This window comes from Diplotaxodon limnothrissa, linkage group LG13 (assembly GCF_057381915.1).
Source record: "Diplotaxodon limnothrissa isolate DT_005_m linkage group LG13, D_limnothrissa_male_GT1.1, whole genome shotgun sequence".
Lineage (NCBI taxonomy): Eukaryota > Metazoa > Chordata > Actinopteri > Cichliformes > Cichlidae > Diplotaxodon > Diplotaxodon limnothrissa.
Window position 1 is genome coordinate 17,431,384 of NC_140608.1, and position 120,396 is coordinate 17,551,779.

Genomic DNA, 120,396 nt, shown 5'->3' on the forward strand with positions numbered 1-120,396 from the left:
TGTGGGACTGTGTCACTGTCTGCGCTTCATTACGCTCAACTATCTTGGCTCTCTTTCAGTCTCCTTGGCCGTCACTTCCTTGTTCATGATCTGAGAGACTCCTGTGGTGCCCTTGAGTTTAGAGCCTTGGTTTTTCCTGTTTGAAGCCAAAAACAGGAATTCTTGTCCCCCAAGTTCTTTCTAAATATCTCTTTGCCTTTGCTTATATATTGAGTAAATACCAAAAATGCACCTTTTGAATGCACCGTAAAGTAGCAAAATTACAAATGACAGTAATGCTATAATCAGAGTAATTGCCAGAAGAGTGAGGCATTTTTCTTACTGTTTCAAAGCAGAAGACAAACAGTCAAACTTAACCAAAGACCATGAAACCTGTGTTGTTGTGCAAGTTCAGGAAGTACAAAATAATATGACCCTCTATCATAATTCTGTTAATTAATTAACTTTTTTTTTTAACACAGGAGAGTGCAATGACCTGATGAAGTTAAAATTGATGATCAGAATCAGGAGGAAAGGTGATTTAAGTGGCGTTGAACATGTCGTGGCTGTTGTACTGCTCTACTGATCTAATGGGATTTTCCCTCAGAATGATCTTTACAGTTTACAGAGAAGGGATTGAAAAAGTCTCCAGTGAGCAGCAGGTTTCTGGGAGGAAATGCCTGATTCATGCCAGAGGTCAGAGGAGAATGGCCAGACTGCTTTGAGCTGCTTAGTAAGGCAGAAGTGACTCAAATAACCACTTGTTACAACAAAGATATGCAGAAGAGCATGTCTGCAGCAGCCCAGTTTGAAACAGATGAGCTACAGCAGCAGAAGACCATACCAGGAGCTAGGTCTATCAGCTAAAAACAGGAAACTGAGGTTACAGTTTGCAAAACAAAGTTGGATAACAGAAGGTCTGAGAAATGCTACCTGGTCTGATATTTCTCAATTTCTGCTGCTACATTTGGATGATAGATGGATCCATCCTCCCTTGTATCAACAGGTCAGGGTGGTTGTGTAATGTTGTGGGGGATAGTTACTCGGTGCACTTAGTACCAGTTAAGCATTATTAAATGTCAGAATTCAAGTATTGTTGCTGACCATGTCTATTCCTTTATTACTATAGTGTACAAATCTTGTGGTGGGAGAGGGATAATGCACCATGTCACCGGCTTAAAAAGCTCAGATCATTGCAAGGGACTTTCACATACAACTGCACCATTACGTTCTTTTCTATGGTTTGTACCATTTCCTCTTGCATCGAGCAAAGTGCAGCAGGCTGGGGGACACTTGTGCATGCCACAGTCAAAGTTAAACTCTAAGGGTTGCACTGTTCTCAGGACAGTGGAATGTATATTCATGCATCTAACAGAAATACAGAACTGCAGGAAGCAGGAGCGCATAATAAACAGAAAGACCAAGAGCAGCCAGAACGAGTGACGTAGTCCAGGCAGAGCATGAAGGCCAGTGCAAAACAAATTTTGGACTCTTTGCTCAACCTAGCAGTCATTGAAGTGCACGCCACTCTTTATGTGACTTCTTGGTTTCTTGAACATGACACTGAGTTCACTGTACTCAAATGGTCTCCACAGTCACCAGATCTAAATCTAAGAGAGCACTTTTGAGATGTGGTGGGAGGGAAGATTCGCATCACAGGTGTGCAGCAGAAAAACACTGTGTGATGCTATCGAGTCAATAATGATCCAAATCTCTGAGGAACGTTTCCAGCATCTTGTTGAATCTGTGCCACAAAGAATTAAAGTAGTTCTGAGGGCAAAAGAGGTTCCAACTCGGTACAAGCTAGGTGAACCTAATATAGTGGCCAGTAAGTGTATATGCCGTTACAAGTTTTTAAAGAATAAGGTCAACATATGTCCATGTAGTCCCTCTGCATGCATAGTTTATGATTAAAACTGCTCTAAACATTCCCCTTCAGATGGGTTTCTCCACTATTGTCACTCTACGATGATAAAGAAAGGAAAAATTCTAACTATGGCCACAGTTTGCAGGGGCCAGTAAATCAGAAGAAATTCGAGCTGAACATTCATACAGTGGATGAACCGAGGGGCTGCACTAGGGCCCAGTATAAAATAAATAAGGATTATTTTCAACTATGAATTAAGCATACTCCAGCAGAATCCAACAAGAACATACTGACAAAAAATATGCAGGAAGTGAACAAGTCTCGCTCTGTTTTGGATTTGATTTTAAAATTTGTCCAGTGTAAAGGTGACAGGAAATGAGGAAGGAGAAAGTAGCAATGCAATGAATCAAAGGTCACCAGCCAGATTTGAACCCATTACATTGTGGATACATGTTCTGCATCTTAAATCCCCAATGAATTCCAAACAATTCATCATCACTTGCTGTATCAAGAGGCCGGAATATTAATGTATTCCTATTCAGTTTCCTCATTAAAAATGTCACAGGCTCCAAATCTATGCTCAGACTGAAGATCAGTTAAGCAACAGCACACACACATATTCACAAAAGTATGTAACCTGAAGTCCCTGTGCAACTCTGCTGACTGAATGCAGAAGCTAAATGACCAAAAGGAAAGAAGTGGGTTTCAACCTTGAGTGTAGGAATTTAGAAAGTCAAAATATAGTGGATAGTGAACTGCTGTGCATTGCCTCAGAGGTAGAGCAAGTAATTTTTTAGGCTATTTATTAGAAAATAAGGATGTTGCACTCTTGCATAAATATACATTGATTAGTGTGATGTTTATGTATACTGTATATGGCCAGAGACCAGCTACATAGGTAGTAGGCCTTATAAGTTACTTTCAATTTAAAGATCTGAAATAGCTCTTTCAAACTATATAAGGCCATTTAACATTGGTGCATTATATCATCTCTTTCTCATTATGTCTCCTCCTCCCTCGTTGCCACCTAATCCTCTTCTTCCTCACTTCAAGCTAACAGTGTTAGATTCATTTCAAAGAATGTTGCACGGACACTGGCTAACGTCAGCTAACAGTGCCAAACAGCAGCACTTAGTAAGAGAAAAGTTAAAGATACTTTACACCTTCCTAAAGAGTAAATAGACCTGGATATTCAGCAATATTGACAGCTGAGGTAAACAGCAAGCAGCCAGGCCACACTGTCCACAGATTTGTTTGTCCTACTGCGGACACCGTAGTTAGGATTATGCACTTGATTTGCAGCTGACTGCAATCTGCAACCTACTGACATCTAGTGGTGAGATTTTAAAAACTGCACCTTTAACTTTATTATAGGGTCCCCTGTGGTTAATTTTGATTAAACAACTGTCTGTCTGAAAACTGTCAAGCACTGAATAATAATTAATATTAATAAAACTGTTTTAAAGTTAAGTTATTCAGAAAAGTCTGAACTCTGCTATTTAAAAGACAACATGAGTTTTAGATGAAATTAGTTTCTACAAAGTAGCAAAGCTTACCTCTTGAGGAAAGCAGTTAGGATGGTCAAAGGAGCTGCAGCAGCACGCAGCACTGACATAGCTGTATCAGCAGAGTAATAACGATTGCAATGAGCGGAGAATATTAGCAGTGCTGAGCGTCTGGATGTTATTAGCTGCGTTTGGAAACCCCCATTCAATTTCAGAGATGTAAGTCTGTTCGGTCTGACAGTGATGGAAAGAAGTCATTCTCCTTCTTCACTCCTGAGCTGTAGCTACAGTGAGGAATAAGACAAAAGGCACTCTCAGAACACACTCAGTGCCAATTACCTCAAATGCCACACTGATGTGTGTCCACTCTTGAACTTTCTCACTGAAAATGTCACTTTATGTGGAAATAGCAAGTAAACAGCATTTGACACCGATTGCTGCTTTTGCCACTTTCAGTAATGACTGCAGCCTTGTTCCGTCTCAGCCTAGATGGGCTTCACTGCTGCTTGTGCACGTCTATGTTGCGCCGTTACTCATTGCTATGTATTTTTACATTTTGCTTTATATTGCGTTCTATTGTTTCGTGCTAGCTGCTGCTAAACTGCGTCACTTTATGTCGAGCCATCGTTGTGTTCTTGCACTTTCTTTTTGTTCTCTGGTAACCAGCAGGATGCTGACAGGTCAACAGCCTCCCAACCAAAGATAAAAAAAAAGAGTCATGTCTCTAAAAAAGAGGCCTCAAGCAGCAGTGAGAGAGCAAGCGGTGGCTGCGGCAGACTATGTGATCACGTTTACAATGGCGCTTGAAAAACTGTAAAGCCTTAGACTTTTCTATATTTCTGCATAAATATGATCTAAGACATCATTGTGGTTTTAACTCCGAGTACAAAGAGAACATGAAACAATAATACTCATCCTTTTTTATTTATGAAATGTCTGCAAAAGCATGAACTTTTGCCTTCACTGTCTGTTTGTGCAGCAATAAGGGTGAATTTAGATTTTCTTCATGGATCAGTATCCTGACATTTTTCTGTAGAATTTGCTGTTAAACAGGTCCAAACAAAGACAATGAAGCTTGCTGTGTGTGTAAGTTCTGTAAAGCTATAATCACTCATCTTCCTGCTTTCCTTGGTGTTTGAGTTGCCAGCCTGATCTTTACATCACATGCACTTTAAACCACTGTCAAACTCGGATGATCTGATATCCTCGTGTTGGTGTTGTTCCCAGACCATCATGAAAATGTTGTTCCAGGTTCAACATTGCAAGTGACCAATCACATTGTTGTGACGTTATTCTTTTGCAAGCCAAGCCATTCGTGCATTTATGAAATTCCAATGTTGCAAGGACAATATCAATTCTGCTTACTGTTTATTAAAGGGTTACGGTTAGTGTTAGGGTCAGGGTCCGTTGATCGGCGGAGAGAGGCGGTTTCACGCAGCTTTAGTACAGTTTTTTGTTTTACGCCGGTTTTTCCCGAAGTCGCAAAAGTATGACGTCACAACATTCTGACTGGTCACTTGCAATGTTGATCCTGGAACAACATTTAGTATGATGATCTGGGAACAACACCAACACGAGGATATCAGATCAACCGTCAAACTCAGTTCTGTTTCCCAATCATTTTCTTACCCAGTGAGCCCTTGTCCGAGTGCTCTTCTGTCCCTCTGCCTTTCAGACTCTCATGCATGTGACCCATTTCCTCCTGGTCAGTTAGACATCTTCAACCAAGTGTTCCCATTAACGACAAACTCTTTCCTTGAAATGAATTCCAAATGATTTTTCCATGTTTAACTACCACCATATTGTTTCACATATGGAATAAGGGTGGCAGATACCTACTCCACCAAAGGGAGTAGCTCTGTATGTTTGATGTGGCAGAATTTTTAACACCAGACGCCCTTCCTGACACAAAGGGATTTGTGTTTCCAGCTGGAATTGAACCAGCAACCCCTGACTTGCCAAGCAAATGTGTAACTCATAACACCATAGAGACACACACAGATGGGGAAATGGTCTTCTGTTGAAATGGGTTGTTTCTTTTCTCTAAACAGAGCTGTGCCTATTTAAACTAAAAAAAAGTCAAAAAAATAAAAAATTCTATTTTGGTCTCATTCACAGCCTTCTGTCTTTTTCGTGTGATATTTAACAAACTGCAAAGGAGCAGCGGTGTTCTTTTTGAAGAGCAGTGGCTTTCTTCTTCCAGCCCTGCCATGTAGACCATTGTTACTCACTGTACTGCTGATGTTGGTTTACATGTCTCCTTTGTTATAATTCCTGCAGAGGTTAGCTGTGGATCTGAATTTCCTCTATTAGTTCAGAATCTGTCTGAATGTGGGTTTTTGGTACTGAAGCTCCTTTTTACTTTTTTTCCACCCTGGTGAGTATCAGCAGCTCCTTTGTAGTGCCACAATTCACATCCTCTGACATGCGTTATGAAGAACAGGCTTTGATAGAGGCCTGTTGTCCTGCTGTTTAAATAAAAACATGGTGCCCACTCAGACCTGAAAGTCAATTTACTGATGGAAAAATCTGCGGTTTTACTTTCAAATGAACTGCCAGTCCAAAAGGTTCACATACGTTTGCCCCCCCACCACCAAAAAAAAAAAAAAAAATCTAGATTTTTCTCTGTAACTGAATAACCAAGCCTAATATTTTGTCTTTTACCTTGTTTGCTAAATTGGATGTTCTCTATCGACTTTTCTGACCTGCATTAATATCTGATGAAAATTTAATTTTTTTTTTATTTTTAAAATGGCTCTCCAACTGTTAATTAAACAGTCTATTACAATAACAATGTGTCTGTCCAGTGCAAATCCTTTCATTTGTACATGTCCATGTGGCACACTATGTCTATTATGTGCTTACTAGTGCAGGTACATGAATTTAAATGAGGTAGAGTGTGTCGAATTGTCTTTGTGTGAGTGCATCTACTGTCTGTTGACACTATATTTGTATATATAAAGAAAATTACAGGTTAACAGGGATGGGGCCTGAAGAGACCCAGAGGGCTCGCTCATTATGAGCACATTGCATTCAAATGCAAAAATACTCTATTACATTTATGTCAGTACAGTAAGAAAAATACACTTTGAGAGTAACAGTACTCAGTGCAGGCAGTACTAGAGTAAAAAGTCCAGTGTCCTTACCGCAAAAATATGTAGTATGAACAAATTCAATTAGACTTTACCAGCATGGTTTCCAAAAAGGAGGCATGCCAGTGTTAGCCTCTCCAGCTATTCTGATAAACCCAATAAAGCAGGCAAAGGTCTGGCCATTAAAGCACAGCTAAAGCCCTGAAAAGCAGCTTTAATCTAACAATTGACTCAGTGTAGCTATTAGAAGACACGCAACTGCCTATTTGCAAAATTCTCTGTAATTTCTAAATTATGTCTGTACACTTTTTCCAGAAAGTTTCTCCCTGCTGTGTGTGACCTTCTTGGTGTGAAGTGATTCACAGCATGGTGGGTAGCATGAAGATGTGGGCAGATTCAAGTCCACTTGCATAAATTAGTCCAGCTCCCTCCCTGTCATATTTTTTTTCAACCGGGTTAGTGGTGCTTGACCCTGTTCTCAGTCGATAGGCTTGCAGAGAATGCAAGAGTCTTGATAAACGGTGCTGGGCAGTAACCTCTCAAGGGATGTGCATGTGTGAGTGCGGTTTTCACACACAGAAACTGCTGCTGCTCTGCTGACATGGGTCACAGTGGCAGGTTGGAGAAGCAGGATGAGAAAGACGTAACTGGGGTCAGGGTCACTGACAGCAGAGGAGAGTCAGCTAACAGTGTTGGTGACACAAGGGTTTTTGTTTGACACGCTAGCATAAATGGGATTTGGGATAGGTGCTGTGTTATTCTGTGCAAGGTGCTGTAAAAGTCCATTTGTGTAGTAAGAGTTGTAATGCATTTAGCTGTATTTAGCCATTGCATTTAACTCTCCATCTCCCAGGTTGACGTGCCACCCAGTGAAAAGCGTTTACAAAGGGTAAAACAAACAGAAGCATCCTGCTTAAGAACTCATCCATCCTGCAAATGGAGCCTGAGTTTGGACAACCGTGTCATACTTGTTACAGTTTATAACCAACCAAGACACTTTACTATAGAAAACCTCGGGTATCTCATATTTCCTGTTCAGAAGTGTATGAGTCAATATAAAATTACTTATTGCCAAAGTGTGCACAATCACAGCTTGAGCAGAGTTGACTTCCCATCAAATTAGATTTTTGTATTTTTTTCACCCTTCATTATGTGTAAATGAAAGCCAGTGGTCCCGGCACTATTTACAGTTTCACTGAAAGTGTGTTATGTTGCTTTCAAGTAAGTTTGAACTCATATATTTTTAATTCTCCTCAGATAAATTGCATTCAAGCTCTGTAGCCTTTTTTACTGGGTACATCTCTACAATCGAAGTACATATTAATACAACAGCTCTGCCACATATTCGGTTCCATACCTCTTCATATACACACTCACAGACATTGTGTTGGGTAAACCTTACTAGTACAGGTGCTGGAAACATTCCTCAGAGATTTTGGTCCATATTGACATGCTGGCTCTGCACAGTTGCTGTGGATTTGTTGGCTGTACATCCACGATGTGAATCTTCCAATCCCCACCACTTCCCAAAGGTGCTCTGTTGGATTAATATCTGTATAACTGTGGAGGTCATTTCAGTACAGTAAACTCGCTGTCATGTTTGAGAAACCAGTCTGAGATTATTTGAGCTTTGTGAGGAAGTGTGTTACTCTGCTGGAAGCAGCTATTATTAATGTGTACACTGCTGTTGTGACATAGTCAGCAACAATACTCAGGTATGTTTAAATAATGTGCAGTTGGTACTAGTGTATAGATAGATTGTTTGGTTGATTGTTTGGGCCATTAAAATTTGCACTGTGGGATACTTCACAGTTCATCATGCTACTTCTATCAGCAATCACATCATCAATAAACACCAGTAAACTGGTTCCACTACCAGCCATACATGCTCATGCCATACTTTTGTCTTCACAATGTCAGATGACGTGGTTTGGCTCAGATCGTGAGCTGTTTCTCTAATTTTTCATACTTTTGTCTTTCCCATCATTCCTTAGTTTAATTAGTCCAGTTTCCAGAACTACGCTGGCTCCAGGTCGAATCAGTGATTTCCACTTTGTCGTAAACCTTCTGTATTTCTATTCATGAAGGTGTCTGTCTTGTAGACTTTCACAGTGATACACCTGCTTCCTAAATAATGCTCGTTTTCTTATCCATGAAAACACTTCTATGCACACTGAGTGTCTTCTGTGGTCTTTTCATGTTGCTGAGCTGGTCAATACATTCATTCTTTTTAACAATGCACTTCTAAATTTCTTGCTGTCTGTCTGATAGGTTTGTTTGGGTTTTTCAGCCTAATGATGACCTCCATGACAGCCACTAACTTCTCGTTCACCCTCATATTTAAAAATACAAAAAAAAGCTATGAAATACAAGTTCATCACTTTGAATAAATTTCCAGTGTTATATCTACTTTATTTATCGAGAAATAACAAGGTGCCTTACCTGGACATGAAATTGCGTGTCAGTCAGTTTTATGAAGTCTGCACTGTGATCACATATGGATTAATTTGATTTATAATCGTCTGTGGTATCATACTGAGGGAAAACTGCAAGAACTGAGTCTTTGTGTTTAAAGAGGACAGCGTAGAACATGCTGCATGCTCCATTTCCACATTCATCATTCAAAATTCTATTAGTTTTTCCTTCCCACTGTCGCCAAATTCTCGCTCAAAGGGGGTCGTTTGATTGTGGGGGTTTCTCTGTATAATTGTACGGTCTTCACCTTTAGATGACTGCTCCTGTTATTGTATAAATGCAGATTTCTAATGTTGCAGGGGTCCAGTGGGTGTGTGTGCCTGTGTGACTGAGTGAAAAAGAGAGAGAAATCTTTTAATAATATTTTGAGTGAACACAATTTTTTTTTATTTTTAAAAGGAAGACGGAGATAAAGAAACCTTTACATTAGCCTGGCTCACAACAGAAAACCCAAACGTCATCGTCCCCGCGCTGTTATAAACGGATTAGTTCGACATGAGTGGCAGCGTGACTTCACCGCATCACTTTTAATGCTAACATTTGTCAGAGCTTTTACGATCCCCCACCCACTAAACGTCACATCCCTGTGGCTGGGGCTGTTAAACACAGTTTCTCCTGTGCTTCACTTTGTTGGCTCTTCCACGCGGACAGTAAGTCGCAATTAAAAGCGCACCTGAAGTGAGCAGTGGATCCTGAAGCTCGCTAAAAGCGCACATTATTTAGCCTTTCTTCCCTTTGTACCAGCATGAAAGTGTGCAGCGCGGTGTTTGAGCTTCAGCTGTGAGAAAATTCAGCAGAGTTTATACATATTGCTTAAATCCCGTTGTGAGTAGCCCGGTGTCACACATGGCTCTCCGGGCGGTCTGGCTCCTGTTCGCGCTGTCCTGTGTCCTGAATGCGCGCTCCTGCTGCGCTTATACCTGTCCGGCCATCTGCCGGTGCACCGCCGACTCGTTTCAGTGCAGCAAAGAGACTCAGCTGGCCTCCCGCACAGGACCAACATCCGTGCTTCGACTGTAAGTAACCCAACTTTATGCTCTAGCGTCCACGCGAGTCTAAAATCACTGTAATCCACCTGCAGAGGGTCTGTGGCGTTTCATGTGACCCCACCAGTGCCATTATACTACTTTATTAACTTTTTCCCTCTTTTTTTGAGACTTATTGGCTCTGACCTCTCACTTACTTGAATATATTCTCTTTACTGTTACTGTAATATTTCTCCAAGGAATTGTTTATAATGGGTGTAATTTTGAAGGATAACCTAAAGAGACAGTTTTGTGTTTTCTCATTTTCTTTTATACTTAGCCATATAAAATGTGGATTTAACTGCCAATGACTTTTGCAGAAGGCTCACTCATCTGCCCTTGAAAAGAGTTCCCTCTCATGCCTTCAAGGAGTTGATCAACATTACAATAATGTAAGTTTTTTTCCCCTCTCATACAGAGGTATTATAGGTGGGCAAATTTATGTACTTTACTTAGTGAAGGACTAGAGCAGTATTAGTTCTACAGGACAATTACATCCATCGCTTTTTTCTTTTTCGTTTTACTTCAAAATTACTCAAATGCTTTTTGCTTGGAAATAAAGATAGAATAATTATGATGTGTTTAATCCTTTGATCATTTCTTTATCAGGTAATCAACAGATGTTGTCATGTTTACCGGGTTAATGGAGGCTAATTTGGAAAAAATTAACATCTTTTTGTTATTTCCTAATATAACTGCTTCACTTTGATCTGTTGTTGTTGAGTTTACTACATGTACCAAACTCATTTAAAAAATCAGCACAAGTAATTACATTCAATTTTCCCATGTAAGTTTTTTCTACATAAATACAATGTAAAATGTGTAATGTATCATTTATTTATAACATTTATTGGAGTATGATCAAATGAAAGTTTACACCAAGCACATTTTCCTTAGAGATTAAATATTTGAATAAATAAACCTTTGATTTTATATGTTTCAGTTACAATTTACTCAAAATCATTGCCTCATGTTTATTGAGAGTGAAAACTTTTGAGGGAAGAAATCAGTCTTTTCAGCAACCTCTAAACTAAAGGGTTCATTCACCACATGCTCATGTCATGTGGTCCCATGCGTATTATCCTAATGTTCTGTTTTCATCAAAGGTAGATGCTTTAGAGTAGTACAAAACAGATCCCAGTTTAGTGCAAAAGAACCATGCATCTCTTGTTCATGTCAAAGTGCATCCATCTACTATTATGCTGTAAAAATTGAATCTGAATGGGAGGAAAAACCCTTTGATGTATAAAAACAACATAAGAGCAAAAAGTACAGTTTGTATACACAAAGACGAGAGTTTTTTAACATGATCTGTAGAGACAAATCAAAGATAGCTGCTTGGCCAGCGTAAATGTAGACATGTTCTGGCGCTGGTAAAATGTAAAATAAAAATACCCAAAGGAAATACATTTCCAAGCAACATTTATTTCAGCAATAAATCATGTAAACTTCCCAGACAGAACAAATCAAATATTCTACTAATATCCCAGCTGTAACTTGAAACCTACCTGACCAAAAGTGCAAACAAATGGCACTACAAGTATAGTCACACCCTATTTCAGAAACACTGCAATCACTTCACCTGTGTGCCATGCACTGAAGTGGCACAAACAAACACAAAAAACAATTAAAGAAGAAATCGTTTACATCTAAAAGCCTGCACACCTGGGGGGGACTTACAAAAACAAAACTACAACTAAATTTAAAAAGAAGGAGAGCTGGAGACAGTCGATAACAGCTTTAAAACAGAAAAAAGTTATCAATTTGAAAAAAAAATAATGCAACATGTAATAAAAACAGTGTAAAATAAAGTGGTAAAACGTCAACTATACCTACGACACGAGCAGTTTCCTCATGCACAGTAGATCCAGATCTGTATAAATTCAACCATAAAAAGTTGCACCTACAACGCTAAATAATCCAGCTCTAGAAAAAACAACCAAAATCTCTTACCACAAATCATACCCACTCACACCAGAGGGAGTTCATCCACAGGTGATAGCACAGGGTGCCCAGAAATATAAGGGGGGGTAATGAAATTTGCCAACAACAAAACAAAACAGTACACAACTAACCAAAGAAGTTTTTTATTCTAAAAAAAGAACAGCAGGTTCTAACGGGTATACTTACCTTTTCTCCAGAAGAATATTTGTTTGCTGACTGAAAAAGCTCATATATACCACCTTTACTGGTACGATCTGTCAAAGATACTCAAATGTTTATTAAAAATCATTTAACTGGGTTTAACTTGCTTTTTCCTAAAGCTGTGCATATAGGTGGGTATAGAAGAATAGAGGTTCTGATGTCTGCTACAGATGTGGGAATTTATTTCCCATCAGTCGGGGCTCAACTTGATCATATTTACAGCTAGACACTCAGTCTTAAAACCGTAGCATTATCCCGAGTTGTTCACAGACTGAGCTTTATTATTTATTTCACAACAGTCTGATGAGTAAGTAAAAAACATTTTTAGCTGCTAATGAGAGCGCTCAGTGGGTGAGCCGGCTGGTGTTGAGGGCGTTTGACTTTGCTCTGCTGCTCAGGGACAAGCCTTATCGGTCTCAGATACATAAAGTACTCGCATGTGATAGGTTCATGTTCAGTTTAACCTCCATCGCAAAATACTGTAGTCTTCAGTGATAAAATAAATTTGAGACTGAACGAAGTTAGTCGTAAAAGCTGTCAAAACCCGTGTCAAGGTGGAATGACACGAGGACCTGCTCGTCCTTTGTCACCGATGACGCATCCTTGAAATCACAGCACCACTTCATGTAGATGATCATGCGCAGAGGCCTTTTTTCCAGAGCTGTAAGCAGTAATTACAACACTATACATAATGCAATCAGGAGAGGGGATAAAAGAAAACAAATAATATGCGGTACAGATGGAGTCCTTTAATTGTTTCTCGACTAGAAATGGAAGCCGAGCGACGTTATTTTAAGAAAAGCGCAGGCTGATTACAGTAGGGCCGCAGAGTAAAACGATGATTGCAAAAGGAAGATGGAGAGCGTCTCGTAAAAAGAAGTCAGCCATCAGAAAACAAAGTGTTCAAGGACAAATCGGGAAGACTTGTTGACTTTGTTTGTCTCGGAACGCTTTTGTTTTGTCCTGCTTTTTAAAGATCTTCACTTAGTCTTCCTGGCCTAGATGCATCACTGATGTATTTCTGAAGCTCTTGGTGGTACCTCTGTTTTGCCATCAATCATCTCTGTCCCATTTCTAACGCAACAAGCACTTGTGTCACTTTGCATAACTAAAAATATTGTTAATATGTCGATGGATGTAGAGCCTTTCTTGTGTGTGCGCTACAGTGAGATCTCCCAGAGCGACTGCATCACACATATACAGACACACGCCTTCCTCTCCCTCTACAGCCTGGCACAAATGTAAGTCACACTTTACACTCCACCACATGTCCCATTCAAACACGATGAAAGCAATTACTCATTTGAGCAGCTGGTAAATGATTTGCATTTCCTTTAGGTTTCACGGGATTAGTCTGTCATTATAAAGCGACGTGTTTAATCCTTGACTTTTTGAGCAGCTGACGTATGAATGAGGGTTTTTTTTTTTTCCATGCTTGTTTGTTGACAGCCACTGACAAGAAAATTGTGATTACTGATATGTTTCCTGTAGCTCAGTGCAGAATATCAACAGCCTGAGATTTATTGAAAAAGGCGCCTTCACTGACCTGCCCAAGCTGGAATATTTGTAAGTCGCTTGATTTTTATGTGCACATTTCATATAAACTTAGCAGGTGGTTAAATATGAACCAGACATGGGATTCATATCATTGCTGAGTTTACCTGTTAAAGTCTGTGCCTGTTTGTGTTGCAGCAAGTGATGCTCCCTCACTGTGTAATACCATAAATGCACAATTAGCAAATGGCTTAATGCTGCAAAATAGGAAGAGAGCCAATGAGATACTATAATGTTACATAAATGTTATTGATAAAAACAATTGTGATTTAGTGAGCAGAGCAACTCACAAAGAGGCAGCAGAATAATGATGTGTAGCTCTTACTTATTTCATGTTGAAAGTGATACACAAATGTTACCAAGCCTTAAATAGAAGTGACATGGGTGCTAGTTCAGGTGTGAGGACTGTTAAGATTAAGGAAGAGTGCAGTTATCAACAGTATAAATCAAATTAATGTGAATTCACAGATGACTGACTATGAAACCAACAACACCACAGATCCCATACCTAAGAATTTCATATGACTCTACAGTACTGTGAAAAAGTCTCATGCCAACCCTTTTCTTTATATTATGCTTCCAAGGAGCCAGACTGTCTTGTATTTTTTAAAGTAGTCTTGAGCAATAGTTCTACAATCATTCAAAATATTTTTTAACCAACAAAGTGATTCCCAAAGTGGCAGGCCTAAAAATATATCTATAGCCAATGAATGGTATTTGAAAGTCATGTCCTTACAAAATATGAAAAAATTCAGCAAAGCCCAGACAGAGGATCAGAGAAATGCATCTGATCCATCTACTATTCTCTCAAGCCTCATCAGAAATGGTATTAGTGAAGGAGTGGCTGTTGAGTCATTCATAAAGAAGGAGAAAAGGTTGAGATGTGCCAAATTATGCAAGAACTGGAATGAAAGTCATTTGCAACAGGTCTAATGGAGTGATGCATTCAAATTTGAAATTTCTGGTTCAGATTGTTGTCAGTATGTACATAAGAGGTCTGGAGAGAGATACAACAGCGAGTGTCTACAGCCATCTGTAAAACATGGTGGAGGCTCTGCCATGATTCTGGGCTTGCCAAAATTGATGGACTTATAAACACAGAAAAGTACGATCTGGAAAGCATTTGATTGGCAACAGCTTGATTTTTGAGCATGACGATAATCCCAAGCACACTGCCAATGCAGTAAAAGCATACCTGAACAGAGAAATACACAGTGGAACAGCATCAGTCAAGATTTGGCCTCCCCGGAGCCCGGACACCAACATGACTGAAGTAGTTTGGGATCACCTTGACAGAAAACAGAACAAAAGACAGCATCCAAAGGAGAGTTTTGAATGTCCTTTTTGAAGACTACTTAAAGAAATTACAAGAAGACAGTTCAGGGTTGAAGAATAAAGGTGGTCATACCCGATACTGACTTTCAAGCTCATTAGAACTGTGCAAACTCTGTTTTTTCCTTACATTCTGTATTTGTATGTTTGCACATGCCTCTACAATTCACTGCACCTAGAAAGAAAACGGGTGGCTCAAGACTTTGCATGGCACTGTACATTTTCTGGGTACTTTAATATAAACTTTATAGAAAGTTGAGACTATTGAATGTTGAATCCAATGACTTAATGGCCAGGCCTTTTTTTTGTTTTGATTTGGGGAGGGGCTGAACAGCTGCTGGTTAGATTAACACACTCATGTTTGCCTCACGATGATACTATGTTGTTCCTGTTGCAATTAGCAAAATCATAATGCCTAAATCCATGAGAAAATATCTAATAATGTTCCCTATTGACTGATCTGCACCTTCGTTGCATCCTAATTAGCACATGTTAGCCTCCAAACCAGCTTTGCTAAGATTCTGTACATGGTAAACATTGTACCTGCTAAGCATCCGGCTTGTTTGCATTGTGTATAAGCGCAGCCTTGCATACATGTAGGTAAACACCTACACACAGGTTGAAGGCTCAACCGAAGCAGAATCAACATTTGCACAACAAATAAGAAAAAAAATAATCCACTTGACCGACTGCAGACTCCTACAGAAGCACATTCACATTCACTCCTACAGGATCACAGAACAAACTAAAATAGGTTGCACAAAAAAAACAATATGTTGCGTTAACGCTGAAAATAATTCTACTGTAGACCAATTTAAAAAGTTGTGTTTCAAGGAAGGCAGGAAGAAAAGTTTGATCTTTGTTCAGTTCCGATGACTTCCAAGCAGCAGTCAAATGATTGTTTTGTTTGTCATGGTGGGTGACCAGGCTTCTGAGACATAATCCAAATATTACTGTCCGAACAGGCAACTGCAAGTCCTGTGTAAGTGCTGGCAGGTTGATAAACACAGGACTGAATTTGTATCCAGATCAGACTATTTACTGTGACAGGAAAATATTGTTATTCACAAGGCAGCACAGGATATAGAATATAAAGCTTTTCTAGCAGTATAGTGGGAAACTACACAAGCTTTGTTTGTAAATTTCAATTTATTGAGGCTATAAGCTAGGGGAGGTTGGGAGGGTAGAAAATGTTGCTGCTGTCAGTGAGAAACAGAATTATGGCTAAGAGGTGAACAAGACACTAAAATCCACTATTGACTAGGGAAGAAAATAATAGATTTGCAAAATTCAGTTTTGAGTCTTTCACTTCAACTTCTTCAATTTTATGAAATTGAAAAAGTTGCAAATACTTCTCTTTGTAAGTCTGAACATAATACAGCTGCACTGATATTAGAGCATTTGTCTATATTGTTCATACATCCCTACTTTGTAATTTTGGGTTTTTTATGATTGTGACACTTTCTTGTTACCTACAAACCACCATTATACTTGTGTTTTTTTAATCTTGAAGCTCTCATGACCTCTATTATGCTTTGCTATTACTATTCTATCCAATATAAGGTCACTGTGGAGATATTTTTCATTTATTTGGCATTCACTGCCGCAAATTAAATGCAAGGAAACTTGTCAAAGGTCATGGACAGAAAGTGATGTTTTCTAGAAGAGTCTTCTGAAATGTTGCAACTCTTCCTCCCTCCCACCCTGTCTTTTTTTTTTTTTTTTTGCTTTGAAGATTTCCTCTTATCTGCTCACGATCATCTGTCTCTGCTGTTTGCCATCACAGGAGCATCTCTAACACGGGCATTGCACACTTCCCAGACTTCACAACCATCTCTTCCCTGTCGCCAAATATTATCCTGTAAGTAATCCTGTTTAAAGAAATAGTGTGTTTCCAAACTGGATTAGCGTCTTTCTGCATGCTGCAAAACCGCAGGTGCTTCACGTCATTAGCTCTGTTTGTTCTGTTTTACTTTTATTCCGTCGATATCGCGATGCCACCAACCCTGTAACAAATCCTTCAACTCTGTCACACTTCATCATACTGCTCTCTTTTTTCTTCTTCTTCTACGAATATACATATTTTTTTTCTAACTGATAATTAAACCCAACAGCCTGAGTGAGCGTTATCTTCTCTGTGTGCAGAGACATGGCAGACAACATGGAGATTGACATCATTCCTGCCAATTCCTTCCAGGGTATCACAGAGGAGTATGTTGACATGTGAGTAAGGGAACTAAAGTCCTTTTTTTCCCCCACATCAAAGCTAAAAGGAACTATTTGTTACTATTCTCTAGGAATGTTTCTTGATGCATATTTATAAGTCTCTGAAATTTCATGTTCATTTATCTGACCTTGGTGATTGGTGCTTCTGACAGCTAAATAAATTCAAACGTTGTGTCCTTGACAGGAACCTGGTTAGAAATGGCTTCAAGGAAATAAAATCGCACGCATTCAATGGGACAAAGCTCAACACGCTGTAAGCATTTTGATCATCAGTATTTAAACAAACAAAAACACCTGAGCTTGACAGTACGCTGTTGGGGAGTGCAACGTTTAGATTGAGGCCTTTCCTTTCCCCCCAATCATGAAAACTGAATGTACCAGTGAACAAACACAATGTAAGACTAAACAAAGATTACATTCCTTTGTTTTCTTTGTCCCAGTAATGCTGAATGTTGTTGTTGATGAGATATGCGCAGGCACCCTTTTTATAAACCCAATGCTCATCACTGTCAGTGTGAAGCTGAGCAAACAAAAAGTTTTGTTTCGCTCAGTGTTGTGTGCATTATACTGTTTCTTTGTCTTTTGTAGAGTTTTGAGAGACAACTGGTATCTCCGTAACATTCAAGAAGATGCCTTTGAAGGAGCCACAGGTCCAACTGTTCTGTAAGTAATTTGAGTTCATGAAACTCCCCACAAGTGGATTGGTAGTGACAGTTCCACACAAAATTATCTCCATAGACTGCAGCTCATCTCAGCCTGAAAGTGTCTTTCAGTGCATTGTTTTGATGTCTTGTTTTAATATATCAATTCAGCTTTATTTATATGGTGCCCAATCACAACAATAGTCGCTTTATATGGTTGGGTAAAGACCCTACTGTACTTTAATAGAAAGAAAACTCCAAGAATCAGACAACCCCCTATTAGCAAGCACTTGGTGACAGTGGGAAGGAAAAACTCCTTGTTAACAGGAAGAAAGCTTCAGCAGAACCAGGCTCAGGGAGGGGCAGTCAACTGTTTCAGATGTTTGGGGTAAGCCCAGGAAGACAAAAGACAGGGTCACTTGATCCAGTCCTTTCTATATGAAAACTTTAAGCCTAATCTTGAAAGCAGAGGGGGCGTCTGTCTCCCAAATCCAAACTGGGAGATGGTTTCACAGAAGAGGGCCCTGAAAGCTGAAGGCTCTGCCTCCCATTCTAGCAGTCAGGGAGAAGCGCTCTGTTCGAGTGACATAGTGCTATGACATCTTTAAAAATAAATCACAATATTAATATCACCACTTTTACTTTATTTTCAGTCATTTTTTTCTTTTTTTTAAAGACATGATTAAGCAGAGAAGTAGCAATTTAGCATGCAATCCATTTATGTTTAATGTTGCTATTCATCATTACATGGCTGAATTGATGTATTTTATACACTGTTTTGCAGTTTAAGCTGCAAGTTGCAACTGGATGTACAGCAATCATGTGCAAAGAAGTCCCCTCTCCCTGTGAAAAATACTGAAATTGCATAAAAACCTCAAAAATTGCACTTGAGTTAGTGTATTTACTTTTCAATGCTGTGTTCAATCAACAGAATTAAAGAGAGTTAAAGTGATTATATTTCAGCTAGGTCACAAAGCGAGATTGATATTCATAACAGTGCTTATTTTATTGTATAAACATTAGGGTAGTGACAGTCTGTCTGTGTAAACAACCAACAAGGCAGGCAGGACTGCTGAATACTGATTAGCAAGCAAATAGCTCAATCTGCGGTGCATGCAGCTTGCAAGGTCTCTGATTGCAACCAACTCTGTGGTTGATGTTTAAAAAAAAAAAAGAACTTTCTTTTGAGTAATTTTTGGATCTTTTGGGTTCTATAGATGTAATAAATATTTGGGTAAAGGTAATGCAGTCAAATGAATGACGGGAAGGAGATCCTGAATGTCTTTTTGCTAAAGATAAAAATGTATTCAGACAGTAATTGCAACCTCTATTCTCATAAAGTTGCTTTCTCGTGAAAGCGCATCTCTTCAGAGGCAGCATGATTTACTCGTTGGCTGATAAATATGAAAATGAATTAGGGCTTTGTTGCCACAGTCTCCAGAACTCTGTGAACACCTGTCGATGATTCAGTGAATTTGCCAGAAAGCATGTCTTCCACTGTCTACATCAACAAACGGCTTCTCTTGGATCGAGTTGCTTTGTAGCCCTCGGCAGAGTTTAAATGACCCATGAAAGACAACGAGACAGACGAAAGCTTTTCTAGTGCCTGCAAGTAGTTCAATGAATTTTAATCATAGTTGTTTTACTAATCATCGTTGAAATGTATGTCTGCATTCTCTCCGTGTTTGCCTTTCAGGGATGTTTCCTCCACGGCTCTGAGGTCTCTCCCCCCTAATGGATTGAGGCAGGTTAAATTTCTGAAAGCCAGCCATGCCTATGCTCTAAAGAGCCTCCCTCCACTGGAAAGTCTAGCTGAACTGCTGGAAGCGGAGCTCACGTACCCGAGCCACTGCTGCGCCTTCCACACATGGCGGCGGAAACAAAGGTAACCGACAGATGCTCCCAGAGATTCAACAAATCCATTCACATCTGCATAAACAGTCGAAAGCTCTGTCCAGTGAATACAGATCATCAGTAGGTGGATCATTTGCACTTGAGTTTGTTGATATTTTGAGGGGTTTAACCATTTTATTCCTTTCTCTTCTTTAGGGAAAGTGCCTTAAAGAACTTGACCAAGTTTTGTGATCTGATGAATACAGAAATGTAAGTTTTTCCCTAGTCACTTAGAAAGTCTCCATTTTGTGTCTTAAACCTTGATCTTACTGGTTGCTACACATTTTGTATGTGAAGATGCTCCCTTAATATGCCAGGAGCCCAATTAAGCCAGTGTGCTTTATTTTTTTAAAAACAGTCCAAGTCTGGGAAGAAGAACAACAGCAACAGCTTGCTTCTGTTCTCCCAGAAATGTCCCAATTATACAGTTGGTGGTCAGAGGTTTACAGGCACTCATGGGTGAATACAGCATAGAATAAAATAGAAAAATAGCCCTTTGTCATTGTACAACAAAATTTTGGTTTTTTTTGTTCTTTTTGTTTTTAGAATCGAATATGATGGTTGTTTTGGACTTTTTATTTCTTTCAACCGTTCCTTTTCCAAGGTTAAATGATTCTACAGCATACATATTTAATGACTTAAAAAAATAATAATTTGGTGCACAAGTTTGAGCATTTGAGAAAATCCAAAATAAATAAAAAAGGGTCAAAAGCACACACACACACACACACACACACACACACACACCTACCTAAATCTTTAAACAAGTGTTGCCGATTGTAAAACAATGTCTTTTAACCTGACGAGGCTAATTAACTTATTGTTAGTAATCATGATCGACTCCAACTGGTCATTTTTCTTTGCCAGCATAAAAATAATTTGACAGCACTCTATAGATTGACCAATACTGAGAACAAGTTATTCAGATGGATCACTGTTTTGCCAAAGTCTGGAAGAAAATCCAAAATGTCACCCTCAAATGAAAGGATGTTCAGAAACAACTCAGAAACCAACAAGGCTCAGGCCGACCATGAACTTGAACCTCCGGAAACAGTGGAAAAACACTGGAAAACCAGTGTCACTCTCCACAATCAAGCAAGTTTCACATCACCACAAACACAAAGTGTGTCGAACAAGACAAAATCAGCACTTTCAAGGTTGGCTGAAATTTGTAGCCAAATGCCTTCTAGACAGGTTTGTAATCAGATGGGACTATCTGTCCACAATGACAAGACGTATGTTTGAGTACTAAAGGTGAAGGTTTCAAACCTAAGAACACCGCAGTAACTGTCAAACATGGTGATGGTAGCATCACACTCTGGAGCCATTCAGCATCCCTTCAAATCAACAGCTAGATGGTTGAAACATGGACAGAATTGGGTATCCCAACAGGACAACAATCCCAAACACACATCAAAACAGGTTTTTGAATCGATAAAACAGGCTAACGATACATTTCTGAAATGGCATTCCCAAAGCCCTGACCACAGCCCTATTGAAAATATGTGGACTATGCTTAAAAGACAGACAGCTATTATTTCGGGTGTATGTATATACACTCTGGGTGGATTAGAGGAAATCCTAAATAGATTCAAACCTGTCATTAAAGATGTATGCTGTTCAATCATTCCACTCTGGAATCACCATGATATTCACACCCACGATGAGTGTATGTAAACTTCTGATCCCAACTGTACCACGCGTACTGTCTCTACTGTCTGTTATTCTAGGATTTTGATGCTAATTTTAACGTGTATTCTTCAGAGATCCGACTGCTGATGACACGAGTCTTATCAATGGCATCAACTTTCAGTATCAAGACCTGGAATTTGACTGTCTTAACAACCCTTTTGTCAAATGCTCCCCAAAGCCAGATGCTTTTAATCCTTGCGAGGACCTACTGGGCTTTTCCTTCCTGCGCTGTCTCACCTGGATCATTACGGTTTTCGCTGTGGCCGGTAACCTGGCTGTTTTGGTCATCCTGCTAATTGGCCACCATAAGCTCACAGTCTCCAGATTTCTCATGTGTAATCTGGCCTTCGCCGACCTGTGCATGGGGCTTTATCTCATCCTAATTGCCTTCATGGACTACCATTCCCGTCATGAGTACTACAATCACGCCACAGACTGGCAGACCGGTCCTGGATGTGGCATAGCAGGGTTTCTGACTGTGTTTGCCAGCGAGCTATCGGTATACACGTTGACTGTGATTAGTCTTGAACGATGGCATACCATTACCAATGCCATGCATGTCAACAAGAGGCTGCGCATGCATCATGTCACAGCCATAATGGTAGGAGGCTGGGCTTTCTCTCTGCTGGTTGCCCTGCTCCCTCTTGTGGGGGTCAGTAGTTACAGCAAAGTGAGCATCTGTCTGCCCATGGATATCAACACACTCGGCGCTCAGGTTTATGTGGTGGCTGTGCTCATTCTCAATGTTGTTGCTTTCCTGGTGGTTTGTTACTGTTACATATGCATGTATCTCAGTGTTCACAACCCAGAGCACTCCACCCGGCGTGGAGACACCAAGATTGCCAAGCGCATGGCTGTGCTCATTTTCACTGACTTTCTCTGCATGGCACCGATCTCTTTCTTCGCCATCTCTGCAGCCCTGCATATGCCCCTCATAACTGTGTCTCACTCGAAAATCCTGCTCATTCTCTTCTATCCTATCAACTCCCTCTGCAATCCTTTCTTGTACACCATCTTCACACAAGCTTTCAGGAAAGACGTGCGTCTGCTGCTGAGTCGCTGTGGCTGCTGCAATTCCCACGCTGACTTCTACAGGTCACAGACTCTGGGTTCACACCTGACTTGTACCCAGAAAATGTCCAAAAGAGAACCTCACTCACTCGGCTTTTATGCCTATCACATCAAGATGAAGGGCTGCTTTCTAAATAAGGGAACCACATGACCAACCACATACACAACTGCGTAATGCACTGAAAGGCAACATCTGCCGCCTTACTAAAAATGTAGCATTTCTTCATAATGTAGATCTCATGAAAAGATTGTCAGTTGTGTGCATGGCAAGCGTCAGATCAAATTTGATCGTGTTTAGTTTGCAAACTAAAAACTGCATCAGACAAACGTAACAGGTGCCGCATCCTTCATTTCTGCAAATGTATTATGGTACATTAAAGAAGACAGATGGAGCACGGATGGCAAAATAAGCTAATTTATTTTTATTAAAGCTACTCTATATTTAATTATATTAAAAATGAAAAATATTTATTGTTTGCTTTCTATAAGACTGAGGTTTCAAGTTATTAGAAAGTAATTAAATGAAGACTGATTTTGTCAGAGATGAGTTTTGGTGCCACCTTTTGGTTTGTTGTACTCAGGACAGATTTGGATTGGAAAGTTAAAAGACTGCACACATGCAGGAGCAACTCAGTTGAACCTAGAGCCAAGACCAAATAAATGGTACTTATATTTAACCTCCTAAGACCCGAACTCTTCCACTGCATACATTTTTAATTTCTCTTTGATATTTGGGCATATTGGGACCCGATGAATGTAAAAACAAAAGAATTACCAGATTTTTCTTTTAACCTTATTTTTGTTTTTAAGAAAAGAGCCAAATATGAGGATATTCGTTTAAAACTTCGATAGAACAGTAGCAGTATAATGTCCTCGTAAGTGGATATCAGGCCCCTGTAGAGCAAAATTCAGTAATTTGGTCTAAATAACCCAAAATGTGATGTCCACATATGTGGACGCCAGGTCCTAGGAGGTTAATACGTAAAATTATTTTACAATTGTTTAAATCATGTGTGCTTTTCTAAAATCTTTTTCATTTTTTCTTGATTTAGCAACAACTGTTAGGCCTACTAGTCAAGAATATTAAATGTCAGATCACCTTTTCTGTTCATGTTTTAAGAAAACTTGAATGTTTCTTAATCTGGCTTTTATGACTGAATCAATCAATGGTACACAAATGTGTTTTTGTTATAATCATTGCAAACTTTCCTGTATATTTTTTCCACTTTGTATTTCTTTCTGATATTTTACACGATTTAAAAAGGAAAGAAAATAAATAAATACTGGACTTGTCTTTTTTTAACCACTACTGTGAATTTTAACCACTTCATGTTAGATTGTAAGAGTATGGGCTTTGTAATATATGCCTATGAGCAATCTTTTCTCTGAGTCTGAAGAAAAAAAAAAAAAAAAAAAAAAAAAGAACACAGGTCTTCCAAAATTCTGTTTCCTCATCTTGTTGTACATAATCTGTTGTTAATTTAAAAAAATACAATTGCTTAAAAAAAAAAAAAAAAAAAAAAATATATAATAATAATAATAATAATAATAATAATAATAAATGTGTCACAGGCTTTGAAGTGGTTTTCACAGAAAGAAGAGGGCTCATTAAACGCAGCACCACAGTACAGGTCAGTATATTTGGAGCATAATTAAAGAGACGTGACAATGTTTGAAAATCAAACAGCACGTTTGTTATCCTCAAACAATCATTGGAGGTCAAATAAAAGGTTTACTCTGCTTGTAAAGAATATTTTCACAAAGTGCAATACAACATAAATCCATGCTGTTTGACTCAGTAAACAGTATTTATAAGGAATGCTTTATGCAACTGGATGATATAAGTGACTTGTAGCATTGCTCTGATGATTATCTGGCACAGTAGTCACAAACTGCTCTGTGAGCCACATTACTACAACTAAGAATTTTAAATTCATTTTTAAATGATAGTTTCTCTTTCCCTGATCTGTTCAGGGGGACTAAGGTTCATTACCACTCTGCTTCCCCAACTGCTTTCGAAAACACGTAGTCCCTGCCGCCGTAGCACATCACTCCGTCCTTCAGGTGAAACTTCCAACGGTTCTTACTGCGGTGAATCTGCAAATGCAAAAGCAGTGAGTACAATATTCAGTTAAAATTCAGCAGTGGGCTTTGATGAGGTGAAAATAATGGCTAATAAAAAGACAGCAGTTCTTACTTTGTCATACTGGCAAACAATGACATTGTCAGTGTCAAAAAGGTCAGGGATGTCTTGCTCAATCACATCGTCACCTGAATTCAGAGGGTCCTAATCAACAGAGTGCGGAATGGAGGAAACAAATAGTCAAGTTATGCAATCAAGATATGCTCTTCGGAAAACCACCTGCAAAAATATAACTGAAAAATGTAATTTTAGGGAGAAATGCACGAATCTACTGGAGCTCTCCAAAGAAAGTTTTCTTTTAATGGAAAGAAATAAGCCATGACTCATGAAAATGCATTTCAAACTCACTCTCTCACCTCCTCCTCTATGTTAGCGAGTTCATCTGCACCTTCACCGTCGCTGCTGGAGGAGATGCTGTTGCCATCACTGCTTTCATTTCCTTCCTGCAGGGCCTTCATGGCCTCTGCATTGATTATACCCAGAAAGTCATTCTCTTCCAGGGGAACCTCCTCTTCCTCCTCGAGGTCAGAGTTGCCTGCTGGCCCATCGAGCTGAACGATGTCTGAGAACTGGCTGTAGCCCAGATCCAACTGAGAATGAATTGCAAGAAGAAACATCACAGTTGTGAATTCGGAGAAATCAAGCTTATAAAAGGGAGCAACTGTCCTAATAAAATGACTATTGCTTCAGTAATTTAATATCAGAAACATAAAATGTCTCAAATTGACAGCACAGCAATCTGTGTTGTACCGCTAATGAATTTAAGATACAAATGCAGACTACGTTGATGATTTAGAAGCTTTGGGGAGAGGCTGATAAACTTGATGCTACCTGAATCCAGATGTTAAAATACAAGGTAAACCATTATTTCAAATTAAGGAAAATGGCACTCCAAAATCTGTCTTTTAAAAGTTCAAAATATTGATCTACCAGAAAAACATTTTTTGAGTCTCTCTTGTGGGTCAAGCATCCTAAATACTACAACTGTTACAGCCCTCTCCAGCTTACAAATAGCTATATCTTAAACTTTTCACCACTTTATTAAATCACTTAAAGTGCTCCTAAGAGTCTGATATTTTGTACACATTCCCCCCTTTTTGATTTCATGTGGCAGTACTTTGTGCCAGCCCATTAAATGTTACATAAAAACAGCATAAAGCTGCAGCTGTAGTCAAGCCTATATGCCTTATCCAGCATACAGAGTGATGAGTGCATTTCCCAAAATGTAGAACTACTCTTTAGACAATACACATCCACACTTCAATGACCTGATCTTTTCTATGCCTTAAAGTGATATTTGCTATATTAGACTGAGAATTCTTTCCAAATTACCCCAAGAGTCGCTTCAGACTGGCTGTCAGACTCCACAGGAGCTAGCTTCCTTGCCCATTCTGCTTTTTCTCTCTCCTCCTCAATAACTTCTTTCAGGATGTCATCAATGTCTCTGCTCTGAGCCATCTGTGCCAGAGCCTCCTCTCTTCTGATCTGGTAGTCTAATAACTGAGTGCAAGGTGAGGCGGTCGTGCTGAGGTTGGGTTGTGGATTTGGCTCATTTTCTTCCTGTGGGAAATCTGGCTCTGTAGACTGCAGGGGAAGGCTGCCCTCCTTACTGGAGGGTAAAATGGTCTTTGGCTGTGTGACAGACTGAGCTGGAACAGAGGATGTTTCTACCTCGTGGGGAGCAATAGGATTTGGTGGGACTGCAGTGGGCTGGGGGGCAGAAGCCTCCCTCCATTCAGTGACTTTCTGCATGGCTTGGGTTGCAGGCTGCTGACCCACTGGGGCCTGCGTAACCACAACAGGAACATTGACCTTGTAAAGTTGACCTTAGTGAGGTGATACAAAAGAGTGAAATGTTATTTTGAGAAGCCTGGCCAGGCTGGAAATAAAAACTGATTTAAGCTGTAAAGTCATTCCATACCAGAGGCTGTTTGTAGAGTGACTCCTGCTGGTATCTGCACGGGGTAAGCCAATCCAGCAGGGAGGGAAAAGGTAGCAAGTGTCTCTGAATTGTTCTGAAATAAAACATTATGTTGTGAGGATAATACAAGACTAAGTATATTAAATAGCAGCTTTTGTACAATCACCTCCAAAATATAGACTTAATAATTATACACTGCGAGTCTTATCTCTTGAAGTAACTAACGAATACTGAGGTTTGCCTCATTATAAAACCACCTGCAGTTGTGGTCAAAAGTTTACCAACACTCATCATGGGCATAAATATAGTAATTCAGGGCTTTCAGTGATTTCTATGAACTGTTTTTTTTTTTCAGGTTAGATGATTGAACAGCAGGGTCACACACACAGGGTCCAGCAAAACAGTCCCAGAGCATGATACCACCACCACGCTTGACAGCTCACATGGAGTTCTTCCTATCTGACTGTGACAGTTTGGGTCTTCTTTCAGGCCTTGGAAAAGTAGTGATGCATCCAGGTAACTTGTATTTGCGTACAGTTGTTTGAACTGATGATCTTGGAATCTGAGGTTGTTGAGAAACAGCTCCAGGAGACCTTCAGACTTTCCCCATCTTGTGTAAATCTACAGTTCTCTTTTTTAGATCTTTACCGAGTTCCTTGGACTTTTCTGAGAATTTGTCAGTGAAGTGGAAATCATTTCAATACTCGAAAAGAGGAACTGTGATAACTAATGAGAAGGGTTTTTTTGGTTTTCAAATTTAGACATAAAAATCAAAGAATTCAGCTTAAGAAAAATAACAATTCAATCATTACAATTTAGATACATTACATTAATAGAACTTTACTATGAAACACCAAACCTGTCATCCAAATGAGAAAACTATATTCAGAGGCTGTCAAACTAAAAAATTTTTAGGGTGTGTCTGCAGAATCATGTTATAAAAGGTGGAGATAGGCAGCGGAAGAACAAACTAAATATTGGTGCCAGTATGATTGCCTTCTTTCATGGTGCAAGATAAGACCTTGGAGGACTGCCTTTCTGAGTGCCTTTCAAGTCATGTGCATCCCTCATGCAAGTAATTATTACACGTTATGGAGGTGATGTAAATCTCAATCACACTTGCCTTGACTGGGAAGCTGCGGATATTTTGATTTCCAGGGATGACAACTGAGGCTGAAAGAAATATTACCAAAAAAGTGAGTAATTTTGGCTATTGTGTACATATTAGTACAAAAAGCCATTCAAATTAAGTTTATTGACCTTTGTCTTCATTTAAGATCCCCCCGTAATATTCAAGGCACAAAGCTTGCAGCTGTATTAATTACAAGAAGAGTTAAGGTGCTTCTTTTGTTGGTGAGCAATTTAAGCTTACCCGTGAGCTCTTGATCACTCTGAGTGTAGCTGGCAGGAAGCTGGAGCACAAAGTTGGATGGGTTGGCGTTTTTCCTTAAGCCTTCCATTGCTTTTGACTGCATCACTTTTGACTCCCAGAGCTGAACAGCAGAAGACACAGCAGTATGTCTTCCAGGTATGGTGCACACTCCCTCACTAGATGGATTAACTTTGCTGTCACTGACAACTTGAGTCAAGAGTGCATTATATTTATGCTTTTAGGAAAAATAGCAGTAGTAGTGTAGGGTTATTTAAACTCACATGTCTTAAATCATCCAGGACGCGGTCTTCAACTCCTTCATCCAAGAAGAGCTCTCTCACGCTGTCAATCACGTCATCGATTATGGACAAGTAGAGCTTGGCCTGAAGTTGTTTACGAAAGAGCAAGTCAGAAGGTGTCGGTGGCTAAAAATCCTTCACAGAAACTAGTTGTTATGAAAACATCCATAACAAGTCAAAAACGATTGTTTTCTGTGCCTCAGTGCTGGAAAATATAGACCCGAGGTGGTTTTCTAAGGATATCAACGCCACTCTTCAATCCGGGTGACATAAACAGGCGAGATAAATCTGCCATTTGCCATAACAAACGCACTATTGCACATCTTACTGAGCATCCCTGCAGATATAGTCAAGTAAAAATAAAATAAAATAGTAAAACAATATTATGAGCAGGCTTCTTATTGGACAAAAACCTAGCTGATCTTAACTGCCTTTTGTTTGTTGGGCGCATTAATCTAACTCACAGTTCACGATCAGTTCGACCCGATTAACTAAAACGTTTCCGTTTCTTACCACTGGGCCTGTGTCGGTCAGCATCCTTGGAGAATGACTGGGGAACTTTCACACTAGACTTCTACCCATTTGGAAACATAATAGACAATTAACTGTGATTAAGTCGCATTGTTTTACACGAGGCATACACGCGCAGGTGACCGCAATCAGCATCAGGCGCGCAGACAGGTGCGTTAGCACGTGAGGTTTCTTTTTTGTTTTTCCCAGGAGGGGAAAGTGATTGATTTAAAATGTGATTTCAGGTTCTTGCTTCAAACAAGATGAAGGTTCAGGGCTTCCTAAGTGCACTTGTCATATTAGAGGTTTATTTCAGTGGAGGTTTGGGTTGAGGGGCTGGTGGCTGCTGGACCTCAAATAGCATGTTTTATGGCAACAACTCTAAAATCTGAGCACACAAGTCCTGTGATCTAAGATTAAATGGGAGAGGTGACTTAACTTGTCAGCAGTCCCTTAAATATCCCTGTCCAGCACTAATAACCTCTTCTTTCTCTAGTTTCCTGGTTACTTTCAGTAGAAAAGTTACACAGCTGGCACAGTGCTGGGAAATCAGTGCACTTTTCCTGATCCCAGGAGTGCACAATGCCGGTAGTTAAAAATATTCCACCCTTTACAAAACACTGTTTGAACTTGGTGTTCAATAGATTCAGAGCAGCAGCGGGAGCCGTGACCCCTGCTTCTTGCAAGTTGTCTGTTTTGGCGATGCTGGGACTCTTTCAACACTGTTGGTTGACAGCTCTGATGAGGATGAGAGCGATGCAGCTGAAAAGCAGCAACACGAGACACCCTTGTGGATACTGCAGTTGCTGGAAGTAAACAGGCGGTTTAGCTGTCACTTCACTACAAAGCTACTGTGGACTCGCATAGAGCCCTCACCTGAACTAGAAGAAAATAAAGGCCCTGTTTCCACATTGATATGAGGCAGTGCTGCATTAGCTCTCCGATGAGCTTTTTTTTTTTTTTTTTTTTTAACCTTAGACAAAGAAAGTATGGGGTAATTTAAACTTGAGACTGGATTTATTCAGTGGAAAACCTTTATTCAGGCAGGCCGTGTTGTGACGGTTAAACAATGCTCAGTTGGTACTAAGGGATCCAAAGTGTGCCAATGAAATAAAAACATACCATGACACCACAAACACCTCCTCTGCACCCATGCAGACTCCTCAGACCATGCAAAGTTTTTCCAATCTTCTGTTGAACCTGTGAAAATTGCACTCTCAACTTCCTGTCCTTAGCTGACAGGAGTAGTACCTGGAATGGTCTTCTGCGGTCATCCACTAATTGCAAGGAGCTTGGTAGTTTGATCTGTGGCTGATCCAGTGTGAGATACTTAAGCCCAAGTTGTTCTCCACATGTTCATCAGCATGTGAATGAGCTTAATAATATAAAGTGCTTTGAAGCACAGGCAAAGTAGAAAAGCACAGTTTAAGATCCAGTCCATTCACCATTCTTCTGCACATCTTGGTTGTAAATAGTCGTTAATTTAGATGCTGTTGCCTTCTTATCAAAGAATGGGGCAATTCTTCCTTGACCTGTGGTATCAACAAACCATATTGACCCAGGGAACTGCCACTCACTTTTTTAGACCATTTTCTATAAACTCCAGAGATGGTCTTATAGAAAAATCTCACTAGATCAGCGGTTTGTGAACTATTCAGAGCAGCTCGTCTGGCACCAACAACCGTACCACATTCAAAGTCACATAAATCACCTTGCTTAGTGTGAACATGCCTCAGCACACGGAGTTGCTGTCATGCGATTGGCTTAGACATTTGGATTAAGGAGTTGAACAATTGTACCTAACAAAGAGAGTGTATATTTTAAGACTATACTTAAGAGTTATGATTGTCAGTGACAAAATTTGTAAAAAAAAAAAAAAAAAAATCATAACTGGACTTTAAGTGTTGCTGAAGGGCAGTAAAACTCATTTTACAGATTTAAGAAGAACACGTTTTCTTTTAAAGAGGGAGAGACTTAATAGATTGCATGTTGAGGCATTGGTTGAGAATGACTCATAAACACAGATGCCCTTATAAAACATACTGCATAATAAAACACCAGCAGTGTAGTGAAACAATACTGAAACTTACTGACTTCTCTGTCTGTACCGGCGTTCTGAGCAACTTCATGCAGCTGCCTGCAGCAGTTTATCATGGCCTACAAATCATACGTCTCAGCAAAAGCCTGCAGTGATGGGAAGCATTTAATTTTCACACTGTTTTGAATCTTAGTGAGGTGCAGGTTTATAACTGCTCTGCCCCCGTGTTGAGTAAATTACCAAGTGTGGAGAAAAAAACAAGTGCGAGATAACAGCTGTGAAAGAAGTACTACCATGACTCATTCTGGTTTAATTGCTTTTTCTTTTTTACTTTTGATGTATATAATATCCAGCTTAAGCCAGGTACTTCATACATAAAAGTTATCAATAAACACCTTTTTGTTCAGTATGGCCCTTCACCCCTTTTTTTATTATCATATATAAACCCGATTCACAACCCAGAGAGCAGAAAGATACAGAATTGATTTGTTTAAATAAAATTACAGTCCTCCAACACAACACAACCTCAGTATAAAGTCAAAGGGTCCGCTCAAGATAAACAATACTTTTGTTGCTTGAGACAAAAAGAAATCTCACTTTATATATTATCAGTACCCAATATATGTTGTGACGTTACCTAAACATCACCATTCTTTAAACACAACGATCCAACATTTTCGTGCCATTTCCACAAAGATTTTGTACAAATAAAAAAAAAATTCAAAGTGTGCCAACTTTAAATATAGATGGACAACACAGTAGCACCACCCGTAGCATCGGTTGATATTTAACCTCTCTCTAAAGTAATGATCTCAAAAGGCCATTACTTAAGTTGCTTATATTAGACAACGTGTTTGGCGTGCATTTATTAATTGATGTTGATAATTCTGGAGGACAGTGCAGATATTGCAGATGCAAGCATAATCGTATAAGCTGTAAATCTCATACAATTTATAAATCTATTAAATGTAAAGTGCTAGGTATAAGGACTGTGTTAAATTGTTTATTAGGGCTAAACAAGTTCAGTCTCAGTTAAAGGATATAAAAATCATAGAACCTCCATCAGAAATGCTACCAAACTGCATGATTTTATGAATTCTAAAACCAGATATAAGCAGAAAGTCTCGCTTCACCCTGTTATTTTTAATATCCCTTCACCTTTAAGATTTTGAAAAACATTTTATAGGAATAACTTCCTCTACTAAGTGTCTTTAATCATCATTGCGTCATACAGCCAGACTGCCTCTGTGACTCTGTTTCAATCCATTTCTTTTCCACTTCCACCTAAGAAAAGAAAGAAAGAAAAAAGTTAGTTCCAATAAATTAAAAAAAAAAAAAAAAATCGATCCACAATTAAGCACAGATGAAGATATTTTTATTTTTCCGTTGAAGCATCTCACCTGACAGTGATAGCGCGTCCAACTGGTCACATGTTTCTGCGGCTGGATGTCATTCACAGTGCCCAAGGATTTAACCCTGGTCTGTGACACAACCGCGCCCACAATTTCACATTCCATCGTGACAAAAGGGTACCAGTCATTTGGGATCTCCTGATCAGATCCCAGCTCCAGTTTGCAGGAAAATGAGTGGGGATGATCCAAGGCTGCAAAGCAGGAAAGAAAGGTCACTTGCAGCTGTCGTCGTACATCACAGCACGACAAACATACTGTGCATAGGCAGAAGGAGGCAAGAGTAAAAAGCAGTATGACAAAAGGATGTGTAAGGCTAAATGTTAAGGGGGACCTATCATGCTCCTCATTATTTCTGTCACTTATGTACTGTTACAGTAGTCTCAGATTAAACATGGCTACACTTTCAAATAATGAGGTCAATGTATGTGTAAAGCTTCAGACTGCACCAAATACTCTTTTTAACTGGTGTCCTGTCTCTTGTCTCACAGAGCCCTGGCTGTGGACATTAAAGTTAAAGCTGCTGTTCAAACCTTCTGTTTACAAGGAGCAGCCAATCATAAGAAAGCTAGCTAAAAAGGGTCGGAAACAGCATGTTTCAGACTTTGCACCAATGAAGCATGTAATCACAGAAAACTATCCAAATTGACAGAGCTTAAAACTATATACAGCTGGAAAAGTACAACAGGTTCCTTTTTGACCTGTCATAAGCGTTACCCATATTCTTTGCAGGCAGTCTGTCGATCTTCCACACGATCGCCGAATATACATTCTCGTACTTGACGGTGCCAATCGACACTTGCATGACAGGCTGTGAATCTGCAGCGGTGACTGAGCCCAAGCAGGCATTTCTGTTCATGCGGGCCTTTAAAGACCTCTGTCGCAGTAAGGCCACCGTCTGTGTCACTTTGACCCAGTCGCCTGGCACCGGAACGCGGATCACAACATTCTCACACAGCGGGTAGTGAGTGTCAGACTCCCTCATGCAAGAAAGGAACGTGGTTGACATGTTGAGAAAGGCCTGGAGCTCCACGTAGGCACCTTGAACCGTTACCGTAGCTTTGATTGAGAAGGGAATTTCAGTGCAACCTAGGACCCTTGTTTTGTAGCGCATCAGCTCCACTCTGCATGCATCAGGAGGCAAAAACTTGATCAGTCGCGACCTCTGAAACTCCATCTCATTCACGCATTTGTGGAAATGGTAGCCTGCAATCTCCATCCAGAGTTCACTGCCCTCCTCTGAGCCATAGCTGGAGTCAAAGTGCAGCAACCCGAGGTCATTAAGGGCAAGAAAACAGTCTCCTAGTCCGTTCAGAAAAGCAAGACAGTGAATCTGGGTGAAGGCTGTTTGCTCCATTACGCCCCCACACTTATCTAGCTGTATCCAGATGTGATCGGTGATCTGCAGCGACAGCTCCTGTTCCTCGTAGTGCCGCCTCTGCTGGTGGGGGACACTCAGTTTGAAGATCTCCTCCTCCATGGAGACCACCAGGTCCTCGATCTCATCGTGCACTGTGGAGCCAAACTTGAGGAGCTGCTCTACCTCAGCTTCGTGACTAACCTCGAACTTTGGGTGAAAGCGCTTCTTTTCTGTGTAGGAGAAATGTTCCACCTTGACTGTGAGGACTTTGCGGGGCTCGCTGTAGCTTTCCAGTTTAAGATCCGAGAGCCTGCAGTGAGGGAGAAGCTGAAATTCTTTGAATGGCTTCTCAAGCCCTTTCTCATAGAACATCTGTAGCACACCTCCCGGCAACAAGCGGAGATAGATCGGTCCCCACTGACGCGAGGACATGCGGTTCTTTTTTTCAGGAATCCTGAGCATGATAGACCAACCGTCTCTCTTCTGACTACGAAACAAACCACGAGGTGCAAACTGAGATGTACCTTCACTTAACACCTCACTTTTGCAACTTAGCCGCCTCTGCCCTTCTTTGTCTGTCTCTGTCTGGCTGTCGGTTTTTGTATGTAGGCCTTCCAGTTTGTTGCAAACAACAGAGAAGGAAAGCTGGTCACGCTGAGGCTCACTGCCATCTTTGGTCCGTATAAAGAAACGTGGAAGGCTGTTGTCCGATTCAGAGTCTGAGGAGGAGCTACCCGCATCCGTATTTAGTCTAGGTCCATCCCAGAACGGGTTAAAGTGTCCTGAATTACCCTTGAAAGAAGGGAAAGGGCTTGGCCCATCTGATGTTTGATTCAGGGCCTGTGGTGCAGGAGAGAAAACAGAGGTGGTAACTGGGCTGGAAAAACTCCTTGAGAAGTCCTTCTTGTCCCATGTTTTGGAGTAAAATGGTGACGCGCTGCTAGGAACCCCACCTTCAGGAGTGCTAAACGGTGTGCTACATGGTACACAGGAACTTCCGCTAAGACTTGAGTGACTTTGAGGCGATTCCAGGGAACTACTAAAGCTCCAGGAAGTATCTTTGATTGGAGGAAGCACTAATTTCAGGCCGTTGGGACGCGGCACTGATGCTTTGATAAGTCCTGGGGACTGCAGAGGCTTCTGAGGTGACGATAGCGGTGTGCTGTCATCTTCAAACGTGACCCAGTTTGAGTGATTTGTGGAGCACATGGCCAAAGAGGTCTGCAGACCGGTTCAAAACGACAGCTCCTCCTTTGTTGGATTAACTGTCCCCGAATTCAAAAGTCTTCTTCTCTGTTAGAAGAAAAAGAAAGAAGAATGAGACACTATTGACCCAAGTTCAAATGTAAAACTAATTTAGATCAAATCTCTAAAGTCAGCTCCCATCTCAAAGCACGAACAACTGAAACCTTTGCTATCGGTACAAGAGAGAGCCCTCGAGGACATAAATAAATCATGTCTTTAAAGTACTCCATTAAAGCTTAATCAACACCTGACCCGGAAAAAGTTCATTTCTTTTTTCTCTATTACAATTACCTAAGGTTCGCTGACGTGACAGCTGAATAAGCATTCTGCAGCCCAGTGTTGGCGAAGAGGGAGTCGAGTTTCTCACACCACAGATTTATTTTTTTTATAGACATTTATTAACTGGAAACTCTCAGAAGTAATTCCATCATAGAACATGAAAACTCATTCCCGGAGTTTTATCTTTTAGCTATAAAGATGAGGGTTAAAGGAATGGTGACAGGAGACTGCAGGGAATTCTTGCACTGACAGATTCGTCTTTACACCGGTAATTGTAACAGGGATTTCATGCATGTTTATGCAACTTTAATAAACTCACTCACTCTCACACATAGACCACCTCCTTCATTTAGATCAGTTGTGCAAGCAATACAAGAAATGATACAGTCTTTATTCTTCTAACAATATCCCAATACAAAGTGTGAGCCTGAGAAATGGGTGAAGAAATCTGTTCTTCTTAGTCAAAATAGCAAGACTTTGGAAAGCTGTCGATGCAAACCAAACACTGCATCGCAGTTTCTCAAAGGATTTTTAGAATCTCTCTCTCTGTAGCTCAGAATTTTTTTAAATGCATAGAGGATAAAGCAAAAGACTTCAGAGATGTGGCAGTTCAAAGCTGCTGCAATGTAAAAAGGTGTATTTTAGACCTGCTGTGCTGTCTAAATATTTCAAAGCCAGCGTGCTCCAAATTGCGTGGGAGAAAAGTTAGCCATGGCAGAAAAAGTCCAGCCTCGTTAAAAAACCATGAGGTCAGATGAGAGAAGCAGGTACACTGGGGCTCATCTAGTTCCACACGAGGCTTCAAAAAGGGACAAAGTGTGCATGGCATCTTTATGGTGGATGGTATTTTAATATATGAATGAGATATTGAAAAAGTATGGCGATATTGCTAAACAGGAATGACGTTCAGGCTAATCTGCCAGTGGTTAGAGAGTAAACATGTTGTAATCTTTATGCAATCTCGCAGTTAATTTTCCAGCTACTCAATCACAATCTGCCTTTTGATGCGCTGGCAGTTCAGCTCTCAGTAATATCCGGCTCAGTGAAGCCCCCTTACAAAATACAGACGCTTCATCTTCCCATAAAAAAAGGGGGACAGAAAGCCTCAATTACAGGCTCCCTCTGCGCTCCAAGACGCAGCCATGACTTGCATGGAGGAGACATAGAGTGGAAAGTTCCTCTTGCTACAAATAAACATGGAAGTGTGTGTGTGAGTAAGGGAGGGTGTTCTGATTCAGAAGAGTGGACTGACAACTCCTCAGTCAAACAGTGAAGAACATCTTTCTAATGAGAGGATGTTTGCGAGGTTTTACGCAGACGTTTCCACGAGCTCATCCGTCTCTCCAACTTATAGAATCCATCTGCTTCGATTCACAGAGGAGGAGGAAATCTCCACAGGGGGTTACTGACAGTCTTTCAAACTCATTTCCAAGCCAGCCATCTCTTCCTGGGCTCTCCAGCAGGCAATGCAGAAATGAGACTCTGCTAAATCAACAGAGGACAAAAGAATACATTCCACACATTCCTCTGGGACAAGCCGCTTTGCACACAGGAAATAGCAGGCTGCTGTATTCGTGTGAACTGACAACAAATATTATCTTAATGTCAGTTTATCACACTTCAAAAATCCACCAGTTCTACAGGTCATAAATTTGGATTGGTCTGATTATTTATTACTGCCAAAGCGCAGCGAAAAGAGACTGGGGATTAAGAGAGCCTTATGAAACTAATTATGTACTTTAAAAACAAAAACAAGTCGGAACTACCATGAGGACTTTTACACTGACTTATTATTGTTTCGAGACTTAAGATGACCTCATCAGATTTCTACCAGCTAAAAACCAATGCAAAGTTAAGACCTGTAATTCTGCCGGGCAACGTCAGGCTCCCTGTACAGGTTGGTTTGCATTTAAATTACAGCCCTGCAGTTATGACAAACAGCCAACAAAGACCATCCGGCTTCTCAAGTTACTGATACTGATCATTACTGTAGTTATTTAAATTGCTTGCTAAACCGAGGGTAGGCAAAAAAAAAAAAAAAAAAAATTGCACACCTCATGGACATTAACAAGGTCTAATGCTGCTTAACCACAGCTATTTGGCCTCGCTGGTTGCTGAAAATGTAAGCTTTAAAAGGCGCCAGTCGTGTAGAGCATTTTGATATTGGTTTTTTCAAAACTGCATGGGAGGATGAATACACGCGCTAACAGATCAGCTGGCAGATAGTGGAAAAATTAAGCATGGAGCATGAGAACATGCAATCCACAAAGGGGAACAGCCATGAAACAACTGAAAATAGTATTGCTTATATGGTTAATTACTGATAAATGATGACTGAGTGGAAAGTCTTGTGGTTCAACAAAACTGCTGAATTTGAAAAAACAAATACACACACACACACACACACACACACACACACACCAGGGCTTGAACTCAGCAGACAGATGCTTCCTGATTAAAGAAGACACTTTCCTGCTGGATTCTCTGGCCACTTCCTGTACATTCACACCACAGCCTGGAATATTTTTCCTTCGAAATAAAACTTGTATATATAAATAAACAAAATAAGACACTTTAAAATGAGAGGGCAGGTTGCTACCATTGTAACCACAATGAGAGCATGGACTAGTGCAGAGCTGAAAATGTGATGACCCATTTCCAGTGGCAGCAGTGGCATCGTGTGCAAAGTGAGCTCCCATTAACACAAAGCACAGGAGCGAGTGTGGGTGCCGCAGCTCTTTTTGTCTCCTCACACGTTGAATGAATCGGCGTTATGTTAGTTATACACTTTAATCCCGGGATTCCCTGCCGCATTTATTGTGGAAATTTGTTCCAGTTCAGACAAGCATGACTGGGAACAGAATGAGGAGGAATGAATGGGGGGATGTTTGTGGATGTAGTTTACTCATTTAATTATGCTTTCCTTTCATCTGGAATGAAGGGATAAACTATTATAAACTTGTGCTTAAAGTATGAAAACAAATAATAGAATAAATTAAAATGTATAGATATTAGTTCTAGTACACAGGGGGTTTAAGCTGCAGTCTCTAGTACAGGGTTGACAAACATAAGCCCCACAGGCCAGAGTTGACCTGGAAAATACTCAAATCTATCCCACTGAACTGCTTTGGAAAATGTAAAAGACAGCATACATTTTGAACTTTTTTTTTAACTGCATTTTCATTGGTTTTACAGCTTTTCCTACTGATAATGACCCCCTCCATTACTCCTGAGTAATGAATAAACCACTCAATAAAGGAAAAAACCCATTCCCCCCCCCACAATCTACTATAGAAATTTCACAGTGAGTCCACAAGGAAACAAATACTGTGAATTAACAAAAACTTTCTGAGCAAAAGCAACCAAAACCTTTTATTTAATTTTACACCTTCATTTCTTACACGTAAGCCCAAAAAGACATGCTAACAGATGCCTTTCATTACCTAGAGCAGCATTTTTTTTCCTCAATCTGGCATGTCCTGTTTAAACTGCTCTTCTTATTCTTACATTAAAATATCTCAGAGATTAAATGTATAGTTAAACAGTTTCTTTCCCCTTCAAATCAAAGTGGGCTGTATGTGGCTTACATTGTAAAATGAGTTGGAAATCCCTCTACCAAGTACATTTCACTTGTCCAAATGCATTTATTTTTATAAATTGTACTTATGTAACAAAATTAAACGGGAAGATTTACATGTAATCAAAATACTTGTAAAATGAGTTTAACATTCCTGCTGTAGCAGCTTTGATTGCTACTAGAGGATGTTATCTAATGTTAGTAGACTATGATTGGGCTACTTTACTGTCTTTATGACTCTCGCACTGGTCTCTTCACTGCTAAAGTGGCTACAGTCCAGCAAAAGTTACAAAATCTCACATTTAGCCATACTTATTAAAAGTTTACTGTATTAAAAAAAGGCTACACATTTCCTATTAATATCATCTACATGCGCAGATAAACTGTATGCCTCCTGTTAAATCACACTTATTTGATACACTGTTTCATTGTCACACCCAGCGCGCGGTCAGTTGGCTGCCAGACACAAACACTAGTTGCTGGAAAACAACATTTCTTTTCGTCCCATGGCAACTCAAGACTGGACACACAAAACAGTACCAAGCATGCTGTCATCCACAACAGAGGCAGCCCCGCGTCCCGGACAGAGAGGCCCAATCCTGGGATAAAGCTCCGCGCCTTTTGTTTTGACGCACGAGCTCGAAGGAGTAAAGTTGTCACCCTGAGTTTACTTTTATCGTGCTCTGGCTTTGCGCACTTTTAGGTGAGCACCACACGCGCCAGTCACTCTCGACCGAGCGACGACACGACAGCACACCTGGTCAACACTTACAAAAAAAAAAAAAAAAGAGTACACTAAAACAGTTTATTTGGTTTTTACAACGTGACCTGAACTAAACACAGCTCCCTGAGTACAAGCGAAAAGGAAAACATACTCACAAACTTAGCAGCAGCAGTGACTAATTCAGGCCATGACTTTTTGTTGCTTTGTTGTTTTTTGTTTGTTTTTTGATGGACACGTCTGAACTCCGACGTCGGCCCGGTCCTGATCAAAATGGCAGAGTGTAAATCCTGGGAGTTTGCACAGCCTAGCGCTTCCCCCTCCCGAGTTCAGACTGATGGTTGTCCTCCGACGGGACACTGTGGGACTGAACACAGCAGTGCTGCGTTCACTGCGGTGGGACACATCAGAATATTGGCTATTTCTGGACATACGTTAACTTACTAAGTTCATATTTCGACAAATTAATGTTAATATGCTCACTCAGTAACTATCAGAGTTCAGATACGGTTGACAATGTTTCAAAGCTAACCATAAACATAGCACTCAACTGCCACATTTATATAAAGTGTGTCATTACAACCTTTGGCCTTGTGATAGTTATTCGGTTTAGCAAAAGATTAAAAAAATAATTTTAAAAAAGAAGAAAAGACAAGTTGATCATTATTTCATCACACACAAAAAGAGAATCTCGTCTGCCCTTTCACCGCTGTTTACAAAACAAAAGCACGTAAAAACTTAAGTTGTATAAAACACACAACTTCAAGCAGGGTGTTTAAATCGCCTAACTTTACAGTAATATAAATGCCTTTGGTATTATGTATAGTAATTCTGCAGCCTATACAAACTTCTTATTAGAGCTACTGTACTCTTCAGTCATGTACCAAGAGTACTTGAAAGCATCGCGAATTTCTATAAAACGACGTTTTTCTTTTCAAAACAAGTGACGGCATCAGAAACTGCTCTTCTAGTCCCCACATGTCTGTGCCTCATTTCCCAGTAGTTTGGGTGTGTTAGCGGCTGCTTTTTCGCCTTTTTAAATTATACACAACTTACAATTCCCAGTCTCCCTCACCCCCCATAAACGCAGCAGGTAAAGTTAGGTCAATTTTAGGAGTGATTAATAACCAAGTGACTAAATACATGACACATTTATGTTTTGAGCAAGCTCTTTATTTTGCGTCACATATTTGATGTGTGCTTTTCAACAAGTTACAATGTGAGAATACAAGTTTCTTGCTTTTTTTTTTTTTTTTTTTAATATGTTTATTGGGCGTTGGCAAACCTGTCAGATCAAAGGTCTGCTGGTCTGCTGGCAGCTGTAGACTGGCAAACAAAAGGATTTAAATGAACTGCTCACAATCACTTCTGGGCTTTTCTTCCTTTTACCTCATGTAAGTACAATTTTAGTGTAAACTTTAACTGCCCTCTGCCATGACTCAAAAGTTTTCTGAGCACCAGTTCCAGTGTGGGCCGATCCCTCTGCGATACATCTCTGTATTGTAGCCTTAGACGAGACACACACTAAACTAGCCACAGATGTCAGTTTGTAAAATTTGTGGAAAATAAAAGTTTTTTAACCTCTGAATAAATGCCTCTTGTATATAGGCCTATATCATTTTTTTTACTCATTGTACAGTACAATTACATGATTTTAAATGAGGTTATATTCACATAAACCCTTTTTTATCCACACGTCGTACAACGTCGAGAGACTGCCGTTCCCCGCCAGGCTTCTGAGTGCACATCCGCACTTACTTTGGTGATAAAAATGACTTGTTACAGCATAATTTCACAGAGATAAATTGACATCATTTCACAAGCTCCAACTTGTCCGTCCCTTCCCATTAAAGTAAACACGGTTAATCAGTGCTTCGAGGCAGACATCTTTTCTTTCCTCCACTCCTAGACGACTGAAGATTTCTTAAAAATGAGGAATGAATTTAAGCATATCTTTGTTATGGTTGGGATTTTAAAGCCCTTCTTTTCAGAAGCTTGTGTTATATGCTAGTGTCAGAAGGGACGTGGGGGGATTATTATCTCAAATTTGATCTAAGAAACAAAAAAAAGGTAGTTGTAAAACATTACTTACGTTGTAAAGCCTGGTGCTACAGTCACACGAGGACACAACAGTCTAAGCGCGCACACACACACACACACGTACTGTTACAGATAAGCAATAAAAATGCACAGTTCCACAGTCTCTCATACGCACATTAAGCTGGACGACTACACGCACTGATTAACAGGGTTTGGTCTTCAAGTCTTGACTTCAGTGAGTATTAAAAACTTCAGCTGCTGCAGCTGTTTATCTTCTTCTGCTCCTTCTGTTGGGAAAGCAGCGTGGTTTGACACAGAGGTCAAGCAGTAACTTCTGGTCCAGTTTTGGAAAGCTTTTGTTTTTTAGCAAATTGTTTTGTTTCATGTACTTCTGTGACGAGGAAAGGGGGGAAGGAAAAACAAAGCATTTTCAGTCAAATGTGTTTGAGCCTCCAAACAGTTTTGTACTGCCTTCAAGTGGAGGAACTGCAGGCTCAGGTGGTTATCCTGTGGTTTGGTGACAGTGTTGGTACCAAGACGCTGCAGGGAGGCTTCGAGGTTCAGGTTTTCTCCCAGGGTGCCTTTATAGTGGCGTCAAATGGAGCTTGAGTTTTGAGGAGCAGCACTAGCGGCCTTTGTTCTTTTTGGCATTTCCCTAAAGAAAAAACACACACACACACAAAAAAGTGAGCTCAGTCCTCTAAACTCAAAGCAAGCCATATCCAGGGTTGGTGCAAAAGCTAACGCTCTGTGTTGCATCTCAGTGCAGTGACTAAGACAGACAAAATTCGTATTCCGTTTCAAAAACTGAAAAACATGCTGAGGCTGGTGTGCTGGCCTTCAAGAGAAAAATCGCCCCTTTAGATCACAAACATGCCGGGTCCTGAAACTTCCCAGCATGCAGCCATCCGTGTGCGCACAAGCAGGGGCATGCACGTTTTTTCTTCTTTTAAAAAAAACAAAAAAAAAAACAGCCCTCTCCTTTACTGCTCCTGTAGCTTAATGGCTTTTTCAGACGTCTGCGGCAGGTGCTTTTCCCATTAAACCTCGCAACAACCGCAACGCCACCGCTGACCTCCCACTTCACCTCATAACTGAGAAACTTTACAATGTCACACTTCACTAGCGGCTGATCCTTCACACTCCACGTGGCCGTATCGCTTCTCTTTCGAGATTTGGAGGGACAGGGTGGTGGTACGGTTTGGTCTGTAAATGTTCAACGAGGAATTACTGTCAGCTTTATTCACGTGCCAAACACATTTGCTTCACTGACATGAACGCTCACTTTCGTAGAGATCAGGTGACGGATTTCCACTGCGGAATATTCCACTTGTTTACCTTAAAAAACTCCTGTATGTTTTGGGTCACTGTCCATGTGTAGCGTGAAGCACCATCCAATCAACCCTGCTTCATCTGTGTGAATCTGAGCAGAGAGTATAGCTCGATACACTCCGTAATTCACCCAGCTGTTTCTACCTTCTGTCACATCACCAATAAACCATAGTGACCCATCGTTACTGTAAGCCGAGCGTGACCACACCATCACACATTAATGCTTTGAATTATGAGCTGATCCCAGCCCGCCCCGTTACATTCTTCTCCCCTTAATTCTGCTACAAGTTGATTTTAGCTTCATCTGTCCAAAGAATATTGTTCCTGAGCTGGTCGGCCTTTTATAGATGTGTTTTGGCAGTCTAATCTGCACCTTCTACTGTTGTGGCTAATCACCGGTTTGCTCCTTGTGGTGAACCCTTTTACTCTCATTATGGCAGACTTTGAAAACGATACGCCTACCTCCTGGAAGAGTGTTTTTCACTCAGCAGGATGTATAAAGGCTTTTTTCCTCTGCTTATGGAAATGATCCTGTGATCATCCACCATTTAACCTCTCAAAAATATATCGAACTGTTTATTCGGCTGGTGGATTTGTGTTGTTTTCTCATTGTAACGATGACCTTCTTCACTTGGACCAGCTGACGTTGACCACACATTTTAGTGTTCACAGAAAAGTGCAAATGCCAGCGTGAACTAGAATCAACTCCAGAACTTTAATCAAAATCAGAATCAGAATACTTTATTGATCCCTGGGGGAAATTATTTAACTTTAACTTGCTTAATTAATGCCAAATTGAATGCAAAGTCTACACATTAATGTTGTTGCGTTGACATACGCATTCAAATGATATCACCGCCCAAACATTTCAGAAACCTAACTGGAGACTGGCAGCACCTCACAGCTGAGAGCAAACCCTGAGAGGGAACCAAAATTTTAAAAAGAAAATATTGCAAAAGAAGCTGGAATTCAAAAGGTTATACCTTGCTGCCCATTTTGAGCGTGTCGATTTCCTCTCGCTGCTTGCTCAAAGTCTCGTTCATGCTGCACAGATGGTCGCTCATCATGCTAAGCTGGTCTTCGTAGCTCCTCTTAGTCGTAGCCAGCTCATCCTGCGTGTCAGGCCCAAACAGTTACAAAGTGAATGCTTTTTGACTTGAAAGGACGCTAATGTTTACGCTTTATGCTATAACCGGAAGCTCTTTGGCAGTGCATCATACCTGCAAGCGTGTGATATTCTGATTAGCCAGTTTGACCTCCTCACTGAAAGTCTCCCGCGACTTCTCGGCAATGGCTAATCTCTTAGCCAAAGCTCGACACTACAAAGGGAAAGAGAAAAGTAAACAACTTGCTGTGCCCTGATGATTTTAAAGCATGTCTGGCAGGCTTTACAGATCGGTTTCAAAAGCTGCAATAACAGGAAGGATTTCTTTGAAAAGTAGGTTTATTTAAGAAGAGTGTCAAAGTTGCAGGAAATCCACAATATTAGTCTCTGCTGTTAAACCGTCACGTCTAACTCGACATCAGGCGCATTTCTGTTGCTATAATGCCAAACTAAGGCAAGTGACAGTAACTTTAACAAGTCATTTACATCGAGGGTAAGACACAACATATTACTTAAAATATTTAGTGTCGGTTTTTCAGTGGAGATGGTAATAACCCCGACTCGAGAACCATTTTCAAAGCACAAAGAGAATATGTACTTGTAAGGCAAACTAACGGTCTTCCTTACGACACACAGTTACTTTGATAAACAACTTTCAGTAAGATCTTCACCTCAGAGTGAAAGTGCACAGCTTTGCTATCTGAAATCTGGAGTTGGGTGGTGAGCTCTCCTACTCTGGCCATGTAGTGGCTCTTTATCAGCTGCTCCCTAGACTCCTCGTCTCCCACCTGCAAAGTCAGACACAACATCAAGCTACACAAGATTTTGTTGTCCTTGGAGGGAGCATTATTAGATGGGTACAAATTCTGCACTTAAATATTTTAATCAGATGTACGGACACTCACATGCTCATCTGTAGGTGTTGTGCACAACATTCCAACCTGGTGACAAAAAAAAGAAACGAAAAGTAAGACAAATGTAAAATATATAAGAAAAACACAAAAACAGACATGCAGGATATAGCTACTAACTACAACACACGTGTTACAGCTACTTGAAACAAACATTATGAGAGCAATCTCAGCACTGAATAACAACAGCATTCTCCTACTCTGCCACATCAGCTCTTGGACGTCTGTGTTTTATTAACCGGCTTAGTGTGGAAGCCAGAAGAAAACAACAATAATACTCCCTTTGTTGAAACAAATCAGTGCCAAGGACACAAAATTTCCCCTGCAAAGTGAAAGCAAACAGCAGACCGAGCGGTCACGGAGAAGTACCAGGCTCGTGCACAGCGTCGGCTCTTTTTCTGCAGCTTTCAGTTCTGCCGCTGCTTCTTCGTGGCCCCGCGTGAGTGCGCCGGCTGCAGCCGTTTGCGAGTTCGGACTTCCCCCGAGAGCTGCTGCTAGCTGCGCTTCCAGTTCCGCAATGCGCTGGTTCTCCTTTTCCAGCCGCACCTTCCCTAACTGGGCCTCCAGCAGCCAGTGCTCCTTCTCCTGCTCCAGACGAGCAATCTTCTCTTGGCTCTGCTGCACCTGCAGGAGGCCAATGGGGAGAAGGAGAGAAGTGGACAGTGAGCTTGTGGATACGGAAACGAGCAAAGGTTAGGAGTTGTAAGAAGGAAACTATACAATAATCCTCACTGGGTTTTATTATATGGCTTCGCACTTTGATAAAGTGACACATTTATGTGAAACATTGGGCACTTTAAAAAGTAAAACATCAACAGCTTTGCTAGCTGTCCACACCTCAGATAATACATGACACGACTGTGTTAAGACAGGACAGTTTTTTCTCTACTTGTATCACCAATTTATCCGTATCTCTGTATTTTTACCTGCTGAGTGAGACCTTCTCTGCTCTCAGTGGAGCTGGTTAGTATGCGACGGTTTGACAGGGCTTCTCTGTACGGAACAGACTGGGGCTTGGCCTAAATGGGTGAATAAAACACTTATTTTAGTCATTTATCATTTTTAAAAATCCATGTAATATTTTTAAAGAATTTGAATTCTGCAGAAGCAGGCTTAAAATAACACTCAAATTGATTAAAAGTAAATGAAAAAATGGAATTATAAAATATAAAAACAACGTAAAAGCAGATCAAAACATTTATAAGATGTAAAATGTAGATATGAGACTCTCTGAGAGATGAAATACTTACAAAGACTTTCTTAATGCTTTTGAAAAGATATTACAAATCAGTGTTTTTAATCTCACTAAGCACACTGATCTAAAGTCTGTGAGCTGTAAGTTGAAAGGCTTCAGTGTTTCCTACTGATTCAAATCCTGTTTGTGGTTGGGAGACGTGTGTGTGCATATATGCGCTTCATTTCGTCCCCCCCCTCTGCATACATTTTATTTGCCAAGTACTCTGTGACAAGTAAATAACTCAGCAATATAATCAGCTGCTGCTCCGATGAGGGTTTCTCCTGCGAATCAACTCCACTGTTTCGGACTGCAGCTGGTGACGGTAGCCCTCGCTCTGCTCTGCTCTGCAAGTCAGCGCAGAGGAGCGTGAACCAGTTCTCCACCTGCTGCAGGTGTCGATTAAAGCGGCCCTCCGACTCAGGGCGGTTCTCCAGGGCACGTGAGGGGGCGGGGACCACTGCTCCTGTGCTGCCAACTGCAGTACAAGACGGAGGAGCTGCACTCCGAACGCAAGTCAAGATCCCCTTTTGGGAAGCGGCTAAATGATATTAAGCACTTGCAACGATCCAACCAGTAGGAAAAACATGAAATATGAATTTAAAGGCATAATAAATACTAAAAGTAGTTGAAAGACAGAACCTCTCAGCCAGCCCAAGTAAAGTCTATTTAAGGGAAAAGGGAATAAAGTGGGAAATAGCATGCTACACACACTAACCTTTTTGACAGCTTGGATATAGGCTGTTGCCTTCTTTTTGTTGGCCAGCATACTCTCTGCTTGCACGGGGTTAAGAGCTGCCGTGCTGCCTCTCGGACTGTAGCCCGATGATGTGAAGAAGTCCAAGTTGTTGCTGAAGAAGGTGGCAATCTGCAGCAAGTTACAGCGACATCACGTGTCAGATCTCTCAAACAAAACGGATATCTCCTCAGCTGAAGAAACCCTGACACTCAGCGTTCTGTTTACCCTGAGATTAGCCGCTGTGTTTACAGCAGAGAGCCAATTCCACCACCAAGTATTGAGGAAGATAAATGTTGGAGCAATTAAGCCTCTGCCTGCTTGCAAAATGCAGCTCACTCCACATGTCGTGGGCTGTGCTGCAACCCAGTGGAGTGTCATCCAATCGGCACACACACACTTCAGCCGACAATTCGCTCGATTCACAAAAATCATTCATCCCTGTGCTCTTGCTGGGGAGCAGCTGTACAGACTGCAATTTGGACTGTGTCTTTCAACGTTTAACCGCTGCCCACCTGAGTCCCGCACTTCTGTGCTCTTCCATTTGTGGCAATTTACCAATGTGACCCAGTTGCAGAGACAACTCACTGCTACTTACAATTACGCCTTTATGTATTGAAGCTAAACATACACTACAGGAGATATAAACCTGGCTGCTGCCTGCCCCCTGTTGGCCATACCTTGCCGGTGCAGCTAGTTAAAGAACCCAGAGATCCCAGGAGGCACTCTGTGGTGGTACAGAGCTTTTGGGTGACGGTGGGGAGCTCCCGCTCAATGTCGGCCTTCTGGTTGTAATGCTTTGACATCTCTGGACACACAAGGAGCAAAAAAGAACAGCAGGATTTGCTTTATGTTCCAAATTTAGCTTAATAAACGTGGCTCAATCAGTGCCTCGCTCCCTGACCGGTGTTTTTTTTAACAATAACCAACAGATTTTCACAATATTCTCATACACTAAAACTGCAAGATTTGAGTGAACATTTAACTAAAATACCCAAACAAAGGCGCTTGTTACAGAAACCCATTCTCACAGCTAATTGCCTACAAAAGTGACTCTTCTCCAAAGAGCAAAAAATTATGCTTCCGTCTGCTGATTCATTTGAATAAACTTTACACTGAATCTTCTGGATATTTAGTCCTTAAAAAGCTGCTTTTGCTGTACTATTTATGAATGAAGTACATAAAGAAATCTGTGTACGAAAACAGATCCACCCACCTTTAATGGCATCATGTAGACTGTGCAGGCAGGCGGCCAGCTGGGTGAAGACGGCTGATGTGTTGCTGTGTGGCATGGCATCCTGCCGAACACCTGAGACACATCGCGCACATTCGTCAGACATGTCTGCTCGTCACTTCATAAACCCTCTGCTGTATTTACATACTACCAAATTCCTCTATTCCTTCAGGAAAAACAGCATTTAAATGAATATGTATGTATATAATTATTCTGGCACAGTACTGACTGAGAGCTTTTAGACAAAAAGAGCTCAAATGCTGTGTGATAACCTACTGGGTAAGGCCAAAAGGTTAATGTAGTTCTGCAGTTTCTCAAACACAGATGTCACTCGCTTGATGTCACTCTGCAGCTCCTGGTTTTTCGCACTAAGGGCAGCAGTACAAAGAGGTGCCTCGCACTCTTCTTCGAGGCTGAAAGCACAAGACACCCATCACAATAGCCTCCTCCACTCTATTTGTCTCTATCTCACACACGTGTACACACACACACACACACACTGCTGACCTTTTTAACTGGTAGGGAAGAATCTTTTGGAGAAAGTGGGTGTATGACGAGAAGTTGTCAGAAAAAATTTTCAGCTTGACCACAGTTTCCTTTCATTCAAAACAGAAAATCACAATTAGTGTCAATTTGTTTTCTGTCTCTAAACAAACATATGACCTCCACACCCTCCATCCAAAACGTACCAGTACTGTGACAGTGTCCTCTGTGATGCTTTGGTATAACTGGAGAAAGCTGTCCTCCAGGGGGCGCACATAGGCTGCATTCTCATGCAGATACTGAGAAAACTGGGTTAAGAGAAGGAACGTACATTAAACGAAATGCGCCTCCTTATCTGGCACCAATAAGGCTAGCATAGTTAACTACAACCAGATGTGAAAAGTCTTTGTTAGTCTGGTAAAAAATTATTGCGACTTCCTAGATGGATGTGTTTACTGGCACCTTGTATGTTTGCAAGACTGCTTTTTTATTGTAATACCTAGACTGATTTTCCTAAAATCTTGCCTCTGACATACACCCTCAATAAAATAATCATTAAAAAGTCATTAAAAAAAACAAACTAATAAAAACTCAACTAAAACTAAACATTTTCAATCAATGAGAACTAAACTGAAACAAAGGAACCCACTCGGGAAACCGACTGAATTAAAATAAAAAGTCAAAATGAAATAAAAAATAAGAGCTGATTAGAAAATGCAAAACTATAATGGCTTTGAACACCAGCATGCATTGTATTTGACAGAATGCCTGTACCTTCCCTGTATGGCTGCCTCACCTTCTGGTTCAGAGGGGAGATGGTCTCAATAGAGGAGTCCAGGGGGTAGATGTGTACTCTCTGCTCTGTGTAGGAGTGGACGTTCAACAGAGCAGCCACCAAATCCTGGATGAAACTCATGGCCTGGCCTGCTACATCCCGGGCCTTCAGCTGAAAGGCGGCACAGTGCACAGATCGCTACTTTACCACCCTTTCTACCTAAAGGCAACTCAGTGTGTTATCGCTACATTGCTGTACAGGTAATATTTTTAAAGGTGGTTACTTGAGATGTGAATCTGTACTTGCAATACACCCGAATGTGTTTGTTTTCTCACTTACCTGGTGCCTTCGATTGTGTGATGGCACGTTTAGGCTGTTGTAGTCACTAAATTCTGCAGAGATGGAGGAGAAAAAAAAGCAGCATGTAAACTAGAGCAGAACTTCAACCCCCGCAATGAACTTTTATTAACTTTGCAAACACAGTTTAATTGGTTGCGTCGGCGCAGCGTTACAGTCGTGTGTAGCGTTACAGTGCTTACTCCAGGGTAGCGTGTAGTTATAGTATCACTGACAAGGATGGAAATGTTCTCAAATAGTACCAGATACTCACTGGTGTCATTAAAGGGCACTTTCTCCTGGATAACACTGCTGCTTTGTTTCACCTGTCTGTTCAGCTCCGACTGGCACCGCCTCAGCTGCTGCTGGCTGCAGAGGGAGATCGAAGAAGTGTTGAGCTGCTCCCAACATGCATTTCAAGTTTGTGTAATTCAGTTTAAAAATACAATGTGCAGAAATGTGTACTGCAAGATTTGCATCATGGCTCTACAAAATGTATTATGTACATATCTTGTATTTGTCAAAGTCAGTTCAACACTCACATGTAGGGATGGGTACCGGTGTCCGGTGCCATGATGGCACCGGTTCTGACATAAACGGTAGTAACCAGACCGAAAAGCAGCGCACATTTCGGTGCTTTATTTCGGTGCTTTTTTTTCCTGAGCTGTGATACACTTTAGATTCTAGCCAATCATTTTACGTTTCCGAGGATAGTAGGCGGGGCCAGGTACGTACGTTCTGTTAGAGCAGAGCTACAGATTAAAAATGTCCAAGGCGAAGCGGTCAAAAGTCTGGCTGTACTTCATAGCAAAATATGCAAACTCAGCAGCCTGCAACAAGTGCTTTAAGCTGATACTGTGATACTGTCAAAGGAGGTAACACCTCAAATCCGATGAAACACCTGGCGACGCATAGCGTTTTTTTTAAAAGCCGAGAAATGCGCCGTATTTGATAGCTTGCTGCGAGACCTCACACCGAGCACATCTACTGCGGGTGGGTTGCCTGTTATGCAACATCCCCCAAAAACACGAAGAGGAGAGTCCTGGCCCCTAGCCCTGCCAGTGTAGCAGAAATGATGACGGATGATGATGGCAGCAGCAGCCGTTCTTCTCTGCGTGAGTAGCTAATTTACGTTGAGTAGGCTAACCACGTTATTACATTAATGCATGTAAGGTGAACTAGCAAACATCATCATAGCTACATGCGGCTGTCCTCTTGTTTGATGGCAGATACTCCCTTCACCCTGGCTAAAAAGGCTAAAATGACCAAAGAAAAAGTGGAAAACAGTTAAACATGAGAGGTTTAGGACAAAGTTTGTGTTTTTTTTCCATTGATTAAGCACTGCTTCCAGCCAAGAGTGATACCATATATGCCCCATAGCTGCAGAAAAGGCTAACATTGTTATCTTTTTACAAAAACCAGCTGAACATGAGAGGTTTTTGGACCAATTTTGTGTTCTCCATTCTTTAAGCACCGGTTTGAGCACCGTTTGAGCACCGGCACCGTTTCAAAAGTACCGATTTGGCACCGGTATCGGATAAAACCTAAACGATACCCATCCCTACTCACATGGTTACTTACAGTTACTATGCTGAACAATGTTATAGAAGAATTAAATCATTCAAACTACGAATAAAATGTATATTTACCAGTCTTCTGTTCGCATTCTGCACTCTTTTGCTTCTCGTTCCAGAGTTTGTGCTTTCACCTGTAAAAACAGGGGGAAAAAAATAATTTTTTAAAAATTAAATGTTATCAAAATTGGCAATTGTGTGAACAACTTCAATGTTTCTCCCACTGAGCCCTTACCTCTAAACGTGCTTTGTCACTCTGCAGCCGCTCGATCGTTTCTGCATACTTTGTGGTGAGCCCGTCCACGACGCCATGGTGCTGCTCTGCATCCTTCTCCAGCTTTTCTAGTCGCTCCCTCAGCTCAGCCTCCGTCTTCTTGTGCCGCTCGTCTGCTTCGTAAAACTGACAAAGACACAGCAGGAAGCACAGCTGTCACATACGTGACCTCCCCTCGTATCCTAGACACATTCACTGTAAAATTTGTATTTTAAACATGCACTCTAAGCACCGCGTGGCTGCCTACTTGGATGTGAAGTCGCTCATTTTCTTCTATCTTTTTCTGCAGGTCCTCATCAAAAACACTCTGGGTTTGCAGGCCGTGCTGTGAAGGAGAGTCTCCTTTACTCTGGAGGAGATTGGGGGGCTATTAACTATCAACTTGTCAGACAAACATTACTGTGAAACTACCATAACTTTAAGACCACTACAAAAAAATAAATAAATATATGCTGCTCCCGCTAGTCCACTGTGTAGCCACTCCCGCATTTCCCCCTTTCCCCTCATGTTCACCTTCCCCTTTTTGCCCTTAGCTTCACTAGCAGCCAGCTCCTCTTGTAGCAGCTCCACCCTCTTGGCCAGCTGCTGGTTCCTGAAACTGAGACTGTCCATCTCCTGCTCCTGCTTCCTCAGACTCTGGTCTCTCTGCTTCAGCTGCTCCTAATGGCAGAAAGAAAGTAATGACTTTGATGAATAACACATGCAAGCAAATCACAGCCTTTAAAACAACATGAAGTCATTCTGTTGTCATTGTGCGACAGCAACATAATTCATGGTAACACTGCAACAAGTACAGGTCAGACTTGGTGATCACATTTGGTTTGCAAATATGAAAAACAGAGTTGCTTACAATGTCATTTCAATGCTTGCTTTCTCAATACTTTGCTTTCTTTTTTAAATATACATCATTGTACCTTTAGTGAGGCAGAGTTGGCCTGTTCATCCACAACCCCCTTCTTCAGCACTTGGTTCTGGGCACGTAGCTGTGAAGTACACACACACAGAGGAAAAAAACCATTCAGATGTAAAAAGTACAAACTGCTGTTTGAGATGCAAATGCAATTTTAAAATAAAGAGTACACGGCAAATCTCTGCTCAATAATTATGTGTAGTTTTGATTTTTTATTCAATTCTATGTAGACAAGATCAGAGCAGGTAATCAAATAATAGTCTCTGCTGCAATTTTGCCTCCTAATGACTCCAAAAACAAGAAAATTGAGATGAATCCATTAGTGTGTTTCAGTGTTGCTCTCATTTTGCCTTCTGTTATAAATCATGTGACTTTTACCGTTCTCTATAAGCCCAAAATATTACGTTTGAGATAAATATGAAGAAGAAACGTATTGTCTGTCAGACTGTGGCATGCTTGTGTCAGTTCTTTTTTTAATATACTTCAAGTTCAAGTCAAGAAAAGTTTGCTTACTGAGTGACTTTTCCACATTTATAAGTAATGAGTTATGAGTACTGACCATACAGGAGAAACCCGAACTCAGTGCTTTTTACTGTATGATCAGTAGCCTCTAAAGACATGCTTATTACAGCAAGAGTCTGTGCAACAATCACACAGTCAGCATTTCCTGAGGATCATACACTGTTTGGCTGCTGGTGGGGAGGAGCAGAGTGGAACAGGAAACAGCTATAACGCTCCCGGAGCTGTCAGCTGACACAGAAACAAAGGCCACACAGGCTTTACTGTCTCTAAACTGTTTAACCATTAAACAATAGTTTACATCCTTTGAACACCGCTTATTTCTAATGCAGCATGCAAGACATTTTCCCACGCAGCCTAAGGAAAATGCACCAAACAAAGCATTAAAGCTACACACAGGCTGATAATGACACCTGTGTGTGTAGCCTCGGCGGCTAGCCTACATCTGTGATAATCTACCTTATTCCAGGTGAACTGTATTAGCTTCTGCTATACCCAACAAAGTAGGTTCTATGGTCTAAGTTATGTGTATGTCTTTGACAAGCTGATCTGCTTCACTTCACTTCACTAATCATAAATATCTCAGGTGTTGTTTTCCATTGAGTTCAAGTTCACGCAAGGCACAAAACACCGGGTAGCTGACGCTGATAGCTCACTGACAGGTTCTGTGTAGTAGCCTTGTTAGCAATAACAGGTAACAGGTATCGTTAGCAGTAAACAGAGGCGGTGTTTTACCTTTGAATACTCCTGTGCCAGTTTGCTGTATTTTGTCTGCAGGTCTGTAACGTTAGCCATGGCGACGCTATCTAGTCGCCAACCGGTGATGCTAGGAAACGTTAATCCTCAGTAGCCGGACTGGCTGTCCGGTTAGCTTAGTATGTAGTTCACGGTGTCAGTTACTTGCAAGGTTGACGTCGGAGACGGTGAGCTGTAACCTGGCTAACTCAGGTCGGTTAGCCCACTGGTAAAATTTCTTAATCCAACAAGGCTTCTTCCGCTACCTGTGAGAACTGAACTCGGGTACATTATGACAGTAGGTCTGTCATCAGTCCCGGAAAATAAAACGGACAGTGGTCAACAGTTCATTTCCCAAAACACGTGTTTATTCCGATCTAACAGTAATGTCCCCTTTTTTTCCAAGTTAGCACCAGTAACGCCGACAGAGCCTGTTAGCTAAGCGAAGCGGCTATGTAGCAAAACAAACCCCGACGAGGAGCGACACATGTATGTGGTTTTATCTGACAGGAGCCGGTGACCCGCGGCGTCCGCAAATCCTATTAGAGAGTAAAGGTAGCGGCTGCTCGGCTAGCAAAACAGCCCTAAATCCCCATTCATTTGAAGGAATACTTTCATTTTCTAGCTAACCCGCAAAATCCTCCTGAAGTCTGAGCCAACAAGAGAGGCGAGCACCGAGGTCAAAGTGCAGAAAACAGAGAAGAAGGGAGAAGGAGAAAGCAGGGCGCCACCTAGCGTTTGAAGAAATAGATAGATAGATAGATAGATAGATAGATAGATAGATATCATTTACTTACTGTCATTTAAATTGTAGCACACTGTATTGTTATTTTTTCTTTTCTTTTTGTTATGAAGTATATATTTGAATGACTTTTAATTTGATTATAGCTCTTCAAAGATTTTCTCAGTCATTTCACACTCCATTGATTAAACTAGACTTCTATAGTGAAAAGTATTGATGACGAAGGAGCATGCAGGCAAATGAATTAGTTGTACTTCCTGACCTTACTTCCTGTCAGCTCGCAAAATGACTGTGAACCAGTTGACATCAACAATGCATCAGTATGTTTTTTTGGGTGTCTTAAAAAGTAATTAGCTGGTGCAGCAGCTTTTTAAATTATGTTTAGCAAGCAAAGTGAAAAAAAAGTGGTGCTGGAAAGAGGAAGGAGACAGAGAACAGAATCAGCATACTGCCAGTTCTTTGGCTATCAGCAGCTGATCACATAACCCAAATGATGAAACTGTATTTGGCGTTTTTGTAAAGGACTAAAATATTGTTACTTCTCAAACATTGAAATTAGATACTCTTACTATAATACTGTGTGTGTGGCATGTCTGGAAGTTGGTCCTCTGAAAATGATGAGGAATTCTAGAAATGAGTCTCCCAATCCAATCAGTTTGTGAAGACCTGTGGCTAATGGGCTTGTCTTCTTTGTTCTGTGCTTATATACATCAGAGTTGTCGTTATGTTACTTTACCAAGCCGTTTAAATCTGATTGGGGTGTGTGGTAGTCTAGTTGAGAAAGATGGTGTGAGTTTATAGCAAAAATATCTGCCCTGGAGCTAGCACAGGGTTGTTACACCTATGTAGGTAGGTAGATGTAGTATGTTTAAACCACCTTTCTCTTCAATTCAATTCTGCTTATATAGTGCCAAACCACAGCAACAATTGTCTTAAAGCTCTTTATGTACAGAGAAATCCCCAACAATCAGACAAACCCATATGAAGAAGCAGTTGGTGACAGTGAGAACGAAAACTCCCTTGTAACAGGAAGAGACCTCGGTCAGAAACAGTAGAGGGGCAGCCATGTATAGCAACTGGCTGGGGTGATGGAAGGAAGACAGGACAAAAGACACGCTGTGGAAGAGAGCCAGAGTTTAATAATAACTAATGATTAAATTCAGAATGGTGTATAACTGTAAGCTTTCATTTATAAGGGTACAAATGTGTATTTAAGTGTATTTTCTTTTTAAATATCATTTATTTCAATAGGATACGTTTCCTTTCTCCCTACAGTAGCCTACACACAGACACTTTCCATTATTAAGACATCCTTTCCTCTCCTCTTAGCTTTCCCATTAGGAGACCTAATGCCATTTACAATAAAAATGATGTGATAAATTATTTACTGCTCGGTTTCGCTTTGTTTTGGTTTTTTCCCAGCTCCGTGTGTGTCGCATTAACAGAAACAAGGTCAGAAATCACAAGCGGGTTGTAGCACTGTCAAGGATGTGATTTCCCCCCTTAAAACGCACATGACCTCATTTAGACTAGAAGTGAAATGACATGTTGCTAATGCACCCATCATTGCGCAAATCCTACACGATTAATTTCACCTAATCCATAATAATCTCTTTTAGATTTTTGGCCGCATACTATTTCTTTATTTTCCTCTGTCGTCGTCTCCACCATCAGCGATCTTAAATGTATGTATACGGCCACAAACACAAACTCTCTCACACGTACACCACACCACACCACAGCCAGTGGCTCCAGCATTGTCTGGTTGCCTGGCAACTGTCGGCGTGGCGTGGTTGCTAGGGGCGTGTGGGAGAGGGGAAGGGGAGGTGATGCTGCTCTGATTTCCAGCTGAATTGAGGCAGTCAGTAGGGAGAAGTCCCCCCTCCTTCCAATATCCCCATCCCCTCCCCTTCCCCATCGACACACAGGACTCTATTGAACAATAGAGCTGTGCCAGTGGGCCTGAGGCTAGTCAGACAAGCCCTTGTTCAGGGTCACACTGTGTTCATCCCACAGTCCTCCATGACTAATTAACTTACAGCAAAGAGTGTCGTTAGCACATCTGATGATGCATCCATCACTGGCGCAGCCCTGGAATTTACATTAATGCGAGGTGCACTTCTGGCAGCCGGCCATTTAAAAAAAGAAAAAAGAAAAAAAAAACATGAAGGAGAAGACAGAAAGGGAAAGTGTCATGGTGCTGCCACACTTAGTGCTGAGCAAAGCCTGCGCAGTCAAAAGAAACTGCTGGACTTGGTGGGAAATATCTCCCAGCTGTAGCACTGTTATGTGAAAACTGAGAACCACAGAGTCAAGGATCGCTGATCTTGTGGCTTTCGCAGCAGGTGACAAGATCGATCCAAAAAATTCTTACAGACAAAAAAAGAAAGAAGGAAAAAAAGAAAAAAAAAAAAAATCAACCAAAAAAACCCACTCAAGTCAAGCCCCATTTTCCACAAAGAAACCAAAAGATGCACACGGCAATAAACAAGAACAGGTTTTTATTAATATTTTTGTAATACCATATATAATGCAATTGCATATCTTTGGCGAAAATAAATCTTATAAACATTTTATCAACAGAGGTTAGCATACAAAAACCAAAAAGGTGTGTCGGTCCAATGGACATGGCAGACAACTGACACAAACTCATACTGGGTTGGCAGCTTTGTCAAATGCAAGAAAAAAAAAAATGCTCAGCACACCCATAAGAAATTAGGAAATGCAACAGAATCACATAATTAATATTTTATAACAGCTGTTGAGCAATAAGGGAACTGGGTTTGGAATTGTGCAAGTCCTGGGACCCAGAAATGTTTTGGTAGCTCACCCACAGATCGACTCGACTGGCTCGGTGTCACCTTGAGACAAACATTTCTTTTATTTCTCAAGTGCTACAGAAAGGATGAGGCTGATTTTTTTTAGCCTCTCCAAAACTTCTCTGCGGCTGTCCCGACACGCAAGAGTAGGTCTGAAAACTACACAGCAGCTGCTTGAAGACTGAGTAACTCAGATCCAGTTTTACAGTGATATTCAAAAACATTCAATAACAAAACCTGGAAGCATGAGTTATGGGGTGGCAGTACTTTTATAAAAGAGTCTTACAGCTAATCTCCAGTTTCTTTGACTACTTAAGTCATAATACCTAAACAAAACCATATGATTAAATGAGCCCAGAAGAACTTGGGGTGCGCATGGGGTGGTGTGTGTGTGTGTGGGGGGGAGGGGGAATTGGGTGCATCAATCTTAAATTTATCTACACCCCAGCTGTACATCGATTTGGCAACAGAAAAAGGTTTCAGGATCAATGTTAATTAACTGTTTTCTATCCAACCTAACAAAAAGCAAAACAAAAACATCAAGAAAACCTGGCAGTCATGGTTAAATTGAAAACACACCCGCTCTAAAGACAACAGACATTGGCAAAATACTTAATCACTGTAACAAGACAGAAAAAAAAAAAGGGGGGGGGGAGGGGGAGGAAGGTGTGTTGCTGAAAATAAACAAGGAGAAAAACAAAAATACTTATTAAAGGAAGTTCACAGAATGAAGGGAAAAAAATTACTGTGCCTAGTCATTTATTTTAAATAACCAGTGTCTGATGCGTTCGGGGGAAAAAGTCCCATAAATTAAAGTCATAAATAAGGTGATGATTAATGAACAACAATTTGTTCTTTTTTTTTTTTTTTTCCACAGCTAAACAAGACCAGTGTATGCACTCGGTTATCAGCTGAGAACTGCGGCTTAGTCTGCAAAGAGCAGTTCCCACTCAATAGCGACAAATGTAAACCAAAAGATTGGTTATGTCACCGTACTGACCAGAGTCATCGCCCGTTTCCTGATTCAAAAACTCCAGATCACAATTACAGTGTGGCAGTAGGAGGGGTTTATAGATATTAACAAAAAAAAACAAAGCAGCCAGTTTGCAGTTTTGCATCAGTGGCACGACAAAATGTTTGGCACCGACCATGCACACTATACTACCAGTCACACCATGTGATCCAGTACAGTGGGGGGGGGGGGGGAATACATTTTCCAGCTTGTTATCCTATCACTCATCTATGCTACTGTTGACTGTACGCTGCTTCTATTTGGGTTTTTTTGTTTGTTTGTTTTTTAAAAAACAGAAAACTGTGGCCTTCTATGCAAGTGGCTCGCAACTTCCCCTCAGAGAACCGCGTGCAATCAACTGACAATAAACACTCCATTTCACAGCTTGAGAAGAGAACGTGCACTTCCTTATTTTGTTCTAGGAGGAAGAGCAAGGACGAAAAACTAGCAGCCAGCCAAAACCGAGGGCACAGCACAGAGCACAAACAAGCGTCTTCAGCATCTCGCCTGCGAGCAACTGCGTGTACAGAGTTGACTTCTTTGTGACTATACTGTCCCCCTTCTTGTTATTTACATTTGGATGCTCTATGCTGTGGGTCTCAGAACAGAAAAAAACCCCAAAACAAAAAACACACACACACCTTCCTTCAAGATGTGAATTAACTTGGCCACAAGATCAGCCAACTCAAAATTACCTGTATAACTTAGTAATTATCTAAAGTACAAGGTATCATAAACAAGGCCAGAGATATAATCAAACTGCAAATCCAAATATTGGCGTGAGACGTGGCGGTCATTTACCATCCGCTCCGTTTTCCCCCTCGCCTCACTATTAGCCAACTCTGCATTCAGAAAGCCCAAAAGCAAGCAGAGCACCGAGCAGCTCTTACAGTACAGCAGTAGCAGGGAGATGTGTCATTACGATAGTACATTATATTCATTGTATTTGTCAGTAGAAGGATTAAAAAAATTTTTAAACTCTTTCTCGTGACTGTCATCCAAGGGTCCAGCTGATGTCAGCATGCACTGTGATACACACATGTGTATGTGCACACAAAAAAGAAAATTTATGGAGGATAACCTATGAACACGCAGCGAACACCTGGCAAAACAAGGCAGATGTACCCTTTGCATAGGTTGTCGCCAAACATGAGAAAAGATGTCCCATTAACAGTGGATTGGGAAGAAAACAAACGAACAAACACAAACAGAAAGAAAACAGCTGTGCTGCAATGGCCGCGCAAAATCAAGCAAAGTCCTAGCTAACTTTGCAACTCAATTTGGCAGTGGCAGAGTAATACTATATCCACATTTTGCTAATCCTGAAAACGAGACGCGGCTCGCGTGTAGTAAGTTTATCGCATAACAAGATCATAATACTACTCCGTTCATTCGCTTAATTGTAAAGTTTAACTAGCATACTTGACTGATATATGCCACCATGGAATAATGTCAGAAAGTTAAGGTTGAGGATTAATTATTGCATCTCTTTCTTTTTTCTTCTACAAGAGCAGGAACTCCTTTCCAAACAGTGGTAATTTATTTTTCCTTTAGCACAAAACCAACAAAAAAGGAAAAATAAAAGGAGAAAATGTCAACACCAGGAGGTTAGATTTCATCTGTTACAAACATGCACTCGTTCGCTTCATAAATAGATTCACTTGGAAGAGGATACGGGTTTGAAGAGGAAGCATGCAACGCTTTGAGTTATAAAACCAGCTTTCAGCTTTTTTTTTGTTTTATTTATTTTTTTCTTCTTGTGTCACTTTTTGTCTTTGAGAGGAAACTTCTTGAATCACAGTCCTCTAATCCAACAGAAAGCAGGCAGGTCGTTTTGGATAGGTATCTTGATGGTTCTCCATAAGCCCAAACACCCACCCTCAAAAGTTACCCCCGAGTTAATGTATATGGCTTTGTTCTCCTGTGTGAACGATACTATTGCCATTTGTTTTGTTGGACAGAGATACTCCCAAACAAACAAACCAAAAAAAAAAGGAAAAGAAAAAAGGCTCAAAATGGCCAGTGAACGTTCAGATTAGGAGAAGGAGGCACACTGGGACACAGGGGGTCAGAGGTTAGGGTTTCACTGGGTCCAGGGTCTTATGGGGGTAAAAGAAAATTCATTTCCTGCTAAGTTTTGTGCTCTTGACAGTGCGTTTGGAGCCCTCCGTGCAGCTGCGTATACCGGCGAGGTGCAGCAAGGAGCCGGCGGCTTCCTTCAGCTCCTCGTCCAGCTCTGGCTTGACTTCACGTCGCGCCCTCTTGCTAAGGGGCCACTTGACGGCGAGCGGACGGCGAGAAGTCTGGTGAACGCCCCTCTCGTCCCAGAGGTCGGAGTCCTCGTCGCTGTGGAAACCCTCGCTGCCGGCGCGGCGAGACTGCCTACGTTCGCAGCCGCCTTCGTCCAGGGAGGAAAGAGAAGATGAGGAGGAGCGAGAGGAGCAGCGTTGCAGGGCTGCGCTGCTGTAGTTGTGGTCCTGTTTTGGATCGCTGCTCACCAAGACAGAGTCGGGCCGAGAGAGGTCCAGAGGGCTGTCAGAATTGCCTGAGGAGAGGATGAAAGCCTGATAAGTGACCGTTCAGTGCATGAGGATGTCTTGTTACAGAGAGATAAATGACTGGTTTGAAATAAGATTTCTGAAAGAAAAAAAAAAAAAAGTGACACCATCATTAAGACACTCGGGGGCTTTAACTTGTTTTGTTTACAAGTTTAAAGCAGAACTAAGATTTGTCTAGGACCAGCAGTGAAAACGTAGTTTTAAAATAGCTTGCTGCATGAATGTGAAAGCAGAATTAAAACTCGTGGGGGGGGGACGTAAAAGACGTAGAAACTTAGAAAAAGTAAACATTTAATGATTCTGTGGGAACCTTTGCAAGAGGAAATATAAACTTTGCATTGAGAAAATAAATCAAAATCTAAACGAGAGATTTTAAAATTAACTGTGATTTCAATAAATACACCTTAACAAATACATGAAATTATTTGTTATGGTATTTTTTGCCCTGTTGAAAGATCAAGCACTAAAATCACTTCCTAAAGCTGTCTTGCTATACATTTTAAAGAAAAAAAAAAAGCCTGAGCTAGAGGTTCAGTTGAGTTTGTTCATTGTTTGTTATAGACAAACAATGAACTAATAACACAAACAGTTGTATGTTGAAGTCTGTAATGTCCAGGTTTCACTCCTATTTATTAAACAGATCCTTTTTCTGTTGTAATGGAAGAATTCTCATCCTTAGCCCACCTCCCCTGGGTCTGTTCTTGATCCTTTTTTATTCCCCATCTACATGCTTCCATTGGGTCAGGTAATCCATAAATAAAGCGTTTTCCCCGTCATGTATGTAGATAATACACAGTTGTTTGTTCTACTAAGTATCAACATAAATACAATCTCAAATCTTAAGAAGTCTCTCTGACGTTAAATCATAGATGTCACAATACAGGAACTATGTTCCCTGTCATTACCTGTAAAATCCAGAATTTAATTTAAAAGCCTTCTACTCACATCTAAAATCTTGAATAATCAGACCTGATTATATCTTAATGACGTCTTAGTACCTTACCTTAGTGCCTAACAGAGCACTTTGCTCTCAGACTGCTGACTTGCTTGCGTTTGCTATAGTTTCTAAAGAGCCTATGACAGTTTGGGAGACAGACACCATCTCTACTTTTAGGATCAGGCTTGAAACTTTCTCTTTTTTTTTAAAAACTTATAGTTCGGGTTGGATCAGGTGACCCTAGCCCACCTATAGTTATGCTGCAATAGAACCGGGCAGCTGGGGGCTTCCCATGATTCCCATGTGTTTCTTCTTCACTTCCCATTTGTACACCACTATTGCATTTAATCATTCTGAATTATTCAACACTGGCCCTCTTTCTTAGTGCCCTCTGCTCTCTTAATATTGCAGGATCTTTACCTTACAATATAAAGAGCCTTGAAATGACCATTGTGATTTGGTGCTATTTAAATATAAAGTTTGAATTAAAGCGACTTAAATCTGCCCTACAACTTCAAGAATTCCACTCAAAACCTGGTTCTAATGCAAGTTTTCTTTTGACTCACAAATCACCAAAATCCTGCTTTCTACAATTAAGAAACTTTACAAAAGTTTACACATTTTTTTGTTTCCATCTCAAGCGGCCTTTGAAAAAGTCATCCATGCCACCATCTCATCATGTTTAGACTACTGTAATTCCCTCAACTCGAGTCTCAGCCAAAGGTTCATCTCCCGCCCCCAGCTTGTTCAAAATTCAGCTGCCAGATTCTTAACAAAATCAAAGAGACCAGACTACATCACTCCTATCCTGGCTACACTGCACTGGCTTCCTGTTAGATACTGAATTGATTTTAAAAACTTATTCATTACTTTTAAAGCCTTACCCAGGCTTGCTCCTACCTACATCAGATTTCAACAGACTTTATGAACCAAGCTGCTGGTTATGCTCTTCAGGTCAGAGCCTCCTAACCCGCCCTATAGCCTGCGTCATTTTCTGATTTCCTCTCAGAGTGTTGAACTATTTACCAGAGGAACTTACCAAAATCAGTATATCCAATTTTAAATCACTTCTCAGAACTTATTTTTACAGAAAGCCCTTTTAAAATTTAACAAAAACCCTTATTCTTCATCTACCTTTTCTTTATATACAAATGTTTTTACCTTTTGATTCCTAACTTTAGCCCATCTGAAACACACTGACATGACCTAAAGAGGGCCCTTCAATCAAGACATCTTGGAGATACGGATGAATCCATTTTGCTTCATTGCTAATTTTTCATTACTAAGTGTGTAAAGTGTGAACTACAACTATTTGTGTGGTTTTAGTTTGGTGAGATTTTGTCTGTCTATTACTGCAGCTTAGATGAAGATAAAAAAAAAAAACACACATTGTCTATCATTAGACAAAGCAGATATTCTGATGATTCAAAGACATTCAAACTTCTTCTTGCAGCTGTGTACATCAGAATTGAACACACACAACATCAAAGAAAATTTAAGCAATGACGGGTGGTATGTCAGGGGTTGGACACAAAGCTAAAAGAAGAGGTGAAAGTATGGCTACTTGTAGGTTGTCTTACATGGGTCAACGTGGTGCCCAGGGGCAGAGTTTAAGAGCATCATGGCAGTGGCAGCATCAATGTCAGACTCTGGAAGAGGAGAGAACATGCACGATGGTCAGTCCTACGGTGTGAAAGCATGGTAGCATGACATCCCTACTAGGACTGGCTTGACCGACTGGGCTCCATTATTTTTAAGCTATACTTAAAATCCAATCAGTGCTTACAGAACGCACGGGATATGCAGAGGACTCGCAAAAACAAATCAGAGTAAATATAAGCCCATGATTTTCAGAATGCATCTGATCTCATGAGATCTGACAAAGTGTCTGAAAGCCTCACAGCTCACTTCTAGGGCTCTAAATTATTAATGATTACAGTGAGACTGAGTGCTCGATACTGAGCACCAGCAGAACCTCTGCTTGTCGTCAAGGTTACAAATCCAAGAGGCAAGGGGGGGGGGGGGGGGGGGGGGGAAGAGACATCGACGGGAGCTGTCAACATTATGGTCAACATGAGGCATCAATGACTTGAAAGCAACAAATCAAACCAAGAGCTGAGCATAAAAGCACAGTGATGCTGAATGTTCTGGGACTGAAATGTGCAAAGGCAACATAATCAAAACAGTGCACAAACACACGCTAACAAAACTGCACTACACATCTGCACATTGCTGGGCAAACAGCTTACAAATACGAAAACTTTGATCAATTTGCTTTTCTCTCACCTTTAAATGAGCAACCTTGTAGAAAGAGATGACGAGGGGGTGAGGAGGCACTGCAGAAAGTAAACAAAGGACACCAAGAGTCAGATGATACGTTTGGAGAGCCAAATTCTGCCCTTTCAAAACTGTGTTTTTATTAAGAATTAGTTATCAAATAATTACAAATGACTACAAACCTGTTAAGATAAAATATTTCCTCAGCTTAAAAAAAAGGGATTTTAAAGTCAGGAGAAAGAAATCAAGGCTGCTCCTTATGGTATACCTCCACCTCCATGTTTCACAATAAAAGCAGAAGATATGGGTTCTGTCTACTAAAATGCTATGGTGGTGTATATGAAACTGTTACATGAAGTGTTTGTACTGTAGCTTCCCAGAAGCGTGAGTATTGGGGAAGTTCTGGGTTTGCAGAAGCTTCTGGGCATTATCATGTTTCTGTCTAAATGAACTGTTCTCAGTTTTTCCCCATTATGTTTACGGTTCAATTGCTCGTCTTATGTGTTAGTTACATTTAGCAAAGCTGTGGCATTGTGACCATAGGGAGGAGCTGGTTTGATATACATACGAGTGTGAGGAGAATAATGCTCTTCTTGTTGTTAAACTAACAACAGAGAGTTTCAAACTGTTGTGCTCCTACCTGTCACGGGTGAGTCATCACTCACCATGGTACACTAAGTGTATTGCTGTAAGTCTAAAGGAGCTAATGGAAGCATATTGGAGTTGGTATGTGACCAAGTTCACTTTTTTTAATCATACTGAAAGCCAATCGCTAATACAAGCCTGCTCTAAATAAAGTTCAGGTATTTCCTTTTATGTCCAAAACAAATCCCTGCAAAATATATTTGAGACATAATAATTCCCTTGACCATCATAAGCAACAAATTGAATTGAATGATTAAAGTGATGACCGCTCACCTGGGTGGGGAGGCGGGTGGTGTGCAGAAGGCATGTGCGGCTGGGAAGTGCTGCTTCTTAAGAGCTTGAATTAGGTTGGGGCGGTACTCAGGGTCAACACACCAGAGCGACCCTTTTCCATTGGCCTGTAGGACAAAGCAGGGACAGTCAAATCTCTAAACCCCTGTTACAAAGTAATGAAGCTGCCAGAAAGTCCACATAAGAAACTGTGAGCAGAGGTCAGGGGGGAGGTGATCTGTTGATGTTAAACAATAAAAACCCTGTCATATGATCTTCTTTTCAGAGGATTTAACGATGGCGTCTTATCCTGTTGCCCAAACATTCCCAGTCCCCATGAACTAAGCAAAAGCTGTTACGTCATTTATTTGGTTCAACGCAAGAGAACAAAACTGACAAAAGAAAAGCAGCAGGCAGAACATTATCCTGAAAGAAACACCAAAAATACAGTATGTTCGGTCTGGCTTTCAGAAAAAAAAATCCAAATAAATAAATAAAAATCAGAGCGAAAACATGCTATAAACGTTTGTGAGTTAGGTCTTTAGTAAAAATAACATGCTTTGTCACTTTGTACGATTAAATATTTGATCACATGAGTTCAATTAAAACTGTAAGTAATGAACACAATTTTAATTTTGAATCACTGAAGCCTTACAAACAATTTGCATGCAATTCCCACCTCAGCAAATTTTACATAATCATTATTTTAATGGAAGCTTTGTTCATATTTCTGTTTGGTAGCTCACAATCCTTTTCACCGCTTTGCTGCAGAACAGTGTGGCCATGTATCCCACATGTGGCTGGTATGTGTATCCTCATGCAAGATGTAAACAAAACAGGGCCCGCAACTAGTGGAGATAATAATCCACAGGGTACCTTTAAAGACTTAATGAGGACTTGAAAATCAATTTGGGTGATCTGTACAGCTGAGTAATTGCACAAAACTACAAATGACAAGATCATCATTTATCAGGGAAAAAAGTCAAGTGTGACTCAAACCTTTTAGAGATTAGTCACTGTGGAAATGCACTTCATTTCCAAATCACTTTTCAATTATAAGCTTCACAGCACCTTTTAGACACAACACGCTCAAATGGCAATATTGAAAAAATGATGAGAATTCCTGAAATGTTTCGCTGTCAGAGCTGGTGGGACTATAGTGACCGCAGCAATGATTCAAATTTCATTACAGTCCCACAGTGAAAAATAGCAAATACCAAACTTTGCAATATAAACGCTTTTACAATGAGAGGAAATTTTTACTCAACAGCTCCCTGTGAAGAATAATTGTATCTGCTGGTGATGTGTGTGTCACTTTATCTGATGGTGGCGTATTCTTGCCCAGTCTGGGAGAATACAGCGAGGAGAATAACCTTGACTCAGATTACCAACCAGCTCTGATGCAGGAAGAAGGAAATGTCTCCATAGCAACGGAAACCACCAGCCAGTGTCATGTGAAACTGGTGCTAGTGTCTCAGCAGACGGAGGGCTCATGCTATGCACCTGCATGCTAAGCGGACTATACTGCATTGTATTGCTACACGCTGAGTGCAAACTGCCATTCCCACCCTAGATGGGCAAATATCAGGTTTTAGCCAGATACAGCCATGACATGGGGCTTCAAACCACATCCTCTCACAATGTTAAAATCTCATGATACACAGACTTCTTGGGTGTTTAGAGGGTATTGTGCCACCGCCACTGTTTACCGTTACACAGAAGAATCCAGGAATCTACTTCTCCACACTTTTTACACACACACACACACACACACACACCCTTTCAGACTAAACCGTAATAACAGCCGTTAGTGAGTAAATTCACAGCTTTACTAACTTTTCAAATTCACAGACATGTGTGCACACTATATGCAGTATGTGTTCTTCCCTTTGTTACAAGCATGTGAACATGAGTAGGCCAGCTTCTCTTTTTTCCCCTTGTTATTTGTCGCCACTACTTGTAGAAACACAAGCTACCATAAATGATGTGTATGTCTGCCAGGACCAGGTAGACAAAGATTGTTCTTTGTGCACTTTCAGGACTTAAGGTCGCGTTTGCTTCCTTTGTGCAGTGTGGGTTCAGATTGTGGGAGGCTTCTCTCTAGCTGCACTACCTTGACGTGTTTCTAAAGATATTGTCCTATCTCGGTGTGCGGTGTTTGCATATCCTCTGGAGGAGGAGGATCTTTGACCTTGACTGGATTCCACCCTTATCATAGCCGAGTCAGAGTTCTGTGCAGCTGTGTGTCACATGAGCCATGTGGCAGCTTCACACTCTAGCACACTGTTTGCTAACAGTGCTAAACAAAGCCACTGTAACTGTAAATGTCACATCATCAAACAGATGCATGCTGACAACTACAGAAGGATAACTGTAAATCTAAGTGACGTGCATAAAAGTTTGAAGTCACTTTGAGACCTACCTTTCCCAAGCTCCTTTCGACCTTGCGGAAGCATTTGTTCAGGGACAAGTTGTGACGAACTGAGTTCTTCCAGCCAGTGGGAGCGTTGGAGAAATACGGGAAGTGCTCGAGTATCCAGCCGTAGATTTCTTTGACAGGCAACGACTTGCTGGGAGACTGCTCGATGGCCATGTAGATGAGCAGGGAAAATGAGAAAGGTGGTTTCGACTTCATCGAATCCCTCTCCCTGCCTCTGTTGTGTGACGAAGATGAGGAGGACGACGGGCCCTGGTTCGACCCGTAGTCTCCTTCTATGTCAAAGAGGGGGCTGCCGCTCGTCTGAGCTTCGGGGCCCCCGAGAGTAAAGTTCTGAAGCAGGTTCTCGTGGAGCCAGTTGAGGTTAGTGAGCTCCTCATCCTCGGTGCCTCCGGTACGATCCACGCTAGTTGCCAGCGGACTGGACGCGCACTCCGCCTCGGGCAGCGTTCCTACACCGCAGACACCTCTGAGCCCTGCCCGCTCCTCTTGCATACCCGGAATTTCCGTTTTCTTATCTGGTGACATCCCAATAATTGGACCCATTAAATCAAAGAGGTCTGGAGAGAAAGAAAAAAGAAGGTTGTTAATATCAAGCAGCAAAGACAAGACCAAAAAAGGTACATTTAAAAAAAAAATTACCATCAAAAAAGGAAGATTTCAAAGTAATTTAAAAGCAAAGTTTGCAGTATGAAATAACTCAAAGTGACATTTTGGAAGGATGTGCTCTTCCAAGCGTTGGCCTTGTTTTCTTAAGTTTCCCTGGGGGCACACCCCCTGTTGCTGTCGGCCTCTATTGCAATTCATGGCCCTCTCACTGCCTCTCTCCTCCATCCCTGCCGAGGACCAAGAGGCTCTCAGCCCCCCTCCTCCTCCTCCTCTCGACTCCACGTGAGGACCTTCGAGGACATCCTCTCAAGTAAGTGAACTGACTTAAGGCTCCACTCCTCAACGCCTACCTCGTTTCAGACAAGACCCAGATGCTCGTTATGTGTAAATGAGCATGAAACCAGCCAGCGACTGCAGGAATAAGTGCAAGGACTCCATCTTACAGATTGGATAGCTCTTACGGACCGAAATACATTCAGCCAGGATCAAGTCTGCATTTGTCGCATGGCATATTAAGTTGTGTAAAGAGGCTACAAGCCTAAGAGTTGTCAGTCATTTAGGAGCACGGGGAAATGCCAGAGCACTTTATCATTAACAAAATGAACCTGAGTACACTTATCAATACTTTTTAACATGAGCTCTGAAGAGGCCTTTTATCTTAAACACCAGAGTTCCTGTCGCAGTTTAAGTTGAAGCTCGAGTGAGAAATGATCTGGGCTACAGACAAACCTACATTACTGGAAATTTTAACTAAGCATCACATTATCTGAAAATAAATTTTGTCCCCATAAAATACAAGCAGCAGTTTGTGTGCAGTACTTATTGTGATTTGTTATTATGTGAATAATGTTGAATCGAACTGCTTGTTGAGGCCAAGAGCACAAAGAGATCACTCCGCGTGTCAGCTCACAACAAGCTTTATGTCCTGGGTGTCACCATGACAACCCTGCCATCCCTTCAATTAAGAGCAGAAATCCCACAAGCAAGAATCCATAAGAAAAATAATTAACCCACCCTGAGCTGACTCTGGCACATTCAAATCACTGAAAAGAAAGCCTCTGAAAAGAAATGCTTCTACTGAGGTCTACAGCATGTCCCGATTCTGGGAAGGTCTAGGATGTTCTGGATCTGGACTTTGATGGGAATTAGACTGGACGGTCAGAGAGGTAAAGTCGCAGCGTGGTGGTGGATGGGCATGCCTTTTCATTTCTGTGATAAGAACTGGGTCAAACTCATGTGTTTGCACAGTGGCAAAGACAGGAGTGAGAGTGTGCGCGCACACAAACATACACACAAATCAGTTTGTCAAACCCAGTCAGTGTGGACAGGAGGGGGGGAAAGAGGCATTAGTGCATTTACAAAATGACCTTTAAACTCTCAATAAGTGGATAAACCTATAGCAGATGGATACTATTCTGGTTATGGCCCCAATTCTCTCCTTTTGGCCATGACTGTGACCCTCTCTTTTGGGGCTCAAAAAAAAAAAAATAGAAAAGTCTAGCCTTCCAAGTGGACATGGGGGGGGGGGGACGTCTGTGATTTCTTACACAATAAAAGTGTGCATTTCAGTGTATGTGTATATACTCCTGTTATAACAGCACATTGTCTTAGATTTATCATGCATTCTGGATTTCAGTTCTTTCCCCGGGTAGTGGATATTCCAGCGCAGCTGAATTGCTCTAGTGCATCACATAAACATCTGCGATTTAAATTACAGATAAAAAAGAAGCAAGTCAATAAGTTTTCCAGGCCAAAGGCAAAGTGTCAGGCAGCATCAACCCAGAAAGAGATAACAATAGGGAGAAGACTTTTCTGAAAGGACCGAGCGTGACAGAAGGTTTGACAGAGAGACCTAGACCTGTGAGAAAGACAGAGAGAGAGGCAAGTGAGGCTTAGAGGTAGTAAGGTAGGCTGTGCAAGGCATCGTCAATCTCGGCTGAATCACAGCTCTCAGCAAAGCAAAGTTATTAAATATGTCAACAAGCAAGAAAGAAATGAAGAAGCAGAGAGACAAGTGCACATGTTCAGAAGAAAATATTATTCATGCTTCCTAAAAGCATTACAGACTATGTTTATACTGACTTTATTCTCTCAGGATAAGCTCTTTGGGACATATCATCTTAAAATACATTTAGCCATGTTTGGGCCAAATATCTAGTTCATTTAGACAAATTAGGTGAACGGCAACAATTTGGGGCAGATTTTTTAGCAGATTCTCAATATTTATGTATGTTCTTATGCAGGAGTGATAGAAAGGACACTTGGGGATTTCATGACAAGAAACCCAGTCTTTTTAAAATGTAGTTAAATGGAAAACAGCCTGCTGACCAACAACTAAGCCCTTTTTTGTGAGTATAAATATATAGGTCACAGGAGGGAAGAAGTCAGCAAAGGTGTGGCAAAAAAAAAAAAAAGATACGTCAGCTCATTTGACTAAAAGGTGTGGCCACTTATATGCCACAGTTGGTTGTAAACCCTTGATAGCCCGATTCTGTTTTATGTCAGAGAGACATGAAGAAGATGTAATATAGCTAAAGTATCAGATCAGGGATTAACATTAAAGCACAACAGAGCTTCACCTCAGTTCTTCTTCCCAAACTTGACCTCTCAGCTGGGCCTCTGGGTGCCAAAGAGAGCTTATCCTCTTTTAAATAGCTCCTCCTGATGACTTGCCATTTGAATATCAACAGAGGCACAGTGGACGGATGAGAGGGCTGTCGTGCATCCAGCCAAACACAGGAAGTGTTTTACCATGACTGCAGCTGGTCAATTACCACTGCTGCTGCAATGATTGCAGTTATCATTGCTCTTATGAGAAGGCATCAAAGAGAGGCGGCTGGGAATCCACTGAATAATGGGATAGTAGTATGTAAAGAGCAGAGAGGGGAGAGGGAGCTAATAAGCCAGACTGGCCTGTTGACTGCTACTCATCCTTGAAAATACACCAAAGCTGCAATGGCGCTGACCTGATGGCTCATCTGCAAGTTAAAATAGCCGTGCGATCCGCCAGCCTCATCATATTCATGTGCAAACAGGCAGGCTAACAGCAGGTGCCAAGGCACATTTTTCTCCCCTTTCAAATTGCTCTTTTATCCTGTTAAGCACTTAGCCCATTCAAAAATACACAAAGACATATGGAGATAGCTTTAAGTGGGAAATCAAACCGTTGAGATGTCAGATATGTACAAGGGAATTTAAAGGAGATGATAGTGGCATTAAAATACAGAGATACTGCTTTGAGATGTTTTCTGGGAGCGAATCTCACAATTAGGACTCAGTTGCCACGGCAGCCAATGCTGTAAGGGAAGCAATTGTGCTCATGTCTGTGCATGAAGAGAGGGCTAATGTGGGGGAGATCAATACAGGCGGAAAATGCTGAGAGCAGCAGTCTGCTGCTGTTCTCCACAAACCTGTCTGACAAAGAGCGGCGAGAAAGGCCACTGCCAACCTGGATGTCACGGCACTACTGACTAAGCTATTAAGGCCTACTTCATATAACACAGAAATTATGCTCCCAAAAAATCTGTTTTGTTAAGCAAACTGCTTTCATACGATTCTCCTCTGCAAAACAAAAAGAAAAAGGAAAAACAACCTCTGTATAGATAACAGCCTCGAGTTCATACGCTGACACCACACCCTATTCCAAAGAAACAAACCAGTTGACACAAACCAGTTACACCTCTACAACAGATACACAAAGGTGTGCCGCAAAGCCCCATTGTGATGGCTGTTATTCGAAACCCTAACTGATATTTAGGCAACTACCCAGTCTGGCTGGAGCTCTAAAAATGTGAATGAAACAAAAGGAGGGGGGACTGAGTTAGAGTGGGAGAAGCAGGCAGAGAGAGAGAGGCTGTTCCAGAGCGGGTTAGCCAAGTGGCCTGCTCTTTTATTTTACAAGGGTGGGGGTTAAACCGTGTCATAATAAATAAAGAATCTATTACTTTGAAAGGTAAATTACGCTACTATTAAAGCACGCCCTAACGATACATTTCTGACTAAAACTTGTCAAAGACTTTAACGGATCTCCTCAGCGTCCGAGGTGAAAGCAAATGAAAAAGCTTGCACAAAGCATTACAACTGGCCCCACACTCTGCTCGCACAAAGGAGCAGTTGTTTTTGCTCTAGTCATGTTTCCGAAGTGCTCAGTATTCACCTCGCACTTTCAAACAGAGGACCGGGAGGGAAGGAAACACCTCCTGCCTGTTGAGGAAGTTCATTTTCAGACAACAAATTCAGACTTCACACAGAGACAGTTAGGCCCGCTATACGACAAAAACAGTGAAATCGAGCAGCACGAGGCTACAAGGTAGCGTCTATTGAAGCAACAGTATTTACTCGGCCAATCTAGGAGTTCCATCTTCGTGTAGCTTACAGATAGCTGGCAAACACCCTGGCTGGACCTAATGTATCAACTAATGAAATCACTCAGGGAAAAACAAGCGATCAAAAGGCCGGGCAATGGCTCGGTTCATGTTCGTCAGTGACACTAACCTCCTCCAACAACTTCAGAGTCAAACGCTCAAGACTGCACTTTGACTGTCAACAGAGGTGAGGCCTTCCAAAGTACATGCCAGTCCCTAGCCAACACTGAAACCTTATCTTTCCAGTCATGTGCCTGTAAGTTCAGCATACCGACACACACAACAACCTCAGTTCCTCTCAAATATTAAAAAAAAAAACAAAAAAAACAACAACAACAACAAAAAACAACTTCATGCTGTATGCTTGCAAACACAGCTCCACGGTCTTGTAGGAAACGGCTGAAATTAGAACGTTTCTATAATTGTCAAGGGTCAGTCCTTGAGTATGAGAAAACTTTCTATGTGCAGTAAAATACAACAGTGTTTGCAAATGAAACGCAGAAAACACCAAAAAAGCCCCACAGGGAACTCAAATGAGGAAAGACTTCTTTCCTGATTTTACAAAATAAATAAATAAAACATTATTGGGCTCTGACAAAACCATGATAGATATCCATGTCAACCACGAAGCTCCAGCAGAATGAAAATATTTACTGAATCTCCCCATTTGACTTAATCGACCAAAGCACACACACGTGGCAAACAAATATAAGCACACAGCTACTGAGCTCTGCCCGCTCCATATATAAGAAGTTTTGAACCCTTCACTTAAAAAGCTGACCTCTTGCTTTATACATTACAGACTTTACAAATTCTGCTTTCCATGTGTTGCTGTTTAACATCAAATTATAAATATGAACCATATGGTAACAGCAACAATAGTCACCAAGAGTTGTTTACTATCGACTCAGTATTGTTATTAGGCAGTATTATAATAACTGCATCTTAATTAGTGCTGAACAACCTCGTTATTCTGCCAATCATCACTTATTCAACCTTTTCCATTAGAGCACTGAATACCAACTACTTAAAATGGTCAGTGAAAAGTCACAAAATACTTGCTTTTTTCAGCAGCAGAGAAACTACCGAGTGTAATCATTTACCGTTTATTATAAACAATGAATATACATTCTTGATGGTGAAAGGGCATAGTAGAAATCTAGTTATTCCAATGCCGTTTACTTTTTGAGATGCAGCTTTTTGAAAGAGCAAAGATTTGGTCTAGTAATACAAGCTCATCAATTATTCTATGATTGAGTCATTTAAAGTACACGGCCCAGTATAAAATTCTTATTTAAAGGCGGTCAGTCTGTTTGACATTTACATTTGACTTTGTCCAAACACCTAAGCTACAGTTGTAGAAATTCTGAGACACTTAAACTGACACTGATATATGATACTTAGTGAGGATTTACAGACAAGCTGGTAAGCCTGTGTTGTTGTTGTCGTATCAATTAAATAAATCTTTTTATTTCTGCCTAAGCAAATGAGACAAAGAGCCACTGTGACAGAGGACACGGCCGTCCTTACCCCTTCCTTTCTCTCAATCAAGGAAACAGCCACATCAGTTGTTGCTTTCAGTGAGGCGGGCCCTAATGGGCTGTGTCTCGAGTCCACACAGTCAGAAATGAGACAGGCAAAGGAGCAGTCAGGGGGTGGGGGGCTGTAGAGGGAGGCGACTCACCATAGAGTCAATCAAGAGATGTAAAACAATAAGTAGAGTAGACAGAGGGGCACCGCGAGAAGGAGATAACCGCTGCCAGTATGCGACGTCTAAACAGACGCTTAAAGAGGGAAAAACTGGTTTTCAGATCACGCAGAATCAACCTGTTTTGTCTTTTTGCCAGCTTGTGACATTAATTACAACACTGACGCCAGTTTGTAAAACAGCTGTGCCAAGCTCAGGGCATAAAAATAGATGCCATTTAGCTGCACGGTGAACTCTCAAGAGAGACTAAATAATGTGAAACATCGCAAAGAGCAGACAAGCTGATCACCCAAATAGGACAGAAAAAATAAATAATGACCAGGAAGGCCACAGGAGCGAGTAGGCGTGTGAGTGGAAACATGTCTTTTCAGGTGTTGACATTTACAACTCACTTCAGAGCTAGCCCCCTATGTTTGATTAGAAGAATGTGACAGACCCAAAACAACAACAACACACAGCATACTCCTGGGGATGCCCCTCCTTTATGACTAATCAGGGGCTCTGGTTAAGTGATCACTCAAGCTATCCATTACAAAACTGCATGAAGCATAAAGTCAGGCAGGCCACTGTCAACAGCCAGAACTCAAGGTCACTGATTAGTGGCTAATCTCAAGTAATTATTTGTTTAATTGAACAAGTTAAAGTTGAAAAAAAAAATGGTCCAAAGAAGTAATTTGAAACTACTGGAGACTTACTTTAGGCTTTAAATCAATCAACAACAACAAAAAATGCAGAACACCTGCTAAAATTTAGATATTCTATTTTCAAATGTGATTAAACTTTGCAATATGCACACAACAGCAGCATCGTGGTAACACAGTCACTTCAAGAAACCAAACTTCCTTATTCTGCCAGTTATCAGTTGTTCAGCTTTTTCCAATACAGCACCCGAGCACCAACTATTTAAAATGTTCAGTAAAAAGTCAAAGTACTTGGTAATGACAGGGATTGCAGAGAACAGTAGGTCACAAATCTCTGAGCACAAATCTATTAAGCCAATCCGTGAGAAACCAGCTTTACTCTGCGTTAAGCAATCCCCCCAAAAAAGTTGCTGCCGCGTGGGTCAGCTTTCGTAATGAATTCAAAAACCACAGCCGCTCGCATATCTATAGAGAACATGGTGGATTTTTCAGAGGACACAATCTTTCATCAGCTCCAGGTCAAAGTACACAACTCTGTGATAAGACCGATTACATGGCAGCAGCAGCACTTTTAAACTGAGCGTGTTGTGTCACTCGTTTGGATAAAAGGTAACAGCCACATGACACAACAGGCCCAAGCCGTCTCCTTATTACTACATTTAATCGGTCATACTTAACACTAGGGCTGCCACGATTAGTCGACTAGTCACGATTATGTCGACTATTAAAATCGTCGACGACTAATTTAATAGTCGACGCATCGTTTGAAGCTTTGTAAGATCACAAAGGACGCAGGAATGAGTACCGGTAGTAGGATTTAAGAGTGTAATAACGGACTGAAACAGAAGATGGCAGCACTGCATGTACAAGGATGCCAGCTGCCGTTAAACCCCGAAGAAGAAGAAGCTGTGTCCCAGAATTCATAGCGCAGCTGTCAACAATGGCGGCAGCTAGTTAGTTTTAACTTTACTCTTATTATTCTTTCTGGGGCACAAAATAAACGTTTAACATATTTTCAGGCTTGAATGTAGCTGTGTAAACCTCAAATATCTGCTCAGTTTATCAAGACACCACATATTTTCAAAAGCGCTCCGACGTTTTCGGAGACGTCTGTTACCCACTAGCTCGTTAGCTAGGCGGGGGCAAGGCTAACTAGAGCCGTGAGAACACCGGACTCCCGGCAAATCGTTTTCAAACCCACCGCCGTCTTTCGCTAGTCAGGTTAAACATATATATAAGTCACTTAGATAACTTAAAAATGTTATTGTTTGGCTTTCTTTAGTATTTTATTTGTTCCTGAGTAAATCGGTTTGGCTAAGATTAAAGTTATAGTTTTTGCACAGCTAAAACTGTCAAGCAGACAGCTGATTGTCAGAAGTGTGAGACGCTGGAGAATATACTCCGGTGTCCTGTTATATTTTAGAAAGCAAGGAGTTTATTAAACTTCACCGAAATAATCTGCAAATTTCATTAAAAATTAATAAACTACCATCTTGTCTTTATTTTTAGTTAGCACAAACACTTCAAGCTGTAAGCTAATGATAGTTATATAAGACCAGATGCTGCTGGTGCAATAAGCTGTACGCTGTACGTCCAATGGATGATGATCTGATTAGTCGACTAATCGCAAAAATAATCGGTGACTAGTCGACTATCAAAATAATCGTTTGTGGCAGCCCTACTTAACACATTGGGATAATGGATGTAAGATTTTATTTGGCCGTGCGAAACTCGGTCAACAAAAAAATGTGCTGCGGTGGTCTTTTCAGTGACGTTGCTTCATTGTTATACATCCTCTGACGAGTGCTTTCCTGTTCTCCCATCAGTACAGTAGACTCGAGCGACATTTACACCACTGTGGTTACCAAGTTGTGAAAATGAAGTGTGGAATTCTTGAGCGTATGCGTGGAGCTTGAGATACATTTGACACCCCTGCGTCTACTATTGTGCTCAGCTGGTGTAAAACAGCACCCAAAAAAGTGAATAAAACTGCTATTAGTGTAATCAAAAGATGGACCTGATACCTTAACTATGTGACTATGTGGGCATCAATTAGACTATCTTTTCGTTTGTTACTATTTCATTAAATGACTCTTTCATAGGCTGTCAAAACACCCACAGAGTTTACCGTCAGGAAGTTCAAGCAAAAGATTCCAAACAATGTCATGAACGAGTCGTCGTGCAGTCAAGTTGTAAATTTCAGTTTCATATTGTCATCTCACGGCGATCTCACTCGTAAGTCTACCAGTTACCTTTTCAAACACAGCGTACTGTTAGCAGACCCATTCAAAAAGAGCAGAAATAAGACTAAGTAGTCTCCTTCCCATTTCCCCTGTCTTTTGCCTCTTACAAAGCCTGTCTATAGTGTCAATTCCAACATCTCAAATAACCTTGTGATGGTGCATATATAAAGATAATTCAAAAGGTACTGACAGTGTTTTCGATCCCTGAAGACATGTAGCCATTTCACATTGCAATAACCACATCAGTGGGTTACAGCAGGTCTTATTTATAGTAATGAATGTCTATTCTCGGATCCAAAAGTGCTTACCCTTCAGAGGCTTCTGCACAAATACATACATGAGTGGATACATGTCAGTTTTACAAAGACACCAGATGGTTTGACCCCACAATATGACCACAAAGATTCTGGCATTAAAATAATGGCAGACTGACAACATCTGTTTCTTTTTTGTCTTCTTCTGTCCCTTAAGCTCCTGGTGTCTTTGTCTTCTATTTATCACCAGGGCTTTAACAACTGTCAGGCAAAGTGAAAGGAACAATGTCAGTCTACTTGTCTCTCCATCACATTTCCCCCCCTTCAAATATACGAATAAAACCTCAGTGCACATAATGAATTTTAGATGAGGTTTGTCCAGTCCAGTAAATGCAATGCTAACAGGCAGCAAGGTAGGAAACATCACACACAAACACCAGAAACAACACATGAAAGTATATAAAGGTCTATTCAACAGCAAAATATAAATTATAGCCAACTGCAGTAGGCAGAGATATTTTTCCTACAGTCTGACATTGTTTGTAGAGCACTCTGTATCTGGGACAATCTTGTGATAATCCATTACATCATGTGGCTAGCCAGTGTAGCCTCCAAACCTCTGGTGCCGTCGATATATATATATATATATATATATATATATATATTGAAATATTCAACTATTTATAGCTATCAGGGAAGATGTGTCTGAACAGTATCAGGAGTAATAAGTCGCTCAATTTTTCTACCTACTACAGACTGACAAAACAGGCGAAAGACGTTCAAAGACACAATGAGACTCAAAATCGGTGGAAAGGATACGCTGAAAGTGCTGTTAGCACAGAAAACTGATATGCTCCGGAGCTACTAACAGGCACACAGCACTTAAAACACTTCACACTCACACACATACAAGCAACCACAAGTCAGACGCACAACGAGGAATACAAAGTTACGAGCAATTACGCGGAGTATTGCACAACATTTCCCGACACACGGGGTTTGTTACGAAGGAACTTGTCTCCGTTTTAATTAGCCGTATTTTCACTAAGTTCACTAAATGTTACTAGCTTTAACTCACCGAGAAACAACCGTCAGGCAGAGCAGCGTTAGCAGCCGCTCGACAGGTCAGGGGAAGGCACATATACCGCCTAGCATTAGCATTACATTTTAACTGGAAGAGCAGAAAGGGATCTGTTTGAATGTTTCAAAACACTCTTTGGTGTTATAAGTAATATCCCTTTATGCTCTCCAAGACATAAGCCCGGAGAAGAGAGAAGTAACGTTAACATTAGCTAGCTGGCCACATGCTGTCGCTTGATCTGCCATGCTGGCTGGCTGCTCTAAGCAAAGTCACTTGACCACATTTACTTTTAGCTTGTTCGAAACACAGCCCGGATCCTGCCGAACACTTATTTAATTACAACCCACTTAAAAACAATCGGCTACTCACAATCATGCACGGCGTGCCTCGGTGCGGTGCGTTTAAAGACACGTCTGCGCGCAGTTTATTCAGATGTCTTGTCTGTCTCACACACAATGTCAGAGATCAGATCAGCAGCTGCTTCCTCCATACACGCAGCGCGCAGATCACACAGCGCACGGCAACGCTACCAAACCCCTCGCCGTCGTCATGGCAACAGGTCCACTTCAGCCAATCAAAACTCCTCCCCTCCTATCTCCCCTGGCAACTGCCGCAGCGCTGGAACTCCGCGAACGCGCACGCCATCCAATTTTTTTTTTCTATCGTGCAATGTGCTTTCACTTCTATCACCAGCTGCACGTAATCTATAGGAAGTATTTTTAAAATATATTTATATATCTATGTAGTTTTCAAAACCAGATTTATTGAATTAAAATGTGCCATTAACAGTGAAGCAGCAATGGGATTAATAATTAATTTGTTAAAGTGTGGGAGCGAAATGAAACCGGACGGGTCCCGCACAAGCACTGCCGCGTTATTCAGGCTGCACAAACACCTCGGGGCGGAGAGAGAGGATGTGTCACCACACCCAGCTTCATGACGATAGCGGACCCTCAATGGGGCCCCTCCTAGAGTAAACGATGATACAAGGAGCTAATGTGACCCGTGGATACACAACACACACATGCTGGGTAATGCTTGAGTATACAGACAAAGCAAAGCAAAGAATTTGGAAGAAGAAGAAAAAAGATAAGCATTTTATGTGCTTCTCTCCAGTGCAGAATCAAAGTGTTCCTCTGTGCATGTGTTAAAAGTCCATATTTGCACGAAGCTGCTGTGCTTATGTACATGCCTGTGCTTATGTACTTTAGCAGCCAAAAGTGTGCTTCAGGAAGCCCGGCAGCTCGGTTTTGTATCTCTGGCTATCTGGTGAGTGCAGCTTTACTGGCCAACTGACTTCACACCAAGCTGTAACTTTCACATAACGGTGATACCTTTACTCATTCCAGCCACTCTGTTTCATAAGCATACATGAGTAGCTCTCTGTGGAATGATCTAATAGCCTCTCTATTTTTATTTATTTATTTTAATGTGCATAAAGCCAACCTGCCATGCAGGAGAGCTGTCAGTATGCACTGCTTTCACCTAACAAGCACAAGATCACTTGTTTGATCCCGGAGGAGACCACAGATCCCTTTCAGGTTGCAACAGGAAAGGCAAATCAATTGTTTTAAAAAAATATCTGCCAAATCAAACATGCAGAGCTACCTGCTGTGGAAACCCCTTCTGAATAAGGGAGCAACCGAAAGTAGCTTGCACTCTCTTTTCTTCCTCTTCTTTAAACTGGACAAACAGGCTTGGTGGTGGCGTAACAGTGTTTTTGTGTCAAAATGAATACTTGTCTGACAGTAATGTGAGTCTTAATGTTTTTCAGTGTGTCGTTAATATATGGCATACACACACACACACACACACACACACACACACACACACACACACACACACACATATATATATATATATGTATGCACACACACACACACACACACACACACAAAAGCTGGAGAACAGCATTTAATGCAAAAATTTCATTCATCCAGCAACAACAAAGGTGAAGTGATTTATCTGAATGTGATTATATTTATTCATTCATTCATTCATGCTTTGGAGTTTCTGCTCAGGTTACTGTGGCTTTGTTTTCTTGCGCACTGAGCTATTCTTAGGGCCGGTGAGCAGCATAGACTCTGCCCCATTTTTTTTCCCTTCCAGTACGACTCCTAGGGATGATGAAGTTGCAAAGCTAGCAAATGAGAGAGACGAGAACAAGATGCATTAATCACCACGGAAACAGCTGATTGAGGATGCCTTGAAAATACAGACCCATTAGTCTGTGTGCCTGCAATGGTGCTAATCTGATTGTATAACTGTTAGACTAAAACAACACGCTAGCCCGGACCACCGTCAGAGATTTCCATAACTGTACTGGACCATTTTCTGGACTATATAACAAGCGACTCAAGGAATTATCCTTTTTGTGAAAGGAAAGAATAACGCGCAAAAGTGGGAGAAAGAATTGGGAAAACGGTGGTAAGAGCAGGTGAGAATGGTGACAGTAAACAATTCATTTTGCATCAAAAGGAACAGCAGGATTACAGACTATGAGAGGAGTTCATGTGAGGCAGTAAAAGTGGTGCTGATGAAGGGATGAACAATGAGGAAGCAGCCTGTGATGAAGAGTGGTGGCCAAGCATGAATGAGGGTGCAGTGTGTCTTAGCAGCCAGCCCCATAGTGGCATAGTGGTCAGGAGGCCTGCTGCTTTAATGGTCCATAAATCTGTGTGGACTGGCTGGTCTGATGCCGCCCCTGTGAGACCTTCTCATGCGGAAAATGAATCACACCATTTTTAGGGATTGCAAGTGTGGAAGCTCTCACCCTCCCCTGCCCTACTGCCAGCGAGCCGATAAGAGCTGCTGCACACGCACAACACTCCATTTCAGCAGGTCTGGAGCTCATAAAACTCTATTAGTGACAACCTTTGTTTGTATGCCGCTCTTCATTCAATCTGCCGTCCTGCCTTTGTTGTTTTCTCCCTGTTTCCTTTTTTTTTTTTCTCATTACACCTAGTGTTGGTTTCTGGAGTGGGAACACAGATGCTGACACTTTAGCACACAGCCAGAAACGAGGTGTAAACTGTGAGGAGAAATCACATTCCAGAAGAAACTGCTTCCCTGTTACGAATGTCATCTCGATTTGCAATAATCCCTCCTTTTCAGCGCTTGTCTCGCTGTCCTATAAAAATAATAAAGTTTGCATATGCATTCAAAGTATTCAGGTTTCTGTGTTGTTCCTTTTTTTTTTCTATCAGCAGTGTGTCCTCACGTACATTTTCAGAATAGATGCTGCCATTTAATGTAAAAAAAAAAAAAGGATTCTGGGTTTCTTTGTGACATAAGGGACTGTGGTATTTCCAGAATATGCACCATTATGTGCAATTTGGTAGATTGTGCCTTGGACAGCTGAGCACATTGCAGAGTGAACAATGTAAAGTCTCTGTTCCTGCTCTTTCTAGAGGATTTAAAGCTACACTAACAGACACCCAGCTCCCTTTGCTAATTAGTTTGGACCTCGTTTGAAATGTGAAGTGAAAGGGTCATCAAGAGAATTATGATGCACATTAAAGCGAATGAGACGTGCAGATGCATGTGTACACACATGCGCAGAGGCGTGGCAGCATTTAATTTCCCTAGATAAGTATGGTCAAAGTGGTAACCGGTTAAACAGGTAGTATTTGCATACTTTCCAGGACAAGAAGGGAACTGCAACCGTCTGTGAAGCCCCAGAGGCCAGCAGCGGTGTGGGACCACGCAGCAGAAATCCTACCAGTCCAGACCTCATTGCTCTAAATGGAGCCAACCAGTCTTAATGAAGTAGACTGCACAAAGCAAGCACCACAGATAGTGTTGTTGTTTTTTTAAATCTTTTAGCATCACTCAATAAATATTCAGTGATTAAATTTAAGTGTTTGCAGCTCAAATTGTGTAAATTTAATTTGCAGACGGCTTCTGACTGTCAGCAGAGCAATCAGACGTGGTCAACTTGTTCCAAATGCAACACTTTCTTTGTTCTTCAGGTTTGTTTCCCTAGGGGTTCTCGCAGCTATTGCCTGCAGTTATCCTCAACTGAAGAGTGTGTTTGCCTACACAAGCCTTTGTTTGACAATCCTTTCTCCTAACCGGGTCTTATGAATTGTGTCAGCAGTGTGCTGATTGTCCGTTATCTGTCAGCTGATAAGTGCCTCTTTTAATGCACAAGGCAATAAAATTCAACACGCGGGGCAGAGGAATGATCGTTTCAACAGTCAAACACATATGCTGTAATACTGTATTGAATCAGTCTATTTGTTCAGGTAAGACTGGGCAAATGCTTGTATGGACAGTCACAAATGTCCTAAATTTGTTCCAGTGGAGGATTAAGCATGCCAGCATGAACAAAGGACAGTAGATGAAATTTTATAACAGCTTAATGAAAAAAAAAATAGATTCAGGTCTTTAGTGAGACACGTCAGTGTAGATAGCTCCTGATTAAATGATTATAACTTGTTTTACTTGTTGATTTTAACAATCTATCCTTAGTAAACATAGTGTTGTGTATTTGTAATAAAGGCAAGTCTCTCAACTTCTAATCAGGATCATACATACACAATTCTAGGGTTTGTTACAGTGGATCATCTGCCTCCATCCCACCCTACCCCTGTCACACCAAACCTCTGCATGTCCTCCTTCACTACCCCCCACCCCTTATAAAACAGACTCCTAAACGTATGCACATAATTTCAGCAAAAAGTCTCTCTGCTCGTCTGAAATGGTTGCTTAAAGAATCAACCACACCCACAAAATCTGATAAACATCCTATACATTATAATTGGGTTGGGAACTAATGGCTTGCTTACAATGTCGCTCCAATCTTGCACGAAACAATGGTAGCACATTGTTACAGTTGGTGAAAAGATGGTCAGATAAAGCCATGTGTGCACTCTATAAAGACTGGCGGTGATTTTGCCATGACAACTTTTTTTTAAAATTCGGGGGAGCTCAGGGAGTTTGTGATGAGAGCTAGGCTTTTTTTTTTTTTTTTAAAGAAATTGTAGTAGTTTCAAAGTAATACAAGTCAAAACAGATTGTCAGTAAAGTCAGTAGTTTAAATTTGTCACTCTAATATAAAGCGATTGCATTCTTCTGTTTCAGTTATCCATCACATGATTATAGCTTTAGGCAGACAATCAGTCATTTGTAAGTCATTACACGGGATAGAGTGACAGCTCTTTCTCGAGCTTGACTGTGACAATATCATTTGTATATAACTGGCAGCTTAGTTGTCACCAAACACACAGTACTGAACTTTGGTCTTTCCCTTATTTCATTGCCTCCTTGCTATCTCTTTGCACTTTTAAGCACAGTAAAACGGCATGACTCCCTTATAAAGCTCTGCAAATTGCCCTGCTACAATACACCACATGCGAGGGCAATTAAATTAACCCATTGATCTCTGGCTGCTCTATTGCGGAGCTAAATTTTGTTATTCAGCCCTAATGACTGCTCCTCAAAGGCAAATGAACACTTGTAGTCAATTAACTGTGAAGCAAGAGGAGGATAAAGGGAAGACGGCCCACTCCTGACATGTCGTGTCCTACCAACAGTTTAAAATGGACTTGTGACGTCTGTAAAAACATTCAGCTACCGTAAATAACGGCACAACACAAAAAGCGTTGTTGTTTGACACTCCCTTATCTTTTCACTGCATCTGGTCCTCCCCGCCTTGCTTTGGTCACAAGTGCACTTTATCTTGTGGGACAATAGTGGTCTTGTGCCCAGCAGTGCTGTCTGGCACTGCCAGCTCCATAGTGGGCTATGACACGTATGAGGGATCACTCATGTCCTTCCAGCAGTGTGTGTTGTGTTTTCTCATGTATACAAGCTACAAGAAGCAATTCCACCTGCTGCTTAGCAACATGAATCAGACCCTGTTAAAAATCACATTTGTGTTCACACTCAGTTTCAAAACTTACCCAATAAAACAAAACAACAATAAATATGAAGTCTGAACTTCTATGAAACCACCTTTGGGTCTAAATAGATTTTACACTTCCAGTTCTCAAGAGAGCTGGTACGCTACAAGCTGCAAGCTAACATATGCTACAGTAACATAGCTCTATAGCTTAAATAAATGGATCAAAAGTCTGGGCAAAAGTGTCGAGCGATCCCCTCATTTCTTTATATTTTGTTCCCAAGGAGCCAGACTTACTTATAATTTGTAAAGTCTTCCAGGCTTTCTGAAGCTTTTTCAGTTATACAAAGAAGTCCAAAGCTTTGAATGTGTCAGCATGACAGTAATTCAGGGAAAGGAGGAATAGCAAGTTACACAAGAACTGGACTAAAAATCTGTGTCAACAGGTCTTATTTAGAATCCAAATTTGTAAGTTTTGATTCACATTGTTGTCAATATGTAGAGAATGTACAACAGTGGGTGTTTAAAGCCATCTATGAAGCATGGTGGAGGCTCTGTCATGGTTTGGACCTACATGATGTACAAATCTGACATAGAAAGTGATAGACAGAAAAAAACAACTAAATGTAAACCTCATATATGATGAAGAGATGAACATTTTGCCAGCAGTACAAATAAACAACAAATGTGGCCAAATTGACTTAACCACTGACATGCACTATCACATCCACTTTTATAAAGTGTTTGAAACCAGTTCAGACGAGCACATTTTGAATATTTGAGTTTATCTGTCGACTGAAAAGAAGGTTGGAAGCCACTGATTGTGTCCTTCCACTCTTGCCTCTGCAGTATACATTAAGAGAGAGTGTGACCTGATGCCTGAGGTGCAGCATATACCCCGCCTGGTCTTTGGGTAAGCCTGGTTGGGAGGCTGCGAGCGGGCGCACGGCTGTAGTGCAGAGAAAGTGGTGCAGTGGCTCTCTGTGCCTGGCTGAGCACTGGGTAATGAAGCGTGGCAGAGGAGAGAGGAAAGGAGCGTGTCTGGAGGCTAGGCATGGCCCTCGTGTTCCTATGCAACCAGGGCGGATGGCTAGGTGATGCAGGACCGCCTCTGTTCTGCTTACTTGTCATGCTGCTGCCACGCTTTCCTTCGTGCAATCTGGATAGTTGTGCTTTTCTCCCTCTTTTCCCCATCCTCCTTCTTTTCCGAGAAGGAGGATGTCAAGCATCCTTCCCCAATTCCCCGTGGACGATGTGCAAAATGGCTCACATCTAATGAAATAACATTAATTGTAGCAGATTCAAGTATCACCCTGCGATTTCAAGTCAAATATTAGTGAAACAACATTTCTATTCAATATTCAAGTGTTATATGAAATTATTTTATTTGTTCAAATTAGACTCTTGTCAGTTTCTCCTCTTCCCTGTTTGCAAGACAGCCAGCTGCACTTGCCCTTTCAATCAAAGGTCTTGTGAGAACAGATGTGTTATTGTTTCAGAGGTGGTGTCTTTGCTGAGATACTCCCCAGAGGAAATGTCTTCTCTCACCCCACCCTCCTCAGCCTTTATATATATAAGTTCATATTGTGCATCGATGATTCTGTGTCAGCTCTGTAACTGACTGGCTGTTCAGACTTTAGCCGCGCTATTCCCCAGTGTTGGCTGGCATAAGCTCCAGCCCCCTCACAGGGTGAACAGGTATAGTAAGGATGAATGGATTAACTTGCCCGTTCCTTAGAACACAACCAATGCCTTATTAAAACCTAGTTCATACATCATTAGCTTGACCTCCACTCAGCACCAAAGGGTTTGCCCAGAATGGGATTTGAGTACTTCTAACTAGTACAGAAAAGAAGGGAAGACTTTTGCCAAGCAGGCCCTGTAGATTTGTAAGATATAGGCTTAGGTAATTCAATATATATATTTCCCATCAGACTTCAGCTTTTACTGACCAGTGTATAAATGGTTGTGTGAGTGGTTGGGAATGAAATGAAAGAAAATGTCAGTTTTACCACTTCTCCCTATGCTCCACTAGAAGTGTGAAGCAGTATTTTCATTTCCTGCACACCATCCTTTCATGGTGGGACACCTTTCAGAAAGGATAATATTGATGAACTGGAAAGAGAGGACTGCTCTTCTACAAGACATTGGGTTGGATGACTCTTAACCTGTTAGACTTAGAGAGAGCAGACGAGTTATAAAAGTCTGGGATGGAGTAAGGACTTGCAGCTGGAACTGAGTGTTAACAAATCATTTTGTAAGTGCTTTACATACTTTTTGTTCAGTGGTTAAAAAGTCAAATTAAAAAAAATTAAAAAACAGGAAGCAGATAAGCACAAAACGGCAAGTGAATTGCTACAATGAATGAGCTTCATTGAAAAAAACCCCCAAAACAACAAAAAAAATTACAAAACTACAAATCTAATATGTTACCATCTATTGTGCAGTCACGTTTCCTGTGGGCAACAAGTGTGGATCTATTCTTAGCTGACGGCCCGGGCTTTAGCTCTTTCCGCTCCTGATTCTCATAGGTTGGACGGGACGAGGTGTGATTCAGTCATGCCAGGTCTGACTGTGTCAGCGTAGCCTGTGTCCAGCTGTAGAGACGGTGGGGCCCATCGACCATCTGTCCCCAACCAGCAGATAGAAGGCTCGGTCCCCAGAGCAGGGAGGAGGGGGCGGGGGGGTGCGTGCAGGATGAGGTCGGATGGGGGAATCAGCTTTGTGTTGCCATAAAGCTGTTTTTCCTCTCTCCTAGCAACGGGCTTCCATTTCCTTAGTTTTGGGCGGCGTGGTCCTGTTAGTTGGTGTGCACGGCCCCCTTGCTCACTCTCTCTCTCTGTCCTATTTATGGTAATGAGCCATCTGCCCTCTCTGTAACAGCCGCCCAAATAGATGGGAGGCTGGGGGGGAAAGGGAGGTGTGTGAGGGGTGGGTGGGTGGGGATCTCTGACAGACAGGAGTCTGAGACAAAGACGCTTATCCTGTTGTGTCTGCCTCTGCGCCTGCAGATGCCTTCAGACGTGGAGTGAGAATCAAGACAACATGTTCGGCGTGTTTTCAAGAGAGGCTGTGATGTGAAGAAGAGAGGTTATTTGAAACAAGGACTTAAACATAGACTAAGCAAGTGCACCTTATTGAGAAAATTACATAGTGAGACAGAGAGAGTGCTACCACCTGCAGGCTGGTTAAGTTGTTCAACAAAAAGAGCATTTGTAAAACCAGCACAGGGAGGACCTATATCTGATCACACATGCACACAATGTTGGCCCACGAGGTGAACATTGCACTAACCTACCTTCGCTGCAGGGCCCTATATGAATATGCCTCCACAACTTGGTGACACAGGAGAGTGGTGGGCACACCAGCTAATGTAGAGCTGCCCAGCATTCAATAGACCTCTGTTGCCACTGGATACTAGATTGGTTACCAAGCCAACACATGTGCCTCACTGTCCTATCTCCAGCAGATTAGTGTCAAAGAAGAACCAAAATCTTGACAGTTAGGCTATCCATGACTCCGGCTTAGGTGAAGTCATCTTTTTGTCTACATTTTCTTAAAGGACTGCTGATCCCGTATGAAAAATGGAAGTACAAAAATGCACTAAATGAAGATTATGTAAGACAGAGAGAAAAATGTTCCTTCTGGCCATAGCAACACAGAGTCCAAGCATTGTATCAACAGAAAACAACAGCAACTGCATAGTGAACACACAGGTAAACAGTTTGTCCTTTCAGACAAACTAATCAACTTAACTAAGCCTTCAAGTTGCAGATAGCTGCAGATTTATCAATAAATTACACAATTATTTTTTTTTACCACAGTAAGAACTTTCAGTAAATGGCACAACAGTTCCAATGTTCAAAAAACAAGAATCTCAGAGAGACTCCGTTCATGCGGTCGATCACCAGTAAACTCACCAGACAGATGATAAACATGCAGAGAAGTCAGAGAGCACAGCAGCAAGCCTTCACAAGTGGTCCTGGTGCTAAGTCAACACGAAACCAGACAGATGCACAAACAAGAAATACAGATACTGTAAATGCAGGCATTCTGAGGATGCTGCCACCTCCAGTTGTAGGGCAGACCCAGTTTTGCAGCTCAGTGTGACTCATTTTCTGTAGGTAGTTGATTAATCAGTGGAGAGGTATTCATTTAGAACAGCAGAAAAAATATGCTAATTAGAATGTTGTCACCTCAGGCACATATTGACATCCTACAAGCAAATGTTTACATAATCAACCCATTGAGCAGTGTGAAAAGACTATCAGAGAACACAATTCTTCTATATGACACAAACAACACCGTAGGCATGGTAGTGCTCTGAGGTAAAGTGCCTGAAAAGTAAATATATATACACATTTTCACAAACACCTGGGAAGTTTGTGGAAAAAGAAGAAGAAAAAAAATGTTAACAAGCAAAGCAGTGACAAAAAATGGAGACAAAAAGTAAGCGGACCATGGAGGCTTCCTGTGAGGCTAAATAGTGAATTCTCAAAGGTAGAGAAAATGAGACATCTAGTGGACAATCGAGCTACTGTGCAAGTTCGTTCGCTACACTCACAACCAAGGTTATGATAGTTAACTAAAATCAAAATTTAAAAAACATTTTAGTTAACGTATAATATATAAACTTTTGGAAGAGAAAAAAAAACAGAAAAACAAAACGAACCTATAAAATATTTTGTGAAAATAGAATTAAAATAGAAAATAAAAAGCCTCAGTTCTAGTATCTGTTAGTTTGGTAAAAATTGTATTACAGTCTGCCTGATGAGGCATTGATGAACGTGTTTATTTAGACTCCTGATGTCTACAACAGAAGGAGAGTCAACTGCTTTCAAAAATACATGTACTGATTTTTCTAAATATTAACTTTCTTAACTGATACTAAACTGAATTAAAAAAAAAAAATCTATATGAAAAAACAACAGAAATTAAAAAGAGCAAACTCCACCTTCATTCACAGAATGCATTCTGTCATATCATAAGATTTCACATGTACAACCTATAACTCTGGATTTTAGACAGCTATCAGTAAATTAAGATTATTCTCCTCTATCCATAATCTTATACTACGCATTTGGGCAACCACACATGTCACCATCTCTCGTAAATGTTAGAACTATAGGATTCAGAGTTTAGCAATTCCATAATCCCTGATTCCTGTGTTTCAAGGCTTCTTGCTGGATTTTCCTGTGGGTATAGGATCATAATTCACTACAGCTTTTTGGACAGATGGTCTCGCAATTCATGACTCACTGACCCTCAGGTAGCAAAGCGCAGCCACTCTATAGCTACTCTAGCCAACCATGGCTAAGCACCATGTGGACACCTGCATTTTGACAGCTTCATGTACAGCCTGGGGTTAATTTTTAGAGATCTTAAATGAATGTGCTAGATAAACACATGTATTGTTTTTGTGTCTTCAAACTGTCTGCCAAATTTACATTTCATTTTACATTTTAATTAGAGGCAGATTTTATGTCAACTAAAAGGTGAAAGATAAAAAAGGAGCAGAGTGCAAAATCCATTAATTGCAAATCTTACACTTTGATTTTTGAGCGATTTAAATGGAAAAAAACATTCAATCCATTGCTTTGTCAACTGTGTTATGTCTCCTCTGACAAATGTTGTGTCAGAGGAGACATTAATGAGATACTGCACATTTGAAAATAAAAAAGGTTCTTCAAAGGTTTTAGTTTATTCACCAAAAACATGACGTTTGAGCGTGATAGTGGATTTTCAGGCCAAGGAAGTCCAGTATTACAGTTCAACAAACATTTAAAAGGTCCACACGTAACACAGCTGAGAGGAGCTGCGCTAAGCTGCACAACTGACAGGCTCAATAACAGAGAAAAGGAAACCTTTATTTTGAATAAAAACATTTTATTTTCTCTCCGTATTGCTACAAATATGAAGCCCTTCTCTGGGGATCAGCATCAAACCAAGTCCTGTACTAGCAAACATAAAACACTCTTTAAGAATAGCATGTGAAAGACTGAATGACTTAAAGGAGCATGTTGCAGCCTTACTTGATATGAATCAAATTACACAAATCCCAGCAGAAACCCATATTTTAAAACCACTGAATCAAATCAAAAATGATCGTTGCTTTGTTAATATGACCGTTGGTGAGAAAATTGATGTTGAAAAATTATGGATTGCTCCTCTAATGAGCGCACATTAAAATATTTATTCACTATAATGTATACTGTACTTAGAAAATGTAATAGTGTTTAGATCAGTTACGTTAATCCCTTCTAAATCTGAATCCCATGCATTTATGTAATTGTGATGTAATTGCACTTTTTCATATTTCACTATGTAACTGCAGAACAATAATAATAATTTAATGATTATTGATAATAATTGTTTTGCCAGTGAGCTATGCATATGACAAAGATTTCTTGGACACACACACAAAATGAAAAATTTTCTGTATGTTAATGAGTCAATTTAGTTTATCTGAAGACAAAAACGTGATCTTTAGCAATTTGTACAGCACAAAAAAAGTGTAAATGTAAAATTAATCACTGACTGAACCTGTGAACATGCCCTTGACTGAAATCTGGAGATTCTTCTAAATACACCATAAGACTCAATCATTGAGAAAGTTGTTTTTTGACCTTGACAATATGAGATCAAACACTTCACAACGGAAAAGAATTAGGAGCCTAATCTGAAAAACTTTTACCTTTGTCATACAAGCGAATACAAGGTTGTATTTTGCATTGTTTATTTTATGTATACATTTATTAATAGGAAACGTTTGTGTTTTGTCGTCCAAATGTGTTGCAAACGTGACACATTTAAACACATATTTTTTAAACACAAGTCATAGCAGCCCTCTGGTATTGCTGAATAGCACCACCAACAGACAAATAGCCAGGTTTTAATTTGGCATGGTATGTCAGTTTATTTGTACCTGCAGTGGCAAAACATGCAAAACTTCAAATGTAGAAAAAAATGTCCATAGTTCTGATTCTGTATTACTATTATACAACATAGATTATGTTGCTGCTAAAGGCTACTATTGTCTTATTTAACCTAGTCTTTCCTCAGACCAATTATAAAGTGTAAGTCAAGCTTCCTGTTACAATAAAATAAAATATGGATTACACAAAGTGTGAAAGGTTTATCTGACAAGTGAGTAACTGACTTCTGAGGTAACAAGATTTATTAATCCTGGTAAACTCAACAAACACTCTGTAAAGGCTTCACTTTGTCCTCTCCTTTGTTTACAGAAGACCTCATTAGCAGAAGTCCAACTTTCATTATTTAGTTTACAAATAAAAATCAACAGATGTTGATAAGCTGAGGAACACTGGTTTCAGGACCGGTTCAAAAGATGTGGGCTACCGATGTTTACAATCTGAATCCCTGCAGGAGTTTGTGCTTTTAATGTTAAGCTCAGTTTATTCATGAGGTAAATAAATAATAATGATGAGAGGCTTTATTAATCCACGTGCAGAAATTATCTTCTTACTTGAGCAATTATATTCGTTGCCTTTTATGTAGTCTATGTCAGGTGGTCAACTCTATCATAATATAACCAGTGCTATGATCTGCCTTATTGGGTATTGTATATAGTATATTATTTTATTCTATTCTGTACAGCTGTGTACTGTATTTATTCTTATTGTATTCTAATTTTTGCGTCATAACTTTTGCACTGTCCACTTCCTGCTGTGACAAAACAAATTTCCCACGTGTGGGACTAATAAAGGTTATCTTATCTTATCTTATCTTATCTTATCTTATTTTGAGTAAATGATACTTGTAATTCAAATCAAATCAAAATCAAATCAAATCAATTTTATTGTCACATCACATGTGCAGGTACATTGGTACAGCACATGCGAGTGAAATTAATTATTGTATTTAGTACAATATGTCGCAAATGTAGACTTTAACTACACTACCCACATCAAGAGGTTGGCTGTTTCTCACAACAGACTCTCACATGATAGACGCTCCAAAGGCTGGGCTCTAAAGGGCTAAAGTAACACTGTTAAATAGACCGCCTTGAACGAGGAAGGCGACGTGATGGCGAGAGGTCCTCCCATGTGATGTGACTGAGGCCTGACGGACTGTACCCGTCTGTTATGGCTCCTCCTGCTACAGTAGAACGGGGCTAGACGTAATACCAGTGCGGGGAAACGGGAGTTAACACACCGCGATACGTTTCTCGGAAGCCTCGGCTAAAGATGGCAGATTGTGCAATGCTGACGAAAAAGACATAGACGGTGTCCTCGGCGTTGCCTCTTCTGCTGTGAAGGCTTCGATATTTCCTCAAGATTACCAACACCCCAAATGAACTCCGTCAGAGCAAGTAACGTTAGCAGAAGACCTAGGCGAGTATCGAGGCCGCGCCCGGTGCAGCCGGAGAGGAACCACCAGGAAAGAGGTAACGCTAGCTCAGCGAGTGTTAGCATTACTGGAGTGAATTATAGCAGGTTTTGAGGTTGAATTGCGTGTTTTGTTTTTTGGGCAGTTAGGCCTGTCGTTTGTTTGTTGTTTATATGCGCGCACATTAAGGTAAAGTTGGTTGCTGTGAATGTAAGAGCGATCACCAAGGGTCGCTATGCAGCCAGGAAACACCGATGCTTTTGTGTTAGTAGTTAGCATTCAGGCCGCGCTTTGTTTTGCTAGATTTTTTTTTCTCCGAGTCGGCCTTTCTTTTGCTTTTCTCACCTCGCGCTGGTGTTTAGCTGTGTTTTGTGTTATGTGAGATTCGATTAATATAGAAAATGACATGTGATAAACATCGGTTTGCTGGTTCTATGGGTAACAAACGCAGGGGAGGAGACATAAAGTGGTTTTGCCAGTTGTCGTAGCATGCTAATTTAACCTAGCCTGTGCTAGTTTAGCTGTTATTATTAGCCTGTTTGGCTAGCTGTCTGCGTCCTGTCGTTCTAAAAACTTCATGTCCATTATAACAGTAACATGGCATTGCGAGATAGGTTAGTAGTTAATACTATTTCGTTTATTTGGCCTAGTCACATTATGTTTTAGTTGTTACAGTAGCACTGTCTAACAGACGGTGTAACACCAGCGATTTTTTTTTTCCAAAATAAACATTTCCTTGCAAAGGATGCTATTTAATCACAATTGCTATGCCTGAAAGAGCTATAGTAAAGACCCGGTCGGTCTTGAGGGACACCAATAAGCCACATTAATGGTTTGTTTTTTAATCTGATTTACAGTTGGACTAATCTCATATTGTGATGTTTGAGCTCACAGCATCAATTGGCAGTTAACCTAAGATGTGCTGGATGTGTTAATGTTTACAAAATAGAGCATCATAAACTAAACCGTCATGTTCATCTTAATAAAAATAACTTATTAGATTACTTGACTTCATCTCTATTTCTCAGTTAATTTATTCATGGCCACAATTGCAGTGTAGCTCAGTTGTGATTTCATGGCAGTAGATGAATTGGGCAAGGCATAGTAGATAACAGATACCCAACAGCCGCTTTGCCTATTCCACATGATAGTGTCTGTTATGTTTTAGTTAAACGAGTCAGCAGAACCTATGCTTTTTGTCAGTTTTGCAGCTTTATATGAGAGCATGCTTTTTCTGCTGCAGGGTCTAACAGACTGTTTGTAGTGGTTACAGGCCTAGTAGCCAGTGAGAGTTATCCTTGAAACCAGAGCAACAAGCAGTGATTTGGGGTAGCTATCAACTCATCATACCTTGGTGAATAGGCTTATAAACATACTGTGTGTCTCGTTTAGCTGAGGGTTCATATTCTGATTAGTTCAATTTTCCAATTATTTGAATCTCCTGTTGATAGGATTTGTAATCACCTTGTTCTTCACACACCAGGTAATAGTGAAACAACCTTTTTTACTGGCTTTTGTCCTGTGAGGTAAATGCTGTAAAGGAAGCTGAATCTGTGCTGTTGTTCTTTTTTTAAACAATGAATTAAAGTTGTGAAGTCATGCCTGTTGTTCAACCAAATGTTCAACACATGCATGCAAATTAATGTCTGTATTTACAGATAAAGACACATGCTTCAGGGCTTTAAAGCAGAGAAAGCTACACCACATAGGTTAATTAAATGCATGCAGAGTGAAAAGGAAAAAGATTATGCTGTTCTTTGGTTTCTTTTGGTCTTTGGTTTCTTTGGACAGTCAGTTTTAAACTAGTTTTCCTAATGAGCATACTAAAATGTTACACCGAAAAATCTGTTGAAAACACATCAACACAGGTTTCTGTTGTATTGGTTTAATATGTTGAGCTGTAAATAATCATTGGTTTTATCTTCCACCTTTTCCAGATGAGGACGTTCCTGCAGATATGGTTGCAGAAGAATCCGGTCCTGGAGCCCAGAATAGTCCATACCAACTTAGAAGAAAGTCTCTACCCAAGAGAACAGTGTGTCCGACAAAGCCAAGCATGGAGGTACGTCTGTTAGGAATTTTGGAGATGGATAACTGCCTAAAGGATGTTAATTTAATTTTGAGGCACATAACATTTCTAAATATTTTCTACGACTTTTTAAATACAGGGTGCTTCCACTTCAACCACAGAAAACTTTGGACACCGACCTAAGCGTCCCAGAGTTTCTGGAAAGTGTCAAGATTTACCAGGTAAGTAAGAAGACATTTTTTGACTTGCATGTTCAAAATTTTGTTCCCTGCAGCTTGTGAGGGTTAATTGTGCAAGCAGTTGGAGATAGCAATGAGAAGAACAAGTTATAACTCATTTAGTCTGTTAGTCTGTCTTGTTGGGTAGTAGTGTGCAGTTGTATGTCATACAGAGTGTCATATTTCTTTTTACTAAATCTTTTATGTTATGATTATATCTTTTCTTGGGGGTTTGAAACGTTATGAGTACCAGAGGCCTATGTGGTACACAGACTTGTTATGGCATAGTTATATGGGTCTTATGTCATCTCTAGCTTAATTTAAAAATAATATATGACAAGAAACTATGGTATAAACTTTAGTGAACCGATGGCAGTTACTCATGTTTTGGTGGATTTAACATGACAGTTTTATTCTTCAGTCCATCCTAGCTATTCTTATGATTGGCAATTTTGGGGGAAATGACTGTGTTATAGTATAAAGATGTTTTAGAGTAATCTCTCTAAAAATGTCTTTGCTAAAATTGTGAAGCAACTCCATAAATTTGTCATTTGGAAAGTATAAAGTCTGTTATTTGTGGTGTATGGTGTCTTTTTTATATAATGTTGCTCCAGCCAAAGCATCCCAAATAAATGCTTGCCTTGTTAGATGGCATTTGGTTCTGCCTTTACAATTGTCAGAATGTCTTTATGTTGTGCATACTGTTGTTCTACATGATCTGTGTTTAAAACTAAACGTACTTCTAGGTCATCGACAGTCTCCGAACAACGGTGACTGCTACTGAGCAGATCATCTTAGAGGCTGAGCTGATACCTTTTTAAAAAATGGATTATTTATGTGTACAATTGACAGAGAAGTAAAATGACAAAAAGATCAAATTTCTAAGCTGGCAAAAAGCTCAACATTGTTTTTATTATGAGAAAGCCATGGCCCATTATCTTTTGTTTCATGAAAAAAATATTGTTATGCAGATGAATATGCTGTGTCTGTATGAGTTAAACTATAGCCCAAAAACTGAGGATTGACTTTATGTGTGGAATTGGAAAATCATTACATGCATGTCTAATTCAGTGATCGTCTTTCTCCCAGCAGCTCCAGCAGAGCAATATTTGCAAGAGAAGCTTCCAGATGAGGTGGTGCTAAAGATCTTCTCATACCTGTTGGAGCAGGACCTGTGCCGTGCAGCATGTGTGTGCAAACGCTTCAGTGAGCTGGCCAATGACCCTATCCTCTGGTGAGACATGACAAAATGACAAAACATCCTATTGTGCCCCCCCCCCTTTTTTTTTTTTTTTACGGTTATTTTAATATGGTAAAATACCCTTTTTCTATAGCCATTAGCCTTTACTAACTTTAAATTAGAGTTTGTTAATGTGGTTAATCTAAATTTGAATTGTTGATTACATGTTAAGAATACAACAGAAACCAGATATTATTGTTGATTTAACAGCAACAGAAATCTCATTTTATGTTGTGAGCAAGCCATCTTTAATAATTAGATGTGTGGGTGTGTGTCACTGCTTTACTTTTCTTTAGAACAAATGTAATTCAGACTTAGTCGATTTGTTGCGGTACATACACTGTTGAGCTTGAAGTCATTGGGATGAGCACTTTAGCTTAATATTGTCCTCCCACGCGTCATTGGAACAATTTATTTTTTAATCGATACAGCGTCGTTTCATTTCATGATGCCACGTGAACCATTGACCTTTGAGTGGATGGATTCAGAAGTGTGGACACGATTTACCAAAAAATCTGGATTGCAGTTTGCGGCCTGTGTTGTTGAATCATTGCAGCTAAATGTTGGCAACCAGCACCAGCCATGTATTTTGCTGACACACTGTTCTCTTCTGCCACAAATGACTTCAATAACCCACTCATGCTGTAAGCTGCAGTCTATTCAGAACAAGCACTTTTTGAGCACCCACTGCATTAGTTTGTCTTCAATGCCTCAATAAAATATAAATGTATATATACACACACATGCATGCATACACTTTATAATTGTTTCTGTGGTTCTTCATTGAGTCTTGGGTGCTGGCTCATCATTACTAGTGTGCAGAAGGACAGTAGTCTGTATTAATACTACTAATAATAACAAATGAAATGGAGCCCAGCCACCATATAATGTTGCAGCCTTTTTGCTAGTGGGCCAGTGTGTCAACAATTATATTGTGGACGTGACTTTTTTTAAAACGTGTTCATCACATTTTTGCCAAACAATGACTTCTGTATTGTAAGGAATTCTGACAAATCGAAGGATGTAAACTCCTGGTATGCCTTCACATTTCAGGAAGAGGCTGTACATGGAGGTTTTTGAATACACGCGACCCATGATGCACCCCGAGGCAGGGAAATTCTACCAGATAAACCCAGAAGAATATGAGCAGCCAAACCCGTGGAAGGAAAGTTTTCAGCAGTTGGTATGGAAACTACTGACATACAATGTAGTAGCATTGGTTTCAGACTAAAGTGACCTAAATAATGTTTACAGAGCTTCAGTCCTAAATGAAGCAGGCCATGAAAAACACATTATCTAAAATGCTTTAAGAAATACTTTTACAATAAAACCTTTTTAATCATTGAAATATTAATCAGAAAATTGAAGGGAATCAGGTGGGGCCATTTGGGTAGAACCTTCTTATACATGTAATCCAATTTTTATATAGTAGTGCATTATTGAGCAACTTTAAAGGCAGTGTTGAGACAGAAACTAGGTCATTGTTGAATCTTTGACTGATTCTTCTGTGACCTTTTTGCTAATGTAAATTCTACCAGTGTGGACATAGCTGAAGTCACAAAGTGACATTCAGTATTGAAATAAAAGCGTAGAAGAGGATGTTTTTTTTAAGATGGAAATAGTGTTTACAATTATTTTCTCTGTAATACACTGATCTTAAGTATTTTCTTTTCCCTTCAGCAAAATTGTCTCTTTTCCCTTTGTTCCTCCATATTTTTCATTACACAATCCTTTTGTAATTGTTCACTTCTTCCACATATGAATAATAGTAGTGTTTCTTCCCCTTTTTTCCCCCAGTATAAAGGCGCACATGTAAAACCAGGCTTTGCAGAACACTTTTACAGTAATCCTGCCAGATACAAAGGAAGAGATAACATGTTTGTAAGTGTAATTATTACATACTTTAAAAAAACAAACAAACAAATCTTCCACTTTAATGTTGCGGTCATTCATCTGACCTGTTCTCTTTTCTTACTTTTTTCTTTTCCCTTCCCCCAGTACTATGACACCATTGAAGATGCTCTTGGAGGGGGTCAGGAGCCTCACTTTGACGGCCTGATATTTGTCCACTCTGGTATTTACACAGACGAATGGATCTACATCGAGTCGCCTATCACAATGATCGGGGCTGGTAAGTGCGTTTGTAGTCATGGTTACGGTTTCAGTGCACCCTTGTTTAGTCTGGTCTCTAATTAAACCAGTCTGGCCTTTTTGCAGCTCCTGGAAAAGTAGCAGAGAAAGTTATCATTGAGAATACCAGAGATTCTACGTTTGTATTCATGGAAGGCTCAGAAGATGCTTATGTTGGATACATGACCATTAGGGTGAGATGACTCTGATATTTCTTTCCTCACATATACAGTAAATGTTTCCTTTTTCCCCATGTTGTATGTATGTTAGTCCTGTTTTAGCTACTGTTGTCAGTCACATTCAACATTAACAGTTCTCTCTCCTGCAGTTTAATCCTGATGATAAATCCGCCCAGCACCACAATGCACACCATTGCTTGGAGATTACAGTCAATTGCAGCCCCATCATTGACCACTGCATCATACGCAGCACGTGCACAGGTAATTTTGTTTAGATCTGACTTTTCGGGCCTTCAGAGGGGTCAGTGGGAGCATTTGACAGAAACTAAAGTTGTTTTTGGTTCCTCATAAGATAAAATGGCTGAGAATTACCGAGGTCTTGTGTTTATGATGAAGTGTTATTTTCTTTTTTTTTCCATGATGGCGCACAGATTGTTTTCGTTGCTTGTTTTGACAGGTAGATTTGTGGACTAATATATCATTGTCGTGCTTGTTTCAGTGGGGTCAGCAGTGTGTGTCAGTGGTCAGGGTGCTTGTCCCACAATCAAGCACTGCAACATCAGTGACTGCGAAAATGTTGGTCTTTACATCACTGACCATGCACAGGTAATGCACACCTGTTTTTCATGTTATTTAAATATAGAACTCAAATGCATATGTCAGCTTCTGCTGAGCGTGTCCAGCAGTCTCACATCTTCTGAATACCATCACAAGTCTAAGTCCAGTCTACAGACATCAGTCTTTTATCTATAAGGTTAAGGAAAAATGGAAACTAATCAGCAGACTTACAGCTGACCTATTATTTTGTTTGTTGCTATTTTCTGTCATGTGAATAATGTTACAGTGCTAAAAGTTAGTATTAAACATGTCCAAATAATCATACATGTATTTGTGATGAGTGAGTCATTCAGCAAGGCGAGAGTTCAGGCCTTAGACCCAGTTTCTAGTGTTTGTTTGCTTGTTTTTCTGATTGTGTGGTTCTGGTCATCTGCAGGAGGCAAAGCACACCAATAGAATCAAATTAGTCTCCTTGGAGAATGAATGAACACATTCTTGCCAAACTGTCTCCTTGAGTAGCATTGAAAGCATATAATTGCATACAAATAACTGACAGGGCAGGGAGATTTATAGTTGTTTGGTTTATGCACAATAACACTTAACTTGCTACATTAACTTTGGTGTTTCCTACCAGCAAATGATTTACACGTACATCTGTTGACAGGAAAAAAACAAAAGAAAAATATTATACATCTTGTGAGTGAAAGAGTACATTCACCTTTATGTCACTTAGAAAGTAGGTAACTGGAATGACCAAAGAATTCTTGCTGTATTGCTGCAGATGTTTAGGTTGACAGGATTGGTTGGAAAAGCTGCTATTTTTAATCAAGAACTATAATTATGTTATTTAGATTTGCCATTTGTTTTCAGAGCCTTACACCAGTGCTCCTTTTATTCTGATCAATTTTGCCAAAGCTGTGTTTTCAAACCAGTGATGTAGCTTTTCAGGAAGAACTTCCCATTAGAAGAAGCTGGCCATTGATAAGACAAAGGCAAAAAAGGATAAACTGTGGTTTTATATAAAGCATCAGGCCCAGCTGGGGACGAGTAGGTTTATTTTAAATGCAGTTCTTCATGTCGTTCAGGGAATCTATGAAGACAACGAGATTTCAAACAACGCTCTGGCTGGGATCTGGGTGAAAAACCACGGCAACCCAATCATCAGACGGAATCACATCCACCACGGCAGAGACGTGGGAGTTTTTACATTTGACCACGGCATGGTGAGATCCACTTTACTGATGGTTTTATGTTGTGTATGTTTGTCAGCCACTAAATTGTATGAGAAGAAATTCAAATGTACAATATGTAGTACCCAAATAACACTAATGCAGATAAACTAGGTGAAAAACATAAAACAACATGATGATGGTGCACTTATACATATAAGCTAAAAACCACTTTGATGGACTTATAATAGGTTTGTCATTCTCTGTTTCCAGGGTTACTTTGAGAGCTGTAACATCCATAGGAACCGTATAGCCGGCTTTGAGGTGAAGGCATACGCCAATCCGACAGTGGTTCGTTGTGAGATCCATCATGGTCAGACAGGAGGAATCTACGTGCATGAAAAGGGTCGCGGCCAGTTCATTGAAAACAAGATCTTTGCGAATAACTTTGCAGGCGTGTGGATCACTTCCAACAGTGACCCCACAATACGGTCAGTATGAACTGAAAGTCTTGAGCTCAAATCAGGTCAGCATTCAAATCTATCCAATTATTCAGGTTCTCAAATTTGTTCTGTCCAAAACAGGGGCAATGCCATTTTTAATGGTAACCAAGGTGGAGTTTATATTTTTGGTGATGGCCGAGGCCTCATTGAAGGAAACGACATCTATGGTAACGCCTTGGCAGGAATCCAGATCAGGACAAATAGCTGCCCTATTGTCAGGCACAACAAGATTCATGATGGCCAACATGGAGGAATATATGTGGTAAATATTTCTAAAAATATTGTTTTGCATATTTAAGGGTTTTTCATTCCAGGTTTCTTATTTTTATTATGAGGTGAAACCGTTTGTTTCTGTGCCATGCAGCATGAAAAAGGACAAGGAGTCATTGAGGAGAATGAGGTGTACAGCAACACACTGGCAGGAGTGTGGGTTACAACGGGCAGTACGCCAGTGCTGAGGAGGAACAGGATACACAGCGGGAAGCAGGTCAGATCACAGGCTAGTTAGTACACCTAGAGGGATGTATATTGTTCATCTGATCATAATGGTCATAATTCTGATGTCATGAGATCACAAAGTTCCATCTAAGACCAACTTGATATCCTGTGAATTAAAAGAAGATGGATAAAGGAATAAACCATATTTATGTACAAGCACATTATGAATCACTAAATTAAAGCCAATATATTTTCATTGCCATTTTAACAGGTTGGAGTTTACTTCTATGACAATGGCCACGGTGTGCTTGAAGACAATGATATCTACAATCACATGTACTCTGGAGTTCAAATAAGGTTTGTGTAACATGACAAATAATAACAAGTAACATAAGCAAGATTCACCTGAGCAATGTCCTGATGTTAGGGTGGTCTGGTAGAGTGGTATTGAAGCAGCTGCTCACTTTTCCATTGTGTCCTCCCTCCCCAGGACGGGCAGCAATCCTAAGATCAGACGGAACAAGATCTGGGGAGGCCAGAATGGCGGCATTTTGGTTTACAACTCAGGTGAGAAGAAGAGATTTTTCTGTCTTATTGTTCTCTTTATTGCCATAGTTAATATACTGTTTAAACAATATTGCCTCAATAACAAAACATCCATGTATATGTTCTCTAGGCTTAGGTTTCATCGAGGACAATGAGATCTTTGACAATGCAATGGCAGGTGTGTGGATAAAGACAGACAGCAACCCCACTCTGCGGAGGAATAAAATCCACGACGGTAGAGATGGCGGGATCTGTATATTCAACGGAGGAAGAGGTAACCGATTCATTACAGAAAGGAAGTGGAGTAAATATTCAAGTGGTTAAAAGTAGTGTAGATCTAATTTGGCTTTATAATATTAGGAAATTCAGACCTAAATTAATGTAATCCTATCTTTTGGTATGTTAGTGAATTGTCAGATTAAAAGTCCATTTTCTGTTATTAGGTTTACTAGAGGAGAATGACATTTTCAGAAATGCCCAAGCGGGGGTCCTCATTAGCACCAACAGTCACCCAGTACTGCGGAAAAACAGGATATTTGATGGCTTCGCTGCAGGTGGGTAATGCATGCACGCTAGCTTTAATAGCTCATGATGAGATGCTTGAATTTAATTATTGTGGACTTTCAACATTGCTGTGTCTTTGTAAATTGATTATTCTTATTTGTTTATGTAAAACTAGGTATTGAAATCACCAACCATGCCACGGCGACTCTAGAGGGCAATCAGATCTTCAACAATCGTTTTGGGGGGTTGTTTCTTGCGTCTGGTGTCAATGTTACAATGAAAGGTACATTATTAGTGGCAAAGATTTTTAAATATTATTGAATAAAAATGCAGAAATCTCATACAAATTTCCGTTTCCTCCAGATAATAAAATATTGAACAATCAAGATGCCATTGAAAAAGCTGTGAGCAGAGGTCAGTGCCTGTACAAGATTTCAAGTTACACCAGCTACCCAATGCACGATTTTTACAGGTAAACTTTTTTTCACCTCTCGCACTCAAAAATAACCTCAGCTATTTTTGTTTGTGATTGTTAAAAAAAAACACACCTTGGGTTTCCATAGGTGTCACACTTGTAACACAACAGACCGCAACGCCATTTGCGTGAATTGTATCAAGAAGTGTCACCAAGGACATGATGTAGAGTTCATCAGACACGATAGGTAAGTCTGACTGATGCATGCTAGTAAACAGAACAAACTAAATACACCCTGGATGTAAATGGATGACAGACTGGCTTGTTGGTGCCTTCCTTTGAGGCTCCCCACTTTAGACCAGAGTGAAAGTGCAGAAGCAGAACACAGCATTCACAAAACAAGGAATTAAGAATTGCTGCTCTTTCTTTCTCCCTGCATGGCGCACACACAGCAGTGTTTCTCATGATGGTGGATATCAATAAGCTGCAGCAGATCACTGCTGTTTCAGTGTATTTTATAATGCAAGCTTGGCTTAACCTGCCACATCTTTATTTGCTGATGTAGAGATACCATCTCCGAGACAAATAGCTTGCTGCTAAGTGCACTGATAATTAATTCAAATAAGCAAATTTTGGCTAAGATACAGACAGTGGTAGGAGGAATTGAATGAAGAGAAACAAAACTAGTCAGTCTGCCTGATGGTAAAGAGAATAATGTGCATGCTCGCTTATAAGAAGCTTGGGGTCTGATTACACTGTTTAATTTTTTACTAGTCACAGATGTATAAAGGCATATTAAATGCAATATAATGTACTCTCCTCTGTTTTCGGGGACCAAACATAATTAATTTTTCTCCTCCGTCTCTGCCTACAGATTCTTCTGTGACTGTGGTGCTGGGACGCTGTCAAATCCTTGCACGTTAGCAGGAGAGCCGACACATGACACAGACACTCTGTATGACTCAGCTCCCCCTATAGAGTCCAATACACTGCAGCACAACTGAGCTCAAGTTCCGAGGTTCTGCGCTTCAGCAGTAATGGACGTATAAGACACTTTAAGTTGTGCCGTGGAAGAGCAATTCCAAACTAAAACACAGATTCACTTTGGCAAAAATATACAGTGACTTTAAAAAGTAAAACAAAAAAAGACTTGCGACTCGGATATTCTAAAAGGAGACATTTAGAAAAAGGTGATTATGGATGCCTCACATTTTCTTTTCCTTACATTTTTTTTAACAAAAGATGACATCAGTGGGACAGAGCAGAAGAGCAACTGATTCGGGATTTGTAGGTCTGTTGATTTGGTCAAGTAAATGATGCCGGTGAGAGTTGGACAAAATCCACCGAGGCTTATCTGCTTTTGGGAAGCGGATGAATGAGATACTGCAGTGTACAGATCCAACATGGAGAGTCAGTCAGAAGAGGCTACAGCTCGTCTCATGAAAAGGCAAAAGCCCCCAAATACAACAATGCTTCCATCACTGGGCAACCGACGTGCTCGTATGATATGTACGGGAAAAACAACCTAGCACTTCAGCATTTTTTTTTTCTTCTTCAAGACAACTGTTGAGATTTGATTTTAATGCTTTTTTTTGTGTAGTTTTGTATTTTCATGCAAAAATCTTACTGTACTTGAATGTCTTTATTTTATTAAATGTGTTTTAATTTTTTTTTTTTGGTTATTATACCCTAGGATTGCTGTAATTATACTCATGTCACAGTATCTAACTTCTTTCTGTGAAAGAGATCAGAGACAAGAGAGGAAAACACTAAACACTTTCTCCAGCAATGTTGACTCCTTTACACTTGCAATACAGAAAAATTAATGTGTAATTGTGCTTTCACAAGACTTGTATATCTTCTTGTGTTTGTTGATGATATTCCAGTCTGCTTTACATGATCTATGCATATTTTTTGGTTTAGTATCTGTTGGCCTGTCACAATTACTTAAATTAAAGACCAGGCAGTACAGATTTACATGCAACTGCATCTTGATTGGAAATTAACCCATGATAAGCTAATTAATACAGGTTTCTTTTTAATAATCTCCGGCCCTGGTCAGAATTTGACAATAAATGACCTGATGCCATTTAGTCTGTTACTTTGTGAATCGATCTCAGTTCAGTAGGTAATCCTGACACAGGTGTCATTTTCGCTACCATCGCAGGCACGGATGCTGTTTAACAGCCCATTAGGATACAAATTCTGGCTTCCTTTGTCCTCCAAATGAAAGAGCACTCTTATGAAAGCATAAGTTTTGATGTGTTTTTCCATTGCCAATGTTGCTGGAGAATTTAAAGAGGCTTTTACTCTACTGAAGCTGAGACAAGTATCTATATACAGCGCTTTATTGGTTTTATTGCCCCCTTCCCCCAATTCATGTGTACTGGTGATTGTGGGTTCTCATACAGACTGAAATGTATGCATGTATCATAACATCTAGACTTAATATATTGTGAAGTATTCAATAACCGTTATGTAGGCGCTAGCGTGAATTAAAAGGGTTTAATTTCCTAGATGAAACATTGTCATTTTTTAAAAATAAACTTTATTAGATCAATTCAGTAGTGTTTTTTTTTAATGACAAGAAAACAAAACAAAAAATGCATTGAACTTTTAACAACATTTTACAGAGTACTGAGCAGTTGAATGAGGGAAGTGAAACGGGTGCTGTCCAGTGTAGCATCCTCAGCAAACTGGCACAGCTTCCTACATGAGGGGACAGGAGGGAACATAAGTAACCATGCTCTGACTTTAACAGATCAGCATTGTGTGTCACTGTAGTATCTGCAGAATAACTGATGCGAAACAATAATACGTACTTGAAAAGTCTGAGATTGACGGTGCTTGTCTCAAACTCTCTGGCCTTCCTGTGTCCTGACTGGATAACTTCCTCTGGTAGGTTGGCGAGTCGAGCAGCATTGAATCCATAACTCTTAGGACACGCACCCGTTATGAACTTGTAGAGGAAAGTGATGGTCTCTTGACTTTGATCCTCACACTCATTCTCCACCATGCACGCCTGAAGGAGGGGGCGAAAGGGAAACATGATACTTAAAACCCACAAACCAACTGCATTAAAGAAAAAAAAAAAAAAAACCCTAGTAAATCCTCCGGGTTTGAAAAAAAAAATCATTGCCTCCTGCTGTTCCCCCTAATGAACAGCAGGAGGCAATTTTGGTGGTAAAAAGTCCGAAATGAGCTGCCATCCTCCTTTATGACCCGACTAAACACTTTTGCTAATGAGTTGATAAGAACTAAATGAGACCTTCATCCAATTTATGACTTCATTTTCTAGGTCCTATCCCTCCCTCAGTTGTCATGCCTTGACAACTAAAAGGCTCAACCTGATGTTTCATAACAGAAATTCGCATACCAAAGCTGTTTACAGTAATGCCACCATAGTGCACATTATATACAATACACTAAAGTAACACAGACTAACAAACCGTAAATATCGGTGTCTGAGCAATTGTGTGAAACTTGCCGTGCACAATTTGAAATGATCAAATTCTGGTGAGTTCAAAATTTCTTTATTTCTTCAGTTTATTTATACAGTGACGAATCACAACAGCAGTTGCCTCAAGGGGCTTTATATTGTAAGGTAGACCCTACAATAAACCTTACAATTTTTTGCACCATGTTACTAAAACAGCAAAATGTTAAGGGCAGGAAGCTGCCAGTTGCGGCTAGGGCTCCAGGCATGCAGCTGTGCTCGAAGAGCAGATGTAGCCACAAACTGCTCAATTCATTGTCTCGCACTAAAAGTTTTTGCTTTCATTTGTCTTGTACATGTGTGTACTGTGAACTGTGAAGAATTTAAATTAAAAACAGAATGCAATAATTTGCTTATCATTTAAGCGTTGTATTTGACATTAATGTATAAAAATATAGCCTCATTTATTTATTTCAGGATTCATTTCCTTGCAAAATGTACTATTTAATTGGTATATAAATTTGTCTTTTTATTACAGTCCTAAATGACCTTGCATTGTCAAGTATCAAGTGTGATTAGCATTGCTGTACTCACCATGTGGCCCAAACGCACGGCAGGGTTGTTGGCATAGTCCTCCACCAGGGAGTGGTAATGTGTAGAGAAGAGAGTGCGACAGCAGATCTTCTCAGCAAGCTCCTTTACAACAGCGCTGGCGATTGCTGTGCCATCATATGTGGCTGTGCCCCTTCCTGCAAGCAGTTCACAGCTCAGTGATTACACCACAACAATATTGTGCTGAGAATACAGTCTATGCTATCCACCAATCATGTGAATAAGCTTTAATAAGCAAACTAAATAAATGCTTACCCAATTCATCCAGAAGCACAAGTGAGTGTTTAGTGGCATGGCGCAGGATGCTGGCAGTCTCACTCAGCTCCACAAAGAAGGTGCTTTCTCCTGTAGAGCACAGAGTTGAAAATACACGCTCAGCTCATGAAGCACAAGCTCAGATCATTATTCCTAATATGTTAAGAGTCTCTGATGTTACCAGCCATGATACGATCTGAGGCGCCCAGCCGAGTGAAGACCCTGTCAACTGGTGTGAAGCGGAGGCTCTCAGCTGGAATGTAGCAACCCAGCTGGGCAAGAATGATCACGAGTCCACACTGTACAACAGGAGCAGCACGATATCTTAATATGGACCAACTGAGACTGCAAATACACCGTCTATGTAGACTGTGGAAAAAAAACGTATGAAATTGTATGTATACATTTATACATATAGTCAAAAATACCCACTTGTCTCATTAGAGTAGACTTTCCACCCATGTTTGGCCCTGTGACGAGGATGCAAGAGGCCAGACTGTCATCTTCACTATTTTCATCGGTGCCAGGGCAGCCAATGAAGATGTCATTAGGAATGAAGTCGTCGCCAAAAAAGGTCTTGGTGACACAGGGATGACGGGATCCCTTGAGGTCGATGAAGGCTGCAACCTGGGCATCATCCTCGGGAAGCACGACCTCTGGCCTGGCCATAGGCCCGTCGCCGCCCTGGCTGTAGCGAGAAAAGGCCAGCAGCACATCTGGGGACAAAAAAAAAAGGACATAAATAAAAAATAAGTACTGAACATTTAATTATTTACATTTAAGAACTAAAAAAAAAAAAGCGCATATTAAATGCACGTCTTATAGGTCTGCTTTGCTACAATAAAACCAAATCTGTGGCTGGACGTGTCCCAGTGGTACAAACACTTTCAGAAATCAAAAACTATGCAATAATCTAAATAACTGCAAACATCAACACAGAATTTCCCTGAAACAGAGACTTAGCCAAGCTGTGAAATAAATGAACTTACTTCTAACAAGCCCTCAGACTGGTGCAACATCATTATTTAAAAAACACAGTATGACAGTTTCTCTGTAACATCTGCAGGAAATGTACTGAGAACAGACCGGTGTAGTGAAAACAACACAAATTACATATCGAGAAGATGAAAAAAAAAAAAGAAGCTTTTTAATTAAAAAAATAAAATAAAACAAAAGGATTGTTACCAAGCACTGCCATGCACTCCACAGCAGTCTTCCAGTCACTGTAGTTCTTGTCAAAGTTATAGAAGAGCATCCTCATGCAGTCTTTGAGTGCAGCATCTCTCTTCTCCTCAAATCCTTGCAGCTCTGAGAACATCCGTTCAGTCTTCTTTGTCACATAACGCTTCCAGCCTTTCTTTGTAGACTTTAACTCATACTCGTCGGGGATATTCTTCTCCAAGACGCTGTCAGGAACCTCCATCTGATAGCGATTTTTCCCAGTTCCCCAGAAGCACATGCTTTTACAGTTAAGTCTCTTCTTCTGTTTGTCCAGGTAATCCTGCAGCTCTCGTTCACAGTTCTTGATTCCAGTCAGAGCCTGGTCGTACTCCGGGTCAAAGCCAGCTTTGGGGGTTATTACTCCAGTAGTGCGGGCTTTCTGGTGGTCAAAGGCAGTGTCCCAGCGTTTGAGTTCACCAGAGAGGTCGGGAAAGAGGCCGTTCTTTTCGCTATTCAGGCTGATAACTCGACAAAGCAACGTGGAACGAAACTCGCCTGAAACTGGAGCAAAGAGAGAAACAATGTCCTGCATCGTTTTGAAACCTTCCAGTGCTGAGAGGAAGACTGCTATCTTGCGCTTGCTGTAGGTCACATCCTCATAGAGAACTGCTCTGCTGTCAGGGTGGTCCTGGCTCTTCAGAGGTGTCCCGATACTGTGGATTTTGCTCAGCAGGCGCTCTAAATCTGGAAGTTTTTTTAGAAGGTCTGAAACCTCAGTAGCCTGGGCTTGAACTCCCATCAGGTCCTCCACTGCATCCAGTCTGTCCCTGATAGATGTGGGGTTACACAGAGGAGCGCAGAGCCACTGCTTCAAAAGCCTCTTTCCAAACGGAGTAGAGCAGGTGTCCAAACGCTCCAGCAGTGTCCCTTCTGTTCCTCCTGATCCATTCTGAAAGATTTCCAAGTTTGCCAGAGTCACTCCATCAAGCACCATACGCTGACGAGTCTTGGCAAAGAAACTGGCGGGTCCTGCAGCTTTCTCCACCTCAACATCAACTGGGACATATTCTTCAAAGTTAGCCATGGAGAGCAGCTCTTGGTCCACCAAGCATTTCTTCAGGTAGAAAATGCATCCACCCAAAGCGGACAGTGCTAGTTCATAGCCCTCCTTAGGAGTAAGGCACAGTGAATCACTCTCAGATGTCATCTCTTTTAGAAGAGCGGGGAGAAAGCTGCTCCCAGTCCCTTCCTCCTTGCCAGTTGCCTCTTTAAAATAATCTTCTTCTGAGAGGGTTTTCAGAGTCTTCTGAGCATCCCAGAACTGTGTTCCTGCGTTAAGTCCTTCCTGCAGAGCAGAGGACAGAGAGGCTTTGAGTATTTTGCGAGTTTCAACAGATGGGTTTCCTTTCTCAAAGAGCACCTCAGCGGGAGCATAGTGTGCTATGAGCGTACGCAGGCGTGAGCAGTGACGATCGTCTGAGAACTGACCGACATGAAAACAACCGACTGATGTATCAATAAAACAGACTCCATATGTGCGGCAGCGGCCGGAGCTTTCTTCTTCAGCCTTTTCTTTCAAACTCAGAAGGAACTTGCTCTGGCTTTCTGAAGGAGCACCATCCAACACACTGTAGGTTTGGGTACCACGTGTGATAATCCTGCACACTTCTCTTTTCACTACACGGTCTAATTTAGTGGGCTTGAGCATTGTCTTACAGCGCGCTTCCATCATCTCTGGGGTCTCTGTCTGCTCAACACGAGCCACTTTGTAGCCTTTCTGCACCAGTACATCTGAGAAACGTCCAAAGCCAATCTCTGGAAAACCAGAGTGCGCCCAAGTCCCCTTCATGAATGTCAGTCCCAGCTCGTTGACTCCAATCACAGCATCCATGTGGTAGAGCTCATAAAACTTTCCCACCTTGTAGAAAATCACTGTATCAAACATCTCAGATTTGAGCTGCCACCACCGACGTATACCAGGAGTGATTTGATTCATAAAGTCATTTGGCACATACAAGGTGCTAGGATCATAGTCATCATCTGTCTGTCGCCGCCGTTTGCCGTCTTTTCTCTTGCCATCCTGCAACCACTCCAGTTTCTCATGATCCCAAACTGCCCCTGCAGTGGAGCCTGATCCAGTCGCCTGGCTCTCAAAGCTCTCGGGAGCAGAGAAGGCTGACAAACGAGATTTTGTGTCAGTTGCAACTGCTGCTGGAGCTCTTTTAGGTGCAACAGATGGAGCAGTAGGTGTCTTTGCTTTTGTTTTAGCCGACTTTTCTGCAGGACGTTTGCGCTTGGCAGGCTTGATGGGGCTTTCCACATCTGACTTTTCGGTGCTCTCTTCTTTCTCTCCACAGCTTTCCTTCCGTCGGTCCTCTTCATCCTCACTGCTTGACGCAGCGTCTTCTGGTTTGAACTCCTCATCGGATCCGTCACTATCTGAGGCCGCAATAATGCGACGGCGCTTGGCCTTGCTTCCTTTTTCCATTAACGCAGAGAATAAACGTGTACTGACTTTGGATGGCTTCAGGGCTTCGCTTTTGTTTTCATACTCATCACTGCCCTCTTCATCAGTCACTACTAAGCTATCAAGCTGGAAAAAAAGAATAAAATACAAATTTTAAAAAAAACTTGCATTACTGACCAGTAATGATAAGCTGATAATTACACCATGCGACTAAGGCTGCTGCCCTGGGAATAACATTACTTTTAATATTACAGGAGAATTTAGACTTCATGACCACACTGGTGAAATATTATATTCAGAAATTATCGGGTAACCTCCATTTCTTCATCATCATCCTCTTCTGCATCAGATGGGTCCGTGCAGAGAGGTATCTTTAATCTTTTTTCTGGGCTGTCAAACATAACTCCATCAGCCAGCTCCATTGCACGACGGATTACAGGTTTGCCACAGAAGTAGACTCCTCCAGGTTTAGCATCACTGCTGTCAGAGCCTGTGCAAATCATACAAAGAAATTCCAGCTTACTCTGAGCAGACAGCAAACAATGGCCCCAAAATGGATGCAAGCCACTGATGCACTTCCAACTAGGAACAACCAACCTTGGTACTCTCTGACTCTATTAGAGCTGACCCATCCTCTTGTTGGAGGTTCATCAAAGAAATGAACGTGTATGCGCTGGTCACGACCATGGCCCCTCATCTCCTGCCCAGTCAGAGGCTGGGGTACCACCATACACGGCCACCAGGGGTACCCTTCCATTTTTGCCCACACAAGGGCACCAGCACTGAATAAGCATGGAGGGCTGCTGAGGATAAGAAGAGCAAAGACATTTTCACACATCTTTCAATGCTGTAAAATTAACTTTAAACGTGACTCATTGTGTGTTACAGTCGATCTCTTGAATGGAGTGGAAAAGCAACACCACAACACCAGCTTGGACCTTTATTAGTCCAACAAGCCCCTCTTAAATATAATAATCAGTTTAAAATAGTAAAACAGAGGTGCAGGAAAGACAAAAGCAGTTGCAATTCACTTGTGATAAGTCGGTTTTGCAAATCCTTTTATCTTAAAAGCACACACGGCCACATGTCAAAAATCATCTCCCCCTATCGTGGGTAGGGGTGTGGTGCCCACTTGAGATGGCCCAAACAGTCTAAACTATGGCAGAAGATAGTGATAAGTCCACACACCCTCCACTTTGACAAATACAGGCATTAGCATTGATTTGACCCAACAGCCAGCATTGTTCTGCTCGAGTCACCCCCAATTTCACGTGTCCGTAGCACAAAGGAAAGGTCACGCTACATTTTCTTTATTTATTTTCTGTCAGCTCTCATTTTAAGCGGTCTTAATACGTTAATTTAAAAAGAGAACTTACGCTGGTGTTTCTGGGGGCCTGCAAACAATTTTAGCAGAGGGAAGGAAAACTGTACGAAACCCGACTCCAGCAACTACACGGCTCCCAAACTCACTCACCTTTCTTTGGTTGTTTGGGCCTTGTCGCCAAAGAGTTTCTTGAATCCTCCGCTCGCTGGCTTGGACTTACTTTCCTTCTTAGCTTTGTTGGTGTCTTTTGTCTGCTGCGGAGTCTGTTGTGCTTGCTCTTTCGGAGAGGAGTTGGACTTCTCTATAGAGGAAGGCAGGTCTGCTTCCTCCGGGGAGGGACTCGGCTTCGGTTTTGCGACTAGCGGCGGAGACTTGGTGAAGAAATTAAAGAGCGAGCTTTGCTTCGCCATGTGTGCGAGTTGAAAGTCTGTTTCCCTGTGTTTGTATTTTAAATAACTCCAACGACAACCACCCCCAACCTTTCTACACCAGCTACCGTACAGCTAGCTTCACGGCGCAAACGCAAGTCGTTCGCGGGAAACACGCACGGGGTGTTGTGGGCGTGGACAAGAGCCTCGTCCAATGATGAGTTAGCATACTATAATGTGGGAATCACGTGACCCAAACACGACTTTTGTTGTTGGCCATGCTGTTGGCGCCCAGAGGTCTTTTTCTTTTTTCTCTTTAAACTTTATTTCCAGGCGGATAAGTACAAATTACACTGTTTGTCATGTAGACACTCGGCACTGTCATTTATTGGAACAAACCACTGTCTTTGTTGTGTTTATAAAATGTTGAGGTAAAGAAACAGTAAATGATATGAGAATTACATTTCTTATTTGTCACATGAAGTAGTTCTGCAAGGGTTACTGAATCCAAGAGCTCCAGATATTCCTTTGCTATCAGAGAGTAATCAGAATGGGATGTAAAATTAGTGCAAAGAAAACAACTACATCTGCACATGTACAACATGCATACACAGTTTGAAACACAATGTTTAGATATACTTAGGCTTATGCTTGTTCATGTGTGGGGATCTAGCTGCTCTTTGGGAGGTGTACTCCAGCAAACATAACCTTTTGGGCAGTAGACATAGGTGTGGTCCCAGGGGAGCAGCCCAATAAGTGGGCTTCCCAGAGCATGCTCACAGTCATGATGTTGGCTGAAAACCCATAAAGGGGACCCAAATGGCAAAAGTGTTGTGTGCCTTGCATGGACTAACCCACATTAGGACCACCCAGTCAGCCCACTATAGCCATGCTCATACTTGAAGGTAGTGAACAACTTGTCTGCTGAGATTTTCTCTTTTTCATGACTGTTGCAGCACTCTTACATATTTGCTTCCATAGATGCGCTATATGAGAAAAGTATGGTATGAAGACACAAGTAAATACATGTTTTTTTTTCACTCTGAATATTTAAAAATAACTCTTGAGTTTGAATAAGCATTATGGGCTCTCACAAAAGGACTTTGAGCTAGCCTGTTGCTCTTAATGTACCCTTGCCTACTTACTTATGTAGTGCTAAAGAATTTTTTTTAAATATACCCATTAAATAGAAAATAGACCTATAAAAATGTATTAGATAGGTCTGGCTTTAATATATTTAGGCCAAATGTAAATGCCAAAATGTTTGAATGAGACCAAAGTGATAATGGATGAGAAAATGGATCTGTATCTAAATTAAAATAGAAAAGCAATTCCCTTTGTTCCCGGTCATGAACTTTGAGAGCACTTGTTATGGTTATGTGACCCATAAAAGATAGAGTAAGCATTAAGCAGAAAGCAATAAGCATCTCCCTAAGGATATAAAATAAAGATAAAACAGGACCTTGCTATTATTTATGGCATGGGTTATATGTGGGCAGAAGTAGCCTAAAGATTAAGGCATTCCTATTGAGAGTAGGTTTCTTTAGGGCCTCATTAAATCATTCTTTTAGTCAGCAGTCAAAAATGCCTGACGATGCAGGAAATTAGGCTTTCTGCATGAGTGCAGATTAGTATTGTAGTTTTGTTTATCTGTTATCTCTAACCTGCACTAGTCATTTACCACCAGCAGAGAGCAGCATAATACTGAAAGCCTCATAATAGCTTCTATATACGATTCTTACAATGTAACTCTAATATGGCATTAAATATATTCAGGATTCATAAACTATATTTCCTAACATCTTGTTTGACACATTTTGATTGACGGTTTTAGGTTGCTCTCTAAATTTTACACACTTTGATCAATATAAAAGCAAGGTCTGTACTCTTAAAGCAGATGAGGAATGAGCACAGTCACGAGTCTTGTTTCAGCAGAATGATTCAGATGAAATATTACCATCTACGTGGCCATATTGTTCCAGATTATGATGATGTATTAAAATGTCTACCTGCGTATACTGCTGTTTCTGTCAAAGTGCAAATAAATACTGCTGCAACCACCAAAAAATAAGGATGGCCTTACGCATTCAAGACAAACAAACATCCACCCACAAAAGACTTTTTGGCATATGGTGTGTGGGTGATAGAAAGCATCTAATTAAGATACTATTATGAAACCTTACACAGAGGATGTTTTGAGGAGCATTTTCACTTCACTTAGAATTGACACTAATCAATGAGTAAACAGGATTCAATTGCCATGCCATCATAAAGACGTGGTGCCATGTGATGTAGGCTATACCACCTTTTATATAGGAAGAATGTGGGAACATAATTAACAGGGCGACTTTTAGCACGATGAATGCAGGGTTACGTTAGAAGTAGTACATAATTAAAGATCTTTTGCACTCTGGAGAAAACTCATCTCTTTCCTCAGTAACTTTCAGCACTCCAGGAAGCAGCGGTCTACTAAAAAAGCAACTAATTAACAGGAGCAGAAATTTCCTGAAGCAAACAAAGCTTTTTTTCATTCTCTTTTCTTTCCATTTTTTAACAGCAGGTGTTGTCTAATAACCTCAACAAGGATGATAGTCCCAGTAAGACATAGCAGCATGTTAAATTGATAAGCAGAAGTTTAAACTATCACGAAGTATAAGTAACTTATACTTGTGTTCTGATTGCTGTATAAGCAGTATAGCCTACCAGTGGTCTCAAAGCATCTTTAAGGATGCCCTTTAATCCCACCCAAAGTGGCATAAGAGGGCTAATATGATGGCCTATTGTTAAGCTTGTATGAAAGTATTAGACAGAATCTCTGCTGCTGATGTAGAAACAGGCGAATGGAATGGAAATATAATTTGGAACATAAAAAGGGCACTAGAAAATACTAAAAAAGCAAAACTGCTGACTCAGTTAATCTTCAGTCCCATCTAGGGTACTACATTCCTGTAGCACCTGCCAGCTCTGTCCACAGTGGCTGTTTGCCCAGCAGGCACGCTAATCAGCCTGATGCAACAGTGCAGAGCAGCTACAGCTGACATGTTGAGTTTCCGTAGATGCTAAAGCGCGTTTTATGTTGCCAAGTGTTTTCTCCCCTCTGATCGTTATGGAACGCTAAGAGCCACTACAAGAGCCAGAGAGCAAAACGTAAACAGACATAAGATTCATAAAGTATTTACAGTCTGAGCACAGAAATCCTCTTAAAGGGCTCTTTCTGAATGACATTTTTGCAAGCACGCATGTCTGAGCTGTGTCAAGTCTTTTAGGAAATAAAGTGGCAAAGTAGTGCAGCCATGAGGGTAAAAAAATAAAAAATAAAACCTTACTGTTGTTTCAAAGAAGAGAGGACTCAGATGCAGGATACTGGAGGCTGAATTTCTAACCAACAAAAAAAGAGCTTTACACATTTTAAAAAAGCTGGTGCAAAAAAACGAGGAGGAAGAATAGAGAGATATGGCCAAAGAAACAATAAAACAACAAATGAACAAAAACACTTTACAAATGCTCATCACGAATCAAAGACCACGACAGTTACATCTTATTCTGCCCTCAGTGATTAATGGTTGTGAGGCTACGTCAGGCAGGATTTATGGCGTAAAATACTCCCACCTCATCTGCGTAAATCATGAGCTGGGGCTGCAAAAGGGAACACCCACCTCATTCCCTCGCTCACCTGGAGACCGCTGGAAGCACTGTGAGAATCATGTTCTTTGATTTCTCCAGTGCCTTCAACACCATTCTTCCCTCGGTTCTAAAGGACAAGCTGGTGAACTCTGGAGTGGACCATCACCTCACTACCTGGATCCTGGACTACCTCACCGACCGACCACAGTATGTGAGGACTCAGGGCTGTGTGTCGGACAGGGTCGTCTGCAGTACGGGGGCCCCACAGGGAACGGTTCTGGCTCCGTTCCTCTTCACCATCTACACTGCAGACTTCTCCCACAATTCCACCCAGTGCTTCCTGCAGAAGTTCTCTGATGACTCTGCAATAGTCGGCCTCATCACTGATGGGGACGACAAGGAGTACAGAGGTCTGACCCAAGACTTTGTGGACTGGTGCCAGCTGAACTACCTCCAGATCAACGCCAGTAAAACCAAGGAACTGGTGGTAGACTTCCGCAGGCACAAGCATTCTCCACTGCAACCACTGAACATCCAAGGTATGGACATTGAGGCTGTGGACAGCTACAGGTACCTTGGTGTTCATCTGAACAATAGACTGGACTGGACTCATAACTCAGACGCCCTCTACAGGAAAGGGCAGAGCAGGCTGTACCTGCTGCGGAGACTCAGGTCGTTTGGAGTGGAGGGCCCACTCCTGAAGAAATTCTATGACTCTGTTGTGGCTTCTGCTATCTTTTATGGCGTGGTCTGCTGGGGCGGCAGCATCTCTGCTGGGGACAGGAAGAGACTGAACAGGGTGATCCGAAGGGCCAGCTCTGTTCTAGGATGCCCTCTGGACCCAGTGGAGGTGGTGAGTGACAGGAGAACGGCGGCTAAGCTGTCATCTCTGATGGACAACATCTCCCACCCCATGCAGCAGACTGTGACAGCACTGAGCAGCTCCTTCAGTGGGAGACTGCGGCACCCACGGTGTGGGACGGAGAGATTTCGCAGGTCTTTCCTCCCCACTGCTGTCAGACTCCATAATAAAGACTTTAACTGATCAAGCACACACATCCATACATATGCAATAATACTAAGTGCAATAATCCTTTCTGTCATCGTTGTATTTTTACTCAGTTGTATATAGTATTTGTATTCTATTTTTATCTTATTGTATATTTATTTTATTTTATTCTACTGTATATAGTATTTTATTTTATTCTATTCTGTACAGTTGTGTACTGTATTTATTCTTATTGTATTCTAATTTTTGCCTCATAACTTTTGCACTGTCCACTTCCTGCTGTGACAAAACAAATTTCCCACGTGTGGGACTAATAAAGGTTATCTTATCTTATCTTATCTTATCTTATTAAGAGCTGGCAATTACAAGTCCTGTACTGGGAATGGCCACTTCTCGGATGTGTGTTTATGCACAGAAAAGTAGCAATCTTGTAAGAATATTAACCTCAGTGAGAAGCAGCACACAGCTGCAAGTGAGCAGAAGTGTGCAATAAGAAATAAATCTGCCTCTGAAAGAATTTCTTTCACTATTTCAGCCTTTTCTGGGCGATGACAAGATGATGTTTGAGTCATGTATGCAGTATGACTAAAAGTTGAAACACAAAGCATGTTGTCCTCTAAAACTATATTCACTGGCTGGGTAGTGGCATTGCTAAATTGCAAAGTTGTGTAGTAGAGTCTTGACAGAGTATACTTTTACTGCTGATTGTCATGACAGGTGAAACTCAGAGAAGATGTTCTGGTGAAAATGTAAAAAAAAAAATATTGTATTTGAAAAATCTTAAATGTCATGTGCTGCTTTGGTTTTGTGAACACATGGTAAAACATAATCTGCTGTTATTGCCAGCAGAAGCACTGGGAATGAAAACTCCTTCCAATATATTGTTTTAAGACACTGCCAGGTTGTAGCAGCGGCTCTCGATGGACATTACTTATTATGGCTGTCAGAATAATATACCATCTGATGCTGCTGCGAGTCGCTCATTTATTCTGCACCAGTCAACTGAGGATTGAAGGAAGATCATGAAAAGCAAACGGCTTAAAACAACATTATCCATATAAACATCTCTACAGACTTCTCAGAAGGAGCAAAAGCAATAACACTGATGAGAGAACAGAGACTCTCATTAGATCTCTCTGGTGCTATTCCCATTTTCCTTTCATGGGGACACTATCACCTTACTCCTTACTGTGCTTTTAATTATTTATTTACTTTTGATATCTTTGGTCTCTTTCTTTCCCTAACCTCTCTGGAAACAGTGCTGCTAGGGAAAGGAAGTTCTGCGGGAGTCCTCTTAATATAACGAGGACAGCATGTTACACGCAGTCGGAGGGAGTGATTCCCAAGCAGCGCTGCAACTGTGCAGAGACACTACATGAAACAGAATCTCAGTCATCCCTCCTCTCCTCCTTCCTTCCTTCCTTCCTTCCTCTCATCTTTTTCTTCCTGCGCTCTGCTGATTAACAGGCTGACCAGATAAACATAGGTTTTTGCTTTGTTGTTCATCTGACAGCCAACATTAGACAGATTTTATAATCACAGCGCTTCATTTAATGCCTCCATTCCTTCAAATTAAAACACAGAGACCAATTAAATGTCCTGCTGCAAAATGACTAGCGCCCTTTGCCACTTTTGCAGTCCCGGCACAGCTTTGTTCTACCGCTGAACCGAACTGAAATGCCATAATTGTGTAAGCCTCAGTCACATATTAATTCAGCCGCCTCTGGGGGAGCTGAAGTGGGGGCAGTCACTGATAGTGAAGTGATAGTGCAGTCAGCAGATTTAACACCGACTGCAGTCTTTTCCTCCAGACGTGGGTATCTGTGAGTGAAATGGAGGAAAAAGAGAGATGGAAAAAGATACAGATCCTCCCGTCGGTGCAGTGCAGTTTTGTCTATATTTAGAAGGATTAAGTTAATGAGTCTTTGCAAATGAGGTTATTTCATGCACTCAACAAAGCTAAAACATGCAAAACATGAGTGTTAAGAGAATAAACTAGAATATCTGCTTTTCTTTGGATGAACCAGAATTGTGTACACTTCACAATTTTTGTATTTTTTTTAACTGTCCATCATAAAGCAACGAAAATGTGTTTTTCCTCAAAAACAAGTAAAAAGGACACAGCTGGTATCCTTCAGTCTTGTATATGCGTCTTCACCTGAAATGATCTTTCTGTTCCTTGCTTCTATTGGTTAGCTGATAGAAGAAAAGTTGTCACCTTCCTCTTGTTTTTAACACCACGAGCTTGACAGTTGGGCTTATTTTAAAAGAAAGATACAGCTGTAGTGCTCCAATAGCTGTTGCATTGTAAAACTGAGACAATCAACTGACAGACACTAAAATGCACCACAGAGTGCCAGAAACAAGAGTAACAGAGGTCTACAATTGGAAAGGATAGATGAATGCATCTATTTAGTCGTCTACTAATTGGAAAGTTGATTGTTGTTGAATTGTCCTTGGGCAAGATACTGGACCAAATTGATGTGTCCATCATAGAAAAAAGAACTTCAAAGGTCAGTAAGAATTGGCTTTTGAACACAGACTTTCAGGAGAGACAAGACTTATTTTTGGAAAATTTGTTTTACCTGTTAACAATTCAAATGTTGGATCTTAGCAACTGTTTGGTACTAGAATAAAGAGAACACATTGTTTAATTCCTTTTTAGGTTCAATGTTTTCTCAGGGGATGCTCATTATTTCTTTGGGATTAAAAGGGCCAGTCCCATAATTACGCCTACAGTTGTCTCACTGTCCTATTTACACATGAAAATTGTAAAATTACCCTTTTGATGCACAGACTCGTTTTTGCATTAAAGCTAATGAAAAGCTATTTAAAGTTGACTTTAATCCTCCATTCCTGAGTCGGATTTCTTCTCACCTGCAGTTTCATTAGTATTTCTCTTAACTTTATCTTATTACATTTGTGTAAGCTGACACTGAAGAATTTCTGCAATATAAAAACACCTCTCTGTTCTATTGTGAGGAAGCTATCATATTAAGCTTGGGGTGAACTGGTGAGCTTTGCTTATCTATTAACCCCTCTCAGCATTTATCTCTTTTCCAATGGTAATTGAAAGAGCAGATGTTATAAAGTAATAGCCTCATCATTCATGCTGTTCAGCCCCACTACATCTATATGTCCCATTTCCGCAATGACTTTTGATTTTCACATTATACTTTTAAATCAGTTACGCTTATGGTCTCTTCGGATACCATTAGAGCACCTCAGGATATTTCAACAGGCTTCCTCATATGCATTCCGAATACATTAATAAAACAGCAGCCAACATGAAAGGCAAGCAGAGGCTGCTGGGTTGAAAGTCATCCTTGATGTGGCAACATTCACTCCTTTTCTTCTAACATTAATTTCATTAAAAATTCACATGAATTTATTTTATTAACACAAGTTACTTGATTAAATTATTGATTTGATTGAAAATGTTGCAAAGGCAAGGCATCGAGTGTTGACACAAGGAAACATGCCCTATATCTTGCAAGTTAAAGGAAAGAAAGACTGTCAGGCTTACACAGGTCAGAGGCCAGATCAGCAAAGATGGCGTGCATTTGTGCACATCGCACGCAGTAATGTTGAATGATATGTATATTTGGCGCAAGATAGCTGGCATCTTTTCCATTGAAGGCCTTTATTCTTTTAGGAGGATAATGTCAAAGTACATTTTACTTCTTACAAAAGAAAGGCTCTGCACTCAGTCTGCCTGCAGTCCAGTTCTGTCACTCTCTGACATTTGGAGCATTATGACAAATATGATAAAAGATGCCCCGACATATTATATAGCAAACATAGGATGGCATGGAATGGTGGTTAGCATTGTCGCCCCACAGCAGGAAGTT

The 120,396-nt window shown here is 40.8% G+C and overlaps 7 protein-coding genes across 9 annotated transcripts; 2 read left to right on the plus strand and 5 right to left on the minus strand.

The window, feature by feature from the left end:
* Positions 1–9,761: 9,761 nt before the first annotated feature.
* Positions 9,762–22,648, plus strand: LOC146620123 (lutropin-choriogonadotropic hormone receptor-like). Its single transcript, XM_085369394.1, has 11 exons — positions 9,762–9,934; positions 10,264–10,335; positions 13,255–13,329; positions 13,580–13,654; positions 16,761–16,835; positions 17,120–17,197; positions 17,385–17,453; positions 17,789–17,863; positions 19,538–19,726; positions 19,891–19,944; positions 21,499–22,648. Exons 1-11 carry the CDS (start codon positions 9,765–9,767, stop codon positions 22,646–22,648), a joined length of 2,082 nt encoding a protein of 693 aa, XP_085225520.1. The 5' UTR covers positions 9,762–9,764.
* A 1,838-nt stretch (positions 22,649–24,486) lies between these two features.
* On the minus strand, positions 24,487–28,769 carry gtf2a1l (general transcription factor IIA, 1-like). The gene is made up of 9 exons (XM_085369672.1): positions 28,746–28,769; positions 28,215–28,316; positions 27,934–28,054; positions 27,685–27,734; positions 26,562–26,655; positions 25,973–26,466; positions 24,997–25,230; positions 24,695–24,784; positions 24,487–24,594 (listed from the first exon to the last, which is right to left on the minus strand). Exons 1-9 carry the CDS (start codon positions 28,767–28,769, stop codon positions 24,487–24,489), a joined length of 1,317 nt encoding a protein of 438 aa, XP_085225798.1.
* A 2,955-nt stretch (positions 28,770–31,724) lies between these two features.
* On the minus strand, positions 31,725–39,686 carry ston1 (stonin 1). The gene is made up of 4 exons (XM_085369396.1): positions 39,530–39,686; positions 32,907–34,842; positions 32,181–32,383; positions 31,725–32,064 (listed from the first exon to the last, which is right to left on the minus strand). The coding sequence occupies exons 2-4, from the start codon at positions 34,756–34,758 to the stop codon at positions 31,999–32,001; spliced, it is 2,121 nt and encodes a 706-aa protein (XP_085225522.1). The 5' UTR covers positions 34,759–34,842; positions 39,530–39,686; the 3' UTR covers positions 31,725–31,998.
* An 870-nt stretch (positions 39,687–40,556) lies between these two features.
* Positions 40,557–54,233, minus strand: ppp1r21 (protein phosphatase 1, regulatory subunit 21). Its single transcript, XM_085369397.1, has 22 exons — positions 53,570–54,233; positions 52,320–52,388; positions 51,919–52,065; positions 51,653–51,754; positions 51,367–51,531; positions 51,207–51,265; positions 49,832–49,926; positions 49,561–49,613; positions 49,243–49,392; positions 48,653–48,754; positions 48,471–48,559; positions 48,240–48,376; positions 47,946–48,038; positions 47,410–47,537; positions 46,712–46,861; positions 45,686–45,778; positions 45,129–45,383; positions 44,754–44,789; positions 44,520–44,636; positions 43,964–44,062; positions 43,727–43,855; positions 40,557–42,066 (listed from the first exon to the last, which is right to left on the minus strand). Exons 1-22 carry the CDS (start codon positions 53,627–53,629, stop codon positions 42,037–42,039), a joined length of 2,358 nt encoding a protein of 785 aa, XP_085225523.1. The 5' UTR covers positions 53,630–54,233; the 3' UTR covers positions 40,557–42,036.
* A 2,629-nt stretch (positions 54,234–56,862) lies between these two features.
* foxn2a (forkhead box N2a) lies at positions 56,863–78,655 on the minus strand. Of its 2 annotated transcripts, none has more exons than XM_085368775.1 (6): positions 78,536–78,655; positions 67,252–67,826; positions 64,833–64,957; positions 63,924–63,973; positions 63,218–63,286; positions 56,863–60,687 (listed from the first exon to the last, which is right to left on the minus strand). In XM_085368775.1, the coding sequence occupies exons 2-6, from the start codon at positions 67,810–67,812 to the stop codon at positions 60,263–60,265; spliced, it is 1,230 nt and encodes a 409-aa protein (XP_085224901.1). In that variant the 5' UTR covers positions 67,813–67,826; positions 78,536–78,655; the 3' UTR covers positions 56,863–60,262. The 2 variants fall into 2 exon arrangements, with proteins under 2 accessions (XP_085224901.1, XP_085224902.1); XM_085368776.1 differs by lacking the exon at positions 78,536–78,655 and adding an exon at positions 73,770–74,151.
* A 13,457-nt stretch (positions 78,656–92,112) lies between these two features.
* fbxo11a (F-box protein 11a) lies at positions 92,113–104,824 on the plus strand. Of its 2 annotated transcripts, none has more exons than XM_085369398.1 (22): positions 92,113–92,418; positions 94,298–94,422; positions 94,529–94,610; positions 95,697–95,841; positions 96,901–97,030; positions 97,645–97,728; positions 97,846–97,978; positions 98,065–98,171; positions 98,306–98,417; positions 98,656–98,762; positions 99,800–99,937; positions 100,157–100,374; positions 100,468–100,648; positions 100,751–100,873; positions 101,096–101,181; positions 101,315–101,391; positions 101,501–101,644; positions 101,814–101,924; positions 102,050–102,157; positions 102,238–102,346; positions 102,438–102,536; positions 103,164–104,824. In XM_085369398.1, the coding sequence occupies exons 1-22, from the start codon at positions 92,325–92,327 to the stop codon at positions 103,291–103,293; spliced, it is 2,643 nt and encodes an 880-aa protein (XP_085225524.1). In that variant the 5' UTR covers positions 92,113–92,324; the 3' UTR covers positions 103,294–104,824. The 2 variants fall into 2 exon arrangements, with proteins under 2 accessions (XP_085225524.1, XP_085225525.1); XM_085369399.1 differs by having other exon boundaries at positions 95,700–95,841.
* Positions 104,825–104,916: 92 nt separating this feature from the next.
* On the minus strand, positions 104,917–111,966 carry msh6 (mutS homolog 6 (E. coli)). The gene is made up of 10 exons (XM_085369400.1): positions 111,695–111,966; positions 110,818–111,023; positions 110,535–110,710; positions 107,778–110,346; positions 107,025–107,308; positions 106,774–106,891; positions 106,593–106,682; positions 106,320–106,474; positions 105,112–105,311; positions 104,917–104,998 (listed from the first exon to the last, which is right to left on the minus strand). The coding sequence occupies exons 1-10, from the start codon at positions 111,952–111,954 to the stop codon at positions 104,917–104,919; spliced, it is 4,140 nt and encodes a 1,379-aa protein (XP_085225526.1). The 5' UTR covers positions 111,955–111,966.
* Between the last annotated feature and the right edge of the window lie 8,430 nt (positions 111,967–120,396).

Coding starts and splice junctions, on each gene's coding strand:
- gtf2a1l (XM_085369672.1), bottom strand. CDS start 28,769: ATGCTGACCGACACAGGCCCAGTG. Junction 26,467..26,561: donor CACTCTACAAACAGCCTCTG/GTATGGAATGAC, acceptor CACCTCACTAAG/GTCAACTTTACAAGGTCAAT. Junction 25,231..25,972: donor AGTCTGAAGCGACTCTTGGG/GTAATTTGGAAA, acceptor ATTCATTCTCAG/TTGGATCTGGGCTACAGCCA.
- fbxo11a (XM_085369398.1), top strand. CDS start 92,325: ATGAACTCCGTCAGAGCAAGTAACGTTAGCAGAAGACCTAGGCGAGTA. Junction 98,172..98,305: donor TTGGATACATGACCATTAGG/GTGAGATGACTC, acceptor TCTCTCCTGCAG/TTTAATCCTGATGATAAATC. Junction 102,158..102,237: donor TGTCAATGTTACAATGAAAG/GTACATTATTAG, acceptor CGTTTCCTCCAG/ATAATAAAATATTGAACAAT.
- LOC146620123 (XM_085369394.1), top strand. CDS start 9,765: ATGGCTCTCCGGGCGGTCTGGCTCCTGTTCGCGCTGTCCTGTGTCCTG. Junction 13,330..13,579: donor CTCTACAGCCTGGCACAAAT/GTAAGTCACACT, acceptor TGTTTCCTGTAG/CTCAGTGCAGAATATCAACA. Junction 17,864..19,537: donor GCCACAGGTCCAACTGTTCT/GTAAGTAATTTG, acceptor TTTGCCTTTCAG/GGATGTTTCCTCCACGGCTC.
- ston1 (XM_085369396.1), bottom strand. CDS start 34,758: ATGTGCTCCACAAATCACTCAAACTGGGTCACGTTTGAAGATGACAGC. Junction 32,384..32,906: donor ACTGCCTGCAAAGAATATGG/GTAACGCTTATG, acceptor CCTGCTTTGCAG/CCTTGGATCATCCCCACTCA. Junction 32,065..32,180: donor GGACGCGCTATCACTGTCAG/GTGAGATGCTTC, acceptor TTCTTTTCTTAG/GTGGAAGTGGAAAAGAAATG.
- foxn2a (XM_085368775.1), bottom strand. CDS start 67,812: ATGGGTCCAATTATTGGGATGTCACCAGATAAGAAAACGGAAATTCCG. Junction 64,958..67,251: donor TCGAAAGGAGCTTGGGAAAG/GTAGGTCTCAAA, acceptor TTTGTCCTACAG/GCCAATGGAAAAGGGTCGCT. Junction 60,688..63,217: donor TGGGCACCACGTTGACCCAT/GTAAGACAACCT, acceptor TCCTCTCCTCAG/GCAATTCTGACAGCCCTCTG.
- msh6 (XM_085369400.1), bottom strand. CDS start 111,954: ATGGCGAAGCAAAGCTCGCTCTTTAATTTCTTCACCAAGTCTCCGCCG. Junction 110,347..110,534: donor ATGATGATGAAGAAATGGAG/GTTACCCGATAA, acceptor CTTTTTTTCCAG/CTTGATAGCTTAGTAGTGAC. Junction 106,475..106,592: donor TGTGCTTCTGGATGAATTGG/GTAAGCATTTAT, acceptor AACTGCTTGCAG/GAAGGGGCACAGCCACATAT.
- ppp1r21 (XM_085369397.1), bottom strand. CDS start 53,629: ATGGCTAACGTTACAGACCTGCAGACAAAATACAGCAAACTGGCACAG. Junction 51,266..51,366: donor GTGACAAAGCACGTTTAGAG/GTAAGGGCTCAG, acceptor CTGTTTTTACAG/GTGAAAGCACAAACTCTGGA. Junction 46,862..47,409: donor TAACTAGCTGCACCGGCAAG/GTATGGCCAACA, acceptor AACTTGCTGCAG/ATTGCCACCTTCTTCAGCAA.